This window comes from Adiantum capillus-veneris, chromosome 27, assembly GCF_014529385.1.
Source record: "Adiantum capillus-veneris isolate H3 chromosome 27, ASM1452938v2, whole genome shotgun sequence".
Lineage (NCBI taxonomy): Eukaryota > Viridiplantae > Streptophyta > Polypodiopsida > Polypodiales > Pteridaceae > Adiantum > Adiantum capillus-veneris.
The window spans coordinates 66,479,346-66,608,469 of record NC_140957.1 but is presented as its reverse complement, the minus strand read 5'-3'; the positions used below and the strand labels follow the sequence as shown (position 1 = coordinate 66,608,469).

The 129,124-nt window shown below is 44.1% G+C and overlaps 1 protein-coding gene across 2 annotated transcripts; it reads right to left on the bottom strand.

Moving 5' to 3' along the window:
* Positions 1-17,745: 17,745 nt before the first annotated feature.
* Positions 17,746-86,116, bottom strand: LOC147422129 (uncharacterized). 2 transcript variants are annotated; one of them, XM_086503464.1, is made up of 5 exons: positions 85,900-86,106; positions 85,725-85,784; positions 85,539-85,601; positions 53,130-53,401; positions 17,746-18,144 (listed from the first exon to the last, which is right to left on the bottom strand). In XM_086503464.1, the coding sequence occupies exons 2-5, from the start codon at positions 85,744-85,746 to the stop codon at positions 17,908-17,910; spliced, it is 594 nt and encodes a 197-aa protein (XP_086359590.1). In that variant the 5' UTR covers positions 85,747-85,784; positions 85,900-86,106; the 3' UTR covers positions 17,746-17,907. The 2 variants fall into 2 exon arrangements, with proteins under 2 accessions (XP_086359590.1, XP_086359591.1); XM_086503465.1 differs by lacking the exon at positions 53,130-53,401 and having other exon boundaries at positions 85,900-86,116.
* Between the last annotated feature and the right edge of the window lie 43,008 nt (positions 86,117-129,124).

Below are 129,124 nucleotides of genomic sequence, written 5' to 3'. Positions count from 1 at the left end.
ATGTGGAAAAGGCAATGGGGAAAATCATGCACATGGGAGTGGGCGCGAGGCAGACGCGAGCAAATATTCTCCCTTAATAGATTTTATTTACAAGCGACCTCGTAGGGATACGTAGGGATACTCAACCAGTAAAACAAGTTACGAAAGCACAACTGTACGCACCTTTTGCTTGTTTTACTATATAGGCTTAATGTATTATTTATATATGTATTTGTGTGTCTATGTGAATGTATATGCGAAAAATAGTTTTGTTTAATATACATATACGGTGAGTGATCGCGATCGTAAAGTGAAGCTAATGACCCTACATAACATACTACAATCTAGCGGCTTGCAATAAGATAGCATGCATGAGGCTATGGAGGAGTATGAGCAGCTCTCTAATGATAGTTTACATTGTGAGAGCACAAGCAATAACAAGAGAGAGAAAGAGAGAGAGAGAGAGAGAGAGAGAGAGAGAGAGAGAAGAAGCAATAACAATAGAGAGAAAGAAAGCTTACATTGAGTAGAAGGCACCCCAGAAGCAAGAGGAATGTCCACCGCCCTTTTTCTAGTTCGAGTGAGACCTGCAAAGTGTAAACATATTTTCTCTTGCATGTGTGTGTGTATGTGTGTGTGTGTGAGTATGTGAGAGAGAGAGAGAGAGAGAGAGAGAGAGAGAGAGAGAGAGATTACAAGGCGAAGAAGGCGCTGCCATACTCGCACAATGCACAAATATAGATCACTAGGTTCATAATAATTTCTGTCTCTGATTAGGACTTCCTTGTTTTACTATTCAGGCTGAATCCTTGTTGGAATTAGGGTTGCAAAGAAACACACACAGCTTGGAGAAGACGAAGGAACCTCAAGGCACACAATAGAGAGTGTTACTTCGTGTGCAATGGAAAGATAGATAGCCCTAGAGTGATGGGCGTATATACAATGCTTGGGGGAAAAAACCTCCTAAAGAGGGGAAAAATGCCCCGACGGTCCTAGTGTGTTCACACACATCACTACCACATGTATATGGTAACAAATCCCCCCCTGGAGTGATGCGGTGAACGAGAGCTGGCACATGAGTAAAGGGAAGTGCCATGCCCTGAGGACATGATCAGTCCACAAAGGGGAGTAAGCCCAAAGCTTTGCGGAAAGCTTCAAGCTTCTCACCAATGCCTTTGTGAAAAGATCTGCAAGGTTGTCCTGTGTTGGCACATAAACCAAGTTGATCTCTCCTGCTGAGAGCCTCTCCCTGACATAATGGTAATGCACCTCAATGTGCTTTGTGCAAGAATGAAAAAATGGGTTCCTCGCAACTGCCAATGCGCTCTGATTGTCAGTGTAGATAGTGTTGGCAGTGTCCTGTCCAACACCCAAATCAGCCATAAGGCGTCTGAGCCATACACACTCCACCGTAGCTGTGAGGACTGCCCTGTACTCAGCCTCACAACTCAAAGTGGCCACAGTAGGTTGCTTCTTGCTCAACCATGATATACATGAACTGCCAAGCATGAAACAAAAACCACTTGTGGACACTCGCGTGTCAAAACAACCAGCCCAATCTGAGTCCGAAAAAGCATGTAAGTCTAGCGGCAATGATCCCCCCTTGGGATAAAACAAGCAAAGATGTAAAGTGCCACTAAGGTAGCGGAAAATCCTCTTGACAGCCTGCCAATTCTTAGACCCTGGGCTATGCATAAATCTATTGACATGTGAGACTGCAAACTGAATATCCGGCCTCATGTTGCATACATAAATGAGGCAGCCAACAGCAGTTTGGTAAAGAGTGACATTAGCAGGATCGCCAGCATCATGTAGACTCAACTTCAAACCTGTTTCTATGGGAGTGGCAATAGGTTTGCAATCCTCAAGTCCAAACTTACATAGCAATGTCTCTATGTAACTTTTCTAACACGAGGCAATACCACCATCACACTGCTTAAATTGTATACCCAAGTAATGATGCAACAGCCCTTAATCTTTCATCTTGAAAGTAGCATTCAAATCAGCCTTAAATTCAACAATATGTCTCTCATTTGGTCCAGTGATCAGCAAATCATCTACATAAAGAACCACAATGAGAAGTACATCACCCTCACGCTTTACATACAATGTGCTTTCTGTTGGACTGTTACGAAAGCCTTGTTTGACCAAATGAGTGTCAGCTTTCTCATACCAAGCACGACGAGATTGCTTCAATCCATACAAAGCCTTGTTACATTTGCACACTTTGTCCTCTTGTCCTTTTATGACAAAACCGCGAGGCTGCGTTACATAAACTTCCTCAAATATGTCACCATTCAAGAAAGCAGTAACAATGTCTGATTGATGTACATCCCAACCAAAATGAGCTGCCAATGCACATAGAAAACGCACAGTAGTCATACGACAAGTGGGAGCAAAAGTCTCTTCATAATCTATGCCTTTTTGCTGTGCATAACCCTTTGCACCAAGTCGAGCCTTATGGCGATCAATCTCACCATCCGGCTTGCGTTTCAACTTGTAAACCCACTTTGTACCAATGGCCTTTTTGCCAGGAGGCAAATCACATAAAGTCCATGTGTCATTTTCTATCAGTGCATCATATTCTGATTCCATGGCAGCCATCCAATTTTCTGAATTCTGTGCTTCATCAAAAGACAGAGGCTCCTCAACATCATGTAAGCTAGACACAGCCAAAGCATAACAATCTGATGCATAAGATGCATGGCAAGAGCCTGAACGAGTACGTCTAGACAAAGGTGCATCCAATTTACTGTCACGCAAAGTGTGCACCAGCCATTTTGGCATACCTCTAACCTGCTCATTTTCAGCTCTTTCCTCATCAAGTACATCATGTACAGCTGCATCAATAATAGGATGATGTAAAACATTTTCAAAAACCCCCATAGGCTGTACATTTGCCTCATTGGAACTTACATTCGTATTTCCACCACTGAAAAGAGGCAACAAAGTGTCATAAATATCCTGTGAGCTTACATTACTGTCTCCAGTACATGACAGCAAGGGCTGAACAGAATCTTCCACAAACACTACATCCCGAGAAACTAGAATACCTTTTTTTTGCGGATGATACAACCTGTAACCTTTGCTTTCAGCACTATAACCAACAAAAATACATTTGACAACCTTATCATCCAATTTTCTGCGCTGCACTTGTGGCACCAAAGCATATGCCAAACAGCCAAAAACACGCATGTGCTCAATACAAGGCTTTGTAATGGAATTGGCCTATTTAATATGAGAGTAGCGGAAAGTAATGAGAGTACTTTTGAGAAATAACTTTGTGAGCATAGTGGGTGAACATAATTGAAGATAGCAACATAATCATAGCAATTAGCTAACTTGGCATGAATAATAATTTTGGAAGACAGAGAATTTAGAGAACATGACAACAGTTGAGGACCGGATTTATGTGGAGCCGGTCCACACTCCAATAGGCATTTGTATTAATATTTCTCCCATTAAGTTGTGTTCCTTGTGACCTAGGTGATGCAATGCAGATGGAAAGCTTCATGCATCACAAACATAACATAAAATTGAAGAAAGCTTTAACTATCCCAAGACTCAGTCCCAAGACCTCAAACACCTTCGAAGGTGGAGAGAGCTAGCAGGGAATGAGGGTAGGGAAGAGGAAGAAGAAACATTTCGTAGGAGAAAGAATTAGTTCCTCACTTATCATAACTCTTGTTGCTAGCATACATAATAGCATAGTAATAAAGAAGAAGGAGATGGCAAGCTTAAGCATTGAAGCATGGCTCTTGGTTGGATTTGCATTCCATATCCAAGAGTGTTGGTGTAGGCTCTCAACCTCTACTTGCTTGGAGAAGGAGAGGGAGCTCTTGCACTTTGCATAGCACACAATGAGAGTGTTTGTGAGTGTGTGTGGGTGAGTATACCCCCTAAGAAACCCCCTAGCTTGCTTGGGTCGACCCCCCCTTGTAGCTCATGCTTGAAGCTCATTGGACCCCTCCAGGCCTAGCCAATCACAAGCAGGAGGCATTACAAGCAGCAAGGGTAGCCTTGAGACAAGTGTTCCCCTTTCCACTTTGAGAGAGAGGGCTAGATAAATGCTAAATCAATTAATTAAATCTCCTAAATTATTATTGGACCCCTTGGGTGGCCAACCAATAGGCTTAAAGCACACCATGAGGGCAACATAAGGAGGAACTTGACGAGTGTCCCTCTTGCTTTCTTTGTACCATGCATGCCTTTTGTGAGTGTGTGGGTGTTCTCTCTCATCCCCCCTCATGTAGGGCTCGCCCACTCCTTGTAGGGATTGAATATTTGACTTTTTGACATCTCAAGCCCCTCATACATAGACCCAGTTCCCACCACAAGCTTGGCCGTTAAGCACTTTAAGCTTGGGCTAGGTTCTCACCTTAAGTGCAACCTTAGCATCTCAAGCATGTCAAGCACCTCAAGAATCTCAATAATTAAGAACCTCAAGCATCTCAAGCACCTCAAGCACCTTAATCATCAAGCATGACAAGCAAGACAAGCACCTCGAGCTGGGTCGGGTTCCCGCGCCTCAAGGTCAGCCCTAGCTTACCTAAGGTCAAAGGACTTTTACACACATTATTGGAGGTCTTCAATGAAGCTAACCCTAAAGTCTTATGCTCCATTTGTTAGCCTTGCTCTTAGATAGACCATCTCTCATTTGGGCCCCTTTACCATTTGCCCCATGTTGAGATAGATCTATAAGCACATGTCTATATCTTAACCCTTGTTCCCGTTTTTTCTCCCACATTAAGTGATCAGTTTAATATGAGAGAATCATTTGGGTTGGTTAGATATTAGATATTAGATTTTATGACATTACCTCTCTCTTGAAATCATAGTCATCCTCGACTACGAGGTAGAAGAGATAAAGCCTTAGTCATTAGTCAATTTTACTTAGCGGGTAGAGGATCCCTTTTTACCCTACAACATCTTTTCAAGATGGATGACTAATCCATTTGGTGCTTGGGAGACATAGCTGCCGCAAGCATGTCTGCTCTTTAGTCCATTTCATTCTCCCAAAGTAGAGTGACAAATTCTCCCAAACATGATTCTAAGCATGCATACTAGTTAAATTTGTGCACAATTAAAAAGAGGACTAGTCTTATAAGACAAAAACATGAGTCATTTAGAAGAAATTTGTACATTTGCTTACTCTAATGTAGCATTGTAAGCATTGACACGGTTCATACTACCCTTAAGCTGTATTCCTTGCATCCATCTAGCATCTTCAAAAGGATAATTTTTGAACTTAATAAGATACCGTCGGATAATCTTACCATGTCGTAGTACCTTGTCTTCATGCCGAAGGACAACTTCGGGTTGTAGCACCTCTTTTTGGTCTTCAACTTCGGGAGGGTCTTCAATAATTGGTTCAGTTGGTGGCTCTCCTTTGTAAGGCTTAAGTAGGCTTACATGAAAGGCTATGAGCCAATGGTTTGCCAACTTGAGTTGATAAGCCGCCTCACTGACGGGCTTCAAGATTTGGAAAGGACCATAGTATCTTTTTGTTAGTTTAGCATAATACTTTTGATGGCCTGTAGGATTTTTGCCCGTCGTTTGCCTTAATCGAGCCTTAGGAAACTTGAGTAAGACCCAATCATTTTCTTTGAACATTAAGGCTCTTCTGTGCTTATCAGCAGCAACAGCTTTTTGCCTTTGTTGAGAGATGGATATAGCCTCCTTAATCTTTTGAAAAGATTCTTGTAGGTCACGGCTATACTCATCGACGGCCAAGATCTTCCCATGTACTTTGAGTAGCAAGGGACTTTTAGGTCTTCCCTCAATGATCTCAAAAGGTGCTTTTCCCATAGAAGTATGTACATTATTATTGTAGTCATACTCTACAAGAGGTAAGTACTTTTCCCATTGTGAGTGTTGATCTACTTCGGCAACATAAGTCTTGAGTAGATCGAGTATCGTAAGATTGGCTATCTAACTTTGGCCATCCGTTTGTGGGTGATAGGCCGAATAGAAATTCAATCTTGTTCCTAGATTTTCAAAAAGGCCTTTCCAGAAATTACTGGTCATTTTAGGATCTCTATCTGACACGATGGATGTGGGTAATCCATGGTGCTTGAAAATATGAGATATGAAGAGAGTTGCCATTTGATGTGCTTTAATAGTCTTTTTGACAGGAATAAAATGTGCTTGCTTGCTAAACCTGTCAACTATTGTCCATATTCCTGTATTCCCATGGATAGACTTGGGTAATCCAAAGATGAAATCCATCGATATACTCTTCCATGGTGAATTTGGGATAGGCAATGGCTGAAGTAATCCAGGTTGCTTTCCTCTATCATACTTGGTCTTTTGGCATACTACACATTTTGAAACATACTCTTGTATGTACACTTTCATGGTAGGCCAATAGAAGAACGTCTCTACTCCTCGGAGAGTAGGTTGAATACCTCTATGCCCCGCATATGGAGGAGCATGGGATTCATACATAACTTTCTCACGAAGGGAATGGGTAACACAGCCTATTGCCGTGGAGAAGATAACCATCCTGTAAGGTGAATGGTTCCTCTTCCTTCCCCAAAGCAAGGGCTGACATTATGTCTCTTAAGTCAGGGTCAGTAGCATACTCATCTATCATAGAGGATAGATCACTGTGAGTAGCTATACACACCGAATTAACTTTGGGTCGTCGTGAAAGTGCACGGGCCACTTGATTGTGCTTACCAGCTATGTGAGCAATAAGGAAATTAAATTGCTAAAGAAAATTGCCCACCTCATTTGTTTGTTGGAAAGCTTGGTTTGCGTCATGAAATACTTGAGACTTTGGTGGTTGGTTCGTAGGATAAATGGAGTCCCCAATAGACAGTGCTTCCATATGTCTAGGGCATGTAGAACAGCTAAAAGCTCTTTCTCATAAATGCCCAAGACTCGTTCATCAATATAGAGCCTTTGGCTCTCATATGCTATGGCATGCCCTTCTTGAAGCAAAACTGCTCCAAGGCAATCACCACAAGCATCACATTGGACCTCAAATGGCTTTGAGAGATCCGGAAGCATGAGGACTGGTTAGGAAGTAAGCTTCTCTTTGAGATTTTCAAAAGCATTTTTTCTCCTTAGCAGTCCATACAAACCTAACGTTCTTCTTAGTTAAGTCATGTAGTGGTCCTGCTACTTGAGAGAATTTTGCTATGAAGCATCTATACTATGCGCACATACCAACAAAGCTTCTTAGCTCATGTAGATTTCTTGGGTTAGGCCATGCTTTTATTACCTCTAACTTTGATGGATCCATTCGGATACCATCTTTAGAGATAATATGACCTAGGTATTGAATGTCTTGAAGGAAGAATTCGCTTTTCTTTTGGTTGAGAAAAAGCTTGTTCTCCCTCAATGCTTGAAAAAGCACTTGGAGATGTTGCTTATGTTCCTCCAAAGATTTGGAGTAGATGATGATATCATCAAAGAACACTCCACTGAATTTGCGGTATGGTCTAAAAATTTTCTCCATCAAACGATTGAACGTAGCTGGTGCATTAGTCAAGCCAAAAGCATGACTAGATATTCATAAAGACCAAACGTTGTGCGAAACGCGGTCTTTAAGGTATCTTCATTCACTGTCCTTATTCACTCTTAGAATATTTCCAAGGGTCCTCTTCTTATTGCTCATGGGTCAAAAGTGAAGTTCTTTGTACACTTCATATGATGGCTATCAAAATTCACGTAGTTTGTGTGACTAAGTAGCCAAGTGTTTTTATGTGGCATCATTAGTTGTGGGTCATATGCCTGAAAAAGGGATGAAAGTATTGGCTCCTTATGATTATGTCCTAAAATTGTTTACATGGTAAACAAACACATTTACTACATAGATGATGCATTTAGGAAAGGTTTTATATGTCTTGGCAATGACTATGCATGCCAAATTGCAAGAGTTGGTGATGTGCAGCTCAAGTTTCAAAATGGATCCCTATTCACATAGAAGGATATCGGGCATAGACCAAAGCTTACAAAGAGCATGCAGACATATATCAAAATCCTCCAAAGAGCATGATCAATGGTGGATAGCTAGATGATGTGGGCTATCATTGCTTGTTTGGTGATCACTCTAAGAAGATTTCCAAGTGTTTGTCTATGGCATCATCAGTTGTGGGTCATATGTCTAAAAAAGGTATGAAAGTATTGGCTCCTTATGGTTATGTCCTTGGATTGTTTACATGGTAAACAAACACATTCACTACATAAATGATGCATTTAGGAAAGGTTGTGTATGTCTTGGCAATGACTATGCATGCCAGATTGCAAGAGTTAGTGATGTGCAGTTCAAGTTTCAAAATGGATCCCTATTCACATCGAAGGATGTCAAGCATAGACCAAAGCTTACAAAGAGCATACAGACATATATCAAAGACTACAAAGAGCATGATCAATGTTGGGATAGCTGGATGATGTGGGCTATCATTTCTTGTTCGTTGATCACTTTTAGAAGATTTCCAAGGGCTTTCTTATTATTGCTCGCGGGTCTGTGGAATCATTTTATTGTGGGTTATATGTAGGAAAAAGGTATGAAAGTATTGTCTCCTTATGGTTATCTCCGTGGATTTAGATTTTTTGATTTTTCTATTGTGAATATTATTTACATGGTAAACAACACAATCACCACATATAAGATCTGGTGATTAGAATTTGTCCCTTGTGACAAGAACTATCAAGAAACGGGCGCAATTGCTTCAAGATCTACTCTTCAAGAGAGTCAAACAACAGGATGCTTTGTCATCGACAACCCTTGAGCTCAGTGCTCAAGACCCACCGCTTGCATTGCATTGTGTTTTAAATTGCATGGACCTCAAAAGCATGGTAGAGCCAACCTTGACCATGCATAGATACGACTCATCCATGCAATGCACTACCTGAGCTACACTCTTCCATCTCGAAGGACTCAGGAAAGGAGTGGGGGAGGCATTTTAAATGCGGACCAAAAATAATTGAAATAAACAAAAAAAAGGGCAGTGTTTTGAAGTATTTGTATGTTAACATGTGAATTTTTGTAACCAAAAGTAAAATACCCTTGTAAGTGAAGAGACCGAGGACTATGTAATATGATAACCTCTAGGTGTGTGTAAATGGTGTAAATATTGTTAGGGTGGTAAAAAACGTAGCAATTTTTACTCTTTTTACATGTTTTCTAGCCAAAAGAGTAATCAAAATGGAGGAATCCTCTAAGACAAATTTATAGCTATGTATGTTGGGTTTGGGTCTTCTCATGGCTATGCTAGGTCAATTCGTATGACATTTTTAGCACCCTCATAGGACTTTTTTGGTTCCTTAGATTGTCTCTTTGGTTGCTCCACTATGATCTGTCAATCTTGCAAAGTATACTTCTTATAAAGTGAAGGGACACTAATTGTCCTTGGTTTATCACTCCCAAATTCCATTTCAGTGGTCCAGACCTCCTTTAAGGTTCTTTCAACTCTTTGTACTTCACTTTTCGTTCCGTTTTGGTCATAGAAGATTCCTTTTCTTTGGTTTCATCATGTTTTCTTGGTTTTTGTTTAGTTTGGTTTCGTTGGTTTGCGTTTTTTCCTTTCTCTGAGGTAGGATATCTTCCCGTGATCTTGTCCTTGATGCAATCTTTTGCATCAACCATCATTGAGAATTGAGTTTGACACCCTATTTCCAATTTTGGTTGTTTCCTCCTCAATTTGTTCTCTCGTTTCCTATAATATCTTTGTTGACGTCTATGATGTTGATTCAAAAAAAAAAATCCCCTCCCTTCAGCAGACGTTTGGCTCAGACATGTTCCTTTTCAGAGTTAGATTCCTTAGTCATGAGGTGTTTCCTCGTCTAACTTATCGGTGGCGTCATAGTAGTGATCAGAGAAAACTTGTTATTCCTTAATCAGCTCTATAGATACCATCGGGATAGGAATTATGCCATATCGCTCCTCATCACAAAATTGTGTGGGTATGGATTCATGGCGACAAATCAACACATGAGTCAATAAGATAAAAGAAGCATTGTACTTCTTTTCTTTTTAGAAAAGGCACCACTTGACACTACTAGGCACTCTTTATTAAATTGGACACCGTGTATGCATAGTCTTGTCCTCCAACAAACAATTGATACTTCCACGATAAAAAAATTTGTATGCAATTATGGCTCTAACCATTCACTCATAACTTTATGGAATTGCTCCTTATAAATCACATAAATTCAAAGTATAAACAACACATCCACAAGCATAACACTATCACTATTAGCAACAAATCAACTTAATTCAAACGCCTTTGAAAAGGTAGAAGGAGTTACAACACAAGGAATATTATTATCCACATATTCAAAGAATTAAAAGAGATGAGTAAGTTTCAATGTACTTTGCCACACAATTATCAAAGTAATAAATATATGAATTTCAATTGAAGTACTAGGATGATGCATCAATGGCATAGCAACATTATAGATCATTGTTCGAGAAAAGATTGTCTCAGCTTAGCCTTGAATTCGATAGGTTTTCAAATTAGCATGTTGAGAGGAGATAAAGAAGGAAAAGTGTTTTGTGAAAAATATAGAAATTCTATTACAAATATGGTTTATTTTTTAATATTTTCTTTTACATTAATCAACAAAGGGAACTCTAAATGTTTTGGTTGAAGGAACTTGAAATAAAACTTGTATATCTTCCATTCCTAGAGGTGAAGGTTTTTAAATTGGTTTTAATGGGTACAAATTAGAGGAGTCTTTTATTTGTGAGGGGAGCAAGGTAGATTAGCCCATGCGTTTAATTCACATTGTGTCAAAATCGATTGACTCCATTGTTAGACCTTTGGATCTATGGATTGTGCAACCGTTGTGAAGTTGTATTGGAAGTTGAGCTCTTTGTTTGAAATTAATTATTTTGTTCATTTCTTGTGTGTTCCAATACCTTTGTCAAAAAAATTGATCCAAGTATGCTCCATTATTTGTGCTTTTTCTAAAACATGTTTTATTTATTTTATCTTTAGCATGCACAATGTATGCTCCATTATTTGTGCTTTGAAATATTAATTGGTTGTGTTTATTTCTTAATGAGGAATATATTGTTTATAAAAGTATTTCTTTGTAAATGTCTTATTAAGTGTTCATTGTCTTCAATTGTTTGTTGTGCAACTTGTATGTGATTTAGAACATCAATGAATCTAGTAATTGATTGTAAAGCTCATAACATTTCATGAAGGAGTGGCATTAAAGGCATGAAATGTTATTGTGAGGTTGTTGTGTTATTGAAAATATCCAATGGTCACATATGGGGCTTTCTTGGTACAGGTCATCAAAGAAAATTACATCAAGGCCCCCAAAAGGTTCCTTTTGATTATGTTTTATGGCTCTTAGATGAGCGTTAATAACATAAAGCAATTGCCTACCAATAAGAGAGGCTTCATCAAATAAAATGAGTTTTAATTTTCTATATTATTCCTCCCATAGATGATGGGCTACTATAATACAGAAGGCATCATGACAATAGCATATTTCCAACATCTCACATCTCCATCCTTAACCAAATTGTGCAGACAACTTTTAAAGAGAGAAAAGCAAACAAAACAAAATAGCTCCAAAAATAAACTTCAAACAAAAGCTTATTGAACAAAATGCCTTGGTTCTATGAAGAGGGAGAGAGTCTGTCATCGTGCGCTATGAAGAGAAGAGTGTTTGTCGCCCATAGATTCAGCATGATGCTTTGATACCAATGGCACGCCATCACACAAGTGGAGCAAATAGCTAATGGGTTATCCACCTAGTCACTCCTCTTATAGAAGCCCTGCCTCTATCTTTAAAAATCCCTTTGCATGTAACCTCTACCTTTAGCCTTGGTTTTAGGAGTAGGCCTTATCTCTTGGTTATTTAGCCTTAGTCCCTAGGACCCTTGTCATGACATGTAGATGTTCTTCAAGAAAATTTCATCATAGGCATACAAGCTCATAAATCACTAGGCCTGCCTTTCAGAAAAAATTTATGGTTCAGAGAATATATGTTGAAGAGCAATCTTCTAAATTTGTGGACACATTTCTGAGAACATTATATTTGTATTGATGAAGGGGCAAAATCTTTCGATAGATACACGATGTAGTGGCAAGAAAGTTACACAACGTTTAAAGTTTGATTGTAGATGGTTGTTATTTGCTCTATTGTCTGTTCATTATTTTTAATGGTAAGTGTAGCTGATAGTTCATCGTAAGCTTTGTTTTTTTTGTGTCAATGTTAAGGTCGCCAATTATAATGCTTTGAATGTTGTTAGATGTGTTTCTAATTAGAAGATTCAAATGGTTTATTTGATTATTTATTGAAGCTTTTGGTGATTTTTAGAGATGCATAATTTCCATAATATTGTATAAAGGAACTTGTAATAAAGCTTGTAGGATTTCTATGCCTTTGTTGTGAAAGATGAGGTCAAAGTGAGGATGTAAGAGGTTCTCATTATGTTTTTGTCTAGTTTCTTGGTTACATAGTATGCAAGATTTTGTAAAAGTATAATATTTTTAAATTTGTTGCACATATTTTTGCATTGGTAGTAGACTTAATGTGATGAGTACTTGCTAGAGTTAAAGAAGGTCAAAATAGATCATGCCATTTTGCAACAGTTTGTAAGTGGTAAATATCGCCCCAAACTATATCATCAATTTTTATTTGATGCTTTTTGATTGGGTTTAGTAGATACAAATTGGAGGGATCTTTTATTTATGATAGAGTGGTGTAGATTAACCCAAGCATCAAAAGATAACTAAGCATGCTATTTATAGTTAGTATTTGTGCATCAATATACTTCTTTTGCTTTTTTTTTTATTTGTTCTTCCCTTGGATCATTTATTGCAATGGGCTCGATAATTATTTAATGTCCACACATGGAACACAGGAAATCCAAAGTGGCAAGCGGAATTTCTTTTTCTGCAAGGTTTACGATGAGAGTCCCTTCCGACATGCTATAATTCAACGAGCAAGTCATTATAATTTTTGGAAACGTGTGAATAAAAAAACTCTATTACTTCCTCCTCCAAAACCAAACCAAAATGCAGCACATTATGAATTCAAAGTAGCCCATGATTGTGCTAATTGCCTCTGTGTTGGATTTCAATAATGAAGAACAGTCTTTTGATTTTCCTAAGATATTGTTGTTCCTTCAAAGTTCTTATTTTATTGCATTAATTAGTGGGAGTAGTAACCTGCATCAATAATTGGATCAGCATGCACTAAGGCACATGTTTACGACATAATGTTTCGATGATTGCATTCTCTTACGTACGGGTTCAGTTTCTTTAGGCAACTTTGTACATCTTTTCATCGTTGTTCACCACATGAAAAGTTACAAAAATAGGTGGTCTGCCCAAGTTGTCAAAGGTTTTCTCTAGCTTGGATATAACGTTCTTTGTGACTCAAAATCATGGTATCCTATTTGTGAAGATAGTATCATTTTCCTATGTTTGTGCTCGATCTAAAATCTTTATCCTTTAGTTTTCTATTTTTTAGCGCACCCTTTTGTAAATTAACCCATTTAGTACCAAGAACTTGCTTTTCTATTGTTATGAAGAAGAGGTTTTCTATATTATGAGTGAATAACCTCCGTCTATGTTTTAGATCCCATTGCACTACATCTTGATACCTTTTCTCTAGATAGTCGTAATCTTTCTTTTCTCACCAAAACATAGTGTTGGAAACAAAACTTCTTCAAAATGTTCATCGGTCAAGTAAGCTAAGTGGTGAAGAACCCTCACATGGAGCTATGTTTGTCGCGGTGTTAAACCGAGCATAATCCATGAATCAAGGTATTTGTGTCTAAGAAGTCTTCTTCAAATTCATCACTAATCTGCACAATCAGGCTTGAAGGAAAACTCAAAAAACCACGAATTAATGATATGCGCATTATTTTCTTCATGTAAAGTAGTTCTTATTAGGTTATTCAAAGCGTGAAAGATAAGAATAGGACTTGCAACACCACTAAGATATGAGTGTTCGTACTCTAGTTTATGTTTGATTGCTATTAATATTGTTGCATTTTCATCAAGTAATCAAAGCTACATTCTTTGTATTCTCAATAGATCATCAGACCTAACATTCACAATGCTCTCTTGCAAGTTGTATTGTCCTTCATAATTTAATTCTTGTATCTACGTGAATGGAATGTGAAGTGATACTAAGTGACCGTCTAAAGAAGTAAACTTTTGCATGGATCTTATTGGATTATTCCAAAATGTATATGATGAGCCATGAGTAGCTAGGAAAGGTGACACTATTTTTATAGCAAAGTATGCTCTACACCATGTATCACTAGTAAAAGAAGTAATTTCATACGTGTGTTATTATGGAGTCCCACAAACACAAATATTTACATCATTACTCAATCCTCAGACACAAGTGATCTGATCAAAGTCAAACTCACCCTCGGCCGGTATGTGTTTTCAAAATTAGAGTGGGTTCTGCAAGACGATGACTCATGGGACATTTGAGGTTTTGGAACAGCACTACTACATACCACTGCTACCTTCATAAGTTCAAAATAGTCTGAACTCACGAATTATAAGAGGGAATAAAGCACTCATAAAACTATTAAAGCAAGGGACACAATAAAAGAAAAGAAAAGAAAAAACAAAAACAAACTAAATCACTTTGTTCGCTACGAAACAAAACTAGATAAACCAAAACATTATCAACTTAAAAATGTTTTTAGAAAAGACATACATAAAATAAGTTGACGCAACTTATTTGGCTTAAAACAAGTACTCAAGCTTAAGCAAAAAAGGATAAGACATCTTAAAAACTTAATCTTAGAAATAAAAATTCACACAACTTCTTTTTAAAGGAACACATTCGTAACTCCTCAGGAATACTACTACAAACCTACGAAGAGCAAAGATTCAAACTTGACAATATGTGACCTCAACTTCGTTGCTTGTCCAAACAAGAAGATTAAGATTATCACCTTTATAATGCATAGCTTGGACAACAGCTATGACATCCCTACTCACGTCGTCAGTGCCCAAGAGTAGGTTGAGATTTGTATAAAGGTCATTCATGCTTTGAACATACTCTACAAAACCAACGACCTAAGTTTCTATCACCCTCCGGAGGTACTGGGTATACTCAACCATGATAAGGCTAGCATTTGTCAAGCTATAGTAAAAATGCTAGAAGCGCTAGAGATCAAAAGAACAGCATAAGATGTTGTTAAGTCAAACAATAAATCAGCTTTTTAGCTCCCCACTTCTATTGAATTTAGCACTAATTATCTTGAGGAAGAAACATTAAAAATGAACTTACTACGATGCAAAAATGAACGAACGTTTTTAATGATTCTTTTAAATGAGTATTCTTTTTCAACCAGTAAAGAAATAAGATGACAAGATTGAACAACAAAAGCAGATTTTCTAAAACAAAGACGAGAAAATCTAAATAGTTGAGAACAAATGACACTTTACTTAGCTAAAAGAGAAATGTTCGAAGAAATGTGAGGCATACGGATGATAATTAGAGTGGGATATAACGTTCTTTGTGACTCAAAATCATGGTATCCTATTTGTGAAGATAGTATCATTTTGCTATGTTTGTGCTCGATCTAAAATCTTTATCCTTTAATTTTCTATTTTTTAGCCCACCCTTTTGTAATCTAACCCATTTAGTACCAAGAACTTGCTTTTCTATTGTTATGAAGAAGAGGTTTTCTATATTATGAGTGAATAACCTCCGTCTATGTTTTAGATCCCATTGCACTACATCTTGATACCTTTTCTCTAGATAGTCGTAATCTTTCTTTTCTCACCAAAACATAGTGTTGGAAACAAAACTTCTTCAAAATGTTCATCGGTCAAGTAAGCTAAGTGGTGAAGAACCCTCACATGGAGCTATGTTTGTCACGGTGTTAAACCGAGCATAATCCATGAATCAAGGTATTTGTGTCTAAGAAGTCCTCTTCAAATTCATCACTAATCTGCACAATTAGGCTTGAAGGAAAACTCAAAAAACCACGAATTAATGATATGCGCATTATTTTCTTCATGTAAAGTAGTTCTTATTAGGTTATTCAAAGCGCGAAAGATAAGAATAGGACTTGCAACACCACTAAGATATGAGTGTTCGTACTCTAGTTTATGTTTGATTGCTATTAATATTGTTGCATTTTCATCAAGTAATCAAAGCTACATTCTTTGTATTCTCAATAGATCATCAGACCTAACATTCACAATGCTCTCTTGCAAGTTGTATTGTCCTTCATAATTTAATTCTTGTATCTACGTGAATGGAATGTGAAGTGATACTAAGCGACCGTCTAAAGAAGTAAACTTTTGCATGGATCTTATTGGATTATTCCAAAATGTATATGATAAACCATGAGTAGTTAGGAAAGGTGACACTATTTTTATAGCAAAGTATGCTCTACACCATGTATCACTAGTAAAAGAAGTAATTTCATACGTGTGTTATTATGGAGCCCCACAAACACAAATATTTACGTCATTACTCAATCCTCAGACACAAGTGATCTGATCAAAGTCAAACTCACCCTCGGCCGGTATGTGTTTTCAAAATTAGAGTGGGTTTTGCAAGACGATGACTCATGGGACATTTGAGGTTTTGAAACACTACTACTACATACCACTGCTATATATAGCTTCATAAGTTCAAAATAGTCTGAACTCACGAATTATAAGAGGGAATAAAGCACTCATAAAACTATAAAAGCAAGGGACAGAATAAAAGAAAACAAAAGAAAAAACAAAAACAAACTAAATCACTTTGTTCGCTACGAAACAAAACTAAATAAAACAAAACATTATCAACTTAAAAATGTTTTTAGAAAAGACATGCATAAAATAAGTTGACGTATCTTATTTGGCTTAAAACAAGTACTCAAGCTTAAGCAAAAACGGATAAGACATCTTAAAAACTTAATCTTACAAATCAAACTTCACACAACTTCCTTTTAAAGGAACACATTCGTAAGTCCTCAGGAATACTACTACAAACCTACGAAGAGCAAAGATTCAAACTTGACAATATGTGACCTCAACTTCGTTGCTTGTCCAAACAAGAAGATTAAGATTATCACCTTTATAATGCATAGCTTGGACAACAGCTATGACATCCCTACTCACGTTGTCAATGCCCAAGAGTAGGTTGAGATTTGTATAGAGGTCATTCATGCTTTGAACATACTCTACAAAACCAACGAGCTAAGTTTCTATCACCCTCCGGAGGTACTGGGTATACTCAACCATGATAAGGCTAGCATTTGTCAAGCTATAGTAAAAATGCTAGAAGCGCTAGAGATCAAAAGAATAGCATAAGGTGTTGTTAAGTCAAACAATAAGTCAGCTTTTTAGCTCCCCACTTCTATTGAATTTAGTACTAATTATCTTGAGGAAGAAACATTAAAAATGAACTTACTACGATGCAAAAATGAACAAACATTTTTCATGATTCTTTTAAATGAGTATTCTTTTTCAACCAGTAAAGAAATAAGATGACAAGATTGAACAACAAAAGCAGATTTACTAAAACAAAGACGAGAAAATCTAAGTAGTTGAGAACAAATGACACTTTACCTAGCTAAAAGAGAAATGTTCGAAGAAATGTGAGGCATACGGATGATAATTAGAGTGGCATATTTTGGTTCAAGGCGCTTATCATAGATATCTACTTATAATCCCAAGGGAGTTTGAAAAATCTTAAGGTCTAAAAAGGCACAACAATCACTATTTGTGGTACAGTTAAGTTCACAAAAATCCTTAGGATAAATTCCTCCGCCTACAGAACTCGAATTCAAGTACATAAAAGCTTGAAAAGAAGGAATGTCACGAACAAAAACATCATCTACATAGCATCTTACATTGCATACCACTACTACTACAGTAGAACATAGGGAAAGAAGCTCAGATCAGTAAGGATGACAAAATGTTCAGCCGCCCTACAAAATGTTCTTTGGCTGAGCGAAACCGTACTTTACAAATCAAGCTAAAAAGCTGATGCTGTTCGAACAAAGCAAAGATGCTTTAGGCTGTCCCTTAAAGTAAAAAAATCTCCACTGAATTTGACATCGAATTTCCCAGATTTCCACCACTTGTGCTTTATCTTTTTATACATTTTTTTGTATTCTTCTTGATGCTCAGGAAGCACTTGCCACACCAATGGTAGGCTGCGAGGGAGCTCCTTTAGCGTTGGCTTGTAAAGCTTATACCGATTCCCATCCCCCTGTTAAAAATACAGTTTTGTTGACAAGTTCTGTGTTACCTCTCTCTCTCTCTCTCTCTCTCTCTCTCTCTCTCTCTCTCTCTCTCTCTCTCACACACACACACACACACACACACACACACACACACACACATATTCATGGCGAGCTGCTGACGGAGACCTGATGTCAAGCTCTTGGCAAGCAAGCTGAACCACAGGCTGCAATTGTATCCCAACCTATAATCGCACACTTGGGTTAATCAAGATGGACAGAGGCTACTTGTTGCCGAAGCAAGGCCCTTGCTTACCTTAGCAAACCAAAGGGGATTGCTGCAGAAAAGCAAGGGGGCTGCCATTCACAGCAAGCAGTAAACACCACAATAGAAAAACGTCTGAATCTGAATGTGTGTGTGTGTGTGTGTGTGTGTGTGTGTGTGTGTGTGTGACCATTCGCATACCTAAAGAGGTTGTGTAGGTGCGGTACGTGTACTGTACGTACCCAGCACACAGTACCTGATTGTGCTAGGTACATGCCTACATGCGTACATCTTAAAAGTAAATCATCAATATCGGTAAGAATTGGTTCCAAGCCTGCCAAATTGCCTTAAATTTTAAAGACGTTGAAAGAGCCATAGACAATCTCTCTCTCTCTGTCTCTCTCTCTCTCTCTCTCTCTCTCTCTCTCTCTCTCTCTCTCTCATATATATATATATACTCATAGCTCAAGGCTGGGCCTAAAGAAATGGACCAAGCTGCTGCGCCCTAGGTGTAGGTCCCCCACAAGAGAAGGGCGTCAAAATCCTCAAAACCGCAACATGGGCAAGTAGGAGGATGGCCACTATAGACTAGCCTTGTAAGTTGTAACCACTGTCAATCCCTGGTGAGCGAATAACCACTGGAAGGTGGAGATCCTATGGGCCTACCAGCCTGTCCAAGCCGCTGCCAGAATTCAGGGAGAAACTCCTGAGAAGGCCCTGCCGGCACCAATGCTCTGAGGCTGCTGGTATAGCTGGCTGTCCAGCTGTGAGAATGTGATGGCCAAGCCGGACTGTGTACTGAAAGAAGGGGGTGCCTACGACATCTGGCTCACCAGCTGGTCCAAGCCACTTCCAGAATTCAGGGAGAAACTCCTGAGAAGGCCCTGCCGGAACCAATGCTCTGAGGCTGCTGATATAGCTGGCCGTCAAGCTGTGAGAATGTGACGGCCAAGACAGACTGTGTACTGAAAGAAGGGGGTGCCTAAGACGTCTGACTCAAAAGGGTCATGCCACACCCACTCTCCTGGATCCACTGAAGCCGCACTTAAGGGTCTGGCACCATAACTGCTCCAAGGTCATTAGGATCCGGATCAATCAACCACTTCCAGGCAATCGCGGCCACTGCCTCGATCCTCTGAAAAGCGCACACTGACATCAGTGGGGACGCTTCTGCCACCATTGAAGTCCGCCCTCTGCCTTTACCTCAAAGAACAGGCAATCGCCATCCTTTGTGCAATCTCTAGCTGCAATCAGGATCTCCAACTACATCAATGTACCCATCCACCTCAAAGCCTGGGGCTCAAAAGTAGTCTGCCATTCCTCTACGAGTCTATGAGAGCGTCCTGGATGAGTGCTGACGTGGTAGGCTGTACGGATTTCCGCGTTTTGTGCTGGTTGTTGAGGTGGCAATTGTACGGATTTTCGTAAATTACACTGGCAGCTTTTTGGCATTGCTTTTAGACTAGAAGCTTTTGAGTTATAAGGCTTTTCATGTAAAACTGCTTTTGGGGCCTAGGGCCTTTAAATATGAGGCTAGGGCTCATTCTCTAGCATGCTTCCGGGAGAAAGTGCACAGTATGGAGTACCGGCTTGTACTGTGTTGATGCAATATAAAGAAATAAAGAAAGAGGCGCCAAGGTTTGGGGCCAATACTCTCTAGGGTGAAATTCCACCACTCCGTGTCGCGTGTCGTATCTCTCTCTCTCTCAGTCCAGTTGTTATTGAAGTGCTAAAAGTCTGTTCAGTCCGTTCATTTCTATTGGCACGTGGTGCCCATCTAGTGACACTACCCCCCTCTTGAGTACCAAGTACTGCTCCAAATCCGTGCTTGGGTGAACCTGTAGGACCCTTTACCACAGTGGGAGCCAATTGGAAGGCTTTAAGATAAAGTTGCTGTCACAAACTGATGACGTGTCAAAGCCTAAAGAATGGAGCCAACTTACAGATGCCGGCCGAGAGGGCTAAACCCTAAGAATAACAAGCAGCAGAAGAAGAAGAAGTCCTACCAACTTATGGGGACCCCGTCCGATCGGGCCCAGTGACATAAAGGGATCAAAATAAAAGCAGGACTCACACACACACTCACGCAAAGCTGATTATGTGGCAGCTGTACGGAAGTTCCGAAAATTACGGTGGCTGATGACGTGGCAAGCTGTACTGATTTCTGCGTTTTGCGTTGACTGATGACGTAGCAGGCTGTACGGATTTCCATGATTTACGATGGCAACTTTTTGGCTTTGCTTTTGGACCATATGCTTTTGAGTTTGAAGGCTTTTTACTGTAAACTTCTTTTGGGGCCTAGGGCCTTTAAATATGAGGTTAGGGCTCATTCTCTGGCATGCTTCCTGGCGAAGGTGCAGAGTCTCGAGTACCGGCTTGTACTGTGTTGATGCAATATAAAGAAATACCGAAAAGGGCGCCAAGATTTGGGGCCAATACTCTCTGGGGTGGAATTACGCCACTTCGTGTCGCGTGTCGTCTCTCTCTCTCTCTCAGTTCTAGTGTTAATGAAGTGCTAAAAGTTTGTTCAGTCTGTTCTTTTCTATTGGCACGTGGTGCCGGTCTTGTAATAGTGGTATCAGAGCATCAGGCGTGTGCTTTTCTGAAAGCATACCGGTCTGCTACAAAAGAGCAGATAGAGCTATTGGAAATTTATTCGAGGTATCTTCGCCCTCCAACCCAGACTTATTAGCGACTCCCACCCTTACTTCATCGCGCATCGGGCGCGCTCCCGTCTTCATTGCTGTGTCTTACATGGCATAAGCCATAAAGAACCCACCAAGACCTGGAATTCATGGATTCAACAGAATATTTGCAGTTTCTGCTCAACGAGCTTCACGACATTCTTCCGCGGCATCCTGAGCAGAATCTTCTGATGCTGCAAAGTTTCCAACAATTTTTGAGCTACATGTTACCCCCTTTGATGCTCCAGGTAGTACCTCCTCCTTCGGCACCAGAAAGTACAAGAGCTTCCAACCGGCAACCTTCTCAGCCGTTTGTTCCGATCGAGGGAGTCTTCAGGAATATGGTGTAGCCATTGGACCCTAATCCAGTGCAATCGCCTTTGCCACCTCCATTGCCCCCACCTCTACCACCACCGCCCCCAGGCTACAATGGTTGGAGCCCATATGGGTACCCTTATTATCCATACCCCGGATATGCGCCTAACCAACCGAAAGATTCAAAGATGGTGGCACGACAATCAAATTTTTCACCTTTTCCAGAGAGAGAGATCGCAAGAAAGCATTGCAGTTCTTACAGCAATTCGACAACATCTATGCTTTGGGGAACTATACAGAAGAATCCAAGATTTCTCGAGCAGCGGGATTTCTTAGAGATAATGCTATGCAATGGTGGAGTTCAATCGCGACACAACAGCATGCTCCAAGGACCTGGCAAGCTTTCAAGACAGTTTTTGCACGTAGTTACATGACTTCGATCTTTGAAGTTCGGATTTTGGCAGAGTGGGGCAACTTGAAAATGCTTGCCACCGAAACCATGGACGACTACAACCAAAGGTTTATCGACATGTACCTTCCGGTGTCCTTCTTTAAGTTCATTCCCTTGAAGGACCAGTGCGAGCGCTACACCATTGCACTACCATCACCATTGCAGGAATATTGTCTCTCCAAGCAAGTCTCTACCATGCAGAAGCTTATGGACCATACCACGGTCGGCTACAAGCTCAAAAACCAACCTCAACGGCCTCGTCTGACACAACGTCAACAAGACGCCTTGTTACAAGAAGGCCGATGCTTCGAATGTTTCCAAACAGGGCATACGTTCAATACATGTCCTGAGCGAGCCTCGACGTCCTCAGTGCAACCTTTTGCTCCCATGACAGACAGATCCCAAGGGCCACCTCCGGCCAAGAAGGCTAGACCTGCTATTGGACTAGCACTCGATATTTATGGAATACACCTCGAGAGTTTTAATTTATTATGCAAAGCTTATGGAAAAGTCAATGGCTTGAAAGCCCTTATTTTCTTTGACCCCGGAGCTATGGAGAACTTCATCCATCCAAAATTGTTAAAGCAGATGCACTTTGATTATGATGCAGAGGGTGGAGAAATTGCAGCTGAGCTAGCCACGGGGCAAACTCAGAAAGTGGTACCGCACTTCCAATGACTATACAAGATTATCATGGAAAAGCTGATTTCCACACTATGAGGTTGGGCAATTGCGACGTTTTCTTGGGCATGCCCTGGGACAACAAGAATGATGCAACACTCCAGGTCTGGAACCGAACCATCACCGTAATGCAGAAGGGCAAGCCCGTTGTCCTCAATGTTCGGTTGTCCGAACAAAACCCTCAATGACCTCTCTACTTGTTTTCTAGTTAGATACTTTTGAACATAGAAAGTATTGTTTGAAATGGATGCTATCTGTTTTAAACCTGCCTTGGTGCCGATTTGAATTGTTTGACTCTGGTTTTATAACTGGTTTCAATAATTGGTGATTTTACTCCCGGGTGGAGAAGTGAAAAATATTGTTTTGATATTGTTTGAACCTCGGAACGACGCAGGCCGATGCCTGGGGAGCGTTCTGTTGTATGCTAGAAAACCACCGAACGACAGAGGCCGATGTCTAGAAAGCGTTTGGTTCTATGCTTGAACCTCGAAGCGACACAGACTACGGCTGGGGAGCGTGCGATTGTACAGTCCTCTGAGCTCATGGCGCGGACCTTTTTAGGTTATTTGCGGGGGGAGTGACGAGGTAGTCGTTGAGTAGCTTCATACCGCAGATTGTGCCTTGTAACATGCATATGTAAGCATTTGTGTTGCATTGTGATGTGCCTAACCTGAATATTCCTAATTGGATGAGATTGCCTGGGTATGTAATTTTAGTGCATCAAGACACCCGTGGAAGATCAGTACAGTCTAGGTGTGATAGCTAATTTTACTAGGCGAGAATATCAAGAGTTCCGGTCTGGACGAAAGGAGAAGCTAACTCCTAGATCAAAAGAGCCGAAAGAAGAACCTAACTCCTTGATCAAAAGAGCCGAAAGGAGAAGCTAACTCCTCAACAAAAGAGCAAACTGATTGTCCCTCGGAATGACCCTCAGAAATTTTTAAGCTAACTTGAGTTGTTTTGCAGATATGTTGTAATCGTCCGCGATTACTCTCTTTCAAGAAGGGGAGATGTCACAAATTGCTGACGTGTAAAAGCGTAAAGAATGGAGCCAACTTACAGATGCCGGCCAAGGGGCCTAAACCCTAAGAATAACAAGTAGCAGAAGAAGAAGAAGTCCTACTAACTTATGGGGACCCCGTCCGATGGGGTCCCAGTGACATAGAGGGATTAAAATAAAATCAGGACACACACACGCGCGCAAAGCTGATGACATGGAGGTTGTACGGAAGTTCCAAAAATTACGTTGGTAATGATGTGGCAGGCTGTACGGATTTCCGCGTTTTGCGTTGGCTGATGACATGGCAGGCTCTATGGATTTCCATGATTTACGCTGGCAGCTTTTTGGCTTTGCTTTTGGACCAGATGCTTTTGAGTTTGAAGGCTTTTTACTGTAAACTGCTTTTGGGGCCTAGGGCCTTTATATATGAGGTTAGGGCTCATTCTTTCGCATGCTTCCTGGCGAAGGTGCAAAGTCTCGAGTACCGGCTTGTACTGTGTTGATGCAATATAAAGAAATACCGAAAGGGGCGCCAAGATTTGGGGCCAATACTCTCTGGGGTGGAATTCCACCACTCCGTGTCGTGTGTTGTCTCTCTCTCTCTCTCTCTTAGTTCAGTTGTTAATGAAGTGCTAAAAGTCTGTTCAATCTGTTCTTTTCTATTGGCACATGGTGCCCGTCTTGTGACAGTTGCAACACCTAAGGAGTATCTGTTAGTTCCTCCTGCTCCATCCACTTCGCATCCATAGGTGAGTAATTTTGAAACTTCACCAGTTCCTCCTCGTCCATCCACTTTGCATCCATAGGCGAGTAATTCTGAGACTTTACCTCTGACCTTTCTTTCCAAGTGCGTTAAGATTTGCTCGGGGACTAGAACCTCACCCAGTTCTTCCACCTCTGGTTGGTTCTCCCAAGGCAAATCCTCAGGAATTTCCCTTCTAAAGGGTTTCAAGAGACTCACATGAAACGCATTATGTAGTTTCCAATGGTCAGGTAGCTTAAGCCGAAAGCTACATCAAAAGAGACTCGTCATACAGGGATCTCTGTCACTAACTATGGATTGTCACTAACTAAAGTCGTCCCCATGTTCTGCATGAACAACTTCACCATATGATCAGCATTAATCGTTTACCATACAGGAACAAAGTGTGCTTGTTTATTGAATCTGTCAATGACTGTCCAAATGCAATCGTTGTCCATAACTATGCTTTGTCACGGTTTGTCAGGTACAGGCAATGGCTGCAACAAGCGAGGAGCCTTTTGACGGTCATACTTCACCTTTTGACAGATAATACAATTCCAAACATAATCTGTCACATCACGTCTAAGGTTGCAAAATTAGGCTTTCATAAGCTACAACTCTGTCATCCTGCATCAGTACTGCTCCCAGGCCATTCTTACCACATGCATCTGCTTGCACATGAAAAGCTTTACGTAAATCCGGTAAAATCAGCACCGGATCCGATGTGAGCTTTTGTTTGAGCATTCAAAAAGTTTGGTCTTCTTTTTCTGTCCATTGGAAGACTTTACCCTTCTTCTACAACTCATGCAATGATGCTACAATTTCAGCAAAATGCTTTATGAACCGGCGGTAATACAAACATAACCCCAAAAAACAGCGAACCTCATGCAAGTTCATGGGTTGTGGCCAATGTTTTATAGCTTGCACTTTGGCTGGATCCATGCGTACTACGTCTTTGGATATAATGTGGCCCAAAAAGTGAATCTCTTCCATAAAATACTCACTTTTCTTACGATCGATGAAAAGCTTATGTTTATAAAGCTCTTCAAACACCACAGTTAAGTGTTTTTGTGGTCTTCCTCATTCTTGGAAAACGTCATCAAAGAATGTGGAACAAAGGCCCTATGATTTCTGAAAATCCTATCCATCATTCCATTGAATGTGACAAGAGCATTCGTGAGTCCAAAGGGCATAACTAGATACTCATATAGACCAAAAGATGTTCGGAATGCAGTTTTATGAACATCTTCTGAACAAATCCGAATTTGGTGATTACCACTCTTGAAATCTATCCGGCTGAAAACTGGTGCACCTTTTAACCGATCCAAGATGTCGTCAATTCGTGGTAGCCATGCACCAAGAACCATCCTCTTTCTAAGCAAGTAGAACAGAGGAACAATAGCGAGATGAGCTAGGCAGAATTAGTCCCTTCTCCAAAAGATTATTCACTTGACTCATGCTCTCCTCTTGCTGCGCCGCACGAACCCTGTAAGGTGGTTTGTTGGGTGGAAAACTTACGGGGATAATGTCAATTCTATGATCCTCAGGTCTTGTAGGTGGAAGTTCTGCACGTAACTCATCCAAGAAACAATCAGCAAACTGATTTAGAAATTCAGCTTTCCCTACATCTGAGTCAGACATCTCCGAGTTAGACTCAATCTCTTTAGTAAAAACTAAGTACATTGAAAGATGGTTTTTCATTACTGAAGAAATAGCAAAAGCGGGCACTACAGGACAGATTCTCTCTTAAGCTTAACATCGAACTCAAGGGTTTTTCCTCTATAAGAGGTAGCGCTTCCAGCTAGAAAGCGCATGAATCACGGCCAAGAGCTCTTTCTCATAGACTTGCATAGTCGTCTCTGGCCCTTGCAAAATTCGGCTTTCATAAGCTACTACCCGTCCATCTTGCATTAGCACTGCTCTGATGCTACTGCCACACGCGCCACACTGGACCACAAATGACTTTATGAGATCTCGCAAAACAATTACTCGATCTGAAGTCAACTTTTCCTTTAAGAGACTAAAAGCTGAAATCTCTTTTTGGGTCCATCTGAAAGTGACCTCTTTCTTTTGCAATGCGTGAAGAGGCGATGCTATTTCTGCAAAATTTCTGATAAACCTTCTATAGTAGGAACACAATCCCAAGAAGCTTCTGACATCATGCACAATCTTCAAATCTGGCCATGTCTTAATAGCTTCGATCTTTGCGGGATCCATTCTGACACCATCCTTTGAGGCTATGTGGCTAAGAAAATGGATCTCTTCAAGGAAGAATTCACTTTTCTTAAGATTGACAAGTAACCTGTGACTGCGCAGCTCTTCGAACACAATGGTCAAGTGACGCCTATGCTCCTCTTCATTCTTCGAATAGACTATCATGTCATCGAAGAACGTCCCAACAAAAGTTGATGCGAGCGGAAAATCCGGTCCATCATTCTCTTGAACGTGGCAGGAGCATTTGTTAGACCAAACGGCATCACTAGAAACTCATAAAGACCAAATGTTGTTCTAAATGCAGTCTTGTGCACATCCTCTGGCCTTATACGAATCTGATGGTACCCACTCTTAAGGTCTATCTTGCTGAAAATTGCAGCACCCTCTAAACGATCGAGAATATCATCAATGCGAGGAATAGGAAACCTATTCTTGATGGTATTCTTATTCAACGAACGATAATCAATACACATGCGCCATGAGCCATCCTTCTTCTGCACTAGGAGCACTGGAGAGCAAAAGGGTGCAAAACTAGGCTGAATCAGCCCATTCTCTAATAACTCCTCAACCTGGCCCATAATCTTTCTGATGCGCCGCACTAACCCTGTAGGGAGGTCTATTTGGTGGGCTACACCCTGGCACCAAATCTATCCGATGGTCCTCAGGTCTCTCTGGCGGCAATTGCGACAGTAATGAATCAAAAAAACAGTCACTAAACTTTTGCAAAAATGTTGACCTTTCTTTATCTAACACAGATAAATTTGACTGATCACTATCTGAGACATCACGTGCAAAAATCAAGTACATAGAAAGATGATTCTTTATTACAGAAGTGATAGCAGAAGCAGATACCATAGGGACTGACTCTCCTTTAAGCTTTACATCCAAGATGTGAGTTTTGTCCCTATGCTGTACAGTGATCTTTTTGTTGTAGGCATCCAAGACTCCATGCACTCGAAACATCCACGGGATCCCCAACAAGGCGTCACATCCTTCCAGCGGCATGATGTAGAACTCTTCCGTGTCCACATACGACTGAATGCAGACGCAGCTTTCCAATGATGGGAGTAGCACACTCCGAGTGGCCAGGACATGCCAACCCTGCCTGTGCTCTGTACCCCATCTCTTCAGCTCTGATGCCCAGCTTCATAGCTAATGCTCGTAAGATAAAGTTGGCTTTGGCACCTGGATCAAAGAAGATGAGTGTCGTCTGATCCCTAACTTTACTCCATGTCCTGCATAACTCACTGGCATCTGTACTGGGCCTGTCACCCACCATCTCTGGCACCAAACCTGCCGTGGGTTTAGGCTTCTTGCCTTTCTGGTCCTCTTTATCCTCTGAGTCAGTTGGTCTTTTCTTTTGTGGACAATTGGTAGCAAAGTGACCAGGCTGCTCGCATATAAAGCATTTGTTTTCAGATATTAGGACCTTCTTTTCCTCGAGCGACTTGCGCACAAAAGGCTTCCTTTTCTGTTTCTTTGCCTGCGCTCCAGAAGTCCCGGCTGAATCCTTGTCTTTGGTGACCTTTTCTGACCCCTGTTATGCATCAAGAGCCGTTTTCACAAAGGGCTTCTTCACTGAATTTTTCTTTTGCTGCCCTCCTTCGTTGTTGCTCGGAAACCCACTGTCCTCTCCTTTCAACAAGGCAAGACCAGTGTTCGCAACTTCCATAAGCTGAGTGAGGATAGCCACTCTGTTCTTTGTACAGTAATCGCGAAGCCCTTTAGGCAACCCACAACAATACTTCTGTATCTGCTCTGTGAATGGCACAAATCTGTAGGAGGTCACTGAGAGTAACGCTTTACAAAACCTCCTATTGTACTCCAGCAAGCTCTTGCATGAAGCTGAAGTAAGTTGGTGCCAATTTGTCATGACGTCCGCCTCAAATTTATTTGACAGCCACGCAGACGCAAACATTTGCTTGAAGTAAAACCAAGTGGCCGGTGCCTGTCCTTGCATTAACAATGTCGTCCACCATGTGAGCGCATTGTCCTTTAAGAAAGTGGCAACTTTCCTAACTTTCGAGGTCTCTGTAAAATTCCCTCCTGCATAAGCTGTATCAAACTGCTGGAGGAAAGTGAGAGCCTTTGTCTTATCCTCGAAACCACTGAAGGTACTGAACTTTACAGCTGCACCACCTTCTTTGTAAGCTTTTGGCTTCTCCAGTGCCCCCAAGTTGTCATAAGGAATGGTCTACAACATGGGCACTGTAGTAGGCATGATCGGCACATCTTGGCCATTCACATTTTGCATCAGAGGTGCGATATCGGGCTGCTGTCAAGAAAAACCAGCCGTGCCAAAATGACCCTGTGGCACCCCAAACTGGCCCTGATCGCACTGAAAACCCTGCTGCATGCCGATACTACCATACATGGGGTTTGGCACATGCCTTGCATACCCCCAAACATTGTTCCTGGCATGTACGGCCGACTTCCAGGCGCATAACCAACCATACTTTGGAACACTGATCCACCCTCGAAATACCCAAAATGTACCGTGGGTGGTGGAAAAACTGGGTGCATAGCCTGGTATCCAGTTCCCTGTCCATTCAAGACAGTATGCGGGCTCTGAAAGGTGGCGGGCTGAACTGGCATAACCTGTGGAACAGCCACCTGTTCAAGCACGGGAGGAACCTGTTTTGGAGCCTCTGACTCCGCAACATGCGCGTGTTCCCTTTCCTGCTTAGTCGCATTAAGTAGTTAAGTTTGAGCCTCAACAAGCTTTGTACGCGGTGTAGGTTGCCTATTTTGCTGTTGCACTGGTGGTGCTTGCAAGAACTCCATAAACCTTGGATTCTGCACCAGCTGCGAAAAGACATTCACTGCGACAACTAACTGAGTCATGAACGCATCATCCTCAAGTTGCCCAATAATAAAGCCCTGTACTACTGGAGGGACATTCACATTGACAGGAGATAAAGACTGACAAGGCCATGAGCTCTCACCAATCTTGAAAACCATAGGAATTTCATGTTTGTCCTTTGAAGAGGAACCCTCTTCCATAATGCCCTTCCCTTTGTCGACCATAGTGTAGTCCCGCGTTCCTGTACTCTGTGTCTTTACCCAAAACAACCGGGGCTCTCTCTTTGAGGAAAAATTGATTGATATCCCGGCAATGGAACCTTGAAACCGGCCCGTGGGGCAGTAGGCTTTGGCTTTCACCCGAAATTCTTTACTTTAGACACACACAAAGAGAACGTGCAAAGGAAACCTGTGACGAGACTAAACACTTAAGCACACACACGGCTTGGAAGCTAGAATGCCCCGAGCAGACGCCGACAACCTGTAGGCGCCGAAATTGGCGACCCTTTCGGTATTTCTTTATTCTTTGAGAGGGTAAATTGCAAAGAAGAGTCCTCGGAATCCTTTACCTGTATCCCTCTAGATACTACCTGAATTTCGACAACATAACAGCCCCAAAACTTGTGCGAAACCAATTCCCCTCCTAGAACTCACTTGCACTGACGTAAACCCTTTAACCCCGCCAAAAAACAATAAATTCAGGTCACTGTATTTAGTGGTTTTTGCCCTGTTTCCAGCCTTAAACAGTCCCCGAATTGTTCTCTGCCAGTGGGGCACGATTCCCAATGGTTCTGACATCCATATGGCTGAAAAACACTCAATTTTTTGCGCATCCACAGCGCTGAATTTGCACCTGTACGGTGAGGTTATGACCCTCACCGGTGCCTGCTTTGGAGTAGCAGCTAGCTACCCCTGTTCCTGCTCAAGGAGGCTCTTGCCTCAGGACAAAAGCATGAACCCACACAGCTGTACATCAGTCAAATGAAGAGCCCTCTTGTAACCGGCCTGTTAACTTCAAAAAGGGCAGTAGACTTTCCTTCAAACCTTGATTTAGCTTTCACCCACTATTAGTCGTCTATTCTACCTGTGCTATAATGACACAAGAGAGGGGAATGGGATACAGATGCTAGAATGCATCTGTATGCGAGTCAGACACCAGACTGGCCCCTAAATTAGGCGCCCCTTTCGGTATTTCTTTATTCTTTAACAGAGGGAATAAAAGATGTGGTTCCCTACAAGCTGCCCCGCACAATCTGGGCTGAATTTCATTTGTTCTGGCCCGATTTCGACGGCATAACTACACTAGGATCCTTCACAGTCGGTATCCCCACGCATTAGATGACTTTCCCGACGCATACGGACACTTTGCAAAACCTGGCGAGAATCTGCAGCACGCTGAATTCTCTGTTTTCTGCCCCAAAAATGCGCCGGATCACCTGTACAGCGGTCCCCTCGCGTCCCCGAACCTCCTGGGGGTATTAGGGTCTGTTTAGGGCCAAAACCCTAAACCTGCAAAAATACACAGCAGGCTGTAATTCACTGTTTCGGGCTCCGTTTTGCGTGCCGATGGCATCCCTAGCAAGTCCGCGAGCTCCCGCACCTGTAGGGCTACTTGCCCTTTGAATCGGACGAGATTTCTCGCGTGAAACCTCTCCTAATCACCTGTACCTGCGGGGGATTAGCCGCTAGCTAATCCAGTACCTGTGCAAGAGGCTCTTGCCTCGGCGATCGCGCATGAACCCACACAACTGTACATTGGTCAATTGAAAAGCCCACTAGAGGGGCATAACCATAAAGAATAGGGGAGAGAGAGAGCAGTGAGAGGTGTGCAGGTCTTGACATCCTGCACCTCACTGTACATAGAGGGTAAGCCAGCACTCCATTGAAGCTCTCCCACCTGTGACAGCACTCAAAAACGAGCTCACAGCTGAAAATCACGTTTTTGCCTTCTCTTTAAGTAGTAAACTAGCCTCAGAGTGCCAAGTGTCACTCATTTGTGCATTTTCCCGCTTTAGACCCTCGGGTCTAAAAATATCTCACCTGCAACCTCTATTGACTTGGCCACAGAGTAACAAAATGATCGCCATGTCAAACTGCACGTAATGACGCGAAGACATTTTGCCGTCCAAAAATAGCAGTCCCTAAAATTTCGGAGTTTCTGCCATTACATTCTTCTAGGTCATCTGACCCTCTTTGTACACTGCAGCCACACCAAGAACTGAAATGTAGCCTATGTAGCAAAGGATTCCCCTTTGGCTGGCCAATGACCCCACTTTGGCTAACCATAGTCCTTGTCCAACCTTAGTGCTCTTTAACCCTCAGGCCTGGACTCTCTGAACAGTTCCACACTGGCTATGCAATGCAGGGCAGTTAGATTTCCAGAGGGGTGTTTCCAAAAGGTAAGACAAACGAAATTCCCCAAAGAAAGAGAAAATAAACAAAAATGGAATTGCCACTGGTTGGTGACACCTCTTGTGGGGCATCACATAACTTGTAAGGTGCAGCGGAATGAATGTTGTATTTTCTCAAGATTAGTGATCTTTATCGCTCAAGGTTCCGTTTAGTTCTTAGGGAAAGAGAGACCTTTCCGTCTTATGGAGAGTGTTATGATCACGAACAAAGTGAGTGGATATTGTGCGTGCAAGTGAATGAGACTGAGAGAAGGAGAGAGAAGAGATACGACACCCGAGAGGTTGTAAAACCCTCCTCCGAAGGCCCCACTCTCGTCGGCGAGAGTGGTCTACTTTGATTGCACAAAGGTGTACAATGCGTATGCAATGGACTGATGCAATGGAACTATGCCGATGACGACGACGATGGAGACGACGACTTAGGGCTGAAAAACTGTGTTCTTCATATGCTGAATTTCTTGGACTGTTTCGGGGCTGAAATAGATTGCTTTACTGCTGTCTTAAGGGCTGAAAATGATGACTTGTTTGGGGTTTCTGCTGAGGGTGAAAACGCTGATGTGCTTGCACCATAAAGCTGCGTCTTCAGGTTGATTTGTACCTGCTGAAAAAAACGCTAGCATATGCTGCGTTTTCCTTGCTGAAAACTGATGTAAAAACGCTGACTTTCTAGGTCAAAATCTGCGTTTTAATGGGCTGAACATCTGCTGCCAAAAACGCTACCATGGCTGAAATCGCTGGGTTATGCTGCTGGTCTACAATCCCAAAAACGCTGGTCCTTTGGGGCTGCTGCTGCAGGTCAAAACCGCTAAGGGAATTGGGAAGCGTGCCTGAATGCGAGAAAACGCCAAAAACAGAGGCTTTATGGCAATGGGTTCTGGAGATGGAAAACGTCAAGGGGTGGGAGAGGATGGCGATGGTCTAATGCTGACGGGGGGTACTGCTCAGAAGTTGCCTGTTGAGCGGGAAGCTCCTGCTGCCTCTTCAGCCAGAAAGTGCTAACTTGGGTTTGCTTATATATTAACTTAGCAAAATTGCCCTACCTACTTTTGTTGGAAAGTCACTTATAAATAATAAGCGAAAATAACCAAAAATAGGAAAATAGGCTAAATGCACTGGAAAATTCCCCTGACCGAATCTGTTGGATTCTGAAGGGAATACTGATGATCATGCTGTGTGCAACCGGAGGATATGCATCTATGCTAAGTGACTGGGCATGCACGGTCTACGAATAGACTCACAAAAGTGCCAGATCTCTGCTAATGTACACTGACTGGACTGACTGAACCCTGCTGTGGTGTAGCTTGTCCATGGACACACAGGGTTGGGATATGTCACGTGACATAACTGCACGTAGGGGAGAGAGAGCAGTGTGTAGCATGCAGGGCATCACTCCTAGCACCACACTGTACATGGGAGGGAAAGAAATCACTCCATAGCTCTTAAACCTATGACAGGTTGCATAATGAGGCTTCTCCCAGCTTAATTTCAGCCCCACTTCTTCTTGCATGAGGAAAGTGCACAGGAATGTGCCACTTGGCACATTTACATATCATTTCTCGTTTCGGGTTTGCCGCCTAAAAATCTCCCGGCTGGTTGCTCAGTTGACTTCGCGGCAGAGTTGTAAAATGTTCCCCTAGTCATACCGGAGGTAATGACGCGAACACATTTCACGGCCCAAAATAGCAGTTCCCTAATTTTTAGGAAATGATTCCGTTGGGCTCCCTGTGGTCATCTGACCATCTATCCTCATTGGGACCGCATCCAAAAGTGCAATGTGGCCCAACTGTCGGATATTTTTTGCTGGTAGTCCCACCTTGACTTTATGCCTTTATTGAGTTCACTTCCTAGTGTCCACCAACTTGCGAAGTGCGACGGGGGGACCCACATGATCTTGCTCTGAGCCTAGACATCCTCTTACTATACGAATTCCAGTGCCGACCACTACCCATCTGCGGGTGAAACTACCATTCACATTGGCCATACAATGTCCGACCGTTTGCTACTTCAAAAAGAGGGTCTCAAAAACAAAACAAAACCCATTGGAAAGAAACCAACAACTAAACTTAGCAGTTGCCACGTCCTCGTGACATAGTTAATAGCTACCACGTCCTCGTGACACCGTGGGTGGTGGAAAAATTGGATCCATTGCCTGGTAACCAGTTCCATGTCCATTCAAGACAGCATGCAGGCTCTAAAAGGTGGCGGGCTGAACTGGCATAGCCTATGGCATAGGCGTCCTAACCAATTGTTCAAGGACGGGAGGAACCTGTTTTGGAGCCCCTGACTCCGCAACATGCGAGTGTTCCCTATCCTCTGCTGAGACGCATGAAGTACTTGGGCTTCAGCCTCAACAAGCTTTGTTTGCGGTGTAGGTTGCCTATTTTCTTGTGGCAATAGTGGCGCTTGCAAGAACTCCATAAACCTTAGCCGAGTCCTGAACGCATCATCCTCAAGTTGCCCAGTCATAAAGCCATGTACTGGAGGAACATTCACATCAACATGAGGTACAAACAGTCGTGGTCGTGAAGTACAGACACTCATGGCCGTGTGTCTTTACCCAAAACAACCGAGGCTCACTTCCTGAGAAAAAAGTGATTGGTGTCCCGACAACAGAATCTTGAAACCGGCCCGTAGGGCAGTAGGCTTTGGCTTTCACCCAAAATTCTATACTTGACACACACACACACACACAGCACTTTAGCAAGGTAACCTGCGACGGGAATTAACACTTAAGCACACACACGGCTCGGAAGCTAGAATGCTCCGAGCGTGCACCGACAACCTGTAGGCCCCAAAATTGGCGCCCCTTTCGGTATTTCATTATTCTTTAAGAGGGTAATTACAAAGAAGAGTCCTGGGAATTCTTTACCTGTATCCGGCTAGATACCACATGTTCTAGCAAAATTTCGGCAACATGACAACCCCAAAACTTGCCCGAAACCAACTCCTCTGCTAGAACTCACTTCCACTCGCATAAACTCTCTGATTTCTGCCCAGAAACAGTAAATTCAGCACGCTGGACAACAGGCCTCTTTGATGCTGAAAACCGCTGGTATGGCAGAGATCCCAATGATGATCAAAACGCTGAAGCTTGCTGGCAAAAACGCTGGCTATATGCATCCAAAAAACGCTGATATGCTGGGGATCCTAGCGTTAGTGAAAGGCTGCAAAAACGCTGTGTTTGCTGGGGACAAAAACGCTAACGCTGAGGTGGTTTGGTTGCGGGAAAATACCGAGGATGGGGCTGATCTCCAAGGGGATTGTCGCCAGAAGGGGGAAGCTTCAAGACGATGGATCTGCTGCTAGAGAAGGAAACGCCAAGGGGATGGTGAGAGGTATGGCGAGGGTCTACTGCTTGGGGAGGGAGGGGGGTACTGCTGAGAAGTTGCCTGTTGAAGTGGAAGCACCTGCTGCCTCTTCTGCCAGAAAGTGCTAACTTGGGTTTGCTTATATATTAACTTGGCAAAATTGCCCTACCTATTTTTGTTGGAAAGTCGCTTAAAAATAATAAGTGAAAATACCAATAAATAGGAAAATAGGCTAAATGCACTGAAAAATTCCCCTAACTGATGCTAATGGATTCTGATGGGAATTCCGATGATCATGCTGTGTGCAACCGGAGAATATGCATCTATGCTAAATGACTGGGCAGGCACGGTCTACGAATAGACTGACAAAAGTGCTAGATCACTCCTAATCTAAACTAACTGGACTGATTGAACCCTGCTGTGGTGTAGCTTGTCCACGGACACATAGGGTTGGGATGTGTCACGTGACATCCCCTCCTTTTCAAAGTGAGGTACTGGTACCGAACTGTATGGCATCGAGGGAGATCGCCAATAGCATCCGGAATCCTAGAAGGGACACTTCGCCGGCCCACTCTGATGTGTGGGTCGTGCGATACTTGAACTTCATAAAGATCTGCAACGCTTGCTTCTTTGGGCCGCGCCGAAAGCGACACAAAGTCTTCTGAATCTCCTTCCTTGCTTCAACTTTGTCTAGAGTCCTGCTTCTTTCGTCTTCAAGAATCTCCATGGCTGAAAATTCCTGAAACCATCTCCAACACAAAACCATGAACATACCCAATCCATGTAAAGTGAAGGAAAAAAATCTTGTCTTCTCTAAAGACTGTGTATGCAATGTAGATGAACAAATAGACCGAGTGACAAACCGTTCATCAAACACATGCAAACAATGAGGTCGAATCTTTCTCTTATGATCTAAATCCATCAACTGTGACAATTCACAACGGAAATGCCCATGTTTGGTGCTCATACTATCATGTGCTCGTTCTACAACTGCCTCATGCCAAGGAAGAGACATAGAATAAACTTCTTGACATACAGACTTGTCAACTTTTCATGAAGAATCCGCATACATTCGTGCTCATCCATGAGAGAAACGTGCTCAGCATACAATATGTCATGCCTAGTAAAAGGGATCACATAACGAAGCTAACTAAAATACAGGAAACCTTCACGAATGAAACACTCAAACAATGCGTCCGTATCAATCATGCGAACACATAATACTTCCTGTGGTGGTTCTTTGGACCAAGGCTCGAGAGCCAAGATCAGTTCTTCCTGAATGATCAAATCGTTTTGTGGGGGTTCTTTGGACCTCGACTCCAAAGCCATACTTTGGAACACTGATCCACCCTCGCAATACCCAAAATGTACCGTGGGTGGTGGAAAAACTGGGTACATAGCCTGGTATCCAATTCCCTGTCCATTAAAGACAGTATGCGGGCTCTGAAAGGTGGCGGGCTGAACTGGCATAACCTGTGGAACAGCCACCTGTTCAAGCACGCGAGGAACCTGTTTTGGAGCCTCTGACTCCGCAACATGCGCGTGTTCCCTTTCTTGCTTAGTCGCATTAAGTAGTTAACTTTGAGCCTCAACAAGCCCCGTACGCGATGCAGGTTGCCTATTTTGCTGTTGCACTGGTGGTGCTTGCAAGAACTCCATAAACCTTGGATTCTGCACCAGCTGCGACAAGACATTCACCGCGGCAACTAACTGAGTCCTGAACGCATCATCCTCAAGTTGCCCAATAAAAAAGCCCTGTACTACGGGAGGGACATGCACATTGACAGGAGGTAAAGACTGACGTGGCCATGAGCTCTCACCAATCTCGAAAACCATAGGAATTTCATGTTTGTCCTTTGAAGAGGAACCCTCTTCCATAATGCCCTTCCCTTTGTCGACCATAGTGTAGTCCCGCGTTCCTGTACTCTGTGTCTTTACCCAAAACAATCGGGGCTCACTCTTTGAGGAAAAATTGATTGATATCCCGGCAATGGAACCTTGAAACCAGCCCGTGGGGCGGTAGGCTTTGGCTTTCACCCGAAATTCTTTACTTTAGACACACACAAAGAGAACGTGCAAAGGAAACCTGTGACGAGACTTAACACTTAAGCACACACATGGCTTGGAAGCTAGAATGCCCCGAGCAGACGCCGACAACCTGTAGGCGCCGAAATTGGCGACCCTTTCGGTATTTCTTTATTCTTTGAGAGGGCAAATTACAAAGAAGAGTCCTCGGAATCCTTTACCTGTATCCCTCTAAATACTACCTGAATTTCGACAACATAACAGCCCCAAAACTTGTGCGAAACCAATTCCCCTCCTAGAACTCACTTGCACTGACGTAAACCCTTTGAACCCTGCCCAAAAACCAGTAAATTCAGGTCACTGTATTTACTGGTTTTTGCCCTGTTTCCAGTCTTAAACAGTCCCCGAACTGTTCTCTGCCAGTGGGGCACGATTCCCAGTGGTTCTGACATACATATGGCTGAAAAACAGTCAATTTTTTGCGCATACACAGCGCTGAATTTGCACCTGTACGGTGAGGTTATGACCCTCACCGGTGCCTGCTTTGGAGTAGCAGCTAGCTACCCCTGTTCCTGCTCAAGGAGGCTCTTGCCTCAGCACAAAAGCATCAACCCACACAGCTGTACATCAATCAAATGAAGAGCCCTCTTGTAACCGGCCTGTTAACTTCAAAAAGGGCAGTAGACTTTACTTCAAACCTTGATTTAGCTTTCACCCATTATTAGTCGTCTATTCTACCTGTGCTATAATGACACAAGAGAGGGGAATGGGATACAGATGCTAGAATGCATCTGTATGCGAGTCAGACACCAGACTGGCCCCTAAATTAGGCGCCCCTTTCGGTATTTCTTTATTCTTTAACAGAGGGAATAAAAGATGTGGTTCCCTAAAAGCTGCCCCGCACAATCTCGGCTGAATTTCATTTGTTCTGGCCCGATTTCGACGGCATAACTACACTAGGATCCTTCACAGTCGGTATCCCCACGCATTAGATGACTTTCCCGACGCATACGGACACTTTGCAAAACCTGGCGAGAATCTGCAGCACGCTGAATTCTCTGTTTTCTGCCCCAAAAATGCGCCGGATCACCTGTACAGCGGTCCTCTCGCGTCCCCGAACCTCCTGGGGGTATTAGGGTCTGTTTAGGGCAAAAACCCTAAACCTACAAAAATACACAGCAGGCTGTAATTCACTGTTTCGGGCTTCGTTTTGCGTGCCGGTCGCATCCCTAGCAAGTCCGCGAGCTCCCGCACCTGTAGGGCTACTTGCCCTTTGAATCGGACAAGATTTCTCGCGTGAAACCTCTCCTAATCACTTGTACCTACGGGGGATTAGTCGCTAGCTAATCCACTACCTGTGCAAGAGGCTCTTGCCTCGGCGATCGCGCATGAACCCACACAACTGTACATTGGTCAATTGAAAAGCCCACTAGAGGGGCATAACCATAAAGAATAGGGGAGAGAGAGAGCAGTGAGAGGTGTGCAGGTCTTGACATCCTGCACCTCACTGTACATAGAGGGTAAGCCAGCACTCCATTGAAGCTCTCCCACCTGTGACAGCACTCAAAAACGAGCTCACAGCTGAAAATCACGTTTTTGCCTTCTCTTTAAGTAGTAAAATGGCCTGAGAGTGCCAAGTGTCACTCATTTGTGCATTTTCCCGCTTTAGACCCTCGGGTCTAAAAATATCTCACCTGCAACCTCTATTGACTTGGCCACAGAGTACCAAAATGATCCCCATGTCAAACTGCACGTAATGACGCGAAGACATTTTGCCGTCGAAAAATAGCAGTCCCTAAAATTTAGGAGTTTCGGCCATTACATTCTTCTAGGTCATCTGCCCCTCTTTGTACACTGCAGCCACACCAAGAACTGAAATGTAGCCTATGTAGCAAAGGATTCCCCTTTGGCTTGCCAATGACCCCACTTTGGCAAACCATAGTCCTTGTCCAACCTTAGTGCTCTTTAACCCTTAGGCCTGGACTCTCTCTGAACAGTTCCACACTGGCTATGCAATGCAGGGCAGTTAGATTTCCAGAGGGCTGTTTCCAAAAGGTAAGACAAACGAAATTCCCCAAAGAAAGAGAAAATAAACAAAAATGGAAATGCCACTGGTTGGTGACACCTCTTGTGGGGCATCACATAACTTGTAAGGTGCAGCGGAATGAATGTTGAATTTTCTCAAGATTAGTGATCTTCATTGCTCAAGGTTACTTTTAGTTCTTAGGGAAAGTGAGAGCTTTCCGTCTTATGGAGAGTGCTATGATCAGGAACAAAGTGAGTGGATATTGTGCGTGCAAGTGAATGAGACTGAGAGAAGGAGAGAGAAGAGATACGACACCCGAGAGGTTGTAAAACCCTCCTCCGAAGGTCCCACTCTCGTCGGCGAGAGTGGTCTACTTTGATTGCACAAAGGTGTACAATGCGTATGCAATGGACTGATGCAATGGAACTATGCCGATGACGACGACGATGGAGTCGACGACTTAGGGCTGAAAAACTGTGTTCTTCATATGCTGAATTTCTTGGACTGTTTCGGGGCTGAAATAGATTGCTTTACTGCTGTCTTAAGGGCTGAAAATGATGACTTGTTTGGGGTTCATGCTGAGGGTGAAAACGCTGATGTGCTTGCACCATAAAGCTGCGTCTTCAGGTTCATTTGTACCTGCTGAAAATTACGCTAGCATATGCTGCGTTTTCCTTGCTGAAAACTGATGTAAAAACGCTGACTTTCTAGGTCAAAATCTGCGTTTTAATGGGCTGAACATCTGCTGCCAAAAACGCTACCATGGCTGAAATCGCTAGGTTATGCTGTTGGTCTGCAATCCCAAAAACGCTGGTCCTTTGGGGCTGCTGCTGCAGGTCAAAACCGCTAAGGGAATTGGGCTGCCTGCCTGAATGGGAGAAAACGCCAAAAACAGAGGCTTTATAGCGATGGGTTCTGGAGATGGAAAACGCCAAGGGGTGGGACAGAATGGCGATGGTCTAATGCTGAGGGGGGGTACTGCTCAGAAGTTGCCTGGTGAGCGGGAAGCTCCTGCTGCCTCTTCTGCCAGAAAGTGCTAACTTGGGTTGGCTTATATATTAACTTAGCAAAATTGCCCTACCTACTTTTGTTGGAAAGTCACTTATAAATAATAAGCGAAAATAACCAAAAATAGAAAAATAGGCTAAATGCACTGGAAAATTCCCCTGACTGAATCTGTTGGATTCTGAAGGGAATACTGATGATCATGCTATGTGCAACCGGAGGATATGCATCTATGCTAAGTGACTGGGCATGCACGGTCTACGAATAGACTCACAAAAGTGCCAGAACACTGCTAATCTAGACTGACTGGACTGACTGAACCCTACTGTGGTGTAGCTTGTCCACGGACACATAGGGTTGGGATGTGTCACGTGACATCTCCTCTTTTTCAAAGTGAGGTACTGGTACCGAACTGTATGGCGTCGAGGGAGATTGCCAACAGCATCAGAAATCCTAGAAGGGACTCTTCGCCCGCCCATTCGCATGTGTGGGTCATGCTGTACTTAACCTTCATAAAGATCTGGCAACGCTTGCTTCTTTGGGCCGCGCCGAAAGCGACACATAGTCTTCTAAATCTCCTTTCTTGCTTCAACTTCGTCTAGAGATCTGCTTCTTTCGTCTTCAAGAATCTCCATGGCTGAAAATTCCTGAAGCCATCTCCAACACAAAACCATGAACATACCCATTCCATGTGAAGTGAAGGAAAAAAATCTTGTCTTCTCTAAAGACTGTGTATGCAATGTAGATGAACATAGAGATGGAGTGACAAACCGTGAATCCAACACATGCAAACAATGCGATCGAATCTTTTCTGTTTGATCGAAATCAATCAACTGTGGCAAATCACAATGGAAATGCCCATGCTTGGTGCTCATACTATCATGTGATCTTTCGGAAACTGTGTCATGCCACGGAGGAGACATGGAATGTGACTTCCTGACATACAAACTTTTCAGCTTTTCATGAACAATCCGCATACATTCGTGCTCATCCATGAGAGAAACGTGCTCAACATACAATATGTCATGCCTAGGAAAAGGGATCACATAACGATGTTGACTAAAATACAGCAAACCTTCACGAATGAAACACTCGAACAATGCGTGCGTATCAATCATGCGAACACATAATACTTTTTGTGAGGGTGCTTTTGACCAAGGCTCGAGAGCCAAGATCGATCCTTTGTGATTGATCGAATCTGCAACGAGGTTAGCTTCGCTAGTAAAAGCATTCACTATGCAACTCATCATGCTTGTGAGAACTCACATCTTGATCAAGCAAATCATTGCCAATCAAATCATCATCATGCTTCACACAATCATGCAAATCCTGTGTGTTATGCTGTGCAGAAAAAACTGAGAGAGTCTCCTTATCCCGAATCCTTTCAACCTTGTCCTGCATATTAGCAATGAGAGATGGAGAATGAACAATGTCCTCTCCATGAAAGATAGTAGGAGAATCACTTTTGGCATTGAGAGTTAAAGTGTTAGCCTCCTAATCAACGAGAGTGTTCAGTTAATGAAACCATTTCATGCCTAAAATCATATCACATTCTGAGAGAGGAGAAACAACAAATCTTCTAGTGAAGGCAATCTGTTGAATTGCAAACAACACATCAAGGCACTCCTTCGTGATGAGAGCGTGCATACCGGGATGAAAGCCAGAGACCTCGATAGGAGATCTCGGACTAACTTCGAGGCGGGCTCTCTCAACAAGAGAGAAACTGATCACATCATGCATACTACCTGGGTCAAACAATATGACACAACGGTGGCCCGACGTACGACCATAACATTTAATGAGAGAATCATCAATGGGAGGGTCCTGAGACTTTGGGCACACCCGTGTTATCATTCATTGCATTGACAGATGTAGTGGTTTCTGTAGGTTCTTTAGATTCATTCGATTCAAGCTTAGGACATGTTCTTTTTATGTGACCCTTTATGTGACAATGAAAACAACGAACGACCTTCCTTAGAATAAGTGCTTTGTTCTTCCGACGTGATGTATCCTCCTACAATTCCTAATGGTACCTTTTCATCTGGGGTAAGCTTAGGTTTAGCAGTTGTGTTAGCCTTACCCTTAGATTCATTCGAAGAATTCTTTGATGAGATACTGTTGGAAGATTGGTTAGAAGAGTTATCATTTTTACCATTCTTACCCTTCTTACCGTTCTGAGGGTTCTGAGAAGTCTACGAGGTACTTGTGGAAGTCTTGTTCTCCTTGGGCTTTCCCTTGTTGTGCTTCATCTCTTGGGCGAGAGCAATCGCTACCACCTTGTTGAGATCGATTGGATCGAATACCTCGACATCGTACTTGATATATTCGTCCAATCCAAAGAGAGAAGCTTCTTTGCGCTCATCGTCCGACATGCGTAGTTGGGTACCTAGCTGCAAAACACGATTAGAAAAAGACATAACCGGCATACCATTTTGCTTGAGAGCACACCAATCGTCCTTCAATTGTGCAAGGTACTGAGGTGGCATAAACCGCGCCTTGAGCTTGTCTTGGAAATCAACCCAACTAAAAGAGAGGGGCGTGAAATCATCGGCTGCCTCTAGGTGCACGGCTAGCTGTGCCTCTTGCCATGCATGGTACCAATTGATAGCATCACCGACAAGGTACATAGCTGCCGTCAAAACTTTGCTATTTCCTGTTTTCTTAGTTGTCGCAAAATAAGCATTAAATTGATGCAACCAAGAATGAATGACTGTAGCATCATCTTACCGTCATACTTACTGAAAATCAACTTTTCTGTAACTGGATGGTTGGAATTCGCGCCATGGCTTCCGCCACTTGACGAACTCCAACGATCTTTGGGTGGTTCAGTCTTCGAGGCTAAGACTTGGGCAATAAATCCCTTTGAGCTTCACGCTCGGCGTCCTTTTCTGCTTTTCGTTCATCGCGCTCTCGTTCGAGAGCAAGGCGATTTGCTTCTTGTTGTGCTGCAAGTTTTGCGTTTCTTTCATCGCGCTCACGTTGCTCAGCAAGGCGATTTTCTTCTTGTTTTGCGGCAAGAGCAAGGCGCTCACGCTCCTGAGCAAGGCGGCTTGCTTCTTGTCTATCCATCATGGCCATCATCTGCTTGACCATTTCCTCCATAGGGTTTGGTGGACTGGGTGGAGTAGATGGCGAAGGGGGAGGGTTAAAGAAATCATCTCCAGGTGGGGAAGAGTGTTCGTCGCCTCTCTCATGGTCATCACCTGTATGCGAAGTATCCATTCCGCTTCGGGTGACGACCATGCACTATGATCTTGGGGTCTTAAGCTCGCGAGGAACTTGGGTTCTTGAGGGTCTTGAGGTTCTTCAGGTCCTTGATTCGTGAGGATCTTGGGTTCTCGAGGTCCTTGAGGTTCTTGAGTCTTGAGGGTCTTGAGTTCTTGAGGTTCTTGAGGTTTTCTTTCGCTTACAAATCGCATTGGAGAAGGATCTTCTCTTCACCCGAGTACTACTCTTTTCTGCGGACGCACCCCTTGGCGGCCTTGCGCTCACACCAAGGTTGCTTTTTCCCACCTCACGTCGATCGGCCGGCCGCTAAGTGCACGGTCCGCTCTCAATGAGTGAAAAGAGACACAAGGGGAGGCTGGACAAGCCCTTCTTTCTTGGGATTCCTGTCACTCTTCAACAAAACACGATTAGGAATCGCCACGCCCAAGCGAACTTGGGTTCCTGCGACCGCAACAAGCAAACAAAAATCTTGTGGTTCTTTCCTTGAGTAATGCAAAACACTTCCAAAGCTCTTATACCAATGTAAGGTGCAGCGGAATGAATGTTGTATTTTCTTTTAGTTCTTAGGGAAAGAGAGAGCTTTCCGTCTTATGGAGAGTGCTATGATCATGAACAAAGTGAGTGGATATTGTGCGTGCAAGTGAATGAGACTGAGAGAAGGAGAGAGAAGAGATACGACACCCGAGAGGTTGTAAAACCCTCCTCCGAAGGCCCCACTCTCATCGGCGAGAGTGGTCTACTTTGATTGCACAAAGGTGTAGAATGCGTATGCAATGGACTAATGCAATAGAACTATGCCAATGACGACGACGGTGGAGGTGACGACGACTTAGGGTTGAAGAACTGTGGTCTTGTATTTGCTGAATTTCTTGGACTGTTTCGGGGCTGAAATGGATTGCTTTACTGCTGTCTTAAGGGCTGAAAATGCTGACTTGTTCGGGGTTCCTGCTGAGGGTGAAAACGCTGATGTGCTTGCACCATAAAGCTGCGTCTTCAGGCTGATTTGTACATGCTCAACAAAACGCTAGCATATGCTGCGTTTTCCTTGCTGAAAACTGATGTATAAACGCTGAGTTTCTAGGTCAGAATCTGCGTTTTAATGGACTGAACATCTGTTGCCAAAAACGCTACCATGGATGAAATCGCTGGGTTATGCTGCTGGTCTGCAATCCCAAAAACGCTCGTCCTTTGGGGCTGCTGCTGCAGGTCAAAACCGCTAAGGGAATTGGCTGCCTGCTTGAAGGGGAGAAAACGCCACAAACAGGGGCTTTATGGCGATGGGTTCTGGAGATGGAAAACGCCAAGGGGTGGGAGAGGATGGCGATGGTCTAATGCTGAGGGGGGGTACTGCTCAGAAGTTGCCTATTGAGCGGGAAGCTCCTGCTGCCTCTTCTGCCAGAAGTGCTAACTTGGGTTTGCTTATATATTAACTTAGCAAAATTGCCCTACCTACTTTTGTTGGACAAGCCCTTCTTTCTTGGGACTCCTGTCACTCTTCAACAAAACACGATTAGGAATCGCCACGCCCAAGTAAGCTTGGGATTGTGCGATCGCAACAAGCAAAAAAATTTCTTGTGGTTCTCTCCTTGAGTAATGCAGAACACTTCCTAAACTTTGATACCAATGTTAGGTGCAGCGGAATGAATGTTGTATTTTCTCAAGATTAGTGATCTTTATTGCTCAAGGTTCCTTTTAGTTCTTAGGAAAAGAGAGAGCTTTCCGTCTTACGGAGAGTGCTATGATCACGAACAAAGTGAGTGGATATTGTGCGTGTGGATATTGTGCGTGCAAGTGAATGAGACTGAGAGAAGGAGAGAGAAGAGATACGACACACGAGAGTAGTAAAACCCTCCTCCAAAGGCCCCACTCTCGTCGGCGAGAGTGGTCTACTTTGATTGCACAAAGGTGTACAATGCGAATGCAATGGACTGATGCAATGGGACTATGCCGATGACGACGACGGTGATGACCACGATGACTTTAGCTGAAATCTGTGATCTGCTATGGGCTGAATTCGGTGGCTGTTTCGGGGCTGAAACTGACTGTTTTCTTGCTGTAGGTATGGCTGAAAATGACTGTCTTGGTCGGGTGTCATGCTGATGGTAAAACGCTGAACTGTGGGACTTCTTTAGCTGCATTTTTAGGTCAATCTCCCATGCCGAAAAACGCTGGACAGCAGGCCTCTTTGATGCTGAAAACCGCTGGTATGGCAGAGATCCCAATGATGATCAAAACGCTGAAGCTTGCTGGCAAAAACGCTGGCTATATGCATCCAAAAAACGCTGATATGTTGGGGATCCTAGCGTTACTGAACGGCTGCAAAAATGCTGTGTTTGCTGGGGACAAAAACGCTAAGGCGACTTGCTTCTTCTCTATCCATCATGGCCATCATCTGCTTGACCATTTCCTCCATAGGGTTTGGTGGACTTGGTGGAGTAGATGGCGAAGGGGGAGGGTTAAAGAAATCATCTCCAGGTGGGGAAGAGTTTTCGTCGCCTCTCTCATGCTCATCACCTGTATACGAAGTATCCATTCTGCTTCGGGTGACGACCATGCACTATGATCTTGGGGTCTTAAGCTCGCGAGGAACTTGGGTTCTTGAGGGTCTTGAGGTTCTTGAGATCCTTGAGGTGTGAGAATCTTGGGTTCTCGAGGTTCTTGAGGTTCTTGAGTCTTGAGGGTCTTGGGTTCTTGGGGTTCTTGAGGTTTTCTTTCGCTTGCAAATCGCGTTGGAGAAGGATCTTCTCTTCACCCGAGTTCTACTCTTTTCTGCGGACGCACCCCTTGGCGGCCTTGCGCTCACACCAAGGTTTCTTTTTTCCCACCTCACGTCGATCGGCCGGCCGCTAAGTGCACGGTCCGCTCTCAATGAGTGAAAAGAGACACAAGGGGAGGCTGGACAAGCCCTTCTTTCTTGGGATTCCTGTCACTCTTCAACAAAACACGATTAGGAATCGCCACGCCCAAGCGAACTTGGGTTCATGCAACCGCAACAAGCAAACAAAAATCTTGTGGTTCTTTCCTTGAGTAATGCAAAACACTTCCAAAGCTCTGATACCAATGTAAGGTGCAGCGGAATGAATGTTGTATCTTCTCAAGATTAGTGATCTTCATTGCTCAAGGTTCCTTTTAGTTCTTAGGGAAAGAGAGAGCTTTCCGTCTTATGGAGAGTGCTATGATCACGAACAAAGTGAGTGGATATTGTGCGTGCAAGTGAATGAGACTGAGAGAAGGAGAGAGAAGAGATACGACACCGGAGAGGTTGTAAAACCCTCCTCCGAAGGTCCCACTCTCGTCGGCGAGAGTGGTCTACTTTGATTGCACAAAGGTGTACAATGCGTATGCAATGGAAGCATGCAATGGAAATATGCCAATGACGACGACGGTGGAGATGACGACGACTTAGGGCTGAAAAACTGTGGTCTTGTATTTGCTGAATTTCTTGGACTGTTTCGGGGCTGAAATGGATTGCTTTACTGCTGTCTTAAGGGCTGAAAATGCTGACTTGTTCGGGGTTCCTGCTGAGGGTGAAAACGCTGATGTGCTTGCACCATAAAGCTGCGTCTTCAGACTGATTTGTACATGCTCAAAAAAACGCTAGCATATGCTGCGTTTTCCTTGCTGAAAACTGATGTAAAAACGCTGACTTTCTAGGTCAGAATCTGCGTTTTAATGGACTGAACATCTGTTGCCAAAAACGCTACCATGGCTGAAATCGCTGGGTTATGCTGCTGGTATGCAATCCCAAAAACGCTGGTCCTTTGGGGCTGCTGCTGCAGGTCAAAACCGCTAAGGGAATTGGGCTGCCTGCCTGAAGGGGAGAAAACGCCAGAAACAGAGGCTTTATGGCGATGGGTTCTGGAGATGGAAAACGCCAAGGGGTGGGAGAGGATGGCGATGGTCTAATGTTGAGGGGGGTACTGCTCCGAAGTTGCCTCTTGAGCGGGAAGATCCTGCTGCCTCTTCTGCCAGAAAGTGCTAACTTGGGTTTGCTTATATATTAACTTAGCAAAATTGCCCTACCTACTTTTGTTGGAAAGTCACTTAAAAATAATAAGTGAAAATAACCAAAAATAGGAAAATAGGCTAAATGCACTGGAAAATTCCCCTGACTGAATCTGTTGAATTCTGAAGGGAATACTGATGATCATGCTGTGTGCAACCGGAGGATATGCATCTATGCTATGTGACTGGGCATGCACGTTCTACGAATAGTCTCACAAAAGTGCCAGATCACTGCTAATCTAGACTGACTGGACTGACTGAACCCTGCTGTGGTGTAGCTTGTCCATGGACACACGAGGTTGGGATATGTCACGTGACTTAACTGCACGTAGGGGAGAGAGAGCAGTGTGTAGCATGCAGGGCATCACTCCTAGCACCACACTGTACATGGGAGGGAAAGAAAGCACTCCATAGCTCTTAAACCTGGGACAGGTTGCATAATGAGGCTTCTCCCAGCTTAATTTCAGCGCCAGTTCTTCTTGCATGAGGAAAGTGCACAGGAATGTGCCACTTGGCGCATTTACAGATCATTTCTCGTTTCGGGTTTGCCGCCTAAAAATCTCCCGGCTGGTTGCTCAATTGACTTCGCGGCAGAGTTGTAAAACGTTCCCCTAGTCATACCGGAGGTAATGACGCGAACACATTTCACGGCCCAAAATAGCAGTTCCCTAATTTTTAGGAAATGATTCTGTTTGGGTCCCTGTGGTCATCTGACCATCTATCCTCATTGGGACCGCATCCAAAAGTGCAATGTGGCCCACCTGTCGGATATTTTTTGCTGGTAGTCCCACCTTGACTTTATGCCTTTATTGAGTTCACTTCCTAGTGTCCACCAACTTGCGAAGTGCGACGGGGGGACCCACATGATCTTGCTCTGAGCCTAGACATCCTCTTACTATACGAATTCCAGTGCCGACCACTACCCATCTGCGGGCGAAACTACCATTCACATTGGCCATACAATGTCCGACCGTTTGCTACTTCAAAAAGAGGGTCTCAAAAACAAAACAAAACCCATTGGAAAGAAACCAACAACTAAACTTAGCAGTTGCCACGTCCTCGTGACATAGTTAATAGCTACCACGTCCTCGGGACACCGTGGGTGGTGAAAAAATTGGATCCATTGCGTGCTAACCAGTTCCATGTCCATTCAAGACAGCATGCGGGCTCTGAAAGGTGGCGGGCTGAACTGGCATAGCCTATGGCATAGGCGTCCTAACCACCTGCTCAAGGACGGGAGGAACCTGTTTTGGAGCCCCTGACTCCGCAACATGCGAGTGTTCCCTATCCTCTGCTGAGACGCATGAAGTACTTGGGCTTCACCCTCAACAAGCTTTGTTCGCGGTGTAGGTTGCCTATTTTCTTGTTGCAATAGTGGCGCTTGCAAGAACTCCATAAACCTTAGCCGAGTCCTGAACGCATCATCCTCAAGTTGCCCAGTCATAAAGCCATGTATTGGAAGAACATTCACATCAAAATGAGGTACAAACAGTCGTGGTCGTGAAGTACAGACAGTCATGGCCGTGCACTCTCGCAAATCTCGAACACCATAAGAGTTTCATGTCCGTCCTTCGAAGAGGATGGTGAGAGGTATGGCGAGGGTCTACTGCTTAGGGGGGGGGGGTTACTGCTGAGAAGTTGCCTGTTGAGCGGGAAGCTCAAGCTGCCTCTTCTGCCAGAAAGTGCTAACTTGGGTTTGCTTATATATTAACTTAGCAAAATTGCCCTACCTACTTTTGTTGGAAAGTCACTTAAAAATAATAAGTGAAAATACCAATAAATAGGAAAATAGGCTAAATGAATTGAAAATTTCCCGTAACTGATGCTAATGGATTTTGATGGGAATTCCGATGATCATGCTATGTGCAACCGGAGGATATGCATCTATGCTAAATGACTGGGCATGCACGGTCTACAAATAGACTCACAAAAGTGCCAGATCACTGATGATCTAAACTGACTGGACTGACTGAACCCTCCTGTGGTGTAGCTTAAACACGGACACATAGGGTTGGGATGTGTCACATGACATAAACAGACCCTGAACTTCCCACTAGCAGTGGGGCACTGTTCCCAATGGTTTTGGCAACCGTATGGCTGAAAAGAGTCAAAATACAGCGCATAACCAACGCTGTAATCACACCTGTACGGTGAGGTTATCACCCTCACCAGTGTCTGCTTTTGGGGCAACAATTAGCTACTCCTGTTCCTGCTTAGAGCGGCTCTTGCTCAGCAAAAACGCATGTAACCACACATCTGTACATGAGTCAAATGAAGAGCCCTCTTGTGGGGCATCACATTACTGCACGTAGGGAAGAGAGAGAGCAGTGTGAGGTGTGCAAGACATGACTTCTTGCACCACACTGTACATGAGAGGGAAAGCTTGCAATCAATAGCTCTTAACTTATGGCAAACTGCAAATGAAGCTCCTGAGGCCTCCTCCCTGCTTAAAATTCAGCGCCCATTTTTCTACGTGAGGCAAGTACACCAAAATGTGCCACTTGGCACGTTTACAAGCAATTTCCCGTTTCGGGGTTGCTGCTTAAAAATCTCCCGACTCGTTGCTGACTTGACTTTGCAGCAGAGTTCTAAAATGTTCCCCTTGTCATTCCGGAGGTAATGACGCAAACAGATTTCGTGGCCCACTTCCCTAAATTTTAGGGGATGCTTCCGTTGGACTCCCATTGGTCATCTGACCATCTAAGCCCATTGGGACCGCATCCAAAAATGCACATGGCCCAACTATAGGGTACTTTCCCTCGGTGACCCCACCTTGGCACTATGCCTTTATTGAGTTCACTACCTAGTATCCACCAGCTTGCTAAGTGCGACGGGGGGACCTAAATGATCTTAAATTGAGCCTAGACATCCTCTTACTATACGAATTCTAGTGCCAGCCAACTTCCCGTCTGCAGGTGAAACTACCGTTTACATTGGCCATACAATGTCCGACCGTTTGCAACTTCAAAAAGAGGGTCTCAAGAATAAAACAAAAATCATTGGAAAGAAACCACCAACTAAGGTTAGCAGCTGCCACATCCATCCCTCGTGGGACGGGGCTCCGAGCCACCAACAACATCCCATAAGCCTTTCCGTGAGAACCAAAGTCGCATGATCAAATTCCAATGAGCATAGTTATTGCAGTTCAATTTGTCAATGGCGCTAAATCAAGGGAGGGCCATGATGAAGTCGCAAAATCTGGAACTCCGAGAAGTTTTTTCCGACTCCAAGGGGACCAGCGTTTCAGGACGCAGTCAGGTTTTTTTCTCTCTTAGGGGGTTTTTCTTTTTTTGGGGGGGGGGGGGGAGGCAGTCACGCAATGGTGTCGTCAGCAGGAAAAAAACACTCATGGGCGGAAACGTTTCAAAACGCTGTCGTGGGCAGCAATGACCAACGAACAGCAGCGCCAAGGCCCGGCAACACTACTCTTCACAGCGTTTCAAAACGTTTCAGGACACAGTCAGGCAACGATGGGCAACGTTTTGGGCAGTGATAAGAGGTTAGCAACTGCCACATCCTCGTGACATAGTTAACAGTTGCCACGTCCTCGTGACAGTGTACTTGTTGTGGGAATCCCTCGTGGGACGAGACTCCGAGCCACCTACAACATCGCCTAAGCCTTTCCGTGAGAACCAAAGTCGCATGATCAAATTCCAATGAGCATAGTTATTGCCGTTCAATATATCGATGGCGCTAAATCAAGGGCGGGCCATGATGAAGTTGCAAAATCTAAAACTCCGAGAAGTTTTCTCCCACTCTTAAGGCGACCAGCGTTTCAAAACGCAGTCGGGTTTCTTTCTCTTTTTTTTGGGGGGGGGGAGGGGGGGCAATCACGCAATGGTGTCATCAGCAAGAAGAAAACACTCATGGGCGGCAACGTTTCAAAACGCTGTCGTGGGCAGCAGTGACCAACTAACAGCAGCGCCAGGCCCGGCACCACTAATCTACACAGCGTTTCAAAACTTTGCAGGGCACAGGTCAGGCAACGATGGGCAGCGTTTTGGGCAGCGATAAGAGGGGTGGGAATGGAACGCCGACGACGTAGGCCCTTCTCGACTTGCTCCTCCTCTCTCAAGGTGTAGCTCGGCCTCTACCAAGGCTCTGATACCATGTCAAAGTCGACAATGCGGAAGCGTAGAGACCACGGGGAGAGAGAGAGAGAGAGAGAGAGAGAGAGTCTGAATAACTGAATATGTAATACAATGGAGGCAAGGGGTTGCTTATATAGAAACCTCAATAAATTGTCCTACCCAAGACTTCAAATAAGCAAAATAAATACCTAAAAGCCAAAAGAAGTAATGGAATCACGTTAGGCAGTTCACTTGAGATGCCAAAACTCTTAACATGTGTGTGATTCTTTTTGCCTAGCACTAAAAGAAGTATTAAATCGAAAAAATTAGCACATAAATGAGGTAGTTGATAGGGCATACGCACCACAAAAGATAGAAAGAATTAGCACAATATCAACTAGTCATAACTCGGACGAAAACTTCACAATGTGAAGTCTCCATGTCCACTATACGACTAAAAAATATACCTAGATGAATCCAGGATAAGCCCATATTCACCCTTAAAAGGAAAGTGCAAGGTATAGACCCATAATAGTCACCCACAAGACAATACAACCATCAGCTCCATCATGCATAGTATTGACTAAATACCACGACATCCCACTAACGTCGTCAGTGCCCAATAGTGGGTGCAGAACTAGGTACCAACATATGCTCCCAAACACAACACACAACACATGCACACACACATGATCATACATCAACACAAAGTTCAGCGTACTGAGTTTCTGTCATGACTCCGGAGATCAAGGGCAGACTCAGCCATAATGAAGCCTAGGTCCGAATTGGACTCTAAAAAATGTTGCAGGTAGCTTCCAGCTTGTAGCTCGCTCGGAGACACTCCGTAGCGCCATACATCATGGACAAGTACACGATAAACGGCGGTGGTTGTGCATATGTGCATGTCACCGTGCTCCGAAAGGTGGTGCACGTGACAATATAATTGCCCCTCTCTCATAATCAGTAGAGGAAAACGTGAGTCCCTCTCTCTACCCTCGGTGGCATTTTGGAGCAAAGGAGACTCCTCTATCTTCTCCCCACCTTTGCATTTTCAGCAAGAAGCTCCGCACCCTCTCTCTAGCCTGGCGTTTCTCAGCCCAAGGCTTGCGTTTTCCAGCACGCAGCAGTAGATAGCCTTGCTCGCGTCGCCATAGCCTCACGATAGTGGTGTTTTCTGCATCAGCCATAATCTCTCGCATCCTCAACCCTGGTGCATCTCTCACCATTCACGTACATGGGGATGTGCAGCCCGTGAAGCCCCATATTGCGGTGGACATGGAGGAGTATCATTCCATCGATTTTCAGTCAGAAAACCAGTAAATTTCAGCGACCATCTTTATCGGTTTAGCCCAGCAACAGAGTAAAGGGCCCTTGAGGGTTGGTTGGGATGTTGACCCGTTCTCTTTCTTGTCTCTTGTGCAACTATAAAAGGAAATCTACAATCTATAAGCAATTAAGCAGATTGTGTGTGCAAAGCGAAGTGATGTCCTTACAATCAATCAATCTGTTGCGCCTGAAAGCCAAATCCAACAAAGGGTGGAAATCTCCTACTAGACTTTTGAATGAGTATGATATAAACCTCTAGAGGTCCTAACCTCACAATCTCTCTTCGACCTAAGGCGAAACGCCATGCCAACACATTCTCCTAACGCCATGCAAAAAAGGCAGCAGTAGGGAGAAACAATGCCTATGGAAACATTGACGCAAGGCCAACAGAGAAAGGGGGGGTAAAGACAAGATGACTATCCCCTACAACATGTCCTTTGAATTGAAGTTACTTACTTCGTCTATCTCACAGACTGTTCCTGGAAAGATAAAAGGGTTCTTTTGCATTTTATTGATCATTTGTTCATTGTAACTCAGCATCTTTTCTCTGGCCTTCTTATAGTCATCGCTTTCAGAGGGAAGATGATCAATCTTTATCTCTTTGCGAAAATCGCTCCACTCCTTGCTGATTCTTGCCATCTCTCTCTCCAAGGCCCATGCCTTGGGATCAACGCCTCCTTCAAATAGGAGAGGGATGCCCAATGCCTTCTTCTTGCTTCTAGTGAGACCTGTAAGTTCACAACATTCTCTTAGATTTATACATACAAACATTATATAAAAACATTATATACATACATAACACACATTTCATACATACATGCATACGCACACATGCATTCATGCAGTGTGTGTGTGTGTGTTTGGATACATAATTGGATCTACAAATTAATATTGTAGTCGTAGCCTTATTTTTATTCCCAGGCAAGTCAACTCATGAGAAGAGTCTATATTAGCACCATGCCCCGTCCCAGCTTATCAAGGAAAAGCAATCACACACAAGTACCTTCCCCTTGGAAAGACTCCGTGTTTTTGGAGCTTGTGGTTTGGACTGAATCAAGTCACTCAATTGCCTACACTCTCTCTCTCTCTCTCTCTCTCTCTCTCTCTCTCTCTCACGTCTCTCACTATTTTTAGGGTTTCGTCACTTCTTCTTTGCTGTTTTAGGGTTTCGAAATTGCTTTTTGGCTGTTTTCAGGGTTTTGAAACTGTTTTTTTGCTGTTTTTTAGGGTTTTGCCACTGTTTATTGTTGTTTTTTAGGGTTTCACATCTGTGTTTGGTTGTTCTTTTAAGGATTCACAAGCGTTTCTTGCTGTTTTTTAGGGTTACTTGTACTTTTTGGTGTTTGAGTCTCTCTCTCTCTCTCTCTCTCTCTCTCTCTCTCTCTCTCTCTCTCTCTCTCTCTCTCTCTCTCTCTCTATTATTTTTTATTTTTTTTGGGAAAAATCAGGGCCACTATAGTGACAACTCGACTAGAACAATCTCATGGTGGTCTGTGTGATGAGTGGAGGAGAAACCACCGATGGGGGGCATAATGCCATGTAATCTGGCCACCTGTAAGTGTGAAGAAGAGTGGAGATCGGGCCCAACGCCGAAGGAAGGCAAATCGACGAGCCTCGGCTCCTCTAGATGTACAATCCCACTGCCAAATCAGGGTGTGAATCATGTCCAGCCAAATGGCAGTGAGGGTATCCTGAAGGAGCTGTGGAGCCGCACTGAGAATGTGAAGACAACGAGCTCTCCAAACATTCCATAGTGTAATGCTAGTGATGACTGAAAAAACTTCATCACGTGTCTGAGGATCCCCCTGCCAAGCGATCTGTGGTAACATAGCCAAAGTCCCTCACCGATAACCAGTCGAGGTAAGCATAAGAGCTCGATCTGTGTCTGAGCCCTCGTAGAAAGGATGCGGTCCGGGCATCGGCATCAACCATGAGACAGATCCCCAAGTGAGAAATCCATGCTGAACACCGGCTCTGCTAAGTAAAAAGCAAACTGCTAGCCAAACTATATGAGAAGAGGAGCATGACCAAAGACAGTGTGCAGGTGACTCATGTAGTCGCAAAGGACATCGAGTACATAACGGATCATGACCCATAGTAGCTAGCCAAGTCCCAACTGGAAGTCCTGCATGTGCAATCATCCACATGAAAAAAGAAATACGACGAGCCGCATGTAAATCCCAGATGGCTGACCAAAACTGTTGTAGATAGGCATGGGAGAGACCTAAATGTAACCAAAAACGCATACGAGTGGGCTGCTCTGGGTGCTGTCTCATCAAAGCTAATCTTCCAATTCTGACAATGTACTCAAAGAATGATACAGGTGCACCGGTGGGGTTAGAGTGAGGCCAATGCCACTCTCCTCGGTCCCAATAAAGCTGAGATAGGGCACGACCCTCCCACACCCAAAGCCTCCAAAGGGCGGCATCAGCGGAAGCGAAACGGGGGTCAACACAACGACGCTTCCCGTGGGAGCCAACTACTCGTATGGCCTCCCATCGAGCGCTTGGGTAGACAAGGTGCGGAGAGGTGATATCATATGTCAATCTAGCATGAATCCCCTGAGAGTAGTTTGTATCAACTGTGAAGAGCATGGTGTCTAAACAAACTAATAAGAGATGTCTAAACAAACTAATAAGAGAGTGCTCTGAGCAAAGAGACCTTCCCAACCACTATGTGGAGGCATCTGAACCGTGCCTCACATGACTGCGTCCCATTGTGAAGGAACGGCGGAGTCAATCTCAAGCAGTCTGTTTGTCACCCCGCGACCAATGTCATATTGTTCTGCCACAAAATCTGTATCCAGCATGCGTGTCTCATGAAACAACCGCATAGAGGCAGCAGGGCCAGTGTCCCAAGCAGCCCAATCAATCTGAGTCCTCTCTCCAAGCTGACGGGGTGGATTAACCGAAGAATCAAAAACTGCATCATTCCAAATGAGAGGCTGGCGCTCAATCTCCTCACGACATGAGGGAGGTGAGCGTATGATAGCCCGTCGCATGGAAACCCAAATCTGAAGGAGTGATCGGATGAAGGGTGAGAGAGTGCTGGTGAACAAGGGGGCATCCGTAAAGAGAAAACGATACCCTGTATGCCAAGTATGACCATCTCTAGTGCCGAGGCGTGGAGTCGTTGTGCAAAGAGCGGCCTAAAGAAGCATCTTCCAAGGTTCTTGGCCGGGAAAAAGACCCCGAACAATAAGCTTGGTAAGAAGGGCGCGGCTTTGTAATTCTTGATCAATAATGTCAAGGCCTCCCTCTGACCTAGGACGAATAATCGTGGACCAGCGAACTCGAGCACGAGTAACAGTAGTCCCATCTGTGCCGCTCCATTAAAAAGTTCCGCACTAGTCTGCAAAGCTGAGCTATCACACGAGAATGTAGCATCCAACAAGAGGCTGTATACCATACTGTAGCCACAATGACCTGGTTGGCGACCAATGCACGGCCAGCCAACGACAGATGACGTGAAGACCAATGATATAGCTTCCTGCGAATAGACTGTAGTACGGGTGCAAACTGCTGCTGTGAGGAAACGTCAAATCCAACCTGAAAGCCCAGATATCTGCATGTCTGACCCGGCTGCAGCCATGTGAAACCATCAGCTACCCCCCAAGTAGATATGTCATCATTGTCAACCAGTAACCCATAGGATTTATGCCAGTTAATGCGTGCACCACTGGCAATGCAGAAAACCTCCAAGGCCTCCCGCATGGCATCAAGAGCTGCTAGCAAATAGCACAACATCAGCATAGTGTCATCAACAAACTCCTGATCGATAAGGTCCGGGGCTGAAGGTACTGGCATGGTCAAGCCACGAAATGCATGACTCTGAGCACGAAGAAAGTCGGACATAGTCTCTCCGACAAACAGATACAAATATGTTGCTAAAGGACATCCCTGATGGACAGATCGAGAAAGCTCAAAACTGCGACTAACACGACCACCAATAGTAATAGCACTGCTGGCAGTCCTGAAGAGAGCGGAAATGCCTGCGATCCATCTCGAAGGGAAACCCATCCTGGCTAATGATCCTTCGAGAAAGTCCCACTCAACACGATCGTATGCTTTCTCGAAGTCAAGGATGAAAAAAGCGAGAGGTTAAGAAGATGTTCTGGCCCACTCTACTGCCTCATAAAAAGTGAAGATATTATCCAATATGCATCAATCCATGACAAAGCCTGTCTGAGAAGTATGAATAATATCTGGTAAGAACGGCGCAAGCGATGGCTAATCAGTAACGCTAATATCTTATAGACCGAAGGGAGTAGGGTAATAGGTCTCCACTGGCGGAGCTGAGTAGTGTCACCCCCTTTCGAAATAACAGATATGAGACCTGAGCAAAGATCCGGATGCATATATCCGGATGCAAAGATGTCCTGACAACCGCGAAGCAGTGGTATATGCAATACATCCCAATAAGTCAAAAAGAAAGCTCTAGTGAGGCCATCCTCTCCTGGACAGGAGGATGGATCTAGACTTTCGACAGCAACATGAAGCTCTGCGTGCCAACAAGATCTCGGCCATAGTGTCTGTACAACGGCGTCAGGTGTGATGCCAGATCTGCTCACGAGCAAGTAAAACCTCAGTAGTGCATACATCAATAGTGAACAATGCCTCAAAATAATCTGCAGACATATCAAGAATAACATCAGGATGCATATGTAGTGTCCCCTGAACATCGCACAAAGTCCGAAGGGTGGTGCCAGGAGGACGCTCTTTATGCGCAGCAAAGAAGGCTTTATTCATTCGATCAGCTGTAGCTATCCAATGAGATACTGAAGCACGATGAGTGAACTCAGACCTAGCCTCCTGTACGCGACGAATTTCCTCTGTGAGCTCCGTCTGTCTAGCAACGAGATAAGCATCCTGAGGCCACTCCTCAAGCAAGCGTTGTGTGGAACCAAGAGGAATATGAAGATCAGACTCGCGTACTCTCAACTGACGATGAATAATAGCAGTCTGATCACGGCAGTAAATACTAGACTGAGTAATGCAATGAGCAAGGAACTCTCCAGGAGGACCACAATAAGAAGCACCCGTGGACCATAAGTCACGAATCTGCTGCTGCAAAACTTCAGTGGAGAGAACACTGTCAGGGATGCGGCAGCCTCGTCTCTCTGCAAAGGATCTAGTGAAGGAGATAAACAATGAGATGGGTAAATGATCTGAGAGGCTGGTCCCTCTCCAAATAGTAATAAATCCACCAAGAGCTGCTGCCCAAGGGCCAATGTAAAAACGATCAAGTCGCTCTAATAATCTCCCCTGCTGTCTCTGAAACCCCCACGAGTAATGAAGTGTAGCAGGGTGGTGACCAAAAGAGGGTATGTGCCAAGCGTCAACACCTTGAATAACTAGAAGAAATCGATCCCAAGCTGGCTGCTCATCGGGAGAAATGGATGATAGAACTGGAGGTGTGATGGATCGCCAATCAGAGTCGCTCTCGACATTGTTGAAGTCGCCTCCAACAACCCAAGAGTCTACAGCAGGTAGAACAGCAGCCAAGGAGGAACAAAAAGTAACCCTCTCCCAAGGAGTAGTGGGTGCATAGACTGACATAAAACCAATGATAAGAGTCCTGAATCTAAAGAGAAACATAGACTGCTTTGCCAGCAACAAGGTTGCCATGCTGCTGAACTGAGGCCAAGTACCGTGGCCCCACTGAAATGCATACACCGCAACTCTGTCAATGAATGCCCTAAGCAGGCTCCCAAAAAGTGTGAGCGCCCGAGGGCATGAGATTACCAAAGGGAGTGGCAATCTTATGCTCCTGTACTAGTAATATATCCACAGTGCCTACTACATGAGCGTGTAAATCTCTGCGAAGTAAAAGCTTACGAGAACCTCTTACCGGAGAAGTCTGTAAACCATTAGCATTCCAAGAAACTACATGTAAATCCATAGTCTGCATGAAAGAATTGGTAAAGCATCTGACTAACTGCGCATCTTCTTGGAGGCAGCTGGGCCATCCAAGGGGTGAGCTTCGGGCGGTAGGAAAGCAACCCGCAAGCCCTCTCTAAAATATGGTGTCTCATTGCACCAACTGCGGACCTCAGCTTGTTTACATTGCATTACCGATGTTGCAGCTTTGACACCCCAAATGCGATAGACATACGAAGCACCACATTTGAGGATACATGAATGACCATAGGCAATGAATAGCAAGCATAAACATCACTCCATTCCATAGCACCAATACATGAAGGGAAGTGTGGAGACAATACATCCGAAGCGGAAGTAGACAACCATAAATGAAGCTGAGCCATAGATTGTGCATGCACAAAATGTAGAACCTAATCCTCGGACCATTCCTGAGCTGCGTGGAATGTAAGGAAAAAAGAATGGGTGGGCTGAGAGCGACTGCCTATTAAAGAGGGAACACAACCAAGCTTGTGATGCATAAGGTAGAGCTGCACCCGCAATGGTCCTTCTGAGTCACCGCACATTTCAGCCCGATGAGTGCCCCAGGAAAGAGGGCAAGAGCTGAGAAAACTGCGTGGGACGTAAGTATGAGCGGCTGAGGGAGAGGGAGGACCAGAAGGTGGAGGGGGGGGAGTAAGAGCGAGAGGGAGAGGAGGAAAAGGGAGAGGTAATAGCGGTGAATGATCCATCTGCATGGGAAGAGGGGAAGGAACGGGCGCGGGAACGGCAAGTGAAGGAGGAGCTAGTAGCAGACGTAAGTGATGCTGTGCTGAAGAAGAAGAATGGCGAGGAGAAGCAGGGGGTAAGGGGGTGGTGGAAACTTGAGAGGGAGCACGAAAGGTAACATTGGGGGCTGCATGCGTTGTAGGTTGCTGACGAGGACGGAAGGAATTGTTACGACCCACTGTCTGCCATGTAGCCTCAGTAGGAGCTGAAGCGGAGGGAGGAACATGGAGGGTCGAAGCTCGAGGAGCACCTGCAGGCTGCTGAGGTGCTCGAGTAGTAGTAGGAGGAACCGATTGTTGACGCTGACCACGTGGCTGAGCATGAGTGCCACGAGCCGGCTGTTGTTGTCGCCGATGGCGTGGCAAGGTGGGGCAATCTCGTGCCAAGTGTCCCATCTCGTGACAACGTAAGCACTGTCCAGGGCGGCCAGTGACTACCATTCGGCAAGAGTAGTCTCGATCCCGCACAGCCACAGTAACTGCATCTGGTAATGAAGTATCCCCAAACACCAGGACCTGAATGCGAGGTGGACCAGATGAGAAGATGCAGGATCCTGGAACTACTGTGCCAAAATGAGCAGCAATCATCTGAAGGAGATGCTCATCAATAAAATGGAGAGGCATATCCGGGAAGGAGAGCGTCACAGGGAATCTGGGAATAAGGTGTCGACTGTCAAACTCCTCAGTAGTAAACTCGGGATACCACCTCGTCAAGTATATCATCCTGCGATCAGAGAGTATCGGAGAGTGAGCCAAGAGGGCTGAGGCAGTGGCGGGATCTGAAGACGTACCATGAATATGCCCCTGCCAAGGAATGTAAGCTCCGAGACCCGTCCCTGAGTAGTGCCCAATGCAGTCTGACACCAATCACGTATAGAAGAGCGAGGTGGAGACTGTCCAATCATCTGACCAACCAAGGCATGCTGTGCCAAGTGTTGTATTTTGGAGTCAATGCGTGTCAACAGGTCGCCAATACAGTCCACACGATAGGCAAGTGGTGATGGAGCGCCGTGTGTAGCACTCGAGATCGGCAAAGCCGCCATGAAGAATGGGCGAGACTGGCAAACGGGAAAAGCAAGACCCGAAATGAAGCTTGGACTCTTTCTGACTCTCTCTCTTTCTCTCTTTCTCTTGCAGGCGGTAGAAAGATGTGCACAGTTAGGGTTTGGGACAGTTAGGGTTTACGGGCTGTTAGGGTTTCGTGGAATTAGGGTTTCACAGAATTAGGGTTTTTAGGGTTTCACAGAATTAGGGTTTTCAGATGTGGACTGTTAGGGTTTCGCGCGGCAGCAGCAGGTACAAGCAGGCAGCCAGGTACGCGCAAGGCAGCCAGGTACGCGGAATTAGGGTTAGGCAGAATTAGGGTAGCAGGTACACGCAGGCGGGTACGCGCAGGGCAGGCTGGTACTCGCACGGCAGCCAGGGTCACGCGGCAGCAGGCTGGAGGAAGGTCGCGCGGCAAGCAGGGGTAGGGTTCGCACAGGCAGCAGGGACAGGGTTCGCACGCAGCACTCTCTCTCTCTCTCTCTCTCTCTCTCTCTCTCTCTCTCTCTCTCTCTCTCTCTCTCTCTCTCTCTCTCTCTCTCTCTCTCTCTCTCTCTCTCTCTCTCTGTGTTCATCTTCTTCTTCTCTATCTCACTCACTCATGGGAAGCATCGAAAAAGTGCCAACGGCTTCCCCCACGTGTAAGAAGATGCATCCTTCGCCGACCGCCCACAAAGCCTCTTTCATTCGGATAGGGAAGAGGATGTGGGCAATAGAGAAGGAAATGAGAGAATGGAGAAACGAAGTGGAAGAGTGGAGGAAGGAGAGGAGCACTATTCTTCAAAGATGGACCAAAGAAAGAGATGGCATGTGTAGAAGGATCGCTTCGCTCGAGGAGGAAGTGGTCATGCAAGATTCTATCAATCAAAATCTACAAGCAAAAAGTGGGCGGCTCGAAGAAGGCAAAATTCAGCCATCCATGATGGAAGAATTGAATACCATGCGAGAAGAAATACGGGTTATCAAGGAAGGTGAGGAGAAGAAGTCATGGGCCTCGGTCATCTCCGTAACACAAAAGAAAGTAGAGGAGGCCGAAAAATGGATTGAGGTTGCCAAGAAAGGGAACGGTAAGGAAGCTCCTTGTACACCCACTCTTATTAACATGACCCTCGAAGAGGAACAAAGAAGGAGGATGCGGGCTCTACATGTGAGGGTAACCGGCCTCAAGGACATACACAATGTGGAAAAAGAGGTCACAAGCTTGACATCCATGATGGGGGTGGACAAGCCTTCACACACAAAGGCATGGAGAGTGGGCAAGAAGAGTGATGGCCCAGGAGAATATTCAAAAGAGAGACCTTGGAAGAGAAGAAGGAATTCTTGAGAAAGAGGCCTACTCTCAACAAGACAGGTATTTTTCTCGGTGATAATCTCACTCTCTCACAGCTTGCTGAGAGAGGTAATGCAAGAGATTACGGCGGCAAGGGCGAAGGGAAAGATGGCCTTTTACAGAGATGGTCGGGTGGTGATTGTAGAGCGGCGCACTACATGACGGTGTGAGACCTATGGGACCACACTGAAGATGGCTACTTGGAATTGTAATGGATCTATGAGGTTGGAAGTTGGTGCCTTCGAGGACAGTTTCAAAGACAGGGACATTGTTTTCTTCTCAGAGACTCATCAAGCCCTTGGAAAGCTTATGCCACATGTGGTGGGATACAGATGGGAGACAACCCATAGGACAGTCATGAGATTTGAGCATGGGAGTAGAGGTTCAGGAGTAGCAACAGTGCTATTTAAGGTGGAGTTACAGCCCTCTAGGGGGGATATCTGATTTAATTCACTCCACCATTGGGGTGAAACAGGGTTGCCCATTGCCTCCTACTCTATTTTGTATGTTGTTAGAGTTCAGCTTTGTCACAAACGGGAGCGCATAGCACTATAAAGTATACTCGGATAAATAGAATTTATCACTTATTACTGAAGCCAGAGTATATAAAGAGAAATAGATAGAGAGAGAGAGATAGAGAGAGAAGATCGACATAGTATTGGGGACCAGAAGATGGGCTGGTCTTCCCCGTAATAGTATCTTTATTACTGAGAAGAAATCTATACAAGCACTTGAACCGAACGTATTACCACGTTCATTCCATTCTAGAATAAGACCTCATGGTTCCCGGAAGCCTCGGCTTCCTATTCCTAGGGCAAAACCCTATTCCAAGGAACTTCCGTTATTTATTCCAAATCCTCGAGAATCAAGGTTCTCGCTTTGGATCTCACCTTCCAGACTCAGGGCATGGCATCCCTACAAGTCTTTTCCGACTCTCTTTTCCAGAGTCCTCTTCTTGCAGAATAACTCTGCTTTCCTGGACACGAAGTTCTTCCCTTGGAAATCCCAACTTCCAAATCACATCTCGAGAGTCTACCTCTCTCGCATCCGTGGATCTACTTCCCAAAACTCGGGTACGAAACCCTTAAGCTGATTTGGCTCTAGTTCCTCAGAGCGCTTTTCTCCTGTAGAGGCTCATGCCTTCCTTTGCTCCTACTCCTCGTGAAGAAGAAGTACACCTGCAATCAAATATTCAGAGATCATAACATGAAAAACGTTACCTTCAAAGTCTCGATGCTCAAAACGCAACTCGGTTCTCGAAAAGCAAATCCCGGAAAGAGATCTCTACATAGAAAATCCTCTCGTACAATCCTACGCATAAAAGAGGTGTGTTCTCGGCGTCTTTCTCGTAAATCAGCCCCATCTACGACATCTATGGGCTGAAAACAGAGAAAAACAGCAGCTTGTCGCAATGGAAACACGCTCTGTAGGCACTTCTTCGCGAGGGAACTCGTGCACCGGAGCCTAGCGACATTGGATACACTTGGGGCAGCAATGGGCATCACCGGCGAATGTCTTCTTTGCGGCTATAAATCTATAGCAGCATCTTCTCCTTGCGAAATTGGTCTTCCCTCTGGGAGAGGGCGTGTGATGCTTTTATAGCTCCCTGGCCATGACAAAGATAGCAAAGCATTGGCTGCTCGCGTAGAGATCGCAATTGTTTTTCAGTTTTTTTTTTTTTTTCTCTGCTGCCAAAAAAAGAGAGAAAAATCGCTGGCTGGTTTTCACTGCTTTTTTTAATCATAGGCGCACTACATGACGGTGTGAGACCTATGGGACCACACTGAAGATGGCTACTTGGAATTGTAATGGATCTATGAGGTTGGAAGTTGGTGCCTTCGAGGACAGTTTCAGAGACAGGGACATTGTGTTCTTCTCAGAGACTCATCAAGCCCTTGGAAAGCTTATGCCACATGTGGTGGGATACAGATGGGAGACAACCCATAGGACAGTCATGAGATTTGAGCATGGGAGTAGAGGTTCAGGAGTAGCAGCAGTCCTATTTAAGGAGGAGTTACAACCACTAGTACATATTATACGGAGAGATGATCGTACTAAATACATGTGGGTGAGACTGAGAGCTGACACAGGCCGATTTCTATACATTGCCGTACGCATCTAGAGGACAGTCGCCTTTCTCTATACTAGATGATGATATATGGGAATTTTCTAGGGATGGTGATATCATCCTCCTAGGGGACTTCAATGCCCGAACGGACAACTCTCAGACAGTCTTCTACAACACTTTCACATGAGATGATTAGAGAGCTGGATGTGGGTGAGTTGGGGCTTGACAGATGCTCACATGACAAAGAGCAGACGGAGTATGGGAATACCTCACGGAGATGACGACTACACATGGGTTAGCCATACTTAATGGCTTACAGCGATTTCCTGGAGCAGCTGGTTTCACATGCTTTCCACACAGACATGGGACCAGTACAGTGGACTATGTTATGGCACAGCCGAGCTTTATTCCTTGTATTCATGATTTCATAGTGGTGGGCGTAGCAGTGGATCATGCACTTTTGACATTGTCTGCTTCATTTCAGTATAGTACAGGACAAACATTAGGAGGCAGGTCACATACCCGTTATACATTTACAACACAGACTGACTCGGTTTATACAGAGAAGATCTATAGCCGTCTATGCACAGCTACTCCTGGCCTCTCAGTGGAGTGCACCACTTTACTGGCTGAGACATTGTATGGTGCAGCATCAGAGGCATACCCACACACTCACCCAGGTCGAAGGCGATATTCTGGGAGCATGCCCCAGAATAGTTGGTATGATGAGTGTAGAGAGATGAGAGCCCAGCTTCAAAGGGATCTTCTTTCAGGAGTCATCACTTACAAACAAACTCGGATTGCTTCTCGACGCCTTGTGCGACGGAAGAAACAAGCTTACTTGGCCCAAATGGAGCGAGACTTGTATCAGTTGTTCTTGAGTAGAGACTCAGGAGAGACATGGCGATTCTTTCATGAGCACTCTCCTCCCCCAGTGATTACTTCTCCTGATGTGTGGGGCCAGTATGCCTCATTGTTATATACGGTTCTTGGACAAGACCCCTTCTAGATCCTACAGAACCATGCTGTAACAAACTGCTCACGTGTCAAAGCCCTGAAGAATGGAGCCAACTTGCAAATGCTAGCCGAGGAGCCTAAACCCTAAGAAGAACAAGTAACAGAAGAAGTCCTACCAACTTATGGGGACCCCGTCCGATCGGGCCCCAAGTGACATAAAGGATTAAAATAAAGAAAGACCCGCACACACGCAAAAACTGATGACTTGGCAGATTTTCAAAAATTACACTGACATGATGATGTGGCAGGTCGTACGGATTTTCGCATTTTACGTTGGCTAATGACGTGGTAGACTGTACGGATTTCCGTAAATTACGCTGGCAGCTTTTGACTTTGCTTTTTGGACCAGAAGCTTTTAAGTTTTGCAAGATTTTCACTGTAAGTGCTTTTCAACCCAAGGGCCTTTAAATACGAGGTTAGGGCTCATTCTCTCGCATGCTTCCTGGAGAAGGTGCAAAGTCTGGAGTACCGGCTTGTACTGTCTTGATGCAATATAAAGAAATACCAAAAGCGGCGCCAAGGTTTGAGGCCAATACTCTCTGGGGTAGAATTCCGCCACTCTGTGTCGCGTGTCGTCTCTCTCTTTCAGTTCAGTGAAGTGCTAATAGTTTGTTTAGTCTGTTCTTTTCTATTGGCACGTGGTGCCCGTCTTGTGACACGTGCCCACCTACCAGAACCTTCTTTACCACTGAGATGGTAAAGAGAGCCATTGACGGGATAAGGACCAGCAGGGCATATGATCATGATGGTCTAGTAGAAGAGCAATTTACACATGCTAGAGATATGCTCGTAGAGGTTCTTGCAGTGTTGTTCAATCGTGCCATGTGTGAGGGGTTAACTGAGACTTGGAGGTTGTCTACTATTGTGCCTATCTTCAAAGCAGGTGATCCTACAGAGCCTGGGAATTACCGCACTATTATGGTTGGGCACACATCGGCACAGTTGTATGCATCCATTCTTGAGTAGCAATTGAGTAATTGGGCAAAGGGTGAGGGTGTACAAGCAAAGGGCCAAGCCGGTTTCAGGAGGGGTTTCTCCACTCTTGATCATATTCTGAGTCCTCACACTCAGAGCCATCATTGAGGAGGGTAGGTCACATGGGAGGCGGATTTATTGTAGCTTTCTGGATTCCCGCAAAGCATTTGACATGGTACCAAGATCTCAATTGATGCGCAAACTGCAAGAGATGGGCGTGCCCACAATGTTGATTTAGGGGATTATGGCTCTATACATATCAGTGATGGGACATGTACCCACTCTAGAGAGGATATCTGATTTAATTCACTCCACCATTGGGGTGAAACAGGGTTGCCCATTGCCTCCTACTCTATTTGGTATGTTGTTAGAGTTCAGCTTTGTCACAAACGGGAGCACATAGCACTATAAAGTATACTCGGATAAATAGAATTTATCACTTATTACTGAAGCCAGAGTATATAAAGAGAAATAGATAGAGAGAGAGAGATAGAGAGAGAAGATCGACATAGTATTGGGGACCAGAAGATGGGCTGGTCTTCCCCGTAATAGTATCTTTATTACTGAGAAGAAATCTATACAAGCACTTGAACCGAACGTATTACCACGTTCATTCCATTCTAGAATAAGACCTCATGGTTCCCGGAAGCCTCGGCTTCCTATTCCTAGGGCAAAACCCTATTCCAAGGAACTTCCGTTATTTATTCCAAATCCTCGAGAATCAAGGTTCTCGCCTTGGATCTCACCTTCCAGACTCAGGGCATGGCATCCCTACAAGTCTTTTCCGACTCTGTTTTCCAGAGTCCTCTTCTCGCAGAATAACTCTGCTTTCCTGGACACGAAGTTCTTCCCTTGGAAATCCCAACTTCCAAATCACATCTCGAGAGTCTACCTCTCTCGCATCCGTGGATCTACTTCCCAAAACTCGGGTACGAAACCCTTAAGTTGATCTGGCTCTAGTTCCTCAGAGCGCTTTTCTCCTGTAGAGGCTCATGCCTTCCTCTCCTCCTACTCCTCGTGAAGAAGAAGTACACCTGCAATCAAATATTCAGAGATCATAACATGAAAAACGTTACCTTCAAAGTCTCAACGCTCAAAACGCAACTCGGTTCTCGAAAAGCAAATCCCCGAAAGAGATCTCTACATAGAAAATCCTCTCGTCCAATCCTACGCACAAAAGAGGTGTGTTCTCGGAGTCTTTCTCGTAAATCAGCCCCGTCTACGACATCTATGGGCTGATAAACAGAGAAAAACAGTAGCTTGTCGCAATGGAAACACGCTCTGTAGGCACTTCTTTGCGAGGGAACTCGTGCATCGGATCCTAGCGACATTGGATACACTTGGGGCAGCAATGGGCATCACCGGCGAATGTCTTCTTTGCGGCTATAAATCTGCAGCAGCATCTTCTCCTTGGAAAATTGGTCTTCCCTCTGGGAGAGGGCGTGTGATACTTTTATAGCTCCCTGGCCATGACAAAGATAGCAAAGCATTGGCTGCTCACGTAGAGATCGCACCTGTTTTTCAGTTTTTTTTTTTTTCTCTGCTGCCAAAAAAAGAGAGAAAAATCGCTGGCTGGTTTTTACTGTTTTATTTAATCATAGGCTGCCCACTTTATAAGTGGGCAGCCGGTCACCTTTAAAAATGGTCCGAATCTGCCCAAAAACTCAATAGAACTTATGAGTTAAAAACAATGCTTTCACAGCACTTCCCAAGCGTCCCTGGATGCAATCACATGCACAATTGCAATGCAGACATAGACTTCCTCGCAAGCAATCCCACTTTCTCAAAAAGCATTCTTTTTTTCCTCAAAGTTTCCTCTGAACCGATCTTCATTCAAGTGCTTGCTTTTCCTTGTGCACAATTCTAACACAATTCGGAATTTCCTGCTGACTATAAATATTCCCTTTCCAATGAACATGTCACCCACCTTGTGACACATCAGGAATACCCATCACCTAGTTTTTTCCTACCGAATTTACGGTACAATCTCCTTCACGATGCTCTATGTCACCCATCCTATGACGCATCAGAGATGTCCATTTCCGGATGGTTGAATACTTCTTCCCGATGCTCCCTGTCACCCATCCTATGACGCATCAGAGATGTCCATTTCCGGATGGTTGAATACTTCTTCCCGATGCTCCCTGTCACCCATCCGTTGTGACGCATCAGAAGTATCTGTTCTTGGTGGCCTTACATATATTCCCTTTCATAGTGCTCCCGTCATTAGTCTAAATGACGCACTAGGAATATTTTGTACTCGAATGTCTCCAGTGAGAAAAACCCTCTCACTTAAAATTCCAATATTTCATTCATAATTATTTTTCCACGGTGTTCCAAGTGAGAAAACCCTCACTTATAAATCCAACAATTCATTTAGAATTATCTTTCTGTCAAATCAAACTTCCTGTCCGGTGGAGCTTTGATATCCACCAGGAGCAGATTAGGGAGTGGGGGCTGTTTTGTGGTTGTGGCCGGCCGTACTTGAGATAGACGTATGTAAGGTGCAACGGAAGTGAATGTTGAACTTTGCTCAAGATGAGTGCTCCGAATTGTGCTCAAGGGTTCCTTTTACTTACGGAAGGGAGAGCCTTTCGTTTCTTTAGTGAGAGAGTGCAAATGATCACAAACAAAGTGGATAACACTGTGAATGAAGGTACTGAGACTGAGAGATAGAGAGAGAAGAATATGGCACCAGAATGTTGTCAAACCCTCCTCCCAAGGCCCCACTCTCTATGGCGAGAGCAGTCTACTATTGATTGCACAAATCTCTACAATGGTCTGAATGCATTGGACTTGCCGACGATGAGGACGATGACGAGACGGGCTGAAATCTGCGAATCTTGTATCTGCTGAATTTTGACTCTATGTCGATGACGGCAGCGATGATGACGACGCGACGACGATACGCTGAAAACGCAAATGCTGAAATCTGCAAATAGCGGGCTGAATCTGCAAACGCTGGCTGATCTGACCGTGCAGCGAGGATCTGCTTGTTTGGGGGCTGCGGTACGGTGTCGGACTACTGAAAATGCAAAACGCTGATGCAAATGAGAGGATCTGTCGCCAGAAATTGCAAACGCTAGGGCTGGTCTGCTGTTCCCAAAATGCTAGGACTGAAACTGTATCTGCTGAAGAAAACGCTAGGGGATCTGCAAACGCCAGGGTGATCTGCAACTTGCAAAAACGCTGGGGCTGATCTGCAATTGATGAAAACGCCAGGCTATTCTTGATGGCTGAAAACGCTAGGTGTTCCGCAGGGGGGTCTTGCTAAGAAGGCGCACTGTGGAAAGTGCTAGCGCTACCTTTTCCTATATACTCCCTGAGTCAAATTGCCCTACCCGATTCCCCAACAAAGTCACTTATTAATAATAAGTGAAAATAGCTAAAATAGGGAAACTAGGTTCTCTGCACTGTAATGCTTGTGATGGGTTCTGATGGTAATGTTGATGATCATGCTGTGTGCAACCAGAGGATACGCACCTACTCTAAGTGCCTCGACATGCACAGTCTGCGAACAAACTCACAAAAGTGCCAGAACACTTCCTAAGCTAACTGAACCCTTGTCATGAAGTAGCTTGTCCACGTGCACATAGGGTTAGATGCGCACGTGACATCCCCTCCTTTTTAAATTGAGATACTCGTACCGATCTGCATGGCTTCCTTGTAGGTTGCCAACATTTTGGGATAATCTTTGAAAAACTCTTCATCAACCCACACTCCCTCGTGGGTTCCTCAATCCTTGAACTTTAAAAAGTACTAACTCACTTGCTTCTTTGAACCATGGCGAAACTAATGCAACAACACTTGCTCCGGCTCCATGACTTCAGCTTCATCAATGATCTCCGGTTCTTCTTCTTTGGAAATGTCCTTTGGTGGTGTTCCTGAACACTTTCAACCAAGAAACATGGAAAACGTTGTGCATTGACCATGAGTTAGGCAATTGCAATTTCATTGAAACCTCATCTATCTTTTTAATGACAGGAAATGTACCATACATTCGAAAAGACAACTTGGGACATTTCTTTCCATCCACTTCCTTGATTGAAACATCCTGACGATGCTTATTAGCCTGCCGTGAGTAAGACTCCTGACCCTTGCTTAGCCGAAGCTTCACACTCTCAGAAATCTCATCCAATGACTGACTTTCAGCATTGGCATCAGGCGTTTGACTGAACGAACGAGTCAAAAGTGACTGGAACGGATGGCCAAAAGCTGCCTCATACGGAGTTTGACCAATGGCAGAGGAAAAAGAGTCATTCAAAATAGCCTAAACCAATGGGAGATAGAGCTCTCAATGAGACTGTCGATCACATATGACTTTAAAACATCAAAAGCCAACTGATTGTAAATCTCTGTCTGACCATTTGACTGTGGATGAAAAGCTGATGAAAAATTCAACCTACTGCCAAAATTTTCAAAGAGTGCGCGCCAAAAATTGGACGTGGACTTAACATCCCTATCTGAAACAATCGATTTTGACAGACCACAGATGGATACCAATACTTTATGAACAACCGTGCCACATCTTGTGCGGTGACTGTGGCCTTACAAGGAATCAATATGCAAAACTTGCTGAAACGATCAACAATTGTCAAACATTGAGTGTTCCTTCAATGCAAACTAGGTGGAAGGTTAGCCATAAAATCCGTAGAAATATCTTGAAAAGATCCATCCGGAATAGGCAGCGGAAGCAAGAGGCCTTGCTGCTTACCCCGAAGAGCTTTTACCTTTTGACAAATGGTGCACTGTGTGACATAACGAAACACATCTTTTCGCAGTTTAGGCCAATAAAAGAATCTTTCTATTTTTTCCAGAGTGGTGTTCATTCCCCTGTGCCCACCCGTGAGAGAGTCATGTGCATCATGTAATATGAGAGGGCAACACACATAGACGTTGACGAAAATACAACAAACCATCACAAATGAGATAGTTGCTTTGCCCTTGGGAAGCAAGAGCTTGCAACCATGCTTACCAACTCGGAGTTCGCATACTGGTTCTTCATGCTGTAGAACAACACACCCTGAAGAGAAACTGTGGATCTTGACTCAAGAGCCAAAATCTGTACTTTGCGGCTTAACGCATCTGCAACACGGTTAGCTTTTCCACGCACATACTCAATCAAACCTCCAAATTGCTCAAAAAATTGTGACCACCGTACTTGGCACTTGAGGGCTTGGTGATCTGTGAGAACTGTAAACCGAGAAAAAACTCAGATTTCTTAGCTGCAATGTACAGGTGACACTCATCCAAACGAGTCAATACCCTTTCTGCATAAAAAATGAGAATATCATCAAGAAAGATGAACAAACATACACCAACCATATCGCCAAAACGGCCTACCATGAAACGGTTAAATGTACCCACGGCACCTGTCAATCCAAAAGGCATAAGAACATACTCCCATTGCCCTCGCTCTGTGCAAAAGGCGGTCTTGTAGATGTTGCCTTTGCATACCCTTACCTGATGGTATCCACTTTTGAGATCAACCTTACTGAAAACCTTTGCCCCATTGAGCCTATCAAGGATATACTCAATGCGAGACATCAGAAACTTGTTCTTGACGGTCATCTTATTCAATGCCCTGTAATCAACACATAAACGAGACGAACAATCTTTCTTGCGGACAAACAAAATAGGAACAGCAAAAGGACTTACACTAGAACATATGAATCTTTTAGCCACCAACTCCGTGAATTGCCGCTCTAACTCTTCCTCCTGTGTCTTGTTCAAACGATAGGGAGCCTTACTGACAAGCTATTGCCCCTCCGTAAGCTCAATGCATGGTCCTCTGGCCGCTCGGGTGGGAGACGGTGTGAAAGATCATCCTGCAAAAAGAGATGCTTAAACTTGGTAAACAAAGCTGAATACCTGTCTAGAGCCTGAATACTCTAGATAACTGGAGAGGCACAGATGAATGCTGCTTGTGCCCCTCGTCGTAACTCACGCTTTGCCTGCACAGAATGAGAGGCAAAGAATGCAGCGAGAGCGGTCTACTTATGATTGCACAAATGTCTACAATGCTTTGGACTTGCCGACGATGACGACGATGAGGACGACATTTAGACGGGCTGAAAACTAAAAAATGCTAATGGTTGAAATCTGCAAAACTTTATCTGCTGAATTCTGACTCTATGTCGATGACAACGGCGATGGCGACGATGCAACGACGACGCGCTGAAAATACAGATGCTGAAATCTACGTTTTCCGGGCTGAAACTGCAAACTTCGCGGGATTTGACCGTGCGGCGAGAATCTGCTGCAGGAAGGTGAGATCTGCGAGGTTCGGGGGTTCTACTGCGGTTACTGGCTACTGAAAACTGAGAACGCTGAGTCTAGGGTTGATTCCGTCGCGAAGATATGCAAAAATGCTCAGGTTGATCTGCAAATCAAACACGAAAATGGATCCTGCTGCAAAAACGTTGTGGATCTGCCGATGCAAACCACTAACGCTAGGGCTGATCTGTTCCTTGCTGTGGCCAGGCTGATGCAAAAGCAAAACACTGGATGATCTGGGTTCTTGTCCAAAAACGCTACCTCTCCTGCTTCTGATGCAAAAACACTAGAGAAACTTGGGGTCCTGCTGAGAAGTTGCCTGTGAGCAAGCGCTCCTGCTGCCTCTTCTACCAGAAAGTGCTAGCGCTAGGTTTCTATATATACAAACTTAGCAAAATTGCCCTACCTAGTTCCCAACAAAATTCACTTAAATTAATAAGTGAAAAATGTCAAAAATAGGGAAAATAGGTCTATGCACTGTAAAAATGTTGCTAATGGGTTTTCATGGAAATCTGATGATCATGCTGTGTGCAGCGAGAGGATATGCATCTATTCTAAGTGTCTGGACATGCACGGTCTACGAACAGACTCATAAAAGTGCCAGATCACTTCCTATTCTAGATTGACTTGACTGAACTGAACCCTGGTCATGATGTAGCTTGTCCACAGACACATAGAGTTAGATGTGTCATGTGACATCCCCTTCTTTTCAAAGTGAGGTACTAGCAGCGAACTGTATGGCGTCGAGGGAGATCGCCAAACAGGGTCTGGAATCCTGGGAAGGACGCTTCGTCGGCCCACTCTGATGTGTGGGTCGTGCGATACTTAAACATCATAAAGGTCTGCAACGCTTGCTTCTTTGGGCCGCGCCGAAAGCGACACAAAGTCATCTTCAATGCTTCCACTTCATCCAGAGTCATGCATCTATCTTCTTCAAGAATCTCCGAGGATGAAAATTCCTGAAACCACTTCCAACATGAACATACCCATTCCATGTGAAGTGACTGGAAAGATTCTATTCTTCTTTAAAGAATGTGCATGCAATGTAGATGAACATATAGACGGAGTGCCAAACCGTTCATCAAACACACGCAAACAATGGGGTCGAAACTTGTCTTTCTGATCTAAATGAATCATCTGTGGCAAATCACAATGGAAATGCCGATGCTTGATGCTCAATCCTTCTTGTGCTCTCTCTACGACTGTGTCTTGTCAAGGAAGAGACATGGAATGTGACTTCTTTGAATGCATACTTTTTAGCTTTTCATGAATCATCTGCATACATCCGTGCTCATTCATGAGTGAATCGTGCTCAGCGTACAATATGGCATGCCTAGGAAAAGGGATCACATAAAGGCACTGACTAAAATACAGAAAAGGATCACGAATGAAACACTCAAACAATGCGTGCTGACTAATCATACGAACACATAGTACTTCTTGCGAGGGTTCTTTGGACCTAGGCTCGAGAGCCAAGATCGGTTCTTCATGATCGATCGAATCTTCCTGTGGGGGTTCTGTGGACCTCGACTTGAGAGCCAAGATCGGTTCTTCGTGATTGATCGAATCTGCAATGAGGTTAGCTTCATTAGAGAAAGTATCGACTAACACATCATCCTTGTGAACAATCACATCATCTTCATGCAAATCATCATGCCTGTGAGAAATCACATCTTGATCATGCAAATCATCATGCTCATCATCATGCTTATCATTATGCTTGTCATTATCATGCAAATCATCATGCTCATCATTATCATGCAATTCTTGTGTGTCATGCTTTGGAGAAGAAGAGACTGAGAGAGTCTCCTTCTCCTGAATCCTTTCAATCTTCACCTACACGTTAGAAATGAGAGATGGAGAATGAACAACTTGCTCTCCACGAGTGACAATGGGAGAGTCACTTTTGGCATTGAAAGTGAACGTATTTTCCGCCCAATCAATGAGAGGGTTATGCTCACGAAATATCGAATGCCCAAAATCATATCACATCTTGAGAGAGGAGAGACTAAAAATTTTCTACGGAAAGCAACTTGTTGAATTGTAAACAACACATCAAGGCACTACTTCGTGAGGAGAGAGTCCATACCGGGAGCGAAGTCAGAGACCTCAAGAGGAGATTTCTGACTAACATCTAGACGGGCTCTCTCAACAAGAGAGGGACTAATCACATCATGCATAGAGCCTCGGTCAAACAATATGACAAAACGCTACCCTGTCATATGACCATAACATTTAATGACTCATCGATGGGAGGGTCATGAGAAACTTGGGGCACACTCATGTTCTCATTTATTGCATTGACAGAGGAAGTGGGTTCTGTGGATTCTTTAGATTCATTAGAGTCAAGCTTAGGACATGTTCTTTTTATGTGACCCTTAATGTGACAATGAAAACAACGACCTTCCTTAGAATAAGTGCTTTGCTCTTCCGACGTGATGTATCCTCCTAAAATTCCTTGTGCTACCTTTTCATCTGGAATGAGCTTAGGTTTAGCAATTGTGTTAGCTTACCCTTAGGTTCACTTTGAGAGTTCTTTTCTGAAACTATTGGAAGATTGGTTAGCAGAGTTACCGTTCTTACCAGTCTTACCGTTCTGAAAGTTCTGAGAGGTACTTGTCGAAGTCTTGTTTTCCTTAGGCTCTCCCTTATTGTGCTTTATCTCTTGTGCGAGAGCAATCGCTACCGCCTTTATTGAGATCGATTGGATCGAGCACCTCGACATCATACTTGATATACTCGTCCAATCCATAAAGGAATGCGTCCTTGCGCTCCGCATCCGATTTGCGTAATTGAGTGCCGAGCTGCAAAACACGATTAGCGAAAGACATAACTGGCATACCATTTTGCTTGAGACCGCGCCAATCGTCCTTCAATTGTGTGAGATACTAAGGTGGCATAAACCGCGCCTTGAGCGTGTCTTGGAAATCAGCCCAATTGAAGGAAAGGGGCGTGAATTCGTCGGCTTCCTCTAGGTTGCCATGCGCGGTACCAATTGATGGTATCATCGGTAAGGTACATAGCTGCCGTCAAAACCTTGCTATTTCCTGTCTTCTTAGTTGTCGCAAAATAAGCATTAAATTGATGCAACCAAGAATGAATAACCGCAACATCCTCTTACCATCATACTTACTAAACTGGATCTTCTCTGTGACTGGGTTGTTGGAGTCCGAATCTCGACTTGCGCCATTTGATGAACTACCAACATCTTTGGCGAGCTCCGACTTCAAGGCGAGAAGTCGGATCAATTCTTGCATGCGTCGTTCACTCTGTGCCGCACGCTCTGTCTGTCTTTCTTCGGCCGCCACACGATTCGCTTCTTGTTGTGCGATCATGTCTAGCATTGTCTTGACCAAAGCCTCCATAGGATTTGGTACAATCCGTAGCGTAGATGGGAAAGGGGGAGGGTCAGGAAAACCTCCATGGTGAGGAAATTCTTCTTCGCCTCTCTCATGCTCATCACCTCCAGGCGAAGTATCCATTCCACTTCGAGTGATGACCATCCACTGAAGTCGTGGGTTCTTGTGGGTTCTTGTGGTCTTGGGTTCTTAAGTTCACGAGGAACTTGGGTTCTTGGGGGTCTTGGTTATTGGGGTTCTTGAGGGTCTTAAAGGTCTTGCGGTTCTTCAGGTTCTTCTTTCGCTTGCAATCTGTGGTAGAGAAGGATCTTCTCTTCACCCAAGTTCTGCTCTTTTCCGCAGGCGCACCCCTTGGCGGCCTTGCGCTCACACCAAGGTTGCTTTTTTCCACCTCACATCGATTGGCCAGCCGCTAAGTGCACAGTCCGCTCTCAATGAGTGAAAAGAGAAACAAGGGAAGGAGGGACAAGCCCTTCTTTCTTGGGTTTCCTGTCACTCTTCAAAAACACGATTAGGAATCGACAAACCCAAGAGAACTTGGGTTACGAGCGACCGCAACAAGCAAAAAGAAAATTATGTGGTTCTTGTGGTTCTTTCCTTGAGTGATACAGAACACTGCCGACTCTGATACCAATGTAAGGTGCAGCGGAAGTGAATGTTGAACTTTGGTCAAGATGAGTGCTCCGAATTGTGCTCAAGGTTCCTTTTACTTACGAAAGGGAGAGCCTTCCGTTCCTTTAGTGAGAGAGTGCAATGGACACAAACAAAGTGGATGAACACTGTGAATGAAGGTGCATGAGACTGAGAGATGGAGAGAGAAGAGAATACGACACCAGAACGTTGTCAAACCCTCCTCCGAAGGCCCCACTCTCTATGGCGAGAGCGGTCTACTTATGATTGCACAAATCTCTACAATGCTTTGGACTTGCCGACGATGTCGACGACGATGAGGAGGACGACGAGACGCGCTGAAAACTGAAAATGCTAATGGCTAAAATCTGCAAATCTTTATCTGATGAATTCCTACTCTATGTCGATGACAACGGCGATAACGCCGTTGCAACGACGACGCACTGAAAATGAAATCTGCGTTTTCCGGGCTGAAACTGCAAACTTCGCGACATCTGACCGTGCGGCGAGGATCTCCTGCGAGAAGGTGAGATCTGCGAGATTCAGGGGTTCTACTGTGGGTATTGACTGCTGAAAACTGAAAACGCTGAGTCTAGGGCTGATTCCGTCTCGAAGATCTGCAAAAATGCTGATATTGATCTGCAAACCAAAAACGCTAGGGCTGAAAATGGGTCCTGCTGCAAACACGCTGTGGATCTGCTGGTGCAACCACTAACGCTAGGGCTGATCTGTTCCTTGTTGTCGCCAAGCTGATGCAGAAGCAAAACGCTGGCTGATCTGGGTTCTTGTCCAAAAAGGCTAGCTCTTCTGCTGTGATGCAAAAACGCTAGAGAAACTTGGGGTCCTGCTGAAAAGTTGCCTGTGAGCAAGCGCTCGTGCTGCCTCTTCTGCCAGAAAGTACTGCCCTAGGTTTCTATATATACAAACTTAGCAAAATTGCCCTACCTAGTTCCCAACAAAAGTCACTTAAATTAATAAGTGAAAAATGTCAAAAATAGGAAAAATAGATCTATGCACTCTAAAAATGCTCCTGATGGGTTTTGATGGAAATTAGATGATCATGCTGTGTGCAGCCAGAGGATATGCATCTATTCTAAGTGTCTCAACATGCACGGTCTACGAACAGACTCATAAAAGTGCCAGATCACTTCCTATTCTAGACTGACATGATTGAACTGAACCCTGGTCATGCTGTAGCTTGTCCACGAACACATAGGGTTGGATGTGTCACGTGACATTGTTGGAGTCCGAATCTTGGCTTGCGCCACTTGATGAACCACCAACATCTTTGACCGGCTCGGGTTTCGAGGTGAGTACCTGTAGGAACGACTCTTGCATACGTTGGTCTCTCTGCGCCTCACGTTGTATCTCCAAGGCCGCTTGTCTCTCTTCGGCCACCAAGCGTGCTTACTCACGCTCACGCTCCAAGGCTGCCTTTCTTTCGTCGCTTTCGCGATCCAAAATTGCCTTTCTTTCTTCGCACTCACGCTTCAAGGTAGCGCGTTGCGCTTCTTGTTGCAACATCATGTTCATCGTCGTCTTGACCAAAGCCTCCATACGATTTGGCGCAAACCTTGGCGTAGATGGGGAAGGGGGAGGGTCGGAAAAACAAAAACCTCCTGGTGGTAAAAACTCTTCTTCGCCACTCCCATGCTCACCACCTCCATGCAAAGTATCCATTCCGCTTCGGCTGATGACCATACATTGAAGTCTTGGGTTCTTAAGTTCACGAGAAACTTGGGTTCTTGTGGTTCTTGAGGTCTTGAGGTTCTTTCTTTAGCTTGTAATCTGTGGTTAGAAAAGGATCTTCTCTTACCCAAGTTCTTCTCTTTCCCGCGGGCGCACCCCTTGGCGGCCTTGCGCTCACACCAAGGTTGCTTTTTTACCGCCTGTCGATTAGCCGGCCGCTAAGTGCACGGTCCGCTCTCAATGAGTGAAAAGAGAAACAAGGGGAGGCTGGACAAGCCCTTCTTTTTGGGTTTCCTGTCACTCTTCAAAAACACAACTAGGAATGGAGACAAGTGGACTTGGGTTACGTGCGACCGCAACAAGCAAAAAAAAAATCTTGTGGTTCTTTTCTTGAGTGATACAGAACACTGCCAAAGCTCTGATACCAATGTAAGGTGCAGAGGAAGTGAATGTTGAACTTTGCTCAAGATGAGTGCTCCGAACTGTGCTCAAGGGTTCCTTTTACTTACGGAAGAAAGAGCCTTCCGTTTCTTTAGTGAGAGAGTGTAAATGATCGCAAACAAAGTGGATAACACTGTGAATAAAGAGATAGAGAGAGAAGAATACAACACCAGAATGTTGTCAAACCCTCCTCCCAGGGCTCCACTCTCTATGGCGAGAGCAGTCTACTATTGATTACACAAATCTCTACAATGGTCTGAATGCAATGGACTTGCCGATGATGTCGATGACGATGAGACGGGCTGAAACCTGAAAACGCTAAGGGCTGAAATCTGCAAATCTTGTATCTACTGAATTCTGACTCTATGTTGGTGACGACGACGATGCGCTGAAAACGCAGATGCTGAAATCTGCGAATAGCGGGCTGAATCTCCAAACGCTGGCTGATCTGACCATGCAGTAAGGATCTGCTGCAGGACGGTGAGATCTGCAAGCTTTGGAGGCTGTGGTCCAGAGTCAGACTGCTGAAAATGCAAAACGCTGATACAAATGAGAGGATCTGTCGCCAAAAATTGCAAATGCTAGGGTTGGTTTGTTGTTCCCAAAATGTTAGGGCTGAAACTGTATCTGCTGCAGAAAAGGCTAGGGGATCTGCTAACACCAAGGTGATCTGCAACTTGCAAAAACATTGGGGCTGATCTGCAGTTGATGAAAACGCCAGACTATTCTTGATGGCTAAAAACGCTAGGTGTTCCGTAGGGGGGTCTTGCTAAGAAGGTGCACTGTCAAAATTGTGGTCCCATCTTCTGCAAGAAAGTGCTAGTGCTAGCTTTTCTTATATACTGCCTGAGTCAAATTGCCCTACCCAGTTTCCTAACAAAGTCACTTATTAATAATAAGTGAAAAATGGCTAAGATAGGGAAAATAGGTTCTGTGCACTGTAAAATGCTCATGATGGATTCTGATGGTAATGATGATGATCATGCTGTGTGCAACCAGAGAGAGGATATGCACCTACTCTTAAGTGCCTGGACATGCACGGTCTGCGAACAGACTCACTAAAGTGTCAGAACACTTCCTAAGCTAACTGAACCCTTATCATGAAGTAGCTTGTCCACATGCACATAGGGTTAGATGTACACGTGACAACGTACCTATTCTCGGGGATGCACATCATTGTATTGCTCACCCGATAGGATGCCTTGAGGCATGACCCCTGTTCCTAGTGTTTCCCAAAGTCAGAGTCTCGAGTCATCTGCACTTAGGCCACTAAAATTTAAATATGTGTTCCAGGTCACTTTTAATGAGTTCACATATTTATTAGCCATTTTAGCCATTTTCTAGAATCGTGGGGTTTTCTAGCTAAGTAGGGCAAACTGGAGTTTGTCCTATTGTCACGTGCACATCTAACCCTATGTGTACGTGGACAAGCTACTTCATGACATGGATTCAGTTCAGTTAGCATAGGAAGTGATCTGGCACTTTTGTGAGTCTCTTCACAGACCGTGCATGTCCAGACACTTAGATTAGATGCATATCCTCTGGTTGCACACAGCATGACCATTAGATTTCCATCAGAGCCCATCACGAGCATTTTACAGTGCATAGACCTATTTTCCCTATTTTTGACATTTTTCACTTATTATTTTTAAGTGACTTTTGTTGGGAACTAGGTAGGGCAATTTTGCTAAGCAAATATATATAGAAACCTAGTGCTAGCACTGTTGGGCAGAAGAGGCAGCAGGAACTTCGCGTTCAATAGGCGCCTTCTCAACAAGACCCCCCACCGGAGGTAAACCTAGCGTTTTCAGCCAATAACCAAGCCTGGCGTTTTTCAGCATTACAGAGCCTCCAACGTTTTTGCATTGCAGATCAGCCCCAGTGACAACAATACAACAGATCAGCCCTAGCGTTAGCAGATTCCCCCCGCATGACTCCAAATCAACCTAGTGTTTTTGGAGCAGCATAACAACCAGCATTTTGCAGTTCCGTCACGACAAGACAACAAGAAGACCAACGTTATCAGTTTTCAGTGCGTCGTCGTCACATCGTCGTCATCAACATAGAGTCAGAATTCAACAGATAAAGATTTGCAGATTTCAGCCATTAGCATTTTCAGATTTCAGCCCGTCTTGTCGTCATCCTCATCGTCGTCGACATCGTCGGCAAGTCCAAAGCATTGTAGAGATTTGTGCAATCAATAGTAGACCGCTCTCGCCATAGAGAGTGGGGCCTTCGGAGGAGGGTTTGACAACATTCTGGTGTCGTATTCTCTTCTCTCTCTATCTCTCAGTCTCATGCACCTTCATTCACAGTGTTCACCACTTTGTTTGTGTCCATTGCACTCTCTTACTAAAGGAACGGAAGGCTTCGGACTTCCCTTCCGTAAGTAAAAGGAACCCTTGAGCACAGTTCGGAGCACTCATCTTGAGCAAAGTTCAAGATTCACTTCTGCTGCACCTTACACCTATATAAACAGTCACCGCCCTTGTACTTTTGGCAAGTTGTTGAATGCAGATTACCAACGTTTGGACTCTCTCCTCTGCTAGCGTTTTCTCTCTCTAGCGTTTGCAGTTTCTAGCGAGCACTCTCTCTCTAGCGTTTTTGCACATTCTCTCTCTACGTTTTCTGCAGGTGGTGACCTGAGCTTGCGATCTCTCTCTCTTGCCCTAGGGCTTTCCTTTCTAGCCTATTACCACCGCTCCATAGCGGTTGTGCATCTTCGGCAAGATTCGGTGGGGAGTACGTGCTTGTGCCTTAACCGCGAGGAGATTCATCGGGATAGATTCGAGATCTATTGGCTGCCCGTCACAGAGAGGTGTCTTGATCGCAGTTTGCAGACAAGTTCCTCATCCAATTCACCTTCTTTCAGCTGCACCTTTGACATGGTATCAAAGCCACGGCGTGCTCTTGAATCGGATCGGTGATTTGTGGAAGATTGAGTTGCTGTTTTTTGCGAAAAAAGGAGGTGCTTTGCTGTTTTTTCTGTGTTTTTCACTCTTTTGGGGCTAATTTCGGCTGTAGTGGACAGATTTGTAGATTTCCTCTCTTCCACTTCAACCTAGCCGCTTCACATGCCCAAATTCTCCAACACCATGGAGAAAAGTGATGACTCTGACAGCCCATGGTGATGAAGGACACCATGAGGATGGGATCAGCGGCTGTGACCACACCGTCAATGACGAATGGGGAGATTGGTCCCAGTTCTATTCCTGAGTAGGTAATCAACCAATCAAGATACCTACACTCCCTACCTTTCCCTCAGATCGGCGATTGAATGCAGACAAATATGCCCTTTGGAAAGCAGCCATGATGGCAGTCTTTGACTCTTACGAGGTTGGAGGATTTGTCTCAAGCACCTTCCAAAAGCCAAAGGACTCAAAGGGAGCGAAGTTATGGGAACGAGTCAATGTCCGGATCCGGTCTTTTATTATCCTCAACAGTTCACCCGCGGTGATTGGCCACATTCGGCTAATGCAAGATGCGAGGTTGATGTGGGATCAGCCTTCTTCTATGATAAGGTCTCTCCAATAAAGCGGATAGCCCTCGAGGTGCAGTTGAGAAACTTGGATGCAAAGAATACTTCCATGCAGGATCATATCAACAAGATGCAAGAGCTTCAGGAGGAGATACTTCATATGGGAAAGCTTATCAATTTGGAGGACATGGCCATTCAGCTTTTGGCTCAATTGCCTCCCCGGTATACCAGCTTCTACTCTTCCTTGATTACCAGTGGACAGTTGAATACTATCACTTGGGAGGAGTTAGTTCCAATGGTTTTAGACCAAGAGGAGAGGTTCCAATCGGGGATGAAGTCAAGCTTTGAAGCCTTGACCGGTTCTTCCAACAACAACAACAACAAGAAGCAGAAGGGTAAGAAGAAAAGCACCAACACCAAAGACAAGAAGAGTGATGCCGAGCGTGACACCTTGAAGCGGAGCGGCATTGCAACAATTGTGGTGAGAAAGGACATTATTGGAGGAAGTATCCAAGGCGAGTTGGAGAAGCTTCGACCTCCTCGGCAGTAGTAGTACAGTCATCGGCCTTTGTTCATTTGGAGATTCTCCCTTCGACGGACTCTTCGAGGACATCGGAGACATTGGTGACCCTTTCTCCTCGAGATAGTCGTGATTGTATCCTTGATAGTGGTGCCTCACGGCACATGACACCTACGAAGAATCTATTGTCCAACATGCGGCGACACTGTGGTACTATTTTCATCAGCGACAAATCTAAAATTCCCATTCACAGCGAGGGTTCCATGGAGCTAGGTAGTATGCATACCTCCAAGGTACTTTATGCTCCTTCAAGCGATCTTCTGTTGATCCAAATATGTACGTTTTCCGTGAGGGAGGGTTAATGACACTTGTTATCCTCTACGTGGATGATCTTGTGATTACAGGTAGCCATGTTGAGCACATCTGCAGTATTATGGCAACCTTGTCAGAGGAGTTTGAGATAACAGACCTTGGCTTGTTTCATCATTTTCTTAAATTGGAGGTTAGGAAAGACAGAGGGGGGGCATCTTCCTCTCTCACGAGCAGTACATCCGGGAATTATTGGAAGCATTCGGTATGACCGAGTGCACATTTATCTCTACTCCCATGGATCCCAATCATAAGTTGTCACAGTTTGGTCTTCCTCTTCTAGCAGATGCAACAAAGTATCGAAAACTGGTTGGTTCTCTCATTTGGGTACTCAATACTTGATTTGAGGTCAGTTTCCCGGTGTGTCTACTCAGTTCCTTTATGCAAAAACGCCAAGTCACACATGCAGCAAGCCATCAGGGTCCTGCGGTATTTGAAGGCGACCTAGTCATTTAGCATTTAGCATTCACTATGCAGCTTGAGGTTTGAATCCCCACGTCATTCTGGGATGGAGTGATTCTGATTGTAGAGGTGATTCAGACGGACGACGGTCAACCACAGGTTTTACCTTTTCTTTTTGCTCAGGAGCAGTTTCATGGAGCAGCAAGAAACGGCCAACAATTGCTTTGTCTTCCACAGAGGCAGAGTACCATGCTGTTTGTAGTGCTACATGTTAATCAGTTTGGATTCGGAGGCTACTTTGGAGATGGGCTTTCCGCGCACACTGAGTAGGGCAAACGGGAGTTTGTCCTATATAGGCAATCCCCCCCCTTGTACTGTTGGCAAGTTGTTGAATGCAAATTACCAATGTTTGGGCTCTCTTTTCTGCTAGCATTTTCTCTCTAGCGTCTGCAATTTCTAGCGAGCACTCTCTCTCTAGCATTTTTGCACATTCTCTCTGTAGCGTTTTTTGCAGGTGGTGATCTCAACTTGCGATTTGTCTCTCTTGCCCTAGCGCTTCCCTTTCGGGCCTATTACCACCGCTCTGTAGCGGTTGTGCATCCCCGGCAAGATACAGTGCCCATTCGGTGGGCGGTACGTGCTTGTGCCTTTACGGCCAGGAGATCCATCGTGATAGATTCGACATCTATTGGCTGCCCGTCACAAAGAGGTGTCTTGATCACAATTGCAGACAAGTTCCTCATCCGATTCACCTTCTTTCCACTGCACCTTTGACATATGTATATTGATGAGGTGTCTGATTACATTGACAGAGAGGGTGATAGAGGTGCCCAGCTGATAGGGACGTGGATCCCATTGTTGTTATATGCTGATGATATTGTGTTGATCTTTGACTCACCAGAGAGTATGCAACGACGATTGGATGCATTACACAGTTCTGTAGAGGATAGTGGATTGTCTGTAAACCTTGGTAAAACCAAGGTTATGGTGTTTAACACCACACCACAGTGGATCAGGAGATCAACACCGACTTTCACATATGGTCAAGAGATTATAGAGTATAGAGATGCATACACTGACCTTGGGGTTGTCTTCACTGGGCCGAGGCTTTCTTTGGGAAGAGAAGCAAAGACTAGACTAACTAGAGCTTTTGCAGCCTTGGGAGGCTTGGAGAGGATGTGTTCGCAGGTTCAGTTCCAGGAACCTCGGACAAAGTTATGACTCTTTGATACTTTAGTAGCCTCAGCTATGTTGTATGGGGTGCAGATATGGGGACCTTCTGTAGGCCAAGATGGTTGGAGACGTATGGAGAGGCCCTTGGTATCTATGATCTCTCGACTGATCAGAGCCAAGGCCTCTGTACCCCACGCTATCATTCGAGCAGAGCTAGCTACCCCTCCTATGGAGATTGAGGCGCTTACCAAACCTGTCTCATTTGTGCACAGTTTGTGAGATACTACTAGAGACGGATATGTTAGATTGGCCCTTGCGTCTTCCAAAGAGTTAGCTCTTCAAGGGGGACACTTCATGCTGGTATGAACACGTGACATCATGGTTTTAGACGCACGGCTTCACCGTGGACAGGCTGCCCCCTTTCCAGCACTCTCTTCAGGCACCCTCGATGTCTCTTTTACGGGTGGAGATTACTAGACTCGTTTGGCAGGACCTGATCCAGTTGGATACCAGGAGGACGTGGATAGAGCCACCACAGGAGTTGGGCACAAAGGTGGCTTTCTATAGAGAGCATCTTCTCCACCTCATAGGAGATGGGTTTGTGATTTGACCCAGCTACATGGACACACATATATCTCATGGTTTGCGGTGTGCCATTGGTCAAATACGCACATCCTCACATCAGCTTGCGATTGAGACTGGTAGATTCATAGGGATACCAACAGACAGCAAGATATGTCGCTTATGCTAGCTAGAGCCAGAGACAAAGCTACATTGCAAAGTGTACTATGAGATACGGGGCCGTTTCCACTGCTTATTCAGAGAGGGTCCTTTCTATAGAGTCATGAGTTATGAGGATCAGAGATGTTTTGGGCTATATCTACTTGAGTTACACACATATAGAGACTCTTTATTGGGGAGAGATAGAGAGAGACAGTCCTAGAGACAGATTACTGATTTCTTTTCACTAGATATGGGACAGCCCACACTCATTCGACCACTACCGGCACTCTCATCGACCGAGCACTGAGCTACGGAGATCTAGATGGCCACGATTGAGGAGAGGGGCTACACAGCATCAACGGAGACTACAGCGGAGGATTCGAGCCATACTCTCTCAACATCCAGAGTGCAGAGGAGGATGGATTCTAGTAGTAGTATCTTTGTTCTAGACTCTAGTTCCTTTGTACCGAGACATGGTATTAGATTCACAATTTTGTAATAGTTTGGTCTCATAGGTCATTTTGGCCTTTTGAAAGCGTATATAACATTTCATTTCATCATCTGTCTCTCTCTCTCTCTCTCTCTCTCTCTCTCTCTCTTCCGTCTGCTAGATATTTAAGGTCCCTTGGGATAGTTTCCTACAACATTAAAACTCTCTTCTTCTTCTTCTTCTCTCCTCTTACATATATATACATACATGTAAAAGAGAGAGAAAGAAAGCTTACATTGAGAAGGCACCCCAGAAGCAAGAGGAATGTCCAGCGTCCTTTTTCTGGTTCGAGTGAGACCTGCAAAGTGTAACCATATTTTCTCGTGCATGTGTATACGTGTGTGTGTGTGTGTGTGTGTGTGTGTGTGTGTGTGTGTGTGTGTGTGTGTGTGTGAGAGAGAGAGAGAGAGAGAGAGATTACAAGGGGAAGAAGGGGCTGCCATCTCCACAATGCCCAGATATAATTTCTGTCTCCGAGTAGCTATAAAAAAATAAAAAAATCTCCCATTAGTGATTAGTGGAAGGGGGCAAAAAGAAAAGTTTGGAAGTGACGACGAAGTGTAGTTAGTTTTAGAATTCTCTGTGCATGTCAGTACTTGGGGTGTTGTATCCTTAAAGAAGTGTGACGACAGCAGCCAGAAAAATAGAAAGGAGGCCTCCATGAGGGTGACTGTGTGCGGCAAGGTCCTAGAAGAGGGTGACGACAGCAGCATGCGGGGGAGAGATGGTCGCCATAGCAGCAGCGTGTCGGCTTTCAACAGACCCGTTATGCGCAAGAGATCGAATCGCAAAAGACATGTTTAGAGAATGATTTTATTTAACTCTCTTCCAGTAGTAGTATGTAATAACGATTTTGGAAAATTCCTTTAAACAAGATTCTAGGACATGCTGCTGACAATTATAGCGGCTGCCTTCACAGATGCACCGTTGCAAGCATGCATGCATGCAGTTGGTGCTCTCTCTCTCTCTCTCTCTCTCTCTCTCTCTCTCCCCCATTCGCCAACCTACCTTCCGGAGCTGTATCCATCATTTGTCTCTCAATTCAATCTGCCTCCGTGACTTTAGTTGACGAAACACGGAGGATAGGAGTCGGGACAAGCTCCGAAGAGGAGACTTGAAAGACACGATGCTTGCACCACAAGGAGGGGGAGAGAGAGAGTTGTAATGGACGTTGCGAGAGACCTGCACGCTCTGCCTCTATGTTTTTCTCCAACACACGTAAGGCCTGCGCCTCGTCCTTGCTCACTTGGCCGAGCGAGATTTAAAGCATCTTTCTCCTATTGGATTTTATTTTGAAAGCTCCCAGTAGTAGTATCAGTAGGGGGTACCAGCTGATAGAAAATCAAAAAATCATGCAATTAGTCAAAAATGGAAAAGGAAAGGGTTTACATTCGAAGAGAAAAAGAAAACGAGAGTGGTACACCACATGGAACCACCTCTCCTTTCCAGCTCTCTCTCTCTCTCTCTCTCTCTCTCTCTCTCTCTCTCTCTCTCTCTCTCTCTCTCTCAGGCTCGTGTCTTTCTTGCCGCCTCCCTTGTCGTCTCTCCTCTCAGAGTTCCTCCCCTCCCGCGCCAACCTCAGACCACCGATCTGCAATGCTTCTCAAGGCCTGCATGAGAGAGAGAGAGTCATGCAATACCAAACGTCCACACACACACACAGAGCCTGCAGCAGCAGCAGACGTCGCGCGAGTGAGAGACATCCCAGCATGACCAACCATATCTGTGACTGCATGGGATTGAGGTGGGAGATCAAAGACATTGCACGCAGAGAGAGAGAGAGAGAGAGAGAGAGAGAGAGAGGTGTTCGAGGCGAGAGAAAGAGAGAGAAGCCGTAGACAGGAGGGATGGGGCACAGGCGGGAGGAGGGATCGCAACCATGGTGGAAGACAGAGGTCACGAGCAATAGCAAGGAGAGGCGACCGTGGGGCAAAGGCAAAAGTAGATCGCAAATTGTAGGTCACTGGGTAGGGGAGGATGGCGCACCGTCGAGAGGAGGGGGGAGAAGGGCATGTGAAGGGGGGGGGGGGGGTAGAGGGAATCTTAATCAAGGCACGTGGATGACATGCGTTCTTCTCTCTCTCTCTCTCTCTCTCTCTCTCTCTCTCTCTCTCTCTCTCTCTCTCTCTCTCTCTCTCTCGCACGCTTGTGCAGGTAATACCCCTGCCCAATCATTTTAAATCGGAAAATGGCCTCAATAGCTCACAACGGAAAGCGAAAGGTAATTAAAGGGAAGGGTGTGAATAGGAGGATTTGAGAAGGGGGGGAGGCAAGGCACGTGGATGACATGCGTTCTTCTCTCTCTCTCTCTCTCTCTCTCTCTCTCTCTCTCTCTCTCTCTCTCTCTCTCTCTCAACATCAGAGAATTCACACACACCCACACAGGCCCTGCTCTCCCGTCTTGTCCATCATCTTCACCTCAGTGATGTTGCTATAGACACTTGCCTTGGCCAATGTCCCCGAGGGGATCTTGCTGCAAACGGCTTGTGGCAAAGAGACGGAGATGACTAGATGCGCAGATCTATGTGGAAAAGGCAGTGGGGAAAATCATGCACATTGGAGTGGGCGCGAGGCAGACGCGAGCAAATATACTCCCTTAATAGATTTTATTTACAAGCGACCCAGTAGGGATACTCAACCAGTAAAACAAGTTACGAAAGCGCAAATGTACGCACCTTTTGCTTGTTTTACTATACAGGCTTAATGTATTATTTATATATGTATTTGTGTGTCTATGCATGTTTGTATATGTGAATGTATATGTGAAAAATAGTTTTGTTTAATATACATATACGGTGAGTTATCGCGATCGTAAAGTGAAGCTAATGACCCTACATAACATACTACAATCTAGCGGCTTGCAACAAGATAGCGTGCATGAGGCTATGGAGGAGTATGAGCAGCTCTCTAATGATAGTTTACATTGTGAGAGAAGAAGCAATAACAAGAGAGAGAAAGAGAGAGAGAGAGAGAGAGAGAGAGAAGAAGCAATAACAATAGAGAGAAAGAAAGCTTACATTGAGTAGAAGGCACCCCAGAAGCAACAGGAATGTCCACCGCCCTTTTTATGGTTCGAGTGAGACCTGCAAAGTGTAAACATATTTTCTCTTGCATGTGTGTGTGTGTGTGTGTGTGTGTGTGTGTGTGTGTGTGTGTGTGTGTGTGAGAGAGAGAGAGAGAGAGAGAGAGAGAGAGAGATTACAAGGCGAAGAAGGCGCTGCCATACTCGCACAATGCACAAATATAGATCACTAGGTTGATAATAATTTCTGTCTCCGATTAGGACTTCCTTGTTTTACTATTCAGGCTGAATCCTTGTTGGAATTAGGGTTGCAGAGAAACACACACATCTTGGAGAAGACGAAGGAAGCTCACCGCACACAATAGAGAGTGTTACTTCGTGTGCAATGGAAAGATAGATAGCCCTAGAGTGATGGGCGTATATACAATGCTCGGGGGAAAAAACCTCCTAAAGAGGGAAAAAATACCCCGGCGGTCCTAGTGTGTTCACACCCATCACTACCACATGTATATGGTAACAAATCCCCCCTGGAGTGATGCGGTGAACGAGAGCTGGCACATGAGTAAAGGGAAGTGCCATGCCTTGAGGACACGATCAGTCCATAAAGGGGAGTAAGCCCAAAGCTTTGCGGAAAGCTTCAAGCTTCTCACGAGACAATGCCTTTCTGAAACGATCTGCAAGGTTGTCCTGTGTTGGCACATAAACCAAGCTGATCTCTCCTGCTGAGAGCCTCTCCCTGACATAATGGTAATGCACCTCAATGTGCTTTGTGCGAGCATGAAAAACTGGGTTCCTCGCAACTGCCAATGCGCTCTGATTGTCAGTGTAGATACTGTTGGCAGTGTCCTGTCCAACACCCAAATCAGCCATAAGGCGTCTGAGCCATACACACTCAACCGTAGCTGTGAGGACTGCCCTGTACTCAGCCTCACAACTCAAAGTGGCCACAGTAGGTTGCTTCTTGCTCAACCATGATATACATGAACTACCAAGCATGAAACTTAAACCACTTGTGGACACTCGCGTGTCAAAACAACCAGCCCAATCTGAGTCCGAAAAATCATGTAAGTCTGGCGGCAATGATCCCCCCTTGGGATAAAACAAGCCAAGATGTAAAGTGCCACTAAGGTAGCGGAAAATCCTCTTGACAGCCTGCCAATGCTTAGACCCTGGGCTATGCATAAATCTGTTGACCTGTGAGACTGCAAACTGAATATATCCGGCCTCGTGTTGCATACATAAATGAGGCAGCCAACAGCAGTTTGGTAAAGAGTGACATTAGCAGGATCGTCAGCATCATGTAGACTCAACTTCAAACCTGTTTCCATGGGAGTGGCAATAGGTTTGCAATCCTCAAGTCCAAACTTACATAGCAATGTCTCTATGTAACTTTTCTAACACAAGGCAATACCACCATCACACTGCTTAAATTGTATACCCAAGTAATGATGCAACAACCCCAAATCTTTCATCTTGAAAGTAGCATTCAAATTAGCCTTAAATTCAACAATATGTCTCTCATTATGTCCAGTGATCAGCAAATCATCTACATAAAGAACCACAATGAGAAGTACATCACCCTCACTCTTTACATACAATGTGCTTTCTGTTGGACTGTTACGAAATCCTTGTTTGACCAAATGAGTGTCAGCTTTCTCATACCAAGCACGACGAGATTGCTTCAACCCATAAAAAGCCTTGTTACATTTGCACACTTTGTCCTCTTGTCCTTTTATGACAAAACCGCGAAGCTGCGTTACATAAACTTTCTCAAATATGTCACCATTCAAGAAAGCAATAACAATGTCTGATTGATGTACATCCCAACCAAAATGAGCTGCCAATGCACAGAGAAAACGCACAGTAGTCATATGACAAGTGGGAGCAAAAGTCTCTTCATAATCTATGCCTTTTTGCTGTGCATAACCCTTTGCAACAAGTCGAGCCTTATGGCGATCAATCTCACCATCCGGCTTGCGTCTCAACTTGTAAACCCACTTTGTACCAATGGCCTTTTTGCCAGGAGGCAAATCACATAAAGTCCATGTGTCATTTTCTATAAGTGCATCATATTCTGATTGCATGGCAGCCATCCAATTTTCTGAATTCTGTGCTTCCTCAAAAGACAGAGGCGCCTCAATATCATGTAAGCTAGACATAGCCAAAGCATAACAATCTGATGCATAAGATGCATGGCGAGAGCCTGAACGAGTACATTTTGACAAAGGTGCATCCAATTTACTGTCACGCAAAGTGTGCACCAGCCATTTTGGCATACCTCTTACCTGCTCATTTTCAGCCCTTTCCTCATCAAGTACATCATGTACAGTTGCATCAGTAATACGATGATGTAAAACATTTTCAGAAACCCCCATAGGCTGTACATTTGCCTCATTGGAACTTACATTCATATTTCCACCACTGAAAAGAGGCAACAAAGTGTCATAAATGTCCTGTGAGCTTACATTACTATCTCTAGTACATGACAGCAAGGGCTGACCAGAATCTTCCACAAACACTACATCCCGAGAAACCAGAATACGTTTTTTTTGCGAATGATACAACCTGTAACCTTTGCTTTCAGCACTATAACCAACAAAAATACATTTGACAGCCTTATCATCCAATTTTCTGCGCTGCACTTGTGGCACCAAAGCATATGCCAAACAGCCAAAAACACGCATGTGCTCAATAGAAGGCTTTGTAATGGAATTGGCCTATTTAATATGAGAGTAGCGGAAAGTAATGAGAGTACTTTTGATAAATAACTTTGTGAGCATAGCGGGTGAACATAATTGAAGAGAGCAACATAATCATAGCAATTAGCTAACTTGGCATGAACAATACTTTTGCAAGAGAGAGAATTTAGAGAACATGACAATAGTTGAGGACCGGATTTATGTGGAGCCGGTCCACACTCCAATAGGCATGTGTATTATGATTTCTCCCATTAAGTTGTGTTCCTTGTGACCTAGGTGATGCAATGAAGATGGAAAGCTTCATGCATCACAAACATAACATAAAATTGAAGAAAGCTTTAACTATCCCAAGACTCAGTCCCAAGACCTTAAACACCTTCGAAGGTGGAGAGAGCTAGCATGGAATGAGGGTAGGGAAGAGGAAGAAGAAACATTTCGTAGGAGAAAGAATTAGTTCCTCACTTATCATAACTCTTGTTGCTAGCATACATAATAGAATAGTAATGAAGAAGAAGGAGATGGCAAGCTTAAGCATTGAAGCATGGCTCTTGGTTGGATTTGCACTCCATATCCAAGAGTGTTGGTGTAGGCTCTCAACCTCTACTTGCTTGGAGAAGGAGAGGGAGCTCTTGCACTTTGCATAGCACACAATGAGAGTGTTTGTGAGTGTGTGTGGGTGAGTATACCCCCTAAGCAACCCCCTAGCTTGCTTGGGTCGACCCCCCCTTGTAGCTCATGCTTGAAGCTCATTGGACCCCTCCAGGCCTAGCCAATCACAAGCAGGAGGCATTACAAGCAGCAAGGGTAGCCTTGAGACAAGTGTCCCCCTTTCCCCTTTGAGAGAGAGGGCTAGATAAATGCTAAATCAATTAATTAAATCTCCTAAATTATTATTGGACCCCTTGGGTGGCCAAGCAATAGGCTTCAGGCACACCATGAGGGCAACATAAGGAGGAACTTGACAAGTGTCCCTCTTGCTTTCTTTGTACCATGCATGCCTTGTGTGAGTGTGTGGGTGTTCTCTCTCATCCCCCCTCATGTAGGGCTCGCCCCCTCCTCGTAGGGATTGAATATTTGACTTTTTGACATCTCAAGCCCCTCATGCTACCACATACATGTGGTAGTGATGTGTGTGAACACACTAGGACCGTCGGGGCATTTTTTCCCTCTTTAGGAGGTTTTTCCCCCCGTGCATTGTATATACGCCCATCACTCTAGGGCTATCTATCTTTCTATTGCACACTAAGTAATTTGAGAAATGTAGGACATATCGCATTTGTCTCAATCCTGAGAAATGTGTGTTTATGGTCCGATAGGGCATAATTCTGGGACATATTGTCTCACAAAACGGAATATCCACGGATTTAGAGAAGATAAAAGTTATAGTGGATATGCCTAGACCAACCAATGCGAAACAAGTACAGAGCTTTATGGGACATTGCGGATATTATAGACGATTCATTTACATGTACGCTATAATAGGCCAACCACTTTACAGGCTAATAGTGAACTTTGAATGGACAGAGGAGTGTGAGGAATCATTCAAGAAATTGAAAGAGGCACTCATTACTACTCCAGTCTTGAAATCACCAGATTGGGAGAAGATATTCCATGTGTATATAGATGCTTCGGCATATGCAATAGGATGCATTCTGGCTCAGCCAGAAGAAGGAAACATGGATTTTCCTATCTGTTACGCCAGTCGACAGCTCAACAATGCAGAGAAGAATTACACCACAACAGAGCGAGAACGATTAGGAATGATATATGCTGTGAAGAAATTTCGGCATTATCTTCTAGCCAACAAGTTTGTGTTTTTTACGGATCACCAAGCCTTGCTCTACCTAGTGAATAAACCATGCAATATTGGGAGAATAGTGAGATGGTTCATTATCTTACTGGAATTCGACTTCACGGTAGTAGTAAAGAAAGGAAAAACACATCTTAGAGCTGATCATCTTTCGCGATTGACGAATGGGGAAGACCCTATAGGAGTAGATGACGACATGCCAGACGCGTACTTGTTCAACATAGAAATGATACCGAAGTGGTCTCAAAATGTCGTTAGCTTATTAACCTATGGAGGAGAGTTTGATAGAAGAGAATACAACCAGAAACATATTGCTATTCAGCAATCCAAGAATCTTCAATTGGTTGCAGGAAGGTTGTATCAATTGGGAAATGATCATGTTTTACGACTATGCATCAATCCTGAGGAATATAATATATATCTATGCAAAGCACATGTTCAGGAATGTGCATTTCATTGTTCAAGAAGGAACACATATAGAAATTTGTTACAATTGGGAGTCTATTGGCCAGGAACGAAAGAAAGCGTACATGAATATGTCACTGTATGTATTGTATGTTCATCAAAACCGCCAGCAGAGTATTCTACATTATATCAGATAATGATAGCTCCGGAATGGAATCAGTATATTGTTGAATATCTCACAAATAGAACTTTCCCAGAAGGAACGTCAAAAGCTCATCAGAAATATGTAGAGACAGAAGCTAGAGATTACGCTTTAATAGGAGATCAACTCTATAAGAGAGGTAAAGACAACCAGCTTAGGATTTGCGCATCAGAGTCTGAGTATATGATAATCATGGAGCAAGCTCATGGAGGAGTAGGTGGAGGCCATTTCTCAGGTGATAAGACAACAAAACTTGTCTTAGCCGCAGGAATATGGTGGCCAACATTACATATGGACGCTGAGGAATACGTTAAACGGTGTGATGACTGTCAGCGGACCAAAGTACCACTTAAAAGAGATGATATGCCGCTTAGACCAATGATGGGGGCAAGAGCTTTTGCAAAATGGGGGATTGATTATGTCGGACCCATTTCACCTCCTGCATATAAGACTCATGCACAATACATCGTTGTGGCTACAGACTATCTAACAAAGTGGGTCGAAGCAAAGGCAACTCAAAAAGCAGATGCCAGGACCACGGCACAATTTCTATATGAATACGTCTTTGTACGATATGGATTGCCAATAGAAATTGTGAGTGATCGAGGCACACATTTTATAAATGAAGTGATAGAGATCCTTCTAGATGAATTCATGGTAATCCATAGGAAATCAGCCCCGTATCATCCACAAGCAAACGGACAAGCTGAAGCAACAAACAAAACCATATGCACGGTCCTTACGAAGATTGTATCTGAGTCGAGAACTGACTGGGATCAGAAGTTGCATTCAACATTATGGGCATATAGGGTAGCATATAAAACATCAATAGGAACGACCCCATATAACATGGTTTTTGGGCTAAATGCTATCTTACCAATAGAATTCTTGATTTCAACCTTAAGGGTGGCTAAGGATCTAAAGTGGACAGGGCACGAGCTTTCTGATAGAATAGATGACATGGAAAAGCTAGACGAGCTTCGCCTAAAAGCAGTAGCTTCTATCTACGCTCAAAAAAGGCGACAAAAGGAATTTTTTGATAAGCATGTGCGGACTAAAGAGTTTAAGGTTGGGGACTATGTTCTAGTTTACAGCATGCTAAGAAGCTTAAAAAGCGAGGGATGGGACCTCTGGTGATTAAAGATCTATCACCAAGTGGAGCCGTCAAGCTTGCTACATTAGACGGAGAAGAAATGCCCAATTGGATTAGTGGATGCAGAGTGAAAAAGTATCTTTTGCCGCTAACCCAAGACATGCTTCTCAAAATACATCAAGAAAAGCTGCGTGTCCAGAAAAAGAAAAAGATTGTGGAGGGAGCGCAAGCCGAGGCGAAGGAAAGAATGGAGAAAAGAAGACTACTGCGTTAGAAACAGCGCAATGAAGGAGCAATACGAATAAACGCAGTCAGTATAACAGAAATGGATAATGACAAAGAAGAACCCATCATTGAATGCAAAGTAGGAACCAACCAAATCAAAGCCAGAGCACTATTGGATTCAGGAGCTGAAACTAACCTACTTTCACTCAGTTTGTATAGACAATTGACAAATGACACTAAATTACAAACTGCCAAGCAAGAGTTACAGAGTTACTCTGAGAATTCAATCAAAACTGTCGGATGCACAGTTTTATATATACAGATTAACCAGTATGTGTATCCTCATATGTTTTACCTGGTTAAGGACCAAGCTACACAACATCCATTATTGCTAGGACAACCATGGCAGAAGCAATACAATGCAATGATTGACTCGAGTTCTAAATCAGTGCTTATCAAATACGAAGGTGAAAGTCAATCAGTTAAGTTCACCAAAGGAGCAGAGCCACTCCAAAGGAAGAATCCAAGAACAAAGGTAAACAACAACCAGGGAAAAAGAAGAAGCAATGGCAACCAAAAGTTTCTATACAACTGGATTGCTCTTCGACGAGGAACTCTCAACATTGGATAAGGAAGACAAGCAATAATATAACGGCTCAACCTTGGGAAAAAACGGAGTCAACGTTGATATGGAGACCAAAAAAGGTTGTGCCAGAGAACACAAAGGTGGAAAACAGAGTCTTCAATACCAGACAACAGAGTGATTCCAAACAATCAAGGACAGTGAAACAGATCTGGATTCCAAAGAAGTTCATGACGGCACAAAGCTATAGCAAGCAAATTTGGATCCCAAGGATTTGAAAAGAGGAACTCCCTTCAGCACAATCCACGGAAACTCCTAGGTATTTCAAGGCGAGGAAATCAACACAAAGAACAAAGCAGGTTTGGGTCGCAAAGAGTTTGTGGCAAGCACAAGCTAAGCGGAAGCAGATTTGGATTGTGAAAAAGAACAACAAGGTAAAGAAGAATCCATCTACTGATTCTACTACCGAAGTGCCAAAACCAACCCAAAACCTGACCACCAACCCTTCAATCAAACAAAGAGCAGCTTTATTGGAAAGACTGTTGTATCATCGCTCTGCAATTGCATTGGGAACTTATGATCAAAACAACTACAATGCTTCGCCCACAGACACTTCATAGTCGTCCAGGAGGACTCAGACTAGGAGGGGGGGAGGTATACAGGTATACAGGAGCTACAAAGCAGCTACAAGCGACAAAAACAAAGTAAAACAAAAAATTATATTACAAGGGCAGTGTCTTATATGATTTTGCAATTTTTATGTTTGATTGCGGATATTAATATTTATGCCCTTATATACCTTGTTTTGCAACAAGAAGAGATCAAATGATGAATTTGGGTCTCTAGACGTGTAAATATCACTAAATAAGAGTGTTTTTGGAGCTAAAAAATGAAAAAAAGTGGTAATCCAAGTCCAGAAATCACAAATAAGTGTATATTCATATACACAGGGTTACCAGCTATTTATTGTGTATGTTTGGAATTTTTTGGCTTCAATTTGCTATTTTCCTTTATTTTTTATGATTTTCTTAATAAAAGTAAACGAAAAATAAAAAAGCAGGTGAAACGAGATTAGAAAAAAGAAAAGAATAGATGGTGATGATCCTAATGACAAGGGCAACCCATGGTAAAAATTGAGTACAATTCGAGAAAAGTTGCAGAAAGCCCGAAATGACAGAATTTTGGCAAAGTGGACAGATTTCTCAGAAATAGGTCAAACGGAGTCCAAATTGAGAAATTTCAAATCCTAAAGTGCATTTCACGACGAGATAGGAGCACATGTCAAATTTGGTAACAAGTGATCAGGGAAGTCCGAAGTTAAGTATTTTTCACATCACTTTCAAGCTCATTTCCACTATTACCTTCTTGGAAAGAGCAAAGAGCACACAGGAGCATCCAACCTTCTACAACCTTCTACGACTGCTACGAGAGCTCAGAGGACACCAGACATGAGAGGTAGACTCGTTGCCATAAGTTTTTGATGCTTATCATTAACTTTTGTCGCGAAAACTGACCAAAACCAAGAAACAAGAGCAGACGGGGAATGCGGTAGAATGCTAGGTAGTGGCACAACCGCCTAACCAAACCTTGCAAGAACTTATAGGTGGGTTACCCTAGTATAGAAGATGGGTTTCTAACACTCAAAGCTCGAGAAAGAACGACTGGAAAAACCCTAGGTCAACAGAGCCTGCAAGAGGCAAACAAGAAAAAGTTGTCGAAACGACACAAAACTTCTCAGGAAGCTTAACAACATCGACGGCAATGCAACCATGGAGTATCTCCAGGTTTGGACCACCAAAAGTAGGTCGGAACAACCGATTCGGCTGCGGACACACAAAGCGTCATTTTGGCATAACGGTTGAAATTGATGACCGAATGAAATGAAACTTCACAAGCAGCTTCAAATATACATGGATGACTTATGTTTGCAAGCAAAACCCAAAAGAAAGCTGATTCACTTACCGATGGTGAAAAAGACGCTTTCGGGCAACCAAAAGGAGAAAGATGGAGAACGGGGAGCCAAAGTCAAGTTCAACCAAATAGATGGCTTCACAACATATCCAATGAGCTGGAAATGCAACTCTCGACAAGAAAAGTTGAAGAAATTCAACTCCAAGGCAAAAAGACGACTTCGGAGACTGAAATGCCTATAAGGGGGCTTTTTAGCTAAACTGATGACTTTTTAAGTTGAAAACTAGTTAGCAGGGCTTAGGGCACTAGCACAAAGCATTCTTTGCACAAAAAAAACCAACATTTCAAGAAAAGACATCATACGCGTATGATGTCTCACAGCATGAATTTCACATCCATTTCAACATTTGAGTGCATAGCCTCATTCCACATGTTAATCACATCCTATGAACCAAGTATCATAAGAATTGGAGTTAGAAAACCCAAGGAAAACCAAAAAGACGCAAAGTAGGCCATAAAATTGATTTTTGGTCCTAATTTTGTCAAAATAACTCCAAACTCATTGAAACTTTGTAGGATTGTTGATTAACACATCTACAAGCTATCTGGAACCAAAAAGCACCATTTTGACACAAAAGACATCATACGCGTATGATGTCTATTTGCACTTACAGAGCCAAAACTGCTCATTTGTCATCATACATCCATTATATATATCTAATACATGCTACATATGAAATTTGGAACCATTTGGTCAAGAGGATCACCCCATTAGCCCAATTGAGGGAAAATCCTTCACCTAAAGCCTATTTTTGGCCCAAATCCAACATACTCAAGTCCAAACCAAGATTTGAGTAGAAACAGCCCTTCACTAGTACATGGGGAGTCCACAGAACCAATCCCATGCAAAATTGATGAAAAAGACATCATACGCGTATGATGTCTCCAGAGCCATTTTTAACCCAAAATCTATCCAAACTTCATAAATCCACTGAATAAGCCTATCTAAAGCCAAATCCAAGCTTATAGAGAAATTTGATCTAAAAATACACTAAAAGACATCATACGTGTATGATGTCTCACTATGTGATTTTGGCACCTCAGGGCTTCAACCACCAAACAGAAGTGATCTACATGCCATTTGAAAGTGAACCACCAAGTTTTATCCAATTTGGATCATAAAATCCAAATCCCTTTCAAAATTTTGCCAAGAGCCGGAACTGGACTAAACTGGCCAAAACTTGACCAAATGGGATCCAAACTCAAATACAAGCATATGATACTCATGTATACACTATCAACTACAAGCACAACCAATATGAAGTCATTTTGACACAAAAGACATCATACGCGTATGATGTCTCCAGCATGATTTTGAGCCCATTTTGCATATTTTTTCACCTACCTTGCATCCTTAGGCCCTGAATACCTCATGTTTCAATTTTCAAGTCATTTGAATAGTTAAAAGCTTCATTTCGGCTTTCAGTACTAAAAAGACGCTAACTTCTGAAATTGGAGTACAGGATCCATGGATTCCGCCAAGTCATCGGCAACGAAGAGAAAAAGACCGACAATCAAAGATGCTCTTGCAGAAGCGGAATCCTTTGACATTCCAGCAGAAACCCTCAAGCCAACCAAAACTTGGGTGGAGGAAGCAGTATTGGAGAAAGAGGGAATAAAGATCTACCAGGGGACTTTCAGAGATCCTCAAGGGCAAGCGGTGGATGTACCAATGATCCCACAGGAATTGGTAGATTATAGCAGGTCAGAAGACATTAGCAGGTACCTAGAAAGGGCAGACTTGCACAGTTTCTTCACCTCGAGACCATCAGGTGTGGATACAAGAAGAGTGTACGAGTTGGCAACATCCATTCAGAAGGATGGAAAAGCCACATTGACAACCGTGGATGGAGAGAAAGTAGAAGTACAGATCACTCCACAGCTCATTGCAGACGCATTGAAGCTGCACAACAAAGGGAGCTCGGTCAGGGAAAGAAGGGAGACCATAGAGGTCTATGGGCCCAAGAAGCAAAATGCAACCTATGGAGATATGGCGGACCCAAGAGCGGCAACCCTTTGTCGACTGTACAACCAATTTCTTCATGTTTGCAGTAAAAGACCGCAAAAGTATACGACACCACCCCATGCCATTGCGACCACCATCACATGGGCATTAAAGAGCAATATGCCAAAAGAGGTGAATTACGCTCAACACATCCACGAGCAAGTAATTGCCATGCACAACGAGAAGCCAAAGTACATAGGAGGAGCGGAAATTCTGACAAGAATAGCTTATGAAGCTATTGGAGCTAGAGATCAGTGGCCAAAGGTTCCCTCCCAGAATGAGTGGCTTAAAGAAGCCGACGAGGAGGAAGAACAACCCGAAGTATCCAAGAGGGCATCCACAAGAGCACGCCGGAAACTAGAAGTAGTTATAGAACCTGCAGAGGATGTGGACCAGCCGCTTAAGAAGAAAGTAAAGAAGAAGGTTGCTCCCAAGCAAACCAAAAGTCAAAAAGCGGCAAGAATGGAAAGACTAGTGGAGCAGTTTCGAGCGGAAAGAGCTCTAAAGGGTGACTTTGAAGAAAAGTGGGTGCCAGACCCCACTAAAGTCGGAACTAGCTCAGCCAGGCCACATATTGATCAATACGATCAATATATTAAAGCTTATGAGGAGTCAGAGGCTATTCTGGAGCAGCAACCTGTCGAGCCATACACTGAAGAGGAGGTACAACAATTAAAAGCTGAGCTGAAAAAAGACGACAAGGGGAAAAGGAAAGTAGATGAGTCTGCTAAGCCTCAAGAGAAATATGGGCAAGCCGACAAAGGGAAAGCCAAGGAAGCTGAGGACAGATATCCCTCTATGACTGATGTACCAAGCCCTAAGAAGACGGAAAAAATTGTGGAGGAGACCACAGTAGAGGTGGACACAGATGATTTGGAAAAGCCAGAGGCTGAGACCAAAGAAAAGAAGATAGATCCAGTTCAGCAAAAGAGAAACGATTATGAGGATCTGGTAGAGATAGGATACACCGAAGAAGAGGCCCTTGAGGCAGTTTATGGGATCACCCTACAAAAACAAGATGAACGGAGAGGAACGGAGGAAAAAACAAAGAGTAAAAAGGAAAGTGAAGAGAAACTGGACGAACCGAAAGCACTAGAAGAGCCAAAGCCAGTGGAGGTGGTGGCGGAAAGAGCTTTAGAGTTGACAGATGATGATGAAAAAGACATGCACATGGTGCATGAACTGCTCAGCAAGATAAAAGAAAGGTCCAAGGCAAAGGAAGTAGAGATTGAGACAACCAAACAAAGGGAAGCGGAGTTGCAGAGAAAATTAGAGAATGCTATGACTGAATCTGAAAGTCATAAAGCATCACTCTATGACGCGGAAAACGAGAGAAACGGCTTGATACTCCAGCTAGCCGAGGCTTCAAGAGAAGTAACAAGTGCACAGGAAGCAAGGGAGCGAATAGAGGATGAGTTGGAGGCGGCCAAGGATGAGCTCATTGAGCTAAGGGAGAGAGTCGAGCTCCAAGAAAGAACAATCACTAGACTCAGGACTACCCCTAGAGCTAGCAGAGCAGGAACCGTACAAGAGGGAGCTATCATACCAGCTTTGGAAGACCAGGTCCGAAGCTTACAAAGAGAGCTGAGATTAGAGCAAGTGTAAAGGTTGCACATTGCGGAGGGATCATTGGCCGCAGAGGAGAGGCTCACATTAGAAAATCAAACACTACGGACAGAGAATGAGGCCCTCCGCAAACAGCTCCAAGATCTACAAGAGCAACAAAGAAGAGAGACAGAGACACCACAAGAAGAATCGGGTGGAGCACCCATAGAGCTACCAGAAACTGGAGAGGCAACCACAATTGAAGATCCAGCCCCAGCTCAAGAGGTGCCCTCGACTTCAAGAATCTCTGAAGAAGAAGAACAAAGGCTCCATGACCAAATAGAAAAGTCAGCAGAGGAGAGTGCCAAGGCGGAAATGGAATGGGAGAGGAGACTCCTAATCTCCATTAGACTTCAGGGATTAGACACAAAAGTGCTCCATGAACAGTGGATGCAACCCAGCCTGCCTTTCCCTTTGATAAAATTTGAAGTGCTAAAGACGAAAAAGAGAATAGAGGAGGAGCAGTATGTCGCTCTTTACGAAGGCGACATCACAAAGGAGGAACAATCAAAGAAGATAGTAGATTCACAACCTAGATGGAGGAAAGGTTGGCTGAACAAATACCCAGTCTACCTCATCTACTTGGTGGAGGCACCAAAGGAGATTCGGGAGGATGCAACCTTCTGCCCGGTGCCAAGAGTCAAAAACTGGAAAGAGCATGGCAGGATTGCAGAAAAGAAGCCAAATTGGCTTAATTATCCCAGGATGCCAGGACCAAAGGCAGGAGAGAGAATAGGTGAAGCCTACATGGTGAAAACCCTAACGGGCACCATCAAGGTCTTTACTGGCTCTCCTGACCTTTCATGTCAGATGCTCAAGAAAATCTGCAGGACTCTCTTAGCTTGCATTGAAGTGTTCGCGTCAGATAAAGCCACGACCTCGAGTCTACTATCGACGGCCGACACGGTGATTGATATGATGTACGATCTTTCATTGCAGCGTTCTCCAAAAGTGTTACACCTCCTATACCAAAGGATTATGTTTTTGCCTAGCTTCCACATGCAAACATTCGAAGAAGCTTTCTACACCGGCTTTTTCACCCACGAAAGCAAAATATTCGGCCCAACCTTGACCATCGGCAACCTATGATACGAATCACATTTGCAGATGCTCAAGACGACAGGACTTTATTGACCAAGCATAAAAGTCATGTCAGGGACGACATGAACGCGGAGGGGGGGAGTGTTGAGCCAGCAGAGGATCACACCCACATTTTCGTTCACACTCATCATTTTGTAACCATTGATTGTAATAAATGTCTTTTCGACATTAATTTTGATTTGAGCCATTCATTAAGTAACGGGACTCAATTGAGTTTCCAGCTTGTAATCCCGAAGTAATTTCACTTGCTGATGTAATTAGTTAGAGATGTTCTCACCTCCAAGGCTGAGGTATATAAGCCAAAGTTTTTGTAACCTAAAGGATTCAGATGATTAATCAAAGTGAGTTTTTGAGCGCTGTGACTGTGTCTGAGAGAGAGTGAGAGTGAGAGAGTCTTATCTACTTGCTACGTGAGCTACGGAGCCGCCATTGGAGAAGCGACACCGCCATTGTGTTAGCAACGGCGAGAGCTACGCACAGATACCAAGAGTGCGCGCTATCGGCTTCTATGTGTGGTAAGTTCCTACGAGCTTCGGTGTGAGTTTTCTTCCAACTCGTGTGTCGGAATTGAGCGTGCAACATATCTATAGAACCACAACGAGTAGAGCTACGCATTAGTACCATCGGGTCAAGTTTCGATCACCTGTATTTTTCGGCCTATCTTCATACGCGTTTACCGCACGGAGTGGTTATAGGTTGATTTTGCAGTTCAAGTCTTTAGGGTGTTGTTCTTACCTAGTGTATAGACTTCCCCTTGAGTTTGAGATCGATTCAATGATTCTTGATTCTGTTTCGTATAGCATTCGTTCGTAGTACGGATTTCAGTCACTTGCGTATTTTAGAACTTAGATTTGATTTCCTTAGTAGTGATTGTCATTAGAAGGTCGAGTAGGTGATTTGACACCCACCTAGTTGTTTCCATGCGCGTGCGGGTCAAGCTCCGTCCTCGTCTGACAAATTCTATTGTTGGTTGAGTTCTCACTATTTAGCTTCCGCTAGCGGCGTAACCGTCTTAACATTATGTCTCTTAAGTCAAGGTCAGTAGCATACTCATCTATCATAGAGGATAGATCACTGTGAGTAGCTATAGACACCGCATTAACTTTGGGTCGTCGTGAAAGTGCATGGGCCACTTGATTGTGCTTACCAGCTATGTGAGCAATATGGAAATTAAATTGCGAAAGCTACTACAGCTCTCGACTCTTGGTCGAGGCCATCTTTATTCCCTTTTCCATGGAGCTAGGCAACAATACAAACCTCCCATCCACAGCAAGATCGTCAAGTTCAAAAACGGTTCCCCTACATGTTTGGTTGCCAAAGGACTTTGCACCCTCAAAGTGTCATTACTTGTTGCAAATTGCACAACAACCACATGGTGCAGGTCACTCATAACACTACTAGTGTGCAACAGAGGATCATTCATGTAGAGAAAGATGCACAAACTCTTCAGCAACATGTGGAAGAGAAGGATGGTACGATTGCAAAGCTTGAGGGTACCATATTGAGTTTGAAAGAGACACCTTTAGGTGCAAGGGAGCATAAGAGGAGCTTTTCATCCATAGAGATCCTTGCTTCCAAAGGTGGTGCTCGAAAGAGAAGAGTTATAGCTACAAGGTGCATTTTGGAATACCCTATCATATTTCCTACATGTATGAAGTCGCTTCTGTGGTAATTTTTAATTCTTATTGCAGGAATTTCATCCAAGAGACATGTGGTAGCCAAAGCCAAGAGGATCCCATTCATTTGCTTACTAGTTTCCTTAAGAAGGTAGATGTCATAGCACTTGTGCACACACCAAAGGAAAAACATATCAATGATGCTGTAACCAAGGAGGTGATCCATAAGTTTTCTAATTTCGTGAGTGTTGTTGATGTGTAGAAGGCCTGTGATGAAGTTGGCATTAGTACAAAGGGTTACACTACACTACATGGCCTCAGCAAGAATGCTTTGAGGGAACAAGGTGTTGGGAATGGGATCGAGCTAGCTATGGTGGATGAACAAGAAACATAGCGTCAATGTGTGAGTGTGTGTGTAAGCAAGGTTATCACTCAAGTGAATTAGGTTCCAAGATAGAATTAGCTTGGACTCATAAACACAATCTTGAGTATTGACTTAGCTTAGCACAAGCTCACCATAGACAAGCATGTAGTGCAAAATAGAGTTGTGTTTATTCATTCATGAAATGAGCTTTAAGTAGCTCTACAGCCTTGCTCCACAGTATGTGGGATAAATCCACTCTCCTCTCTTTGACTCACACTTTAGGAAAAAGCTCACACTTTACAATCCTCCCCTTGAGGTTTGGACTATGACAAGATACTGAAGATGCAGAATCCACACAGGATGATAAGTTGCTATCTACACAGGTTAACAAAATCCACAAAGGATAGTGATGTCCACACAGGATGATAAAATCCACACAGGAAAAATCCACAAAGGATGGTGATATCCACACAGGAAAAAGTCCTCCCCTACAAGTAGAGAGGCTGCATCTTCAAAATGGGTCTTCATAAAAGACAATGTTGCTCTCGTCTTCATCTCCTTTGTCTTCTACCATGTGAGTTGATCCTTTGATAGTTCTCTTCACTTCGTGACTTATGTTGCTGCTTCTACTGCTGCTGCTTTCTTCACTGCTACTGCCTCCATTTGAGTAGCACCGAGAAGGAGGGTGTCCCTTCTTACCACATTTGTTGCAAGGTTTGTTTGTGTAGCAGTCTTTTGCTACGTGTCCCATTCTTCCACATTCATAACACATTCTTCCGTTTGTCGATGTCGATGGCGAATATCTTCCCCTTGAAGATGTTGCAATAAAAACAAGGTGAGTGAACCTTTTTGCTTTCTTTCTTCTGCTTGGACTGAGTTGATGACATCTTGAAAAGGTGGCGCTGGTTCTTTTTGTGACTAAGTAGTCATAAGAAGGTGGAAGTGCACTTAATAGTATGGCCACTTTGTTATCTTCAGGTACTTCAACCTGGATGTAAGTGAGCTGCGTGACAATGCTCTTAAGCCTATTCACTAAGCTAGCAATGTCCTCCCGTTCAATCATAGTAATTTTGTAAAGCTGTCTTTTAAGACTAACTTTACTTCTTTTGGCCGTGGCTCCAAAATTTCTTTCTAAAACATGTCAGGCATCATGTGCATGCGTACATTCGTCTATGAAATGCACATAATTGTCATGCAAGGAGGTGATGACGATTCCTAACGCTTGTTCGTCTTTGGCCAAATTCTATGCACTTGCTATGAGTGTAGATGCCCTAGTGTGCACTCCATCGGGTTCGGCTTGTTGGAGGCAGTGCTAATGACATACCACAAACATTTTTTCATAAGGTAACCTCTTAACTTCATTTGCCAGGTGTGAAATCCTACCCCATTGAATTTTTTTATTCCCTTGTCCCCATTTGTGCTAATAGAGGGGTCTTAGCTTAGGAGACTCTCCTAGCCAGTGTCTGCCTCTTTACACGGTGCACAAATAAAGAAAGATGATATTTATTTGCAAGTTATTGTGCTTGGCTCCAAGATTTGAAAAGATTTTAATGAGAAAGAGAATAAGAGAAAATTCCTTTGAATTTTGTGAAGCTCCGCTTCACGGGTGTGAAGCCACTCTTTACAAAAATAATCGCTTGATTGCTCGAGGAAGCTTTTGTCCTGAAAAGCTTGTTCCTTTGATAAGCTTTTGATGCTCTTTACTTTAAGGCTTTGAGGTTCTCGAAAGTCTCCTTTGGATGTTGGAATCTACCCTTGGGTTGAAGATCCCGTGTTGCTTCAGGTTTGCTGCAGGTGGGAATTGTTTTGAAATAGCCAAATGAAAGCTTTTGAAGTTCTTCGGACAAGAATTGTTGAGTGAATGTGATGCTTCTTGAGATCAAAACCTGTTAACCCTCACGGCTCCCGGACACCCTATCACCTACGAGACGGACGTTGTAACCTACGGTGGACATTGTATTATTTATTTGGTAGAGTCAGGTACCGGGCTTGTCGGTCCAATAGGAAAAGGGTAAGAGTGATCGCCGATGAGAGGCGCACTCTAACTGGGACATTCAAGGGATTAGTTGGCTAAGCATGGGAGCCCAAGTGTGAATGGGGTGAGCTCATATAAAAGCCAACTAAACCTAAAATTCACTTATTCTCTCATTTGTGCAATAGAAGAGTTCTCTTGCTCCATCTCCATCTCCATCTCCATCTCCATCTCCATCTTCTTCTTCTTCACCTCCTTGTGTGTGTGTGTGTGTGTGTGTGTGTGAGTGAGAGAGAGAGAGAGAGAGAGAGAGAGAGAGAGAGAAAGAGAGAGAGAGAGAGAGAGAGAGAGAGAGAGAGAGAGAGAGAGAGAGAGAGAGAGAGAGAGAGAGAGGGCAATCGAGCATTGCGGTGGCACGACGGCGGTGAAGCGATTGAGCGCGACGTAGTGGCGTCTCCTTCTTCTTCGCGGCGAGGAATCCTCCACAGCAGGAGCATAGAGCGGTGAGTGACACACCATTGCCCTCTTTTGAGCTTACTAGTTAAGCTAGTTGTGTGCTTGGAGCCGTCTGTGGCTCGCACACAGTGTTAGGCAAGTCCCTTGCTTCGACAGTGCGGCAAGGAGTGCACATTTTTGGCACCGCTGCCGGGGAATCGCCCTGCACTAAGCCCAAGAGGCACTTTGTGCTTCTTCTATGAGTTGCTTGTAGTAGGAAAGAAGAGGAAGAGGAAGAGGAATGAGTTATTTTTCTGCAAGTTGTTAATTTCTGTATTGTCTGCAAGTTCTGTGATTTCTGCATAATCTTGTCTTTTCTGTTTGCACACAGTCTTTGCACAGTTAGTAGTCGTTAGCTTGTTCGCAGTGAATGAGTAAGTAAGTAGGTAGACAGTTAGCAATTTCTGTTTGCACACAGTCTGTACACAGTTTTCTGTTAAGGTTTGCCTGCACACAGTCTTTGCACAGTAAGGTAGTGAGAGAGGAAGTAGGTGGATAGTTAGCTCACTGTCAGTAAGCAGTTAGCAGAGTGGTTAACAGATTAGTTAGTGGTTAGCAGCACTGTTAGTAAGTAGATAAGGTAGTGAGCTGTGAGCTGTGGACAGAGAGGTTAGGTAGGTGTTGACAGTGTGTGTGGCCAAGAAAGGGTCACCTAAACCGCGCGCGGTTGTCGCCTTAATTTTTTTTAATAAAATAAAATAAAATAATTAATTTAAAAAAATTAAAATTAAAAAAAACCGAAAATATTTAAGCGTGAGTGATTGGGGGGCTACACTAAAATTTTGATCGAGATCAGGATCATTTGCCCAAGCCCAAGCCCAAGCCCAGGCCTTAGTCCTCAATCTTGTGATATATTTTAGACTCACTCTTATATATATACCCTACCCCCTCAAGAAGGAATGAGAGCATGTGGGGCAAGTCCTCCACTCTCCTCCCTTCTCTTCCCACTTGCACCCTTAGACTTTCTAATTTGGGCCTAGTTCCCTACTAGAAATTGACGGTTTTAGGGATTTCGAGGGCATAAAGTGACCAAACGGAGGGTTGTAAAGCACGGCACGTCCCTCTGACTGAGACGTTCATTTTGAGCTATCATACGTTCTATTCTATAGCTGGGTCAGAAAAAAAGAACCAAAAAATAATTAAAAAAAAAAGACTTGGGTTGCAAAACACCCAAAAATACTAGGTGAGCAGCCTTCACGGGCACTCACTGACACTTCTAGGGGATCCAAGTCATATGAACCTACGCTCTGGATGAGTGTTAGAGCACGAGCATATTGGTAGTGCCTCCATTTACGTGGGCACCCATTATTCCTCCACCCTAGGTTCTGGGCCTTCGGCTGGGACTCAAGGTAGCGCGACCCAAGATCCTCATATCGCGTCTAGTGATTCTTCCTCTGACTACGAAGTCATGGAGGGATATCCTACACCAAACCCTGATAGTTCAAGTCAATACATGCATGCCATGGGCCCACGGCCCGGGTCCAACGTGTTTAGCCGCTTAAAAGAGACCCTTAGTAGAGCTACTCGCTCCGAACATGCGGTTAATGAAATAAATGAAGGGAGTGGGGAAGTAAATTCGTCATTCATGCCTAAAATAGACCCTATGCTTCTTGAGAGTGTGCATGTGAATGTTCCATCCACTGCACCTCGTGATCCCTTAGGACTATCTCCCTCTGAGGTTTTACTACCTGATGGTAGGAGTCTTGCCGAAGTACAAGAGATCGAACGCTATATGCAAGCAACAAGGGAGAGGGAAATTGAGAACCTACGAAGGCTAGAACAAAGTCGAGCCCTGAAAGCAAAGGCTCCTATGACAACAATCATGCCAGCCGAGCAACAGAGTGCTCCCAAGGTAGCAGTCACGGAGGGGCAAGCGATGGGGAGCAATAATGCTTCCTCTTCGAGGGAAACCTCCAGCACACCAGGCCTAGATGGGATATTCCTAAACAAAAATTGGGAGTATGACCTACAAGCAGAAGCTTTAACTGATCGGTACACAGGACACACCTATCATGTGGGTTGGTTAGATGTTCTACAATCCACATCGGGTGCTACTAGCATAGATGAGCAACAACAGAAAGTCTGTGATGTCCTCCATAGGATTGTCGAGTTAGAAAGACAGAACACATGGATCAACATGCCTTCAACATGCCTAATGAGATTCTTGGATACAGGAAAGGCCAACCAACCAACCCTATCACAAATGGAGACTCCCTCAGTGAGCCCCATTGATCCTCCATATGTTGTTTCGCCAGGAGCCTCAGTACAATCTGAGCCCACTAGTGGCAGCGTTACCTTCCCAGATCTAGCTCATCTTTCTCTTAATGACACTACGGCTACCATGCATATCCCAGTGGTGAGCATGACAAGAAGTACACCATGGAGTTCATTTGTTAATACTGCGCCGATGCCTAGTAGCACAGTGCCCCCAACTATACCTACATGTATGTATCAATCATGTGCACCTGTCGTACCTCAGCCTCATGTAGCTCCTACACCTCCGATTATTCCAAGAGCTTACAATCCACAATGGCATTATCCAAGCTCTTATACAAGTGGAGCCATGCCATTTAATAATAACATGCCATATCAGGCACCCCCTATGCCTAGGGCCACGCCTGTAAACTTTGGACCACGTCTGGTACACCACCATACAAAATATGGGACCCAAGAGCCGCGCGTATGCCAAGGCCAAGGCCAACTCCCATCTCACATGTGGTTCCAGGAGCACATACACCCATAATACCTGCTCAAATAGGAGATTTGGCAGCATTTGCTCAAACTATCGGTCGCTCTATTGCGAAAAACATGCGTAATGCACCTGATAGAGAGCCTAGGAGCAAGGCAGTTCAAGTAGCTAAGCTCACACAGAAATTCAGTGGAGACGGAGATGCTAGAAAGCATATGGAAGTCTTTGAACATGTGTGCGATTCCTTGGAAGAGCACAATGAGCTATATAAGTGTAAGGCTTTGAGTTTGACCCTATGCGGAAAGGCTGGAGATTGGTATAGAACCTTAAGAGTAGAAGAGAAAACGATCTACTCTACTCTTAGGAGATTGTTCTTGAAAGAGCACATATGAGAGGGAGTACTTTGGGGTGTAGCCTCTCAGCTCCAGAAAGCCCAACGAGAAGAAGGTGAATCCGTGAGAGACTTCATTAGTCGCCTAAAGAATTTGAATTCTCGATGCAATCCAAACGAGCGATTCAACAACAACCAATTGCTCGATAGATTCAGTAGGGGACTACGACATGAAAGTATCTATAATGGCCTGGTCATTAGAGGTATCACTACTTGGGAAGCAGTCACCTTGAATGCAATCCAATTGGAGGATAATTTAATGATTGCAGGAGAAAGAGTGTCTTACGAGCCGAAGTCTAGTAGCTCGCAAGCGTCAGGGCATGAGCCAATGAAGATAAAGCCAATCGTGAAAGAGCAAACGATATCTGAGATGACTTTGGCAGATCTCACCAAGGCCATCCAAGAAAGCCTTAGAGGTAATCGTGCTCCACAAAACACTCATATGTATCCAAGAAGGGAGCAACAATGGTGCTCAATTTGCTTGGGCCCATATACTACGAGTGAATGCCCTACTTTCAGAGTAAAGTTTAACAGGACTTGTAACGCGTGTGGTAGGTATGGCCATCAAGCGAAGGATTGCCTAATGCTTAAACGCATCATGGAAAATAGACCGCCTATAGCTTGGGTAGACTCACCTCGAGTTCCTGCATTGATGCCTACCCCACCCATGGAGCAACAGTTGTCATTACAGCACATGGTCCCTAGAACCCAAAATGTGGTCCAAACCACACCGTTGCCACCTCCAGTGCTAGGACCGCAACCCCCTCATCCAAGAGTTACACCTATGAACCAAATAGGTTGCGAGTCATCTAGTACTTATGTAGATTGCGAAGAGGACATAGACTCTAGTATCACCTATGGAGTCGACATGCTTGAGGAGTGTCCCATGTACTATATGGAAGACCATTGGGGACAAATCAAACCGGTATATCAAGCTACTGCGCTAGCAGCAAGAGGCCAAAACATTAATAGTTTTACCAGGAGACCACCTCTTCAGTGCTACGAATGTGGTGGACCACATCGAGTAGCTGAGTGCCCCATTAGAATGCAAAAGAATGTTGCACTAATGCAAACAATTCAAGGGAGTGCATTGGCAATGCCAATACTCACTTGTAATCGTTGTGGCATAGATCATTTGATCGCACAGTGTCCTAACAATCCAAACGCACCGAAAATCACACCATTGAACTTCATAGAGATTGTTGATGGGACACCACCAACTATAAACATAGTACCAGTAAACGCACTCACACGATCGATGCTCCAAAAACAAAATTATATTCTTGAGGAAAGAGACACAGCATCAATTGCCCAATCTCAAAAAAAGAAGAAAACACGAAGAAAGAGATCACAAAAAGCAGCAAAGTCAGACCCCATCTCAAAGACCAACATAGGGACTGGTGATGACCCCGTATATATGAACGACGCTGAAGAAGATTCTGATTCAGGTGAAACCCTAGAGACCAAAACGACCACTAACATAGAAACCAACAAGGAAGATCTTCATGAGCCACAATGGCCAGGATCCAAAAAGAAGATAGGAACTTACCCAAACCCTACAGAGGAGATTAAGCGAGTCAAGCATTTAAGAAGTTTGGTAGAAGATACCCAAAGGGATCTAGAACCAGCACCTAGGAAGATCCAGATTATAGACACCGTGTTCCCTACACAACAACACCCTCACCAAGTCCATAGACCCTTGGACATACCTAGTGTCATCCAAGAAGAAAGTGACTTAAAGTTATGGGAAAGTGGGCGTATTCACTTCTTAATGGAAAGAATGTTTACAGAGGGACTACCTGATCCTATCGAAGAAATGGAGATCCCATCTTCCCCACGTCAAGGGACTCAAGGCCAAAAGGTGCCGTTAAACATTGCCAAATTAATGGATTTCATGTCTTCAGAAGTTAGAACCGCCATCATGTCCAAACTATATAAACACCCCGAGCTAGTCTCAGCTCTTCGAGCCTTCCTCAATGGATAATTACATGCTAGATTACCACAGTTTGCACATATGAACAAACCTAACTCGGTAATGAATGATGAGGAACATTTAGCACCACCATCTGACCTAGCGGGACATGAATCTGTAATTGAAATACCCGTTAACAAGTTGGGGCAATACTTTGAAGGTGATGAATCTAATGCTACTCTACCAATCACTACTAAAGGATTAACTGTAAAGGGGGTCCTTGACGGTGGTGCGGGAGTCAGCATGGTGACAAAGAGTTGTTGGGAGTCTATGGGGAGACCTCACCTTGAAGCCACAAGCGTAGTGGTAAAAATGGCTAATGGATCTATTGTTACGCCTATTGGTATGCTAAAGGATCTCAGGATCAAGGTCTTGGGACATAAGGTAAGGCAGACTTTCATTGTTATGGATTTTTCCAAGCATCCTATGTCATTTGAGATGATCTTAGGGCGTCCATTCATGAGGGAAGCAAAAATGGTGCATGACTGGTCCAAAAACCACGTCTACTTACAGTTCCAAGACTCTGTCATTCGAGTTGATCTTTTAAGTGGTCGAACGCATCCTCTAGGAAATAAATTCATCATTGATAATCGATCAGACACAACAATTCACTCAGCTCCATTACAGTATTGTTACACGTGTAACGAAGACACGGATATTAGGGAGAACTCTCCTTATATGGATATCCTACCCGGAATGGCTGAGTCAGACAATGTCGATTGGGTACACCTAGCGGTAACTATAGATACATGGGGAGCTAGAGGAACAACCTGGGTAACACCAGATGGGGAAGAGATACCACACATTGCACCAATAAACATGTTAGGTGTAGCACATGTAACATCCGACGATAAGAAGGAGGCACACCTACCTGAGAGTGAAACCGATGATTCCTCAAAGGCTTTAGGCCAATACACATCAGAAACGGAATCTCAGGGAGAAATGGATTCAGAACCTGAGGAAACATCGAGTGAACCAAGTATAGAAACTAAACACTCAAGGCCTAATACGACCATCTATGGTAATTTATATGAGAGTGAAGAAGATACAAGTGAAGACTTATCAGGCGAGTCGAGTTCAAACATTTACCAAAATCAAAACCTTAACAAGAAACAAAGGTCACATAAGAGACGACGATATCGAGCAAATGTGAGAGCTAGGATAAACAAGGAAAGATCTACTGCAGAATGGCTTAGCTATCTAGGGGCATGTGATGCTCATCGAAAGCTAGTAGACAATTGGGGTGAACATCTCCAGAGTGTCATGTGGTGCAGCCCGCGACCCATTGACCTCGCTCAATTGGAGGTTACAGAGCCGAAATTGAGTCGAACTATAAGAAGACGTCAAAACCGAGAGTTAGCACAACAACAAAAGGAGGCAGAACTAAAAGAAAGGTCTCTGTCAGGACAAGAGCATATTGACTTACATACGACTCCTGAACATTTTAAATCTTATACCACGGGGGAGCAAAAGGTTGTGTATGCCAAAGCCCAACGAATACCTACCAATGGAAGCAGTGGAGTCTATGATGGTCCAGCGGTAGTTAAAGAGATAGAATTAGTAGAACCAGGTGAGGAGTCTAAACCAGTCTTTATTGCTCAAGACCTTACCAAAATTGAAGAGGCTGTACTTAAGGAGCTCCTCAAGGAATACAAGGATATCTTTGCTTGGACATATCATGACATGAAGGGCGTTCCACCTTCTGTGGTGCAACATACAATTCCCATGATCACCATTGCTAAACCCGTCCAACAATGACCCTATCCAATGAATCCTAAGTACGCCAAAATTGTACAAGAGGAGATTGAAAAACTTATCCAGTGTGGATTCATATACCCTATTGAGCACTCAGAATGGGTTTCTCCAATAGTCATTGTGCCAAAAAAGAATGGTAAACTAAGAGTGTGCGTGGACCTCAAGAAAGTTAATGCAGCTACTAGGAGACATCATTATCCCTTGCCATATTCAGAACATGTGCTTGAAAGAGTTGCGGGCAAGGAAGCTTATAGCTTTTTAGATGGGTACTCTGGTTACAATCAAATCACAATTGCATTAGAGGACCAAGCTAAAACTGCTTTTATCATAGAGTTTGGAGTCTTTGCATTTCGTGTTATGGCTTTTGGCTTAACAAATGCCCCTGCTACATTCCAATGATTGATAAACACCGCGTTTAAAGAATTTCTAAGGGAGTTTTGTGAAGCTTTCCTAGACGACCTTTGTGTTTATTCTTCTTGGGAGAAGCATTTGTTATATCTACGAAAAATATTTGAAAGGTGCAGATTTTATCGCATCTCATTGAACCCTTTCAAATGCCAATTTTGGGTTAAGCATGGAGTCATTCTAGGGCATATAGTGTCCAAGAACGGGATATCCACAGATGAGAGTAAGATTAAAGCCATTGTTGATTTGCCACCACCTACGAACTATAAAGGAGTTCAAAGATTTATGGGCCATGTTGGTTATTATTGAAGGTTTATTTTAAACTTTGCCGAGATAGCGCGTCCATTGTACAAGCTTCTTATCGAGTTTCACTGGACGGAAGAATGTCATCAATCTTATGAGTTATTAAAGAAGGCCCTAACAAGTGCTCCAATCCTGCGAACACCTGATTGGAATGTACCTTTTCATGTGCATATTGATGCATCAAACTTTGCTATTGGGTGTGTCCTAACTCAACCAGGAGAACATAAATTGGACTACCCTATTAGCTTTGCAAGTCGCCAATTAAATGATGCCGAGATGAACTACACTACTACAGAGCGCGAAGGTCTAGCTATGATTTACGCAGTAAAGAAATTTCGCAATTACCTTCTGGCTACCAAGTTTGTGTTTTATGTTGATCATCAAGCATTGCTATATTTGGTAAGCAAGCCGTGTTCCACAGGTCGAATTACACGATGGTTAATAATTCTTCTTGAGTTTGACTTCACCGTTGTTGTGAGGCCTGGGAGGAAACATGTCATGGCGGATCATTTATCTCGTATCCCTAATGGCGAAGCTCCTACGGGGGTTGATGATGAATTGCCTGATACTCCTTTGTTCATTGTTGAGACAATGCGTGAATGGAGTGAAAAGATTGTTAACTTCTTAGTTAATGGTTTTCCACCCAAAGAGCTGCAAAAAGATATAGCTCGAAAATTAATCAAGGAATGCGAACCCTATTGCTTACTGGCTGGAACTCTCTATAAGAGAGGAAAAGATGATGTTCTTAGACGCTGTGCCCGCGAGGATGAGTATTTATATATTCTACAAGAGGCACACATGGGCGTAGCTGGTGGTCACTTTTTAGGAAAGTTGACTGCCCGAAAGATCTTACAGTCAGGCTATTGGTGGCCCACTCTGTTTAAGGATGCATCACTTTTTGCAAAGGGATGTGATGAATGCCAACGCTTCAACAAGCCACAAAGAAGGGATAAGATGCCTCTACATCCCATCAAGGTAACCCAACCATTTGAAAAGTGGGGCTTAGATTTTGTAGGACCGATTAGTCCGGTTGCACGTAACACGCAATCATGATATATCATTGTGGCTACCGACTATGTAACCAAATGGGCTGAAGCAAAAGCAACACGAAAGGCGGATGCAAAAACAACAGCTAAGTTCCTCTTTGAGAACATTATCACACGTTTTGGATGTCCCTTTGAACTTGTGAGTGACAATGGAACTCATTTTATAAATGAAGTAATAAAAGAACTCACATCAAACTTCATGATATCTCACCACAAGTCTACACCCTATTATCCCCAAGCAAATGGCCAAGCTGAGAGTACCAACAAAACTCTCATCTCCATTTTGACAAAGACAGTTGAGGCTCATCGCACTGATTGGAACCTAAAGCTTACATCAGCTTTATGGGCTTATCGTACTGCGTATAAAGTTGCTATTAATTGCACACTGTTTAAGATGGTGTATGGCTAAGAAGCAGTTATGCCATGGGAGTTTGTCATTTCTAGTCTTCGAGTAGCTTCTCAAGAAGGTTGGGATGGTAACCCCTTAGTGGAGCGATTATATATCCTGGAAAGGCTAGATGAAGAGAGGCAATTAGCTGTGCGAAATGCTCTAGTGGAGAAGGATAGGAGAAAGAAGTGGTTTGATAGCCATTTAAAGGATAAAGACATCAAGGTTGGTGATAAAGTTCTTATGTACGGGGTACGTAATGAAAAGAAGAAATTGAAATACGCTGGTAAGGGACCATATCGAGTGTGTGAAATTACCCCGCAAGGTACCATTCGTGTGGAGACTCTAGATGGAGTTGAAACCATTGGATTCCTTAATGGGAGTAAATTCAAAAAGATATTATGATCCTCTAAGCCAGGAAGAGTTGCAAGCCATCCATCAAAAAAAGGCTGCCAAGGAACAAGCAGAGCTTAGAAAAATCCAAGCAAGAGTTGAGGCTCGAGAACGACAACAACGTCTTAGACGCCAACGAGAGGCTAATCTGGGAATCACACAAGCATTTTTCGAGGACACAGATGACGACTCATTAGAATCTGAGCCACCCCTACGATACCTAATTGAGCTAAATAGCCCCTATGGGAAAGTACTATACAATGCCTTATTAGATATGGGAGCTAAACACAATTTGTTATCCTATGGAGTTTGGTGTCAATTAGGGAAACCGAACCTATCTTCGAGTACGATGCAAGTCAAGGGCATTAATAAAAAGAAAACTGCTATTCTTGGAGTCCTTCAGACCCCTGTTGTCGGTGACAATGGAAGCATAGTGCATAGGTTTCTAGTCATGCCCGCGGGAGCTATGGAAGGCAACGTAAACCTGGGACGAACGTGGATGTTGGCAACCAAATGCACTATTGATTGGGATACTGGTAGTGACACGACGCGACCATCGACTCTTACCCCTATCATTCAAGCAAAGTCACCTACGTAGCAAACTCTAGCAAAGTTGAAGGATAGCCAACATTCACAAGCCAAGGTGGTTAACTCGTCTTTGTCGGCTACCCATGAACCTAGCACTTCAACACTTGTAGTTGCAGCAAGCAGTAATATTGCAAGTACTCAACCTGCACGACCTAAGAGTACATATCAATGGGTCCCCAAGGACTTACTTCCAACTACCTCAACCCTCCCATCCATTCCAAGAAAAAATTTCCCTGGAAAACCAAGAGCACGCTCTAGGAGAGTCAAGACCAAATCACGATGGATTCCAAAACGACTATTAGAAGCCCAAGGCTACTATGATGGAAATGAGAAAATTTGGGTACCTAAACGTAAAATGTGTCCTTATTCCACTTAGCTTAGGAAGGGGGGAGTTCCATGAAGCTTCTAGCTCCTCATGTAATACATCCATAGAGGTAATCTTAGAAATCAAAATTCACACAACTTCCTTTTAAAGGAACACATTCGTAAGTCCTCAGGAATACTACTACAAACCTACGAAGCGCAAAGATTCAAACTTGACAATATGTGACCTCAACTTCGTTGCTCGTCCAAACAAGAAGATTAAGATTATCACCTTTATAATGCATAGCTTGGACAATAGCTATGACATCCCTACTCACGTCGTCAGTGCCCAAGAGTAGGTTGAGATTTGTATAGAGGTCATTCATGCTTTGAACATACTCTACAAAACCAACGAGCTAAGTTTCTATCATCCTCCGGAGGTACTGGGTATACTCGACCATGATAAGGCTAGCATTTGTCAAGCTATAGTAAAAATGCTAGAAGCGCTAGAGATCAAAAGAACAGCATAAGGTGTTGTTAAGTCAAACAATAAGTCAGCTTTTTAGCTCCCCACTTCTATTGAATTTAGTACTAATTATCTTGAGGAAGAAACATTAAAAATGAACTTACTACGATGGATCGAACTTGAAGTGGTTCATTAGGTGATTCTTGAACACTGGGAGGTGTGGATTCCTGTGTAGCTTTATGGATGTCCACTATTGTAGGTGGAGGATGTGGAGAAGCTTTTACCTCTATGGATGCATTACATAAGGAGCTAGAAGCTTCATGGGACTCCCCTCTTCCTGAGCTAGGTGGAACAAATCGTTCTTTCTTCGGTACCCAAACTAGCTCTGGAGCAGGTATGTAGCATTCCGTGACTTTTTTCTTTATGCGATTGTTGATTCGTTTTGACGCTACAGGATTGGGCTCACATGGGTCAGGTGATAGATAAGAACACAATCTATGTTTTGGCACCCAGATTTGATCATTTCCTTTATAGTAGCCTTGGGCTTCCAATAGTTGCTTAGGAATCCAATGCCATGTTTCCTTACATTTCTTGGGGCGAGTGGGACGTTTCTTACAAGGCTTCTGTTTTTTAGCACTAACTATGGTCGCTAAAGAAGATTTAGGGACCCATTGTATGTTTTCTTTGTTGTATTAGGATGAGCCTTGTCAGAAGCTATATGCATTGCTTGTCGCATATTTAAGGGTACAAGTGGTGGCATTTCATCCCCCTCATGTGTTACCCAGGTTTTCCCCCTGTTTCCCCAAGTGTCTATGGTTGGTGCTAAGTGGACCCAATCCACATTGTCCGACTCAGTCATCCGAGGTATTACATCCATATAAGGAGAATCTTCCCCAACATTAGTGTCCGCTTTACACGTGTAACCATACTGCAATGGGGCCGAGTGAACTGTGGTGTCAGATCTATGATCTATAAACCTCTTTCCTAGAGGATGTGCTTGACCAGTTACAAGACCCACTCTAATGACAGAATCTTGGAACTGCAGGTAGACATTGTTTTTAGACCATTTTTGCTTCCCTCATGAAAGGACGTCCTAAGATCATCTCAGATGCCATAGTGTGCTTGGAGAAATCCATAACAATGAAGGTAAATCTTATTTTATGTCCAAAGACCTTGATCTTGAGGTCTTCTAGCATCCCAATAGGTTTAACAATAGACCCATTGGCCATCTTCACTACTATGGTTGTGGTCGCAAGGTGAGGTCTTCCCATAGTTTTCCAGCAATTTTTAGTCACAATGCTAACCCCAGTGCCACCATCAAGGATTCCCTTCATAGCTAATCCCTTAGTAGTGATTGGTATGGTCGCATTGGATTCATCACCCTCAAAGTATTGTCCCAACTTGTTCACAGGTATTTCTATAACAAGGTTCTCATCTAGGTTGGGTTGTGGATCTAAGTGTTCCTCCTCTATTGGCATCTCCCCAGCTCCATCCATCTGTGCAAATTGTGGTAGCCCAAACTTCAGTTCTCCATCGAGGAAGGCTCGAAGAGCTGAGACTAGCTCAGGGTCTTTATATAGTTTGGACATGATGGTGGTTCTAACTTCTGAAGACATGAAATCCATCAATTTGGCAATGTTTAACGGCACCTTTTGGCATTGAATCCCTTGACATGGGGAAGATGGGATCTCCATTTCTTCGATAGGATCAGGTAGTCCCTCTGTAAACATTCTTTCCATCAAGAAGTGAGTACGCCCACTTTCCCATGACTTTAAGTCACTTTCTTTTTGGATGACACTAGGTATGTCCAAGGGTCTATGGACTTGGTGAGGTTGTTGTTGCGTAGGAAACACGGTGTCTATAATCTAGATTTTCTTAGCTGCTGGTTCTAGATCCCTTTAGGTATCTTCTACCAAACTCCTTAATTTCTTGACTCGCTCAATCTCCTCTGTAGGGTATGGATAAGTTCCTATCTTCTTTTTGGATCCTGGCCATTGTGGCTCATGAAGATCTTCCTTGTTGGTTTCTATGTTAGTGGTCGTTTTGGTCTCCATGGTTTCACCTGAATCAGAATCTTCTTCAGCATCGTTCATATATACGGGGTCATCACCAGTCCCTATGTTGGTCTTTGAACTGGGGTCTGCCTTCGCTGCTTTTTGCGATCTCTTTCTTCCTCTTTTCTTCTTTTTCTGAGATTGGGCAACTGATGCCGTGTCTCTTTCCTCAAAAATATAATTTGGTTTTGGAGCATTGATCGTGTGAGTACGTTTACTGGTACCATGGGTAACTTGGTGATGGCTCCTCAGTAACTTCAATCAAGTTTAATGGCATGATCTTCAGTGCATTTGGATTATTTGGACCTTGGGCAATCAAATGATCTATGCCACATCGATTACACATCAGTATCGGTATTGTAGACGTGCTCGCTTGATTGGTTTGCATTAGTGTGGCGTTCTTTTGTAGCCTAATAGGACACTCGGCTACACGATGTGGACCTCCACACTCATAGCATTGAAGAGGTAGTCTCTTAGCAGTGTAATTGATATTTTGGCCTCTTGCCGCAAGAGCAGCTACTTGATATACGGGTTTGACTTGTCCCCAATAGTCCTCCATGTAGTATTGTGGACTTTCTTCAAGCACATCCATCCCATAGGCAATATTAGGATTTATATCTTCCTCACAGCCTTCCAAACAAAGCAATAGATAACTCATAACCCACTTAATTCACAGAAGTGATTCTCGGATGTGGTGGTTGCGGTCCTAGCACTAGAGGCGGTAAGGGTGTTGTTTGAACAACATTTTGGGCCCTAGGGAACATGTGTTTTGCTGTTTGTTCAAGAGGTGGGGACGCCATCAATGCAGGCACTCGAGGTGTGTCTGTCCATGCTAAGGTTGGTCTATTGGCCATCGCGCGCTTAAATACTATCCAATCCTTAGCTTGATGACCATACCTCCCACATGCATTGCAGTTCCCATTGAATTTTACTCTAAAAGTAGGACATTCACTGGTACTATGCGGTCCATAGCATACTGAGCACCATTGCTGCTCCCTTCTTGGATACATATGATTGTTTTGCGGAGCACGATTGTCTCTAAGACTCTCTTGAATAGCCTTGGTGAGATCTGCTAAAGTCATCTCAAATATCTTTGGCTCCTTAGCAATAGGCTTTAGGGTCATTGGCTGATGCTTGCGAGCTAATAGATTTAGTCTCAACAGACACTCTTTCTCCTTGAATCATTAAATTATCCTCCAATTGGATCGCATTGGTGGTAACTGCTTCCCAAGTGGTGATACCTCTAATGACTAAGCTATTGTAGATATCCTCATGTCGTAATCCCCTAATGAATCTATCAAGCAATTGGTTATTGTTGAAGCGCTCATTTGGATTACAACGAGAATTCAAATGCTTCAAGCGACTTATAAATTCTCTCACCGACTCTCCTTCCTCTCGTTGGGCTTTCTGGAGCTGAGAGGCTACACCCCAAAGCACTCCCTCTCGTATGTGTTCTTTTAGGAACAGTCTCCTAAGAGTAGGGTAAACCGTTTTTTCTTCCACCCTTAGGGTTCTATACCAATCCCCAACCTTTCCACTTAAGGTTAGGCTTAAAGCATTGCTCTTATGTAGGTCATTGTGTTCTCCTAGAGAATCGCATATTTGTTCAAACACTTCGATATGCTTTCTCACATCCCCGTCTCCACTAAATTTTTGTGTGAGCTTAGCTATTTGTACTGCCTTACTTCTAGGCTCTCTATCAAGCGTGTTACGCATATTCTCAGCAATAGATCTACCAATAGCTTGAGCAAATGTTTCCAAGTCACCTAAGTGACCAGGCACCGTGGGTGAAGGTGCTCCAAAGACTACATGTGAAGGAGTAGTTATTGGCATTGGGCTTCGCGCATAGGAAGCCCTTGGGTTCCAGGTTGGGTACGATGTTGTGTCATGTGCTGGTCCATAGTTCATATCGGTGGCCCTAGGCATACCAGACGTCGGATGTGACATGCTAATGCTAGCATGTATAGTCCCATGGAAATAAGAACTTGTGTATTGTGGTTGTGGAGCATAGGTAGTTGAAACAATGCGAGGGGTAGGGACTACATGAGTGTGATGACCCATAGGTGCATACGATTGGTACACACTTGTAGGTATTGTTGTAGGCATTGAGCTACCATGTAGTGGTGCTTTACTAACAAATGAGGTCCATGGCGTGTAGTGGTGTCATCAAGGGAAAGATGAGCTAGACTTGGAAAGGTGAAGCTATCACTTGTGGGCTCAGATTGCACTGAGACCCCTGGAGAAACAACATATGGAGGATCCATCGGACTTACCGAGGGAGTCTCCATTTGCGATAAGGTCGGTTGTTTAGCCTTCCCTGTATCCAAGAATCTCATGAGACCAGTTGAAGGCATGTTGATCCCCTTGTTCTGTCTCTCTAACTCAATGACCCTCTGGATGACCTCACAAACTCTTTGTTGTTAATCCTCCACACTAGTAGCACCCATTGTGGATTGTAGGACATCTAACCAACCCACGTGATAGGTGTGACATGTGTATAGGTTGGTCAGAGTCTCTGTTTGTAATTCATAATCCCAGTTCTCATTTAAGAACAATCCATCTAGGATTGAGGTGCTAGGGGTGTCCTTTGAGCTAGATGCAATGTTGCTTTCTAGGGGTTGTCCCTTACCGGTTGCTAAATCAGGAGCACTTGATTGCTCTCTTAGCAAGGATATTGACATAGGAGCTTTCGATTTTAACTCTCTTCGTTGCTCCGCCTTGCGTAAGCTCTCGACTTCCTTTTCCCTCACTGCAAGGATATATCGCTCAACCTCTTGCACTTCGGCAAGGCTTCTACCATCGGGTAATATGACCTTGGAGGAAAATAACTCTGAAGAGTCAGGAGGTGCAGTGAATGAAGTTTTCACGTGCACATTCTCTAACGGTATAGGGTCTACATTTGTCACGAATGGAGAATTTACTTCTCCACCCCCCTCATTTACATCATTAGCTCCATGTTCGGAGCGAGTGGCTCTACTAAAGGTTTCCTTCATGAGGCTAAGCACGCTCGGTCCGGACCCAAGGAACCCATGGCATGCATGTCTTGGCTCGAGCTATCGAGATTAGGCATTGGGAAAGCCTCCATGACATCGTAGTCAGAGGAAGAGTCACTAGCCTCTATGTTCGGGTCTTGGTTTGTACTACCTTGGGTCCCCGCCGAGGGTCCAGAACCTAAAGTAGGTGGATATTGAGAACTCACGTAAGTCAAAATTCTCTCTAGTTGCTCCGTCTCTAGCACACGACCAGAGCGCAAATGCATGTGCCTTTGGCACCCTACAAACGTCGACGAATAACCTCGAAGGTTAACCGCTTACCTTTTTTAAGCGTCCATTTTCACTCGTGTTTTTTACGTTTTTTAATGTTTTTTAATGTTCTGACGTTCCGTTGGTCCTCAAAAATTCGATTTTTCGCTACGTGTGAAGCTAAAATTCTTTTTTTTAAAAGGCGACTGAGGCCTAGGCCTGAGCGTAAGCTTGGGCTTGGGTCTGGGAGATATTCCCGATCTCGGTCCTAGCTTAAATTTTTATTATTATTATTTTATTTTATTTTTTAAGGATAAGGTCGTCGCGGCCTGTGCGAGAGCACACACACACTCTATCTACCTACTTCTAACTAATACACCTACTCTTACACACTAACACACTCTATTAGCTCTCTTAGATCTACTTCTTACTTACTGTACACAGAAAACTAACTACTTTAATACACAGAGAATAAACACAGTACCTTTGAAAAGTCCATTAACAAAGAAAACTAACAACCTTAATACACAGAGAATAAACACAGTACCTTTGAAAACTCCATTAACAAAAAGCACACAGTATAACACCAAATCCCTCTTCTCAACACACACACCCTCCTTCCTTACCTTTCTACAATAGAAATTGCACCACGAAGAAGCACAGAGTGCTACTCGAGCTTAATGTATGGCATTCCCTGGCAGCGGCGCCAAAAATGTGCGCGTATATCGCACGTGTCAATGCAAGGAACTTGCCGATACACCGTGTGCGAGCCACAAATGGTTCCAAGCACACAACAAGCCTAAACTAGTAAGCTCAAAGAAGGCGATGGTGTGTCACTCACCACTCTATGCTTGCTTCGTGGAGGATTCCTCGCCGCGAAGAAGAAGGAGACCCCGCTACGCTGCACTCAACCGCTTCACCGCCATCGTGCCTTCGTGATGCTCGATCGCCCACACACTCCCTCTCTTTCCCTCTCTCACTCTCTCTCTCTCACACACACACACAAAAAGATGAAGAAGAAGAAGAAGGAGATGGAGCAAGAGCACTCTTCAATTGCACAAATGAGAGAATGAGTGAATTTTAGGTTTAGTTGACTTTTATATGAGCTCGTCCCATTCACACTTGGGCGCCCATGCTTAGACAACTAATCCCTTGAATGTTCCAGTTAGAGTGCGCCTCTGATCGACGATCACTCTTACCCTTTTCCTATTGGACCGACAAGCCCGAAACCTGACTCTACCAAATAAATAATACAATGTCCGCCGTAGGTTAGAACGTCCGTCGTAGGTGATAAGGTGTCCGTGAGCCGTGAGGGTTAACAGGTATATATCCCCCTAAGTATCATATCTTTAATATGGGCACGATATCATTTATATCTTCTTCTCTTCTACTACTCAAGTCATGCATACAAACTTAAATCAAGCTACACACAATCTACTCGATACTTGCATGAATCTCCTCGGTAACAACCTTTTGTACCTGTGTAAGATCGAGAGACAACCAAAATGCCTTTGATTGACTGCTGTTAGGTACCATATTTGCTTGTTTTGGCCCAAACACGGTTAAAAACCCTTTTCCACAAGACATCAATTTTGGGCAAAAGAAGTGCACTTGTTTTGCCCAAAATTGGTGCCTTGTGATAGGGGTTTTTTGCAGTTTATGCACCACCAGGGCCAAAATAGATATGATGTGTGTATTTCAACAAATGGAACTTGAAGCATGTTGTGAAGGTTTTGTAGCACTAGCCAACAAAATATTCATCCACAACTCCCCCCTCCCTATCTCCCCCTCCGTTTTCAATGGCATGGTGTGCAAGAACCACCCGATAATGTACAAAAGACTTATAAAAAATTATTGAACACAATTTAAATACAAAGAGCTTAAATGACATACGAAGCGACACATTCCAAAATGAGTAAGCATCATTTCATTTCCAAATTTGAAGTCATTACATATCCATTGCAAAAAGGTGTTATTGTACATATTACTAACTACAAGTTCGCTCGTATCCGACGGGCTAGTGCCAAATCTTTTTGCATTATAGTTAGATGCTTGACATGGATGGCACACAAGTTGGTATCCTCAAATAAACCGACAAGTATGCCTCTGTGACTTCTTGAGTCCTTCGAGACTGATGGGCTGCATGCGTAACTCAGTGTTATAGCTTTGCACAGTCTCCCCGCATGTCTGCGCAAAAGGAGCCCTTCGGATGAGAAGCTACATACACTTTAAATAATGTCGAATATTAGCAAAGGCTCTGCTAAAAACAGCGCACTCTGCATGGTTGCCTGTGTAGTGCCGCTTGCTCGTCTTGCTGTAAAACTTTGTTTTGTGGTAGCGCTTGGGGGGTGGGGTTGCATCCTCCAGGACAAAATATTCATTTCTAGACTCGTCTTCTTGAGGTCTTAACAATAAAAATATGACACTCATCCACTCCAGCCTTCATTGCTTCACAATTTGGCACTTGTCAAGCTTGAAACAAACACCAACTGAGTTCCAAACACTGCAAGAAGAAAGGAAATAAGTGAAGGTCATACAAAAACAATGAAAGGGAAACGTCACATGATTCTTTCCTCACCATTAGAAGGTAGTGCAAAAAAAAACAACCATTGCTTGTTGAAGCCTCTTCAAATCGGCAAAAATATTATTTGACATAGAGTAAGGAAACCCCTTGTCAATATTATCAGCATGATTCCTTGCATTGGTAACTTTCTTAGCACCTTGTGGAGATTGTACAAACCTAGATGAGGGCAGTCTCCTCGATGTGCAAATAGTGACCTAGACGTGAGAAAACATCTTCATTGGAAGCCCCTCTAGCATGTTTCACCTTGCGTGGAACTGGGAATACATTCTCAGTAACTCCTTGTGTAAAGTGTGAGCTTTGTCCTAAAGTGTGAGTCAAGGAGAGGAGAGTGGATTTATCCCACATACTGTGGAGCAAGGCTGTAGAGCTACTTAAAGCTCATTTCATGAATGAATAAACACAACTCTATTTTGCACTACATGCTTGTCTATGGTGAGCTTGTGCTAAGCTAAGTCAATACTCAAGATTGTGTATATGAGTCCAAGCTATTTCTATCTTGGAACCTAATTCACTTGAGTGATAACCTTGCTTACACACACACTCACACATTGACGCTATGTTTCTCTTTCATCCACCATAGCTAGCTCGATCCCATTCCCAACAATTGGTATCACAGCTATGGTATACTAGCTAGGCTATTTACTATGCATTTAGTCTGGATTAGTATCTCCTAATCTCATTAGATCCTTAGTTTAGCATGACTAACGAAGATTAGTGCTTCTCTAGTTAATGTGAGCATGTTCTTGGGTTCTTCCCTTTGAGCCACTACTCTCTTGGCTAGTAGAGGGATTAATACTTGATTAGTGATCGTCATTTGGTTCTTATTGTCTTGCATTCAGTACAATTTTTGGATCGTTTCCTTTTGTTTTCACCCTTTTTGTATCAACAATAATTTGATTCTCCTTGCCTAAATATTTGCAATTAGTTGTGTGTGGAGAAAGGACTAGTCGAGAGCTTTCCATTGAACCCAAGATTGTTACATTCCGATTGTTCTTCTTCATGCTCCAAGCTCAGTTTTTCACTCTCATTCTCTGGAATTTTCTGCAGAACAGAGCCACAGAGGCACTTTGTGTGTGTGGGCAAGAAGGAGCATTTAATGCATTTACCCATTGTTGGGTTTTTTGAGATAGAGTCGGTGGGACCATTGCCTAAAAAAGGCTAAAGGGAAATTGACTTTGGGGACGCTGCTCGCGTGAAGCCAAGATCGCTCGCTGACCCCGCCTACCCGGATATGCTGCCCGTTGCTCGGATCTGCCCGCGCTTGCCGGGACTGCTACCCGCCACTCGGCATGACCCCGCCTACCTGATCTGCCCTCGCTTGCCCCGCTTGCCCCGCTTACCTGCGCACTCAACCCTTTTTTAAAGGATTTTGGGTCCGCTCTTCTCGGGCCCCCCTTCCTGCGCTATTCCCGGGCCTCAAGAGCTCCAATCACGCTCACCATCCCACCGCCCACTCAAGACCATCTTCCCGGCTACATTTTTCAAGAAGAGCTCCCACATTCATAAGCTACGAGCTTTGCCTAAGTGGACATCCGAATTCTACCAAAGGTTTTGTGCGCTCCTTACCGCACTGTCGAAGCAAGGGACTTGCCTAACACTGTGTGCGAGCCACAGACGGCTCCAAGCACACAACTAGCTTAACTAGTAAGCTCAAAAGAGGGCAATGGTGTGTCACTCACCGCTCTATGCTCCTGCCGTGGAGGATTCCTCGCCGCGAAGAAGAAGGAGACGCCGCTACGTCGCGCTCAACCGCTTCACCGCCGTCGTGCCGCCGCAATGCTCGATTGCCCTCTCTGTCTCTCTCTCTCTCTCTCTCTCTCTCTCTCTCACACACACACACACACACACACACACACACACACACACACACACACACACAAGGAGGTGAAGAAGAAGAAGATGGAGATGGAGATGGAGATGGAGCAAGAGCACTCTTCTATTGCACAAATCAGAGAATAAGTGAATTTTAGGATTAGTTGGCTTTTATATGAGCTCACCCCATTCACACTTGGGCGCCCATGCTTAGCCAACTAATCCCTTGAATGTCCCAGTTAGAGTGCGCCTCTCATCGGCGATCACTCTTACCCTTTTCCTATTGGACCGACAAGCCCGGTACCTAACTCTACCAAATAAATAATACAATGTCCACCGTAGGTTACAACGTCCGTCTCGTAGGTGATAGGGTGTCCGTGAGCCGTGAGGGTTAACATGCCCCCCTTCCTGATGTAGATTCCGTCCTCGGAAGCTATTGAGTTGAAGCTCGTTGGTCGAGCATTTGAGATGAATGTCCTTAGCCTTCTTCAGTCACTGCAAAATCAAACAACATTGCACAGTAATTGCATTCTCATAAGCGATTAAAAAGCATATGCAATTTTAGGTAGACAATTGATTGGTAACATAATTTTAAACAATTTGTCAGCAATAAGCATTAAATTGCAATGTAATCAAATGCATAAACAGATGTAAAGGTAAAAAATTAAACAAGTATGAGGTCGCTAATTTAACGGTCGAAAGGCACTAGAGATCGACTATTAATACCATGGGTAAGCTTCTTAATTTTCTCTGGTTAATTAAGTTGTTTAATCGCAAGAGCCAAGTATTTCATGTTCGAGGGCTGACTAGAGGCTATACCTAGAGGACCTTGTAGTTAAGCTACGATAAAAGGAATTTCTCATGAAATCATCGCCTGACTGATTACCTTTGCTTTGACCCCCCAAAGTCTTTTCACAGTGATTCAATTTTGATGTGTGTGCTTATTTTGTATGCCTTGGGTTTTTAGCTTTTCAAGGAAAAGCACCCACACTGGGAACCTCTAGGGCTCTAGTACCATAGGCAATACATGTGAGTGGAGTACCAATTTAAGCAGGGATTTCTCTTCCAGCTTAAAATTTTAAATTGGCACTTTGATATTTTTTTGTGTTGTTTGTTTTCATCATTTTAATTTTGTAGCTTTGGGGGGTCATATAACTCTGATACACCTCCCCAGGATCATCACACTAGTAAACTCCCTTTATAATACTTAAGCTAAAGGTCAATAGGGTCAAGCCCACTAGAAAGCCCTAGTACATTTCACACAATGCTGCCTAAATCGGATTAAGAACCTAAGTAACCATTGATTATTAGGAAGGCATTCCCCATGGTATTAAGAGAAGATCTCTAACACCTAACTTGGTCAAACTAGCTTAGTCGGACTGGTTGATTTTTAAACCTAGACAAGTGATTATGACAAAAAATTACATTGAATTAAATGTTTGTTACTAAGCAAATGTGCTGGATATTATCCTACCAATCACAATCAAAGCAGACAATCATAGATGCAAAAAGGATAAGGGGCAATGCTAATGGACAAGAAACACCTGTTTGTGTCGATGGTCGCGCTTGGTTTGAAGAGTGAGTCGAGATAAAGATTCCATGAAGGTCCAAATTCTATCAATAGAAACACGCTCCTGTACACACTAGGAAACAAAAGGAATACCTCCAGGAGGCACATTAGTGAGAAAAGGTACCAACACTTATCGAACACAACAAAAAACATAAGGAACCCTAACCTAATTATTTGCACTCCCCTAGAGAGACAAGGGAATAGGATATTGTAGAGGTTGGGGGGAAACCCTAAGGCTAAACCCCTATCCTCGTCGTTGAGATAAACAAAGTCATCATCCATGAGACCATATGTGCCATCCGTGTAGTCCTGTAAATTTTCTTCTTCATCATAAGTGCCCATGTTTACTAAGAAGGTCACTAGACGCCTATAGTCATCTTGGTCAAAAGGGTAGGCTTGTGCAATGGGAGAAACGCTCTCTACTAAGTATGGATCAGACGTGGTCAAGAGACGTATCAACCATTCTAACTCCTCAAAATTTCTCTCACATGCTAGCGTACCTATCAAATCCCATTCACATGCAAGCACTGGAAAGACCATGTGAAATATTTGTGAAAAGTAACGAGGGTACCTCTCACCCAAGGCAGGAGTGGATGACTCTAGCGTACTAGCCATATCTGTACACGCAAATAGATGATGGTTAGAGTGCAAATATTACAAGGGTCGTGTTCTTGTGCATAATTTGTTTTTAT

What these genes read in the sequence shown, in the direction of transcription:
- LOC147422129 (XM_086503464.1), bottom strand. Translation starts at nt 85,746, where the DNA reads ATGGCAGCCCCTTCTTCCCCTT. An exon ending in GGCAGCCCCTTCTTCCCCTT is followed by an intron (nt 85,602 to 85,724) that starts GTAATCTCTCTC and finishes TACACTTTGCAG; the next exon opens with GTCTCACTCGAACCAGAAAA. An exon ending in CAGTCTGTGAGATAGACGAA is followed by an intron (nt 18,145 to 53,129) that starts GTAAGTAACTTC and finishes TATTTTTAACAG; the next exon opens with GGGGATGGGAATCGGTATAA.